Raw genomic sequence first — 134431 nt, forward strand, 5'->3', positions numbered from 1 at the left:
CCCCACTCCAGTACTCTTGCCTGGAAAATCCCATGGATGGAGGAGCCTCATAGGCTGCAGTCCATGGGGTCGCTAGAGTCGGACATGACTGAGTGACTTCACTTTCACTTTTCACTTTCATGCATTGGAGAAGGAAATGGCAACCCACTCGTGTTCTTGCCTGGAGAATCCCAGAGACAGGGAAGCCCGGTGGGCTGCTGTCTATGGGGTCGCACAGAGTCGGACACGACTGAAGCGACTTAGCAGCAGCAGCAGCAGTAGCTATCGCTCCATCTCTCTCTTAAGGAGACTGCTTTTCTTTTCCAAGAGGACAGTCTTCCTATCAATTCAGACTATTTAACATTTGTATTCAGACTATGTAACTGATAATTCCTGACTTTGATTCTACTTCCCAGAATATAATATACAGGCAATAAAATGTTGGGCTAATGACTAAGACTTTGAAACAGTGACATATTGCCAGTTAATAAAATTCAGGTACAAAGAAAGAAACAGTTTTCAGAATCCCTCAACTTCTATATAAAAGTGTAGAGATGATCATCTTTTTGTTGAAATTAAGCTGCTAGTGTCTGTGAGTCAGTGTGTGCCATGCTGAGTTGGTTTAGTTGTGTCCTAGTTTTTGCAACACTGTGGACTGTGGCCTGCCAGGCTCCTCTGTCCGTCGGATTTTCTAGAAGAATATGGCAGTGGGTTGTCATGCCCTCCTCCTGGGGATCTTCCCATCCATCGAGTCTCTTAGACTCTTGCACTGGCAGCTGAGTTCTTTATTACTAGTGCCACCTGGGAAGCCCTTATGAGTCAATAAGAAGGCTTAAAAAAAAGAAAGCCAAGAGAACACCTAAAAGGCCTGGGCTGTAAGAGTTCAACCCTGAAATACATATAAAGTGAAATATTTACTGGACTTGACAAGGTAACTACAATACTTACACTGAGAAAGATTCAGAAGCAGATATTTTTCAGAATAAAATGAGTATGACTTTACAGATACCATACAGCATGACTTAAATTACAAAAGAGAAGATGTGACACAGACTGTATACTAGTTATTAAAATTTGCTTTTAAAAATCAAAAAGCGAGAGCAGAAGAAGGAAAAACCTCATTAAGAAAGACCAACTATTTAGCAAGCAAGGACAACATTTACAAGAGGATACAAGAGGAGGAGACCTTTTCAAGAAACAAACCAGTTATGGTTTTATCCATAACATAAAGCAGCCAGTTGGTTGTCACTGGTTATCACAGTGTGTGTGTATGCATGTGTGTGTGCATGCATACATGGGAAAGAGTGTGCACATGTATACTGAATGGAGGAGGGGAGAACTAGTCAGCAATGCATGTCCCTTTTCTTCCTTTCTTCTCTCCTCCCTCTACCACCCTCCTTACTTTCCCTGGGCCGTGGTGGTATTCAACTCCTTTTTTCTTTACAGTTTTTTTTCCATGTGTCCTTGGGCTTGTAGAAAAAAAAAAGTTATTCAGTGAATTCATGTGCCACAAAACTCACCCTTTAAAATAGAGTACAATACAATAGTTTATATGGTATATTTAAAAACTTGTAAAACCATCACCACAGTTTTAGAATATCTTCATCACCCTTTAAAACAGCCCATATATAATAGCAGTCACTTTCTACATTCCCCCACTTTTTAGCTTGTGGGGAGACAAAAACAATAAGCTGTGGTTGTGGGTGTTAATTTGATTCAATATCTCTTGGAATGAAGTACCACCAGGGTTGAATATTATCTCCCTTTACATATTTCTTTCCCAAAACATGGAAGCTTATAACATAGCATCAACAGGGGAGGAGCCAAGATGGCAGAGGAGTAGGACGGGGAGAACACTTTCTCCCCCACAAATTCATCAAAAGAGCATTTAAACGTCAAGTAAATTCCACAAAACAACTTCTGAATGCCGGCAGAGGACATCAGGCACCCAGAAAAGCAACCCAACTCTTCGAAAGGAGGTAGGAAAAAATATAAAAGACAAAAACAGAGACAAAAGAGGGAGGGACGGAGTTCCGTCCCGGGAAGGGAGTCTTAAAAAGACAGAAGTTTCCAAACACCAGGAAACCGTCTCATTGCCGAATCTGTGCTGAGCTTTGGAAGCACAGAGGGCAACATAACAGGGAGAAAAAATAAATAGACAATTAAAACTCGCAGATTGCGAGCCCTATGGTAACTCCCCCAGCGGAGAAGCAGCACAGACGCCTGCACACGCCATTTGCAAGCGGGGGCTGGGCAGGGAGGCGCGGCGCGGGCTGCATCGCTGAGAGTAAGAATCTGGCCTGAATACCCTGAGCACTATCTGAGCGAAATAACTTGGGCTAGCAAACCAGACTGTGGGATATCTACCATGCGAAAAGCCAGCCCTAACCTAAGACACGGAACAAAGAATAGCCGGCTGCAGACCTTCCCCCTCCCGTGACAGGCAGCCAGAGCCGGAAGGGGGCAATCGCAGCCCCAGAGAGACATTATCTATAAAACTGTAAGCAGGCTTCTTTGCTAACTAAAACTTCTTGGGGGTCTGGACGGTCAACATCTGCCTGAGAAGGTGCGCCGGTTTTACACCCAGATAACCGAGTGGCAGGGAGGCGATAAGTCGCAGCATTGGCGCTCGCCAAACACCTCATCACCTGAGCTGCTCGGACCTGGGAAGAGCACAAAACGCAGGCCCAACTGAGTCTGCGCCTCTGAGGACGACCTGAGTGCCTGAACCTGAGCGGCTTGGACCTGGGAGGTGCAGGCAGCCCAGGGCTGGCCTCGGATTGTTCCCGGCAGAACAACCTAGAGCCGGAGCAGTGTGGGCAGGGAGGCTACACGCACCGTGAGCGGGGGCAGACCCCGTGTGGCTGAGGCACTGCGAGCGCACGCCAGTGTTATTTGTTTGCAGCATCCCTCCCTCCCTCCCCACAGCGCGACTGAACAAGTGAGCCTAAAAAAAAAAAAAAAAAAAAAAAGTGTCCTCCACCGTCCCCTTTGTGTCAGGGCGGAAACCAGACACTGAAGAGACCAGCAAACAGAAGAAGTTATAACAGAGGGAAACGCCTTGAAAGCTACAGGCAATAGATTAAAACCCTGTGGTTACTATGGACTACATAGGAAGGGGCCTGTAGATCTTGAGAAGTATAAGTCGGACCAAGGAACTAGCCAAAAATGAACTGAACCCACAATACTCACAACAAAACCAAAGAAAGTCCTAGATATATTTTTACTATTTTTACGATCATTCTTTCTTTTTTTTAAAATTTTTTTAAAAAAATTTTAAGTCCTCTATTATTCCTTTAATTTTCACTTTTATAACCTATTACTTTGCAAAAAAAAAAAAGACTCTATTTTTTTCTTCTTCAGCAAACTTCATATATATATATTTTATAATTTTTTGACCTTGTTTTTTTTTTTTCTTCCTTTCTTTAACATTGTATTTTTGAAATTCCAAACTCTACTCTAGATTTTTAATTTTAGCTTTTTGGTATATGTTATCAATTTTGTACCTATAGTTTTTTTTTATAATTTCTGTGACTTTTTTTTTCTCTCTTTCTTTCTCTTCTTCTTTTATATAACATTGTATATCTGAAATTTCAAACTCTACTCTAGATTTTTAATTTATGCTTTTTGGTATTTGATATCAATTTTGTACCTGTATTTTCTTTATAATTTTTGTGACATTGTTTGTTTTTGTTTGTTTGTTTTCTCTCTTTATTTTTCTTCTTCTTCTTTTTTTAACATTGTATTTTTGAAATTCCAAACTCTACTCTAGATTTTTAATTTTTGCTTTTTGGTATTAGTTATCAATTTTGTACCTGTATTTTCTTTATAATTTTAACGACCTTGTTTGTTTTTGTTTGTTCGTTTTTTCTCTCTTTCTTTTCCTTCTTCTTTTCTTTAACATCGTATTTTTGAAATTCCAAACTCTACTCTAGATTTTTAATTTTTGCTTTTATGTATTTGTTACCAATTTTGTACCTTTAAGAACCCAATCTTCAGGACCCATTTTTTCACTAGGGAGCGAGATTACTGGCTTGACTGCTCTCTCTCCCTTTGGACTCTCCTTTTTCTCCACCAGGTCGCCTGTGTCTCCTCCCTAACCCCTCTCTACTCTACCCAACTCTGTGAATTTCTGTGTGTTCCAGATGGTGGAGAACACTTAGGGAACTGATTACTGGCTGGATCTGTCTCCCTCCTTTTCATTCCCCCCTTTTATCCTTCTGGCCACCTCTGTCACCTTCCTCCTTCTTCTCTTCTCTGTATAACTCCGTGAACATCTCTGAGTGGTCCAGTTGTGGAGTGCACATAAGGAAGTGACTACTGGCTAGCCAACTCTCTCCACTATTGATTCCACCTCATCTCATTTGGGTCACCTCTAACTCCCTCCTCCCTCTTCTCTTCTCCGTGTAACGCTGTGAACCTCTCTGAGTGACCCTCACAGTAGAGAAACTTTTCATCTTTAACGTAGATGTTTTATCAATGGTGCTGTATAGAAGGAGAAGTTTTGAAACTACTGTAAAAATAAGACCGATAACTGGAAGCAGGAGGCTTAAGTCCAAACCCTGACTCCAGGGAACTCCTGACTCCAAGGAACATTAATTGACAGGAGCTCATCAAACGCCTCCATACCAACACTGAAACCAAGCACCACACAAGGGCCAACAAGTTCCAGGGCAAGACACACCAAGCAAATTCTCCAGAAATTTGGAACACAGCCCTGAGCTTCAAGATACAGGCTGCCCAAAGTCACCCCAAAACCATAGACATCTCATAACTCATTATTGGACATTTCATTGCACTCCAGAGAGAAGAAATACAACTTCACCCACCAGAACACTGACACAAGCTTTCCTAACCAGGAAACCTTGACAAGCCACCTGTACAAACCGACACACAGCGAGGAAACGCCACAATAAAGAGAACTCCACAAACTGCCAGAATACAGAAAGGACACCCCAAACTCAGCAATTTAAACAAGATGAAGAGACAGAGGAATACCCAGCAGATAAAGGAACAGGATAAATGCCCACCAAACCAAACAAAAGAGGAAGAGATAGGGAATCTACCTGATAAAGAATTCCGAATAATGATAGGGAAATTGATCCAAAATCTTGAAATTAAAATGGAATCACAGATAAATAGCCTGGAGACAAGGATTGAGAAGATGCAAGAAAGGTTTAACAAGGACCTAGAAGAAATAAAAAAGAGTCAATATATAATGAATAATGCAATAAATGAAACTAAAAACACTCTGGAGGCAACAAATAGTAGAATAACAGAGGCAGAAGATAGGATTAGTGAATTAGAAGATAGAATGGTAGAAATAAATGAATCAGAGAGGATAAAAGAAAAACGAATTAAAAGAAATGAAGACAATCTCAGAGACCTCCAGGACAATATTAAATGCTACAACATTCGAATCATAGGGGTCCCAGAAGAAGAAGACAAAAAGAAAGACCATGAGAAAATACTTGAGGAGATAATAGTTGAAAACTTCCCTAAAATGGGGAAGGAAATAATCACCCAAGTCCAAGAAACCCAGAGAGTCCCAAACAGGATAAACCCAAGGTGAAACACCCCAAGACACATATTAATCAAATTAACAAAGATCAAACACAAAGAACAAATATTAAAAGCAACAAATAACACACAAGGGAATTCCCATAAGGATAACAGCTGATCTTTCAATAGAAACTCTTCAAGCCAGGGGGGAATGGCAAGACATACTTAAAATGATGAAAGAAAATAACCTACAGCCCAGATTATTGTACCCAGCAAGGATCTCATTCAAGTATGAAGGAGAAATCAAAAGCTTTTCAGACAAGCAAAAGCTGAGAGAATTCTGCACCACCAAACCAGCTCTCCAACAAATACTAAAGGATATTCTCTAGACAGTAAACACAAAAAGGGTGTATAAATTTGAACCAAAAACAATAAAGTAAATGGCAACGGGATCATACTTATCAGTAATTACCTTAAACGTAAATGGGTTGAATGCCCCAACCAAAAGACAAAGACTGGCTGAATGGATAAAAAAACAAGACCCCTACATATGTTGTCTACAAGAGACCCACCTCAAAACAGGGGACACATACAGACTGAAAGTGAAGGGCTGGAAAAAGATTTTCCATGCAAATAGGGACCAAAAGATAGCAGGAGTAGCAATACTCATATCAGATAAAATAGACTTTAAAACAAAGGCTGTGAAAAGAGACAAAGAAGGTCACTACATAATGATCAAAGGATCAATCCAAGAAGAAGATATAACAATTATAAATATATATGCACCCAACACGGGAGCACCGCAGTATGTAAGACAAATGCTAACAAGTATGAAAGGAGAAATTAACAATAACACAATAATAGTGGGAGACTTTAATACCCCACTCACACCTATGGATAGATCAACTAAACAGAAAATTAACAAGGAAACACAAACTTTAAATGATACAATAGACCAGTTAGACCTAAATGATATCTATAGGACATTTCATCCCAAAACAATGAATTTCACCTTTTTCTCAAGCGCACATGGAACCTTCTCCAGGATAGATCACATCCTGGGCCATAAAGCTAGCCTTGGTAAATTCAAAAAAATTGAAATCATTCCAAGCATCTTTTCTGACCACAATGCAGTAAGATTAGATGTCAATTACAGGAGAAAAACTATTAAAAATTCCAACACATGGAGGCTGAACAACACGCTGCTGAATAACCAACAAATCACAGAAGAAATCAAAAAAGAAATCAAAATTTGCATAGAAAAGAATGAAAATGAAAACACAACAACCCAAAACCTATGGGACATGGTAAAAGCAGTCGTAAGGGGAAAGTTCATAGCAAAACAGGCACACCTCAAGAAACAAGAAAAAAGTCAAATAAATAACCTAACTCTACACCTAAAGCAACTAGAAAAGGAAGAAATGAAGAAGCCCAGGGCTAGTAGAAGGAAAGAAATCTTAAAAATTAGAGCAGAAATAAATGCAAAAGAAACAAAAGAGACCATAGCAAAAATCAACAAAACCAAAAGCTGGTTCTTTGAAAGGATAAATAAAATTGACAAACCATTAGCCAGACTCATCAAGAAACAAAGGGAGAAAAATCAAATCAATAAAATTAGAAACGAAAATGGAGAGATCACAACAGACAACACAGAAATACAAAGGATCATAAGAGAGTACTATCAACAATTATATGCCAATAAAATGGACAACGTGCAAGAAATGGACAAATTCTTAGAAAAGTACAACTTTCCAAAACTCGACCAGGAAGAAATAGAAAATCTTAACAGACCCATCACAAGCACGGAAATTGAAACTGTAATCAAAAATCTTCCAGCAAACAAAAGCCCAGGTCCAGACGGCTTCACAGCTGAATTCTACCAAAAATTTAGAGAAGAGCTAACACCTATCCTACTCAAACTCTTCCAAAACATTGCAGAGGAAGGTAAACTTCCAAACGCATTCTATGAGGCCACCATCACCCTAATACCAAAACCTGACAAAGATCCCACAAAAAAAGAAAACTACAGGCCAATATCACTGATGAACATAGATGAAAAAATCCTTAACAAAATTCTAGCAATCAGAATCCAACAACACATTAAAAAGATCATACACCATGACCAAGTGGGCTTTATCCCAGGGATGCAAGGATTCTTCAATATCTGCAAATCAATCAATGTTATACACCACATTAACAAATTGAAAAACAAAAACCATATGATTATCTCAATAGATGCAGAGAAAGCCTTTGACAAAATTCAACATCCATTTATGATAAAAACTCCAGAAAGCAGGAATAGAAGGAATATACCTCAACATAATAAAAGCTATATATGACAAACCCACAGCAAACATTATCCTCAATGGTGAAAATTGAAAGCATTTCCTCTAAAGTCAGGAACAAGACAAGGGTGCCCACTTTCACCATTAGTATTCAACATAGTTTTGGAAGTATTGGCCACAGCAATCAGAGCAGAAAAAGAAATAAAAGGAATCCAAATTGGAAAAGAAGAAGTAAAACTCTCACTATTGGCAGATGACATGATCCTCTACATAGAAAACCCTAAAGACTCCACCAGAAAATTACTAGAAATAATCAATGACTATAGTAAAGTTGCAGGATATAAAATCAACACACAGAAATCCCTTGCATTCCTATACACTAATAATGAGAAAACAGAAAGAGAAATTAAGAAAACAATTCCATTCACCATTGCAACAAAAAGAATAAAATACTTAGGAATATATCTACCTAAAGAAACTAAAGACCTATATATAGAAAACTATAAAACACTGGTGAAAGAAATCAAAGAGGACACTAATAGATGGAGAAATATACCATGTTCATGGATTGGAAGAATCAATATAGTGAAAATGAGTGTACTACCCAAAGCAATTTATAGATTCAATGCAATCCCTATCAAGCTACCAACAGTATTCTTCACAGAGCTAGAACAAATAATTTCACAATTTGTATGGAAATACAAAAAACCTCGAATAGCCAAAGCGATCTTGAGAAAGAAGAATGGAACTGGAGGAATCAACCTACCTGACTTCAGGCTCTACTACAAAGCCACAGTTATCAAGACAGTACGGTACTGGCACAAAGACAGAAATATAGATCAAAGGAACAAAATAGAAAGCCCAGAGATAAATCCATGCACATATGGACACCTTATCTTTGACGAAGGAGGCAAGAATATACAATGGATTAAAGACACTCTCTTTAACAAGTGATGCTGGGAAATCTGGTCAACCACTTGTAAAAGAATGAAACTAGAACACTTTCTAACACCATACACAAAAATAAACTCAAAATGGATTAAAGATCTAAACGTAAGACCAGAAACTATAAAACTCCTAGAGGAGAACATAGGCAAAACACTCGCTGACATACATCACAGCAGCATCCTCTATGACCCACCTCCCAGAATATTGGAAATAAAAGCAAAAATAAACAAATGGGACCTAATTAACCTTAAAAGCTTCTGCACATCAAAGGAAACTATTAGCAAGGTGAAAAGACAGCCTTCAGAATGGGAGAAAATAATAGCAAACGAAGCAACTGACAAACAACTAATCTCAAAAATATACAAGCAACTCCTACAGCTCAACTCCAGAAAAATAAATGACCCAATCAAAAAATGGGCCAAAGAACTAAATAGAAATTTCTCCAAAGAAGACATACAGATGGCTAACAAACACATGAAAAGATGCTCAACATCACTCATTATCAGAGAAATGCAAATCAAAACCACTATGAGGTACCATTTCACACCAGTCAGAATGGCTGCGATCCAAAAGTCTACAAATAATAAATGCTGGAGAGGGTGTGGAGAAAAGGGAACCCTCTTACACTGTTGGTGGGAATGCAAACTAGTACAGCCACTATGGAGAATAGTGTGGAGATTCCTTAAAAAACTGGAAATAGACCTGCCTTATGATCCAGCAATCCCACTGCTGGGCATACACACTGAGGAAACCAGAAGGGAAAGAGACACGTGTACCCCAATGTTCATCGCAGCACTGTTTATAATAGCCAGGACATGGAAGCAACCTAGATGTCCATCAGCAGATGAACGGATAAGAAAGCAGTGGTACATATGCACAATGGCGTATTACTCAGCCATTAAAAAGAATATGTTTGAATCAGTTCTAATGAGGTGGATGAAACTGGAGCCTATTATACAGAGTGAAGTAAGCCAGAACGAAAAACACCAATACAGTATACTAATGCACATATATGGAATTTAGAAAGATGGTAACAATAACCCTGTGTACGAGACAGCAAAAGAGACACTGATGTATAGAACAGTCTTATGGACTCTGTGGGAGAGGGAGAGGGTGGGAAGATTTGGGAGAATGGCATTGAAACATGTAAAATATCATGTAAGAAAGGAGTTGCCAGTCCAGGTTCAATGCACGATACTGGATGCTTGGGGCTAGTGCACTGGGACGACCCAGAGGGATGGTATGGGGAGGGAGGAGGGAGGAGGGTTCAGGATGGACCTGTGGCGGATTCATTTTGATATTTGGCAAAACTAATACAATTATGTAAAGTTTAAAAATAAAATAAAAATTAAAAAAAATAACATAGCATCAACAATCTTTGACTTTTACTCTAAATCATACATTCTAAGTAGTTGAAGGTTATAGTTATTTAAAACTTTTATTAATGTACTTTAGAATTCATATCTAGCTTTTGATGTGTTTCAGTCTCTCTGGCAAGTTAACTATCAACTTATTTTATGTTTTTATATCCTGCATTATTACAAAAATATTTAATATAGTATTTACTAAAAACAAAATGGAAAAGAAGTAAAATTTACTGTATTATGATTTGACTTTTGCTGTAACTCATACATTCTAAGTACTTGATTCTAGTTATTTAAAGCTTTTATTAATGTACTTTAGAATTAGTTATTCATATCTAACATTTGATGTGTTTCAATCTCTGGCAAGTTAACTGTCAACTTATTTTATGTTTTTATAACCTGCATTATTAGAAAAAAATGTTAAATATTTACTAAAAACTAAATAGAAAATAAGTAAAATTTAACTACTGTATTATGCTGATCAAAAGTGGTGCTTTTATGTTCTTCATGCTGTTTGCTTTTTTTTAAAGTATTTATTTATTTATTATTTGGCTTCCTGGGGGTCTTAGGTGCAGCATGTGAGATCTGTTTCCCTGTCCGGAGATTGAACCCAGGACCTCTGCATTGCCAGTGCAGAATCATAGCCACAGGGAAGTTCCCAGGGATTTTGTTTGTTTTTTTCGTTTTTTGGGGGGGAGTTGTTTGTGTGTGTGTGTGTGTGTGTGTGTGTGTTTAGCAAAAGTAGAAAAAAGAAAGGGGAAGGAATTGTGTAAACAAGTGTGGTACTGGGAATGAGTTAACCTTCTGATTGTACTTCCAGAGGACATGCAGTTTACAAAAACCCTTTGCTTGTATTCTATCATATATAGTAAAGAGGAAATGGTAAATTGTAAATAATACAATTATACATCAAGGTAAAGAGAACAGAGTCTGGAAAAGAACCTGACATCATACAAAACTGTGTAATGGTCCTATGAAGATAGCAATAGCATTCCTTACTCTCAAAGAACCCTTCCTGTCTTTTTGTTTGCGTTTGATTTTCTAAATCCTGGGTCAAATAAAGGGTACAATGTTAAATATGACTTTTGGTTATTGTTATTTCCTTCTCTTTACCTTGGTCATTTAATGTATTCTATGCTCTGCATGAAAAAATACTTTAGCACTTCTAAAACTATTGCCTGACTTTAAAAACTATTTTTTTTAAATTCCTGTTATTAAAAAGAAAATTTGATAACCTTATTTCTTTTTACAAACACTTGTGTCGAGGGCTGACTTTCAACAGATCAAAATGAGAGAGCTGCTCTGCTACATTCAAAACCCCAACCCAGAAGCAGGTCATCTAGAAATGGTTTAGCACCAGGTTCCCCCAGGTTCCCCACAACTGAGTGGTGCAGTGTTGGGCGAGGGGGCTGCTGCCTTTCTGGTCGCGCCCGTGTTCCAGGATGAAGAGTTCTCTGTACTGGACCCGGTGTCAACACGTGGAGGGGTGTGCCACGCCATTCCCCAAAGGACCTGGGCAGTGGCCCCATGGTGGGGACGGTTGGGGACTGGCTATCTGAGGCCAACCGAGGCTCCCGTCGCATTGCCAGAAACTGATTTTTAAATAAAATTATTTCAAAGGCTCAAATCTGTATGACGGAAATGAATCTATTTTAAGTTAAAATATAGGAACATTCTAGGGTCAAAGTCTACCAGCTACTCTCCCCATGCCCAAGAAAAATCAGCGAGAGAGGAATGCTAAAACTTAAATCCTTGACACCTCCCTTCCCAGATCTAGCCTACGTAGTTTGCCCACTCCACCAATTAGCCATGCGGTCACTTAGATGCAGTCAATCATAAAGAAGGTCAGTCATGAATGCTGCTGCTGCTGCTGCTAAGTCGCTTCAGTCATGTCCGACTCTGTGCGACTCCCATAGACGGCAGCCCACCAGGCTCCCCCGTCCCTGGGATTCTCCAGGCAAGAACACTGGAGTGGGTTGCCATTTCCTTCTCCAATGCATGAAAGTGAAAAGTGAAAGTGAAGTCGCTCAGTCGTGTCCGACTCTTCTCGACCCCATGGACTGCAGCCTACCAGGCTCCTCCGCCCACGGGATTTTCCAGGCAAGAGTACTGGAGTGGGTTGCCATTGTCTTCTCCACAATCATGAATAGTCACTGCAAGGACTGATGCTAAACCTCAAACTCCAGTACTTTGGCCACCTAATACAAAGAACTGACTCATTGGAAAAGACCCTGATGCTGGGCAAGGTTGAAGGCAGGAGGAGAAGGGGACGTCAGAGGATGAGGTGGTTGGATGGCATCACCGACTCAATGGACATGAGTGGACATCCAGGAAATGATGATTGACAGGGAAGCCTGGCATGCTGCAGTCCCTTGGGTGGCAAAGAGTCAGACACAACTGAGCGACTGAACAACAACACTTAGTTGGGAAACCACCTCTCAGATCTACTCTTTCCCCATCCTCACCTCCAGTGTTCCATTCAGGTACTTATCGCCTTGCTCTTATAGGTCACGTCTGTGTGTGTGTGCTGTGTGCTAACTCGCTTCAGTCATGTCTGACTCTGCAACCACTCAATTGAAGCCTGCCAGGCTTCTCTGTCCATGTGGATTCTCAGGCAAGGTACTCGAGTGGGTTGCCATGCACTCCTTCAGGGGATCTTTCTGACCCAGGGATTGAACCCTCTTCTCCTGGGTCTCTTGCTTTGGCAGGCAGGTTCTTTACCACTAGCGACACCTGGAAAGCCCTTGAGTACCCAAAGCACTTGACAGATGTCCTCTACTGTAGCAAATAATAAAGAGGTTTGTGGGCATGTCCATTTCTCCCACTGGACTCAGGTTTCTCTAGGCCAGAGACTGTTCAGGGTGATTCCAGGATTTCCACCTAGAAGGAGCTTAGGGCCAGCATTCTGAATGGAAGGGACAACAACCAGGGGCTTCTGGGTTTATTTGTGATGTCTGGAGGGAATACACCATGTGGCACCACAGAGCATATAAAGATGGATGTAGCCTGATCAGTATGGGTTTAATTGACTCACAGGTTCTTTGCTCTTCAGCAAGTGCTTTTCTTCTAAAAATTTTGTGGGGGTACACTCAAGGTAGTGCTGTTAACACAAGAGGCCTGTGATGGGATCCTCTGAATTTAACCTAAGGCAGAGGAGCAAGGTTCTGGGTGAGTCTCCATCTACATCTTCACACTTGACAGTAGTGGTTTAAATTGACTCTTTTTTAAAAAAATACTTTATTGGGTTATAATTTCCCATGCTGTCTTAGTTTCTGGAGAAGGCAATGGCACTCCACTCCAGTACTCTTGCCTGGAAAATCCCATGGGCGGAGGAGCCTGGTAGGCTGCAGTCCATGGGGTTGCTAGGAGTCGGACTCGACTGAACAACTTCACTTTCACTTTTCACTTTCATGCATTGGAGAAGGAAATGGCAACCCACTCCAGTGTTCTTGCCTGGAGAATCCCAGGGACGGGGGAGCCTGGTGGGCTGCCATCTATGGGGTCGCACAGAGTCGGACATGACTGAAGTGACTTAGCAGCAGCAGTCTTAGTTTCAGGTGTACAGCAAAGTGAATCAGTTATACATATATGTACTCTGTTTTAGCTTCATTTCCCATATAGGCCATTACAGAGTATTGAGTAGAGTTCCATGTACTGTATAGTAGGTCCTTACTAGTTGTCTATTTTATATATAGTAGAGTATATTTGTCAATCCCAATTTTCAGTTTTATCCCTCCCCTTACCTCCCAGTAACCATGTCTGTAACTCTTTTTGTTTTGTAGATAAGTTCATGTGTAGCCTTTTATTTTTTAGATACCACATATAAGCAATATTATACGATATTTTCTTTTCTCTTTATGACTTCCTTCACTCTGTATGACAGTCTTCAGGTCCATCCATGTCTCTGCAAATGGCACAGTTTCATTCCTTTTTATGGTTGAGTAATATTCCATTCTATACATATGTCACATCTTCTTTATCTATTCCTCTGTTGATGGACATTTAGGTTGCTTCCATATCTTGGCTATTGTGAGTAGTGCTGCAATAAATACTGGGATGTACGTATCTTTTTGAATTATGGTTTTATCCAGATATTTGCCCAGGAGTGGGATTGCTGGATCTCAGAAGCAATAAAGATACTTTCATGAGCCAGGTGGTAACATACATAATAAAAGTGGTGTTTAGAAGATCTGGTGGTCTAAGATGAATCATCAAGACTTCCTTCATTCTTGCCTAGAGGGAAGAAGGTGGAGGAAAGATGATTCGAGGTTTTGGCAGTCAGGGACAGAGTCAGCCTCTAGGCAAATTGCAGGCTCCACCATCAGATCCCAAGGGCCTGGAGGCTGATTTACCCCTGGGCTCTGCTATAAAGAGTACATGGCGGGGGTCCTGGCAACCCTACTCTCTCTTTCCCTCCCCTTGAGAGCATTCAATATCCCCTTCAGGGGCTCCATGGCCTTCTTCTATGGAACTGACTCTCTTCTGCTTTCTGACTCTTTGGAGGAAGGGCCTCTGTGCCTCGTTGTTAATCCAAGGCTCCTCCTTCGGCCTCAGATTGGGGTGCTGTCATTGGGGCCACTAGCCCAGGTCTCAGCCAGGAACGCTGCTACCTTCTCACTGTACTCTCCACCCTGGAGGTAAGCCCTGTTCAGGTCCTGTCTCCTTCCTGGGCCCAGCTATAACCAGTCTACACACCATCAAGCCCAGCCTTCCACAGCCCCATCTGTGCTGGTGCCTCAGGGCTCAGGACTCTTCAGTTTAAAGATTCAAATACATCATTTGCATGTTAGTTGCTTGCAGCTTCAGGCCCTGAAAAGTCTCCATTGTTTGTCTAGAATGTGTTGGATAGTTACTATTTACGTTTGGACACAGAAATTTCTAGTCCCTCATGCCTCTTTGTCTCTTCTCTGCCCCCTCTATCCAAGGTGCCTCCCTCTGGTGGGGGCTCTTTGCATAACTGTGACATTGCCCCCAGGCATCAGTGTGCTAATTTGCACTTCCCACAGGTCACTTTGCCTATCAGGCTGTTTGACACTTCCTTCAGCAAGCAAGGAATGGAAGTCTCACTATTCAAGTGGAAAACACCAGGCTTGGGGGAGGGCAGGGGAGCAGCAACACCTATCTTGGTTTGAAAGTGAAAGTGAAGTCCCTCAGTCATGTCCAACTCTTTGCGACCCCATGGACTGTAGCCTACCAGGCTCCTCTGTCCATGGAATTTTCCAGGCAAGGGTACTGGAGTGGGTTGCCATTCCCTTCTTCAGGGGATCTTCCTGACCCAGGGATAGAACCTGGGTCTCCTGCACTGCAGGCAGACACTTTACCACCTGAGCCACCAGGGAAGCTAGTTCCCCAAGGAAATGACACCATATCACCCACAGCTCCTTACCTGGATTGCCCTTTCTGACTCTGCTACTTAAAGCAGCCTGACTGCAGCTAGACCACTTGGTGGGTCGCATTCCTGGTGCTGGGCCATGGTTGTGGGCACTCTGGCCCAGCCTCCCCAATTCTCAGTCACAGAAACCAGGACCAGAACTTGACTCCTTTGCATCCTCACTTCTCAGGATGGTACCAAGCCTTGCAGATTTGATTAGGTTTGCTTTATGACACAATGCATAGCTGATATTTGTAAATGTTCCATGAGTGTTTGAGGAACAAGTCTCCAATTATGGAGCCCAGTGTTCCATGTGTTTTCATTATATCAAGTCTGTGGGTTGTGTTGGTCAAATCCATGCACTTGCTGAGTTTTTTTTTTTTTTTTTTTCTTATTGAACCTGCCAGTCACTGAGACATGTTAAAATCTCCCACAATGATACTCTGATGGTGGATCTATCAAGCTCGCCTTATAATTCTGTTCATTTTTGCTTTACAAAGATGTATTTTTGAAGCTATTTCATCAGAGGCATGCAAATCTAGAACTGTTATAGCTTCATAGTGAACCATCGAGGGCTTCCTCAATGGTAAAGAATCTGCCACTACTGGTAAAGAATCTGGCTGCCAATGCAGATTCATGGATTCGATCGCTGGGTTGGGAAGATCCCCTGGAGGAGGACATGGCAACTCACTCCAGTATTCTTGCCTGGAGAATCCCATGGACAGAGGAGCCTGGTGAGCTACAGTCCAAAGGGTTGCAAACAATTGGATATGACTGATGGATTGACCACGTAGAGAACCAAGTTATTAATCATTAAGATGTAATTTTCATTAATGTATGAATGATTTTGGCCTCAGGGTCTGTTTTGACTACTATTAGTCTAACTTCATAAGCTTTCTTTTGGTTAGTAGTGTGTACCTTGTATGTTTCCACACATCCTTACTTTCCTGTCTCTGCTATTATGTTTTAGATGTGCTCTTGGAAAAAACATACAGTACAAATTTCTTTCTTTTCTATCCCATAGGTAATCATTGTCTTTTAACTGTGGAGTTTAGTTCTAGTATATTTTAATTTATTTCTACCATCTGGTTTTGTGCTTTCTGTTTGTCCCATTTTTTTTGTTTCTGTTTATCTCTTTTGATTTCTTTTAAATGTTGTGTGTGTGTGGCTGGGCGGGGGAGGGGGGCTCTTCATTGCAAGAGCATGTTTTATTTTTTGTAAAATATGCATACTGCAGGGTTTCTTGTCAGGATTAAATGAGATGAAGAAACTCATATGAAATATTTATCCAGTGCCTAACACAGAGTAAGCACAGCTAAATGGGAAGTATTATTAGAGGTTCTAGTACTCATTCATCTTTAGTTTTCCCTTGTCTCTTGCAGTTCCACTTCTGTTGTTCTCCTTTCTGCTGACAATATTCCATTTGTTTTCAGTCTGTTTTCTTTCATTTCCCCTTTCCAGGCATTTGATTTCCTGTTTCTGCTCACTCTTCAATCCCTAAGGCAGCTCCGTGGTGAAGCCCTTCAGGGAGAAGTCTGTGTGCTGTGGTTCTGTGGCACAGTAGGTGTGGGAGAAGACAGTGGCACCTTGACTGAATCCCATTCCACAAGGTGATGGAGGTCCTGCCCAACATAAGGGTGCATTTGCATGTCATTCTAGGCTGACCACGGTGCAACTGAATCTGCTGCAATCATCAGTTTCTATGAAATGGGTATAAGGCCACAAAACCCACCAGCCAAGAAACAGTTTAATTCCTTGTGTCTCTTCCTAGAGAGGATGGCCAGATCCTGGCTGACTACTCTTAAGTTGTCCCACTGTGAGGGTGTGGGTGTCACCACACTAAGAATTTGAATATGTACTAAGCAAAGCCTGGAAAGAGGAACCATTTGTACTCAAACAGATTGTGGTCAGAAGAAAACTTTGTCATCATTGTTGTGACAGACCGCAACTAAATTTAGCAAGCTACATATTTTGTGTGTGTGCATGTGCATGTGTGTGATGCCTGGAGAAAGTAACACATTATGTTTCCAAAAGTGAAAACTCCCCAGACTAAAAGGAAAACCTTTTTCTCACCTGGTATTTGATTGCCATGATGATTCCTCACTCCACTTACTTCATATCTCTGCTTTTTCTGTGTCCTGTGTTCAGTTCAGTCGTTCAGTCATGTCGGATTCCCTGTCCATCACCAACTCCTGGAGCTTGCTCAAAGTCATGTCCATCAAGTCAGGGATGCCATCCAACCATTTCATCCTCTGTCATCCTCTTCTCCTCCTGCCTTCAATCTTCCCCAGTGTCAGACTCTTTTCCAATGAGTCAGTTCTCATGTGGCCAAACTATTGGAGTTTCAGTTTCAGCATCAGTCCTTCCAAGGTATATTCAGGACTGATTTCCTTCAAGTTTGACTGATTTTATCTCCTTGCAGTCCAACGGACCCAAGAGCCTTCTCCAACACCACAGTTCAAAAGCATCAGTTCTTTGGCACTCAGCTTTCTTTATATTCCAACTCTCACATCCACACATGACTGCTGGAAAAATCAAAGCTTTGACTAGAAGGACCTTTGTTGGCAAAGTAACGTCTCTGCTTTTTAATATGCTGTCTAGGTTGGTCATAGCTTTTCTTCCAAGGAGGAAGCACCTTTTAATTTCATGGCTGCAGTCACCATCTGCAGTGATTTTGGAGCCCCCCAAAATAAAGTCTCTCACTGTTTCCATAGTTTCCCCATCTATTTGCCATGATCTGATGGGACTGGATGCCATGGTTTCAGTTTTCTCAATGTTGAGTTTTAAGCCAGCTTTTTCACTCTCCCCTTTCATTTTCATCAAGAGGCTATTTAGTTTTTCTTCACTTAGCATGATATTCTTTCAAGAGAAATTATGTCACTAGGGGAACACTGGAACTTGGTAGATTTTTGGGTGTTTTTCTGTTCTCTGCTGGTTTCTATTCTTTGATTAAAATAAACTGAGGTGTTGAACATCCATATTTTGAATGAGCTTCCCACAAATATGAGTGTCTAATCTTTTTTCTTAATTAATTTATTTTAATTGGAGGAAAATTATGATACTGTGATGGGTTTTGCCATACATCAACATGAATTGGCCATAGGTATTGCATGTCCCCCCCAATCCTGAACCCCCTTCCCACCTCCCTCCCTACCCTATCCCTCTGGGTTGTACCAGAGCACCGACTTTGGGTGCCCTGCTTCATGCATAGAACTTGCACTGGTCATCTATTTTACATATGGTAACGTACGTGTTTCAATGCTATTCTCTCAAATCATCCCATAATCTTTTGATAGCAATTTAAGAAATTGATTTATTTATTTTAATTGGAGGCTAATTATTTTACAATATTGTAGTGGTTTGTGCCATTTTGTATATACTTTTATTCTTTATAATAAGCATTAAATAGATGCTGTCAGTAGTTTTTGAAATTTGTTCCAAAAGTGCAATATCAACTTACAATGTGAATGAGATACTATACATCCCTGTTAGCATGTACAGTAACAAAAGGCCTCTCTGGGATTCACAAGTTCTAAAAACACAAACTATATATAAAGTATTATAACTATCTTCACCAAAGAGAATGCTTCTGCCAGTGTGGAAAATAGGAGCAGTTTAATTTCTTGAAATCCACAGAAAAAATGTGGAGAAGAAGGTGAGATAAACATATGCTGGAGCTTCCCTGGTGGTCCAGTGGTTAAGACTCTTCCTTCCAATGCAGGGAACATGGTTTCCATCCCTGGTCGGGGAACCAAGATCCTATGTGCCCTTAGGCAACTAAACCCGCATGTTGCAATGAAGACCCAGTGCAGCCAAAAACAATAAAACCCCCAAATATATGCCGGAGACCTGGTGCAGAGTGAAACACACCTAGAGACGTGAGACAGTCTTAGGAAAAAGTAGGAAAAGGAATAGAGGAGAGAGAGGGAGGAAATGGGAGAGTGGGTATTAGAATTTTTTATATTTTTAGGTGCATCAACTTTTAGTTGCACCCTTGGGATCTTTGACCGTCATTGTGGCATGCAGTTTTCTTGTTTTTGTTTTTTTATTTTAGTTGCAGCAAGAGGATCTAGTTCCCTGATCCGGGATTGAACCCAGAGGCCCTGTATTGGGAGCATGGAATCCTAACCACTGAACCACCAGAAAAGTCCTGGGTCTTCCAGTTTTAGTAGTCAGGTAAGAATTTGATTTGAAGTGACTCTGAGGGGGTTTTACCTCCCCTAACATGTTCTAGGCCTGTAGCTCTCAAATTTTTTGATCTCAGGACTGCTTTAAACTCTTGAAAATTCATTGTTCATTGGAAGGACTGATGCTAAAACTGAAGCTCCAATACTTTGACCACCTCATGCGAAGAGCTGACTCATTAGAAAAGACCCTGCTCATGGGAAAGATTGAGGGCAGAAGGAGAAGGGGACGAGAGAGGACGAGATGGTTGGATGGCATCACCGACTCAATGGACATGAGTTTGAGCAAACTCCTGGAGATTGTGAAGTACAAGGAAGCCTGGCATGCTGCAATCAATGGGGTCGCAAAGAGTCGGACACAACTGAGTGACTGAACAACAACAATCACCTTAAAAATATTAAGCTAAGTGAGAGAAGTTAGTCACACACAAAAAAACACATATTGAAAGATGTCTGGAAGATGCAAGTACTTAGAGACAGAAACTAGTTTAGTGCTTGCCTAGGGCTGGGAGGAGATGTGGGAAGAAAAGAGGAAAGGCTGCAAAGTGGTGTTAATGGACACAGGGTTTTTTGAGGCAGAGTGATGATAAGGTTTTAAGTTGATTGTGGTGATGATCATACAACTCAATGGCAACACTGAAAATCATTAAATTCACTTTGTATCTCAATAATGCTTTTGTTAACAAAAAGATTAATGAAAACCAAAATCATAGAAAAGTCTCTTGAGGAATATCTTTCCTGATTGACCTAGGAAATTAACCTTTTATGCCTCCATGTGGAAAGGTTCATGGATTTTCTTGTATTTCCCGTCCACATTCAGTAAATATTTATTGCAAATTTTCTGTGGGCAAATAACACTATTGAATGACATAGTGATCTACAAAAAAATGTTTTCTTAAAACATGGTGTCTGCCTTTCAGAAGCTTTCTCTCTGATTAAGGAGACAAGCCATTCACACATGAAATGAAATTAAGGCAGTGCCACATCGGAGGTCAATTATTGACTCATGTCCATTTGCCACACACAACAAACTGAAAGCATTATTATTGTAAAATTAGCGATACTGAAAATAAGATTTCACAGTGGTTAAGAGCAAGGGCTCTGGAGCCAGACTGTCTGGTCTGAATCTTGGCTCCATCATTTACCAACTGTGTGACCTTGTGCAAGTTACTTAACTTGTCTGTGCCTCAGCGTCCTCCTGTTGAAAATAGGGATGATTATGATAATAATGGCACTACTTCAGAGAGTTATTGTGATGATTAGATGTGTTAATACCGATAAAGTGCTCAGAACAGATCCTCGCACATAGTAAACACTCAAAGAAAGTATCAGTTACCATCATTTCCAGAAAACTGTGGGTGACCTCTTTGATGAATATTGAGTATTTGTGCAGTGAAAAGCTTTAAACCTACATTTTAAAGATACGTCTTAACAGAGGTGTAACACTTTGCTGGACATTTTGGCAAAACGTATGATAGGGTACCATTCAGGATATTATGGTCTTATTGACTCCAGGCATCTATAATGTCCCGAATCCTGACTGAGCATGAAGTACAGGCTCAATAAGTATTGGAATTCAAAGAAAAAATTTAAATTAAAATGTTAACATTTTGGATGAGGCAATTATGTCATTTTCAGCCATTTTCTATTTTTTTTTTCTCAAAATGACTGGACTACTTTTCAGTTCAATTCAGTTGCTCAGTAATGTCCAACTCTTTGTGACCCCATCGACTGCACCACGCCAGGCTTCCCTGTCCATCACCAATTCCTGGAGCTTGCTCAAACTCATGTCCATTGAGTCAGTGATGCCATCCAATCATCTCATCCTCTGTTGTCCCCTTTTCCTCCTGTCTTCAATATTTCCCAGCATCTGGGTCTTTTAAAATGAGTCAGTTCTTCACATCAGGGGCCAAAGTATTGAAGTTTCAGCTTCAGCATCAGTCCATCCAATGAATATTCAGGACTAATTTCCTTTAGGATGGACTGGTTGGATCTCCTTGCAGTACAAGGGACTCTCAAGAGTCTTCTCCAACACCACAGTTCAAAAGTATCAATTCTTCAGCACTCAACTTTATAGTCCAACTCACACATTCATATATGACTACTGGAAAAACCATGGCTTTGACTAGTTGGACCTTTGTCGATAATGTCTCTGGTTTTTAGTATGCTGTCTAGGCTGGACATCCCTTTTCTCCCAATGAGCAAGCGTCTTTTAATTTCACGGCTGCAGTCACCATCTGCAGTGATTTTCGAGCTCCCCAAAATAAGTCTGTCACTGTTACCATTGTTTCCCCATCTATTTGCCATGAAGCGATGGGACCAGATGCTATAATCTTAGTTTTTTGAATGTTGAGTTTTAAGCCAGCTTTTTCACTCTCCTCTTTCATTTTCATCAAAAGCCTCTTTAGTTCTTCTTCGCTTTCTGCCATAAGGGTGGTGTCATCTGCCTATCTGAGGTTATTGATATTTCTCCTGCCGATCTTGATTCCAGTTTGTGCTTCATCCAGCCCTGCATTTCGCATGATGTACTCTGCATATAAGTTAAATAAGCAGGGTGAAAATATACAGCCTTGATGTACTCCTTTCCCAATTAGAAACCAGTATGTTGTTCCATGTCCGGTTCTAACTGTTGCTTCTTGATCTCCATACAGATATCTCAGGAGGCATGTCAGGTGGTCTGATGTTCCCATCTCTTTCAGAATTTTCCACAGTTTGTTGTGATCCACACAGTCAAAGGCTTTGGCACAGTCAATAAAGCAGAAATTGATGTTTTTCTGGAATTATTTTGCTTTTTCTATGATCCAACAGATATTGGCAATTTGATCTTTGGTTCCTCTGCCTTTTCTAAATCCAGCTTGAACATCTGGAAGTTCACGGTTCACGTACTGTTGAAGCCTGGCTTGGAGAATTTTGAGCATTACTTTGCTAGCATGTGAGATGAGTGCAATTGTGCAGTAGTTTGAGCATTCTTTGAGATTGCTCTTCTTTGGGATTGGGATGAAAACTGACATTTCCAGTCCCGTGGCCACTGCTGAGTTTTCCAAATGTGCTGGCATATTGAGTGCAGCACTTTCACAGCACCATCTTTTAGGATTTGAAATAGCTCACCTGGAATTCCATCACCTCCACTAGCTTTGTTCCTAGTGATGCTTCCTAATGCCCTGTTGACTTCACATTCCAGGATGTCTGGCTCTAGGTGAGTGATCACACCATCGTGGTTATCTGGGTCATGAAGGTCCATTTTGTATAGTTCTTCTGTGTATTTTTCCTACCTCTTCTTAATATCTTCTGCTTCTGTTAGGTTCATACAATTTCTGTCCTTTATTGTGCCCATCTTTGCATAAAATGTTCCCTTTGTATGTATCACTAGTTTTCTTGACGAGATCTCTAGTCTTTCCCATTCTATTGTTTTCCTCTATTTCTTTTCATTGATCACTGAGGAAGGCTTTCTTATCTCTCCTTGCTATTCTTTGGAACTCTGCATACACATGGGTATATCTTTCCTTTTCTCCTTTGCCTTTCATTTCTCTTCTTTCTATAGCTATTTGTAAGGCATCCTCAGACAACCATTTTGCCTTCTAACATTTCTTTTTCATGGCGATAGTCTTGATCACTACCTCCTGTACAATGTCGCAAACCTTCATCCATGGTTCTTCAGGCACTCTGTCTGTCAGATCTAATCCCTTGAATCTATCTGTCACTTCCACTGTAAGGGATTTGATTTATATAATACCTGGATGGTCTGATGGTTTTTCCTACTTTCTTCAATTTAAGTCTGAATTTGGCAATAAGGAGTTCATGGTCTGACCGACAGTCAGCTCCTGGTCTTGATTTTACTGACTGCATAGATGGTTTCCATTTTTGGCTTCAAAGAATACAATCAATTTGATTTAGGTATTGACCATCTGGTGATGTCCATGTGTAGAGTATTCACTTATGTTGTTGGAAGAAGATGTTTTCTATGACCAGTAGGTTCTCTTGACAAAACTCTGTTACTGTTTGCCCTGCTTCATTTTGTATTCCAAGGCCAAATTAGCCTGTTACTCCAGGTATCTCTTGACTTCTTACTTTTGCATTCCAGTCCCCTATAATGAAAAAGGCATGTTGTTTGGGTGTTAGTTCTAGAAGGTCTTGTAGGTCTCCATAGAACCATTCAACTTCAGCTTCTTCAGCATTACTGGTCAGGGCATAGACTTGGATTACTATGATATTGAATGGTCTGCCTTGGAAATGAATAGAGATCATTCTGTCACTTTTGAGATTGCATCCAAGTACCACATTTCAGACTCTTTTGTTGACTATGAGGGCTATTCCATTTCTTCTAAGGGATTCTTGTCCACAGTAGTAGATATAATGGTCATCTGAATTAAATTTGCCCATTCTAGCCCATTTTAGTTCACTCCTAAAATGTCAGTGTTCACTCTTGCTATCTCCTGTTTGACCACTTCTAATTTACCTTGATTCATGGACTTAACATTCCAGGTTCTTATGCAATATTGCTCTTTTCAGTGTCAGACTTTACTTCCATCACCAGTCACATCCACAGTTGGGCATTGTTTTCACTTTGGCTCTGTCTCTTCTTTCTTTCTGGTGTTATTTCTCCATTCTTCTCCAGTAGCATATTGGGCACCTACTGACCGGGGGAGTTCATCTTTCAGTGTCATATCTTTTTGCCTTTTTGTACTGTTCATTGGGTTCTCAAGTCAAGAATACTGAAGTGGTTTGCCATTCCCTTCGTCAATGGACCACGTTTGGTCAGAATCTCCACCATGACCTCTCCATATTGAGCGGCCCTACACGGCATGGCTCATAGTTTCATTGAGTTAGACAAGGCTGTGGTCCATGATAAGTTTGATTAGTTTTCTCTGATTGTGGTTTTCATTCTGTCTTCCCTCTGTGGGATAAGGATAAGAGGCTTATGGAAGCTTCCTGATGGGAGAGACTGACTGTGGGCAAACTGGGTCTTGTTCTGATGAGGAGGGCCATGTTCAGTAAATCTTTAATCCAATTTTCTGTTGATGGGCGGTGTTGTGTCCCCTCCCCCCCCTCCCCCCGTTGTTTGATCTGAGACCAAAGTGTGGTGGAGGTAATGAAGATAATGGCGATCTCCTTCAAAATGACCCATGCACACACTGGCCCACTCAGTGCCCCTGACCCTGCAGCAAGCCACTGCTGACCCACGCCTCTGCCAGAGACTCCTAGACCCTCACAGGCATGTCTGGGTCAGTGTCTTGTAGGGTCATGACTCCTTTCTCCTGGGTCCTGGTGCACACAAGGTTTTGTTTGTGCCCTCCAAGAGTCTGCTTCCCCAGTCCTGTGTAAGTTCTATAGTCAAATCCCTTCAAAGTCAAACTCTCTGGGGGTTCTCAATTGCTTTGCCAGATCCCCAGGTTGGGAAATCTGTAGTGGGTCCTAGGATTTTCTTAATAGTGTGAGAATTTCTTGGGTATATGTTGTGCAGTTTGTGGGTCATCTGCTCGGTGGCTCTATGGTGGGGTTAATGGCAGTCTCCTCCAAGAGGGCTTATGCCTGTATGACCAAGGACTACTTTTATTTGTTTATATACTTTATTGTTAATATTTCAAGCCTATGGAAATATATAGAGATTAACATGGTGAGTGCACATATACCCATTACTTAGCTTTATTAAACTGTAACCCTAGGAACTTCCTCAGTGGTTCAGTGGCTAGGACTCTGTGCTCCCAGTGCAGGGAACCAGGGCTCAATCCCTGGTCAGGGAATTAGATTCCACATGCCAAAACTAAAAGTTCAAATGCCACAACTAAAAAATCACACATGCCACAACTCAGGATCCTGCATTGCACAACTTAAAAGAAAGAAAGAAAAAGATCCCTTCTCCTGCAATGAAGACCAGGCTCAGCCAAATAAATAAATTTGAAAATCTTTTTCAAATACAATAAAAAGCATGGCTGGAGCTTTTAAATAAAAGCAACTAATAAATAAAAGGTCACTTTAAATAAATACATAAAAATAAACTGTAACCCTGTGCCTTATTTACCTGAGTTTCCTTTCTTAAGAATTAAAACATTACAGATTTGACACCCTGTATGCATGTTTCCCAGTCTCTCAGACACCATCTCTTCCTAGAAGTGCTGTTATCTTGAGCACTTTTATATTACTACTACAGTGAGGGTATATAATATAGGGTTTTTTGCATATTTTAACTATATACACAGAGAATGAACTTATGCTTGGAAGGGATAGTTAAGGACTTTGGGATTGGTATGAACATACTGCTATATTTAAAATGAGTAACCAGTAAGGACCTACTGTATACATGGAACACTGCTCAGTGTTATGTGGCAGCTTAGATGAGTGGGAGTGGAGTTTGGATACATGTGCACATATGGCTGAGTCCCTTTGCTGTTCACCTGAAACTATCACAACTTTGTTAACTGATCATTCCTCAATACAAAATAAACAGTTAAAAAAAAACTATATACAAATGGTGATCTGTACATATATCATTCTGAAACACCTTTTTCATTCAGCACTTTCTGAGACTCCTTCATGTTGATACATGTGTCACGTTGATACATTTTTCTTGCTATAGAGAATTCCAGAGTGTGTATGTTTACTTATCCTTTCTCTTGATGAAGGACATTTATATCCTTTACATTTTTTCCCTATTCCAAATGGGGTTGCTCTGAAAATTCTTGGGCATCTGTATAGATTTCTTTAAATGTCCATCTAGAAGAGATATCTGCATCTTCAACTTGACCAGATATTGCCAAATTGCTCTATAAAGTACTTCTATTCTCACCAGCAATGCATGGAAGTTTCCATTGCTTCAATCCTTGCCAAAAGTTGATATCTGTTGTGCTTTTAAAAGTTTTACCAGTTTGATGGATGTGAAATGATATCTTATGTAAAGCATTTAGAATGTTGCCTGGCACATAGCAAGGTCTCAGTAAGGGTGAGTTACTATTTTAATGACCATATCCATAATCAGTACAATAATCAATATGGGTTGGGCACCTTTTCATTTGTTTGTTGGTCATGAAAAGTTTTCTGTAAGGTACCTCTTCAGGTCTTTTTCCCATTGTTCTACTAGATTGCCTTTTTCTTATTGATTTATAGGATTCTTTATATTTTTCTTGCACTAATCTTTTGTTGCTTATGTATTCTGTGGCATGTCTTTAACTTCATTTATGGTTTTTTTAGTCATTCAGAATTATGTTTTTAAATTTAATATACTCAGATTTATCATTTCTCCCTTTGGGTTGTGCTTTTTATATGCTATTTAAAAAAATCCTTCCCTATTAGTGGGGCCTACCAGGTGGCAATAGTGGTAAAGAATCCACGTGCCACTGTGGGAGACACAAGAGAAGAGGCTTTGATATGTGGATCAGGAAGATCCCCTGGAGAAGGAAATGGCAGTTCACTCCAGTATTCTTCCCTATTAGTGGTTATGAATTCCCAAGGGAACTCTATTTTTCTGGACAGAACCCAGGCCTAGGTAGGCAATCCTTCATTTAGTCTCCTCTGCCAGTGGACACATTTTTTCCCCTAATTTTCCATTTCAATGAGGGAATAACTAGTTAATGGTCCGAGGCTAGTATGAGGGTCTTGGTCCCAAAGCCTTGACTCCTCTCTCTGTATGTACATTGAACTGATTACTATTAGGTTCAGATGAGAGCTGAATCTGATACTCCAAAATAATAGAGACATTGATAAGAGTAAAATTGTCTCATATACCAGTCCATAGAAAGGCAGTCCATGCTGGCATAGAGTGTTTATCTTCACCATGTCCTCAGGTATCCAAGCTCTTTCTATCCTGTTGTTCCAGTCTATGTGGCCTCTGTATCTCAGGTCAATTCATAGTCCAAGAAGGCCCTAGCTTTCACGTTTACATTCCAGCCGGCAGAAAAGAGCAAGAGGTCAAGAAAAAGGGACATGGCAGCTATCTTTTAAGGAAGATTCTCAGTCACTTCCCAATGACATTTTCTTTAATATCCCATTGGTCAAAACTTAGTCATGGTTGTCTTTATTCTGGGTGACTGTGTCCAACTGAAAATTAAGGAGTTCAGATTTATATACAGAGGAGCATGGATATTGGGGACCTAAGTCTTGGCCACAGAGATCAAATCTCAAGTCATTAGATGACAAGTTGCCCATATACTACTCTAGTTTTTAGTTCTCTCATCCTTTGTGGTGCCTTATTTTCTTGTACTCTCAACTGTGCCTTTCAGACATTCAATAATTATTTATTGAGCATCTACTATGAAGCCAGGAACTGTTTTCAGAGCAGGACTTACACCAGTGAAGATGACAAGAGCCCTGCCTACATGAAGCTTACATTCTAATTGAGGGAGGCACACCACAGGCAAACCAGAAAATGCAATACTGTAATTCAGAGGGTATGAATTGGAGAAATGGAGAAAAGTAAAGCATGTTTACTAAGGGGATGAGGACTGTTGGGAGTGGAGCAAGCAGTTACTATTTCAGGGAAAACTGACATTTGGGTAGAAACCCTAATGAGATGAGGAAGAAAGCTATGGTGTTATTTTGGGTAAAAGCATTTCAGGCAGAGGTAAGGCGAAATGCCCTGAGGTGTAAGCGGACACTCTATGTTCACGGAACAGCAAGAGGGCATGTGTGGCTAGAGCATGGTAGGAAAGTGGAGAGAGAGAGAGAGATCAGCGGTATACCAAAGATGCCAAAGCACCAGATCAGCCAGAGCATAGCAGGATTTTGCTTTTATTGGAGTAAGAAGAGAGATCATTGGAGGGTTTAAACAGAGGGGAATGCCATGATCTGACTGGCGTTTTATTTATTTATTTTGGCCTCACCACGCGTCATGTGGGATCTCAGTTTCCCAGCCAGGGATTGAACCTGCACCCCCTGCAATGAAAAAGTGGAGTCTTAACCTCTGGGCAACCAGGGAAGACCTTGCCTTAAGTTTTATGAAGGCCACTTCAGCTGTAGAGTTGAGAATAGACTCTAAGGTAGTAAACGGTGGAAGGGGGGAGATAAGTGAGAAGACTACTGTGGTTGGCCAGGCAGGAGATGAAAGTCACTCAGGTTAGGATGGTAATAATGAGGTGGCAACCCTGGTGGCTCAGTGGTAAATAATCTGCCTGCAATGCAGGAGACAGGAGACCCAGGCTCAATCAGTGGGGTTGGGAAGATGCCCTGGCAGAGGCCATGGCAACTCACTCCAGTATTCTTGCTCAGAGAATCCCATGGGCAGAGGATCCTGGCAGGCTACAGTTTATTGGGTTGCAAAAAGTTGGACACGACTGAAGTGACTGAGGACAGCACAGCACAGCACAATGGAGGAGACAAGAAAGGGTAAAATTAGAGGTATATTGTGAAGGTTTAGCCAAAAGTATTTGCTGAAGTATCAAGACAATGTGTGTGTGAGACAGAGAGAGGTGGTAGAACCAAGTCTTAGGTTTCTGGCCTGAGCAAACATTGAGTGGTGATATCATTTACACAGAAGAAGAATTCTGGGAAACAAACAGGTTTGGGGGATGCAAATCAAGAGACCTGGTTAAATTTAATATACACAAGGAGAGACATCATGATACAGTTGACCATAGGATTTGCAAGTTTAGAGATATCTAGGTTGGAGATACGCCAGTGGGAGTCACTGGCAGATACATGGCCATGAGATATGAGGAGATCAGGAGGAAAGGCATCATGGAATTTGGGAGAGTTGGTAGTAGGAAGTATGGGGACATCCTCTTCTGATTCATATTTTTTCAGTGAAATCAGGAGAAAGATCATTTGCTGACAGTGGTAGAGAAGAAATTGGAGGTTTGAGGAGAGGGGAAAGTGAAAGTGAAAGTGAATGTGAAAGTCGCTCAGTCGTGTCCGATTCTTTGCGTCCATGGACTGTAGGCTGCCAGGCTCGTCTGTCCATAGAATTCTCCAGGCCAGAGTACTGGAGTGGGTAGGCATTCCCTTCTCCAGGGGATTTTCCCAGTGTGAGATATCTATGTATGATGTTATATTTTATACAACATTTCTAGATGTTTCTTGTGGGAGGGAGTTTTGTGTTATCCAAGGAGCAGTTTGCTGTCATAGCTCACTTTTATAAAAAGAAGAAAAGGTCATTAAAAAAGACATGTAGAAAAAAGAAACAATCAGAAATCGAAAATGTTTCTTACAGACATTCAGTTGCCAAGAGGGAGTGGGCTGGGGGAGGGAAGTTTGGGAATTAGTGATTAGCAGAGACAAACTATTATATATAGCACGGATACACAATAAATTCCCACTGCATAGCACAAAACTAATTTCAGTATCCCATGATAAACCATGTGGAAAAGAATATGAAAAAATATATATGTGTGTGTATAACTGAATCACTTTTCTATATAGCAGAAATTAACACAACATTGCAAATCAATCACACTTCAATAAATAACTTTAATCTAAAATGCTTCTTAAATTCCAGCAAATGAATAAAATCAACCAAAACCAAGCTTCACCCAAGAGCCAACAAGATCCAGTACCAGATACACCATGCTAATTCTCCAGCAAAACAGGAACACAACCCTGAACATTAAAAGGTTGGTTGCCCAAAGCAATGCTAAACCCATAGACAGCCCAAAACTCACTACTGGACACTTTATTGCACTCCAGAGAGAAGAGATCCAGTTCCACTCACCAGAACACAGACATAAGCTCCCCCAACCAGGAAACCTTGACAAGCCATTAGTCCAACCCCACCCACAGGGAGCAGACTCCACAATTAAGAGGAACCATGAACTTCCAGTCTGCAGAAAAGGCACCCCTAACACAGCAATTTAAACAAAATAAAAAGGCAGAGAAATAATCAGTAGGTGAAGGAACATGATAAAAACCCACCAAACCAAACTAAAGAGGAGGAGATAGGGAGTTGACCTGAAAAAGAATTCAGGATAAAGATGGTAAGATGATCCAAAAAATCTTGAAAACAAAATGGAGTTACAGATAAATAGACTCGAGACAGGACTGAGAAGATGCAAGAAATGTTTAAAAAAGGACCTAGAAGAAATAAAGAAGAATCAATCAATCATGAATAATGCAATAACTGAGATCAAAAGCACTCTGGAGGGAATCAACAGTAGAATTACTGAGGCAGAAGAGAGGATAAGTGAGGTGGAAGATAGAATGGTGGAAATAAATGAAGCAGAGAGGAAAAGAGGAAAAAAAGAATTAAAAGAAATGAGTACAACCTTAGAGACCTCTGGAACAATATTAAATGCCCCAACATTTGAATCATAGGTGTCCCAGAAGAAGACAAAAAGAAAGGGCATGAATAAATACTTAAGGAGATAATAGTTGAAAACTTCCCTAATATGGGGAAAGAAATAGCCACCCAAGTCCAAGAAACTGAGAGAGTCCCAAACAGGATAATCCCAAAGCAAAACACCCCAAGACATATATTAATCAAACTAACAAAGATCAAACACAAAGAGCAAATATTAAAAGCAGCAAGGGAAAAGCAACAAATAACACACAAGGGGATCCCCATTAGGATAGCACCTGATCTTTCAATAGAAAATCTTCAGGCCAGAATGGAATGGCAGGACATACTTAAAGTGATGAAAGAGAAAAACCTATAACCAAGATTACTCTACCCAGCAAGGATCTCATTCAGATATGAAGGAGAAATCAAAAGCTTTACACAAGCAAAAGCTGAGAGAATTCAGTACCACAAAACCAGCTCTTTAACAAATGCTAAAAGATCTTTTCTAGACAGGAAACACAGTAACAGTTTATAAAAACAACCAAAAACAACAAAGTAAATGGTAATGGGATCATACTTATCAATAAGTACTTTAAATGTAAATGGGTTAAATGCTCCAACCAAAAGACAAAGACTGGCCGAATGGATACAAAAACAAGACCCCTATATATGCTGTCTACAAGAGACCCACCTCAAACCTAGGGACACATACAGACTGATAGTGAAGGGCTGGGAAAATGTATTAGATGCAAATGGGGACCAAAAGAAAGCAGGAGTAACAATACTCATAGCAGATAAAATAGACTTTGAAATAAAGACCGTGATAAGAGACAAAGAAGGACACTACATAATGATCAACGGATCAATGCAAGAAGATATAACATTATAAATATTTATGCACCCAACATAGGAGCACCTCAATGCATAAGGCAAATGCTAACAAGTATGAAAGGAGAAATTAACAGTAACACGATGATAGTGGGGGACTTTAATATCCCACACATACCAATGGCTAGATCAACCAAACAGAAAATTAGTAAGGAAACACAAGTTCTAAATGATACAATGGATCAGTTAGACCTAATTGATACCTATAGGGCATTTCACCCAAAAACAATGTCATTCACCTTTTTTTTCAAGTGCACACGGAACATTCTCCAGGGTTGATCACATTCTGAGCCATAAATCTAGCCTTGGTAAATTCAAAAAAGTTGAGATCATTTCAAGCATCTTTTCCTATCACAATGCAGTAAGATTAGATGTCAACTACAGGGGAAAAAAAACGATTAAAAATACAAAAATATGGAGCCTAAACAACACACTTCTGAATAACCAAAAGATCATGGAAGAAATCAAAAATGAAATAAAAATATGCATAGAAACAAATGAAAATTAAAACACAACAACCCAAAACCTATGGGATTCAGTAAAAGCAGTCCTAAGAGGGAGATTCATAGCATTACAAGTTGACCTCAAGAAACAAGAAAAACATCAAATAAACAACCTAACTTTACATCTACAGTAACTAGAAAAAGAAGAACCCCAAAGTTAGTAGAAGGAAAGAAATCATAAAAATCAGAGCTGAAATAAATTAAAAAAAAAAAAAAAAGGAGACTGTAGCAAAAATCAAGAAAACTAAAAGCTGGTTCTTTGAAAAGATAAATAAAATAAACAAACCATTAGCCAGACTCATCAAGAAAAAAAAGAGAGAAGAATCAAATCAATAAAATTAGAAATGAAAATGGAGAAATCACAACAGACAACACAGAAATACAAAAGATCATAGGAGACTACTATGAGTAAGTATATGCCAAAAAAAATGGACAATTTGGAAGAAATGGACAAATTCTTAGAAAAGTATAACCTTCCAAAACTGAATCAGGAAGAAATAGAAAATCTTAACAGACCCATCACAAGCACGGAAATTGAAGCTGCAATCAAAAATCTTCCAACAAACAAAACCCCAGAAGATGTGCTCAGGGGTGAATTCTACCAGAAATTTAGGGAAGAGCTAACACCTATCCACCAGGGCTTCCCAGGTGGCTCAGACAGTAGAGTCTGCCTGTAGTATGGGAGACTGAGGTTCAATCCCTGGGTTGGGAAGATCCCCTGGAGAAGGAAATGGCAAGCCACTCCAGGATCCTTCCCTGGAAAAGTCAAGTCACAAAGAGTTGGACAAGACTGAGCGACTTCACTTCACTTAACTTCAACACCTACCCTACTCAAACTTTTCCAGAAAATTGCAGAGGAAGGTAAACTCCCAAACTCATTTGATGAGGCCACCATCAACCTAATACCAAAACCAGACTAAGATGCCACAAAAAAGAAACCTACAGGCCAATATCACTGATGAAGAACATAGATGCAAAAATCCTCAACAAAATTCTAGCAAACAGAATCCAACAATATATTAAAAACAGCACACAGCATGACCAAGTGGGTTTTATCCAAGGGATGCAAGGATTCTTCAATATTTGCAAATCAATCAATGTGATACACCATATTAAAAAATTGAAAGATAAAAACCATATTATTATCTCAATCAGATCAGATCAGATCAGTCACTCAGTCATGTCCGACTCTTTGCAACCCCATGAATCGCAGCACGCCAGGCCTCCCTGTCCATCACCAACTCCTGGAGTTCACTCAGACTCACGTCCATCGAGTAAGTGATGCTATCCAGCCATCTCATCCCCTGTCGTCCCCTTCTCCTCTTGCCCCCAATCCCTTCCAGCATCAGAGTCTTTTCCAATGAGTCAACTCTTTGCATGAGGTGGCCAAAGTACTGGAGTTTCAGCTTCAGCATCATTCTTTCCAAAGAAATCCCAGGGCTGATCTCCTTCAGAATGGACTGGTTGGATCTCCTTGCAGTCCAAGGGACTCTCAAGAGTCTTCTCCAACACCACAGTTCAAAAGCATCAATTCTTTGGTGCTCAGCCTTCTTCACAGTCCAAGTCTCACATCATACATGACGACAGGAAAAACCATAGCCTCGACTAGATGAACCTTGGTTGGCAAAGTAATGTCTCTGCTTTTTAATATGCTATCTAGGTTGGTCATAATTTTCCTTCCAAGAAGTAAGCGTCTTTTAATTTCATGGCCGCAGTCACCATCTGCAGTGATTTTCGAGCCCAGAAAAATAAAGTCTGATACTGTTTCCACTGTTTCCCCATCTATTTCCCATGAAGTGATGGGACCGGATGCCATGATCTTCATTTTCTGAATGTTGACTTTGAAGCCAACTTTTTCACTCTCCACTTTCACTTTCATCAAGAGGCTTTTGAGTTCCTCTTGACTTTCTGCCATAAGGGTGGTGTCATCTGCATATCTGAGGTTATTGGTATTTCTCCCGGCAATCTTGACTCCAGCTTGTGTTTCTTCCAGTCCAGCATTTCTCATGATGTACTCTGCATATAAGTTAAATAAACAGGGTGACAATATACAGCCTTGACGTACTCCTTTTACTATTTGGAACCAGTCTGTTGTTCCATGTCCAGTTCTAACTGTTGCTTCCTTACCTGCATACAGATTTCTCAAGAGGCAGATCAGGTGGTCTGGTATTCCCATCTCTTTCAGAATTTTCCACAGTTTATTGTGATCCACACAGTCAAAGGCTTTGGCATAGTCAATAATGCAGAAATAGATGCTTTTCTGGAACTCTCTTGCTTTTTCCATGATCCAGCAGATGTTGGCAATTTGATCTCTGGTTCCTCTGCCTTTTCTAAAACCAGCTTGAACATTAGGAAGTTCACGGTTCCCGTATTGCTGAAGCCTGGCTTGGAGAATTTTGAGCATTACTTTAGTAGCGTGTGAGATGAGTGCAATTGTGTGGTATTTTGAGCATTCTTTGGCATTGCCTTTCTTTGGGATTGGAATGAAAACTGACCTTTTCCAGTCCTGTGGCCACTGCTGAGTTTTCCAAATTTGTTGGCATATTGAGTGCAGCACTTTCACAGCATCATCTTTCAGGATTTGAAATAGCTCAACTGGAATTCCATCACCTCCACTAGCTTTGTTCGTGGTAATGCTTTCTAAGGTCCACTTGACTTCACATTCCAGGATGTCTGGCTCTAGGTCAGTGATCACACCATCGTGATTATCTTGGTCATGAAAATCTTTTTTCTACAGTTTTTCTGTGTATTCTTGCCATCTCTTCTTAATATCTTCTGCTTCTGTTAGGTCCATACCACTTCTGTCCTTTATCGAGCCCATCTTTGCATGAAATGTTCCCTTGGTATCTCTGATTTTCTTGAAGAGATCTCTAGTCTTTCCCATTCTGTTGTTTTCCTCTATTTCTTTGCATTGCTCACTGAGGAAGGCTTTCTTATCTCTTCTTGCTATTCTTTGGAACTCTGCATTCAGATGCCTATATCTTTCCTTTTCTCCTTTGCTTTTTGCTTCTCTTCTTTTCACAGCTATTTGTAAGGCCTCCCCAGACAGCCATTTTGCTTTTTTGCATTTCTTTTCCATGGGGATGGTCTTGATCCCTGTCTCCTGTACAATGTCACGAACCTCATTCCATAGTTCATCAGGCACATCTATCAGATCTGGGCCCTTAAATCTATTTCTCACTTCCACTGTATAATCATAAGGGATTTGATTTAGGTCTTGCTGACCTATTTAGTTTGTTCATTAACCAGTGAGTCATCTCTAGTTCTACGATATGTTGGTCATGGTTCCAAGGCTGTTGCTACCACTGCTGCTGTTTCATTTTTAAAAAGATACAGTATTTATATATGCAGTCAATTCATATAAATATGGTAACAATAACAATACCATCTATGGACATGATGCCATTGGTGCACTGGTTACTCAGAAAATCTGCATGGAATTGCTTACTTTCTCTATGGGTTATCATTCTTGTGATAAGCTAACACTACTATGCTGACTTTATTCACAGTTTACAAGCTGTTCAAAGACTATCAAAACAGTAGTTTCCAGGGAACCTGGAGTCAAGTTTAATTGCAAAAATAATCAGTATAGCAGAAATGTATTCTTGATGTGAATTCATTTGTAGAGGCCAAATCACTTCATGAAATCATTAAACTATATAAACAGTAATACCTAACATACGCAATGTTTCAAGGCATACTTAGTGGCTTTCTCTAGTCTAACCCACTGTGTTCTCTCTATATACATTTCTACCCTCAGTTTGGAAGCTGGTGAAAATAATCGTGTAAAATTTTGCCATGACCTGGAGAACTCATTGGCCACAGGACACAAAATTATCTTTACCTTTTCCTTTTTTCTCCGTAGCCATCAATAAGTCATGGCCAATCTTTCCACATAGTATCTCTTGCACTTGTCCTTTCTTCTCCATTCTTGTTCATATCTATGGGCTTATGGACTCATAATTAGATTACTGCAATAACTATCTAACTGGTTTCCATATGTCCATCTATCTTGGACTCAAAGGCATCTGGCAGAAATATAAAGGATTACATTCATAAAAATAATATTTAGTCAAGTAATCTCTCCATTCAAAAACCTTGACTGGTTTCCTCCTGTTCATTGAGTAAAGTCAAAATACTATTATCCTGGTATTCAAGGCTTTCCAATATCTAGGTCTAAATAGTCTTTCTAGATTTAGCATCCACTACTCCCTTGAACAAAACTGGTCCTTTCACCATTACCCTGAACTTTTACAAAATCTTTCTACACCTTTGTGCGTGATGGTCCTCCTGCCTAGAATAGCTTCTCATCTTTGAAAGCCTGTTTAAGGCTTTCTTTTCTCCATGAAGTCATCCCTGAACATTAAAACTCACAGCAGCTTCTCATCCCTTGAATATGATATGAGTTATGGACAGCATCATTCATTTGGCAGTCCTCAGAGACAACTTATCTTATATTGTTAATTCTTGTATTATTTAATTTCATGTCTATCTTGCCTCTTCAACTAGACTGCAACTTCCTTGAGGGCAGGGGTCATTTGCTACACTTTTTAAAATGACCCACAGGGCACAGTATATACTGGGGGATAGGATAGGGACTGGTCATTGACAAAAGAGCACTCAAGTTTCCTTAAGATGCCTCATTCTCAGAAGGCAGCACTCTCTTTGGGTGACAGGTTTTTTTGTTTTTTTTTTTTTACATAAATGTGCCACATATAATTGGAGATGCGATGGCACCCCACTCCAGTACTCTTGCCTGGAAAATCCCATGGACGGAGGAGCCTGGTAGGCTGCAGTCCATGGGGTCATGAAGAGTCGGACACGACTGAGCGGCTTCACTTTCACTTTCATACATTGAAGAAGGAAATGGCAACCCATTCCAGTGTTCTTGCCTGGAGAATCCCAGGGACGGGGGAGCCTGGTGGGCTGCTGTCTATGGGGTCACACAGAGTCGGACACAACTGAAGCAACTTAGCAGCAGCCACATATAATAGTTTTAAAGGTGAAACTAACTTGTCACGTGACTCCAAGATATTAAGGAATAACCGACTGCCTCTGAAATTTCTGAATCCCTTATTAAAATACAAAATTAACCTTTTATAAGTAATTTCATGTTCCCTTGAAAGCTTAAAAATGACATGTAAAGAAATATGCCCAAGCCAGGTGCATAATAATCTCTAAGATTTACTTAATCACAGAGTATTTAAAAAGCCAAAGCTCCATGCAATTCACTTATATTTCGGTGTCTGTTTTCCCTTTTTTGTCTATCAGTTCAGTTCAGTTGTTCAGTCGTGTCCGACTCTTTGCAACCCCATAGGCTAAACTACATAAGAAAAATAAATCTAGGACTTAATGTTTACATGAAAGGCAGCCAAAATTTTATGGATAGTTCAAGATAAAAATGTCCTTCACATCTTGGTTTCTCCTGAATTATTTAGTTAATCTGAGGTTTTTTCATGGTTAGAGATGTAATCCTTAGCCAGCAGCTGCTAAATATGTGGTGGTTATGTATACTAACCAAAGAAATGCTGTGATCATCAAGTTCTATCAAAATCCTTATTAACCTTGTAAACTGAAGAAAATCATCATTACAAAATCCCTACCCTCAGATTCTGCTGCTAAAATTTTGAAGTAACTGCAAATCTCAGAGATGGTTGTTTAGCTTTATGGACAGCCTCAGCTGATGAAGCTTAGGCAACAAAGGCTGCTTGCTAGGCAAACACAGGCCACAAAGGAATCCCTTGCCTCATATGTAGAGAGACCACTGACTGGAATACCTAGCATCATTGGATCAAAACTTGAAGGACTGGTAAGCCTGGTATTTCTATGTATATCCTTTCTTTGTGAAATTTTCCTTTTCACATAACGCTTCTGTTTCCTTTAGCCCAGTCTAGACCACTGGAAGGCAAGGTTTCAAATTATCTCCTCAGTTGGAAGTATCCATGTTTTGTGAAAATTTTATCAATTTATTCTCCAAGGGTTAGTATGGTAATGAATTTAGCTTCCTGTCAAGTTCAAAGTATTATCTCCTTCACTTCTAATTACGAAGAAGTTTTACCTTTTATTGTGTTCCATTATACAATTTTACACAGTACCATTAATATTTTAAGTAACAATTAAGCAAATCAAATTAAAGTTTTTGAACTCTACTTCTCAGTATATAGATTTACCTTAAAAAGTACAAACTAAGCACAGTGGTGCAGTTTTCCAGGCACTTTCAAGTTGCTTAAATATTTACAAATATGTAAGCACCCTGTATGAAAGCATGAAAGTTTTGGTGTCAGGAGGAAACACTCTGTATAACAAATCCTTAAATTTTTAACATTTGCACAGCTCCGAATATTCCTGAGAAAGTTCAGTCTTGTTGTCCCTTGACACATGTCCTCATATTTCAGCAGTGTATCTTGGGGAACCATAACTTCGGTCACTCGACGTACCACTAATTGCACAAAATACATTTAATGTGTTGCTCGTCCAGGGAGAATGCATTGGGTCTTCTTGTATTATCTAAAACGAAAGAAATGACATGTTTATCACAAAGCAAAATAGCCATGGCCAAAAAAGGTATGTGTATACGAAATCACAGGCATATTCTAATTTATCACTGACACTTAGCTATTTAAAACAATATAAAGCAGAAAGAGCAAAGAAAAACATTACCGACTCAAATCTTCAAAGCTGTATTACAAAGGCAGCGTGTCAAAAAAGCAGAAAAGATCTGGTTACTCATTAAGAAAAACGAAAGGTTGTAAAATGTAAAATTCAACAGAAATTGAGAGGTAACACAGTCTTTAAAAATTTTTTTACCAGATGGTCATAACAAGAGCCTAAACAATGAACTTCTTGATATGAGTTTATAGATCATCTTCTAAGAGTGGTTCTCAAGTTCACTGGGGGGCTTTTCAAACATCCTGAAACCCATGCCCTTTCCCAGGAGACTTGGGAAATAATTTTAAGTGAAGAGAAAATAAGTCAAATTTTCAAATGTATACCACAATTATGTAAACTAATTGATGCAAAAGATTTTTCTTGGAAATGAAGAACTTTATAAATATATACATATAATCATATTAGTATATATGTTTTAAAAATTATCCATTTTGTGTGATCAAAATCAAGTGATATCTCATGCCCAGACTAGATGAAAGAACAGCATACACATCACATCTAACCTCTTTACTGTACAGTCCCAACTTAGGTTTCAAGCTTTCAATACTAGGTTCTCAAGTTAGCTTTGAAACTTCAGTATTAAGCCTGCAAATTGGCTTCTGGTGGCAGAAATGGGTCATATCATTTGTGCTGCTGCAAGTAATGTCTTATATAAAATCCATAATAGAACAATTTTCTCTTAGAAAGAACTTCATATTTTGGTATAGTGTAACGGATAACACTGAAAAGGGCCAAGGAATAGCCAGGCCATATCTTTTTGTCAAGTCATCATTTATGGAGCTAAACAGATAACTCACATTTCAGTACACAGCTATATTTTATCTTATTTTGTATTATATTTGCCTTTGGGAAATAATATATCTCAAAGTGTCTGACTAAAAAAAAAAAAGCTCTCTTTTATATGGAAATATTGGAAATACTGATTTATAAAAATTCACTAAAAAGTCAACATTTGCCCAAACCAAGGTACACCTAAATAGGATACATCATGACAATACAGATTTCATAAATATAAACCAATAGAAAGTAAGACTTTTCTTGGTTACCTATCAATATAGAATATAGAAGAATTTAAACTATAGGGGAATATATAATATCAAGGGTCTAAAATTTGGTCTCTAGAACTGAACATAATAGCCATGGTTTATAGAAATTAAATGAGAAAGACAGGTGGAAAATATGACAGCAGATTCATAAAACCCAAATTTCAGGGTGTTAAAGAGACAAGGGACTTCCCTGGTGGTCCAGAGGATGGGACTCCACGCTCCCAGTGCAGGGGGCCTGGGTTCAGTCTCTGCTCGGGGAGCTGGATCCCACATGCCGCAGCTAAGACATGGTGCAGCCAAATAAATTAAAAAAAAAAAGAGAGAGAGAGAGACAAGAGGCCCAAAATGGAGTCACTTGTGCTAAACCCACATCACCTGAGAATTACTATCAACCTAACTGCAGTTTCAGTCTTTTCCAGGCAGGTAATCTGAACTAGTCAAAAAAGTACATGCATTACTTTCAAGTTTGAAATTTCCTGGTCAGCAGTAGTGAGGTACTTCACTGGACAGACCCTTGCTGTGCCCCAGAGGAAGGTGACCTTGCCTGAAACAATCAAGTCTCTTTTAGAATAACTTCCTTGACCTGACTCCTTCTACCTATAAAAGGCTTCCATTTTCTACAGCTCTTCAGAGCTCCTTTCTGTCTGCCAGATGGGATGCCACCAGACTCATGAATCACTGAATAAAGCCAAAATCTTTAAAACTGACTCAGCTGACTCTGAGTGAAAAGCAGAGACATTACTTTGCCGACAAAGGTCCATCTAGTCAAAGCTATGGTTTTTCCAGTAGTCATGTACGGATGTGAGAGTTGGACCATAAAGAAAGCTGAATACCTAACAATGGATTCTTTCAAACTGTAGTGTTGGAGAAGACTCTTGAGAGTCCCTTGGACTGCAAGCAGATCAAACCAGTTAATCGTAAGGGAAATCACCCCTGAATATTCATTGGAAAGACTGATTCTGAAGCTGAAGCTTCAATACTTTCACCATTTGATGCGAAGAGCTGAGTAATTGGAAAATACTGATGCTGGGAAAGATTGAAGGCAGGAGGAGAAAGGGACAACAGAGGATGAGATGATTGGATGTAATCACCAAATCAATGGATGAGAGTTTGAGCAAACTCCGGGAGGTGTTGAAGGACAGGGAAGCCTGGTGTGTTGCAGTCCATGGGGTTGCAAAGAGTCAGACATGACCGAGTAACTGAACAACAACATCAGTTCAATTTTGATTTTTAGCAAGGAAAAAAGAACTGTATAGGATGACTGTTCTAAATATCTTGATCATCATACTAGCAGTAAATTGAATAATTTGCTTTCAATTTGAATAATTTAGAGTTCAAGGCTAGGTCATACAGTTGCATGCAAATTTTACAACTGTAATATACCAGTGAAGTTGCTCAGTCATGTCTGACTCTTTGCAATCCCATGGACTGTAGCCTACCAGGCTCCTCTATGCATGAAATTTTCCAGGCAAGAGTATTGGAGTGCATTGCCATTTCCTTCTCCAGGGGATCTTCCTGACCCTGGGATCGAACCCAGGTCTCCCACACTGCAGGCAGATGCTTTACCGTCTGAGCCACCAGGGAAGCCCCTATAACTGTTACATATATTGGCTTAAAATGCTATAATTGTTTTATATTTTTGTAAAGGAGGAGTTTTGCTGTTTTTTCCTATAGACAATGGAGAACAGAACCCCGTAAACTAGACAGTTTCTAGGAACAAATTATGTAGTCTATTTGATTAAAGTATTTCCCAGATGGCTCAGATGGTAAAGAATTCACCTACAATGCAGGAGACCCGAGTTTGATCCCTGGGTTCAGAAGATCCCCTGGAGAAGGAAATAGCAACCCACTCCAGTGTTCTTGCGTGGAGAATTCCACAGACAAAAGAGCCTGGTGAGCTACAGTCCATGGGGTCACAAAGAGTCGGACATGACTGAGTGACTAACACTTCAACATACCCCAGAACAGTGAGGGTGAAGAGAGGCATATCCCCACTGTACTCAGGGGCTGAACCTGAGACACAGACAATAAAGGAAGTGGAATGATTCTCTGCCTGCCTAGTCCTGATCACCGGACTGCTTTGAGAAGGAGATAAAAAAGGACCTCGGAAAACTGAGCAGCAAAGTTATGCCTTGGAACGGTTTACACTCACTCCTAAGTGGGCTAACAGAAGTCAAGATGACAAAAAGAGGAAACAGATCACTGAGTCCAGACTCCTCAGGCCGGCGAGATTCCCTGCCATGAGAATAGGAGAGCAGGAGACTGGGATGACTCATCTCATTGCAAGATGGATGATGAAAGTCTAGCTGCCTGGCTTCTCCATACTGAGAAGATGACCATGGTTAGAAAATTGGACTCCTGGTCATGCAGTGCAACTCTGGACTAATTATAACAAATTTCCCAAAGTCCTTTCTAAGAGAAAGCATACAAGATACCATAAGAGATAGCTAGCTCTTCTAGCTAGAGGAGAGACAGTCAACTAGCTCCTATAGCAGAGATAGTCAACTAGCTCCTGTTTTCCTTGAAATCTCTCTTCTGCCCCTCCCCACCATTACACTGCAGTGCTTTGGCACTAACCATGGTCAGTCTATTTGTAAGGACACCCTCCATGTGATGGTCTCACCCAGGGGAGTGTCTTCAGGCAAGCAGTGAAATGCTCATACCAGGACAGAGGAGGTTCTCCTTTCTGGATCCAGCAATAAGAATGTGTTCTCTAAAGGGCTGTAGTTATCCTTGTTTCTTTTAAGGGGTCTGAATTTCATAAAAAATTGAGTCTGAAGAGTTTCTGAAGCAAATATTGATCTTATTGGCTGTTTTCCTTCTTAAGGAAAGCAAAGAGACATTATGTAAGCTCAATAGGGCTCAGGCACTGAGGACCAGACCATCAGGCCATGACTTTTACATCTGTGGTGAAGATGTTAAAATAGTTCAGTGACAAGCCATGTATAGAGTGGTTGTAAACACAGATTTCAGGAGCCTAATATAGGAATGACGTTTACAAGGACAATTCAGGAGTACTCTGGTTTTAAGGCAAGTAGATGTATAAAAGTCTTAACTGCTTAATTATGACAGAATTTGGCTGTCAGTGGTGAGCAGATCTTTGCCTCTATATGTTTCAGACTGTGTTTTACTAAGTTAGCTATAATTGACATTAACAGGCAAATATTACTGCTTAATTATGACAGAATTTGGCTGTCAGTGGTGAGCAGATCTTTGCCTCTATATGTTTCAGACTGTGTTTTACTAAGTTAGCTATAATTGACATTAACAGGCAAATATTACAATGCTAGGTATTATAAAAAGAGTTTTGCAGGCTATATGGGTATTAAGACAATTCTTGAATTTTGGAACTCACTCAGGATCTCACCTAAACGATAGTACAGTTGTCCCTCGGTATCCTCAGAGGATTAGTTCCAGGACCACTGCCCCCCTTCTCCCATGGTTATTAAACTGAGGATGCTCAAGTCCCTTATATAAAATCACACAGTATTTTCATATAACTCATGCATATCCTCCCCTGTACTTTAAAATCATCTCCAGATTATTTATAATAGTTAATACAATGTAAATGCTATGTAAATAGCTGCCTACATACAGGAAACTAAAGTTTTGCTTTTTTGGAACTTTCTGGAAATTTTTCTTCAAATATTTTTGATCTGAAGTTGGTTGAATCCAAGGATGTGGAAGCTGCGAATATGGAAGGCCAACTGTATGCAGTTTCCTACATCTAAGACAGGGGTATTCATTTAGGGATCTGGCACTTCTCTAGGATCCTTCTTGAGAGACCTTAGCCATGCTCACAGTAGATTAATTCACACTTGCACAACTATTCACTTCTAATGGCACTGTGGCACAAAGAACAAAATAGTTTAACATCTGAAACACCTGCTAAAGCAATCGTCAGTGATTGTTTCAAATCTGATTTGCATTATATCATTTATATGGGTAAAGAATATAAGAACAGATTTTAAAATAAGAGACTAAGTAATTTCAAGGTAATACTATTTCAAACTAATAGGTTTGCTAAGTAACACTTTAGGGACCCAGATCATGTTTTCCTTTTCAATCACCCTAATACTTGCCTGTTCATGAATAATGTCAGACAATTCTTTCACCATGTCTCTGAAATTTGACTTGAGCCCTTCATGGTATTCAATCTGATCCTCTTTAATTAACCGTTCATTTAGTTCCAGTGCAATGCTGCATGCTTGGATGAACTTCCTATAGATGAAGATCAAAGATAAAGTTTTTGTTACTTATTACTCAAAAGTCTCTCTGACAATTTAATATTTACTTTAACCACGGCTTGCCTAGAAGGAAGATTAGAACCCCATATTTTCTCACTGTGTTTTTGCTAATGCCATCTCCTAAGTCTGAAATATCTTTCCTTTTCTATCTTTGTCTTCTGGTTTCTTATCTCCTTCCAAACCTGGCTTGAAATATATACCCTCTGGGAAGCCTGCCTGCTCAATCACTTGATATGATCTCAGCTATGCTTGCACTTGCATTAATTAACATCTATAGATAATGTCAGTTATTGAAAAATAATTTATTTGGGGCTATGTACCCAGTACACTGCTGGGTGCTTATAGGCATGAAGTATCTGCCCTGGGCTGGTAAGAGTGGCGACAGAGAGATTATAATGTATCATAAAAACTTTTTTTATCATTATTTCATATGTTTATGTTTCATGTCCATAATTAGAACGCAAATCTTAGGGGACAAAGTACCTCACTGACCATTTGTGCTGTATCCCTGTCATAGCAAAGAGCAGAATCTTTTTGTACATGCCAGGCATTAATAAACATTGAATGAATGAGTACTAAGTAAGTAAGGAAGTGTTAGACGCTCAGTCATGCCTGACTCTTTGCGACCCTGTGGACTACAGCCCACCAGGCTCCTCTGTCCATGATATTTTGCAGGCAAGGATACTGGAGTGGGTTGCCATTTCCTTCTCCAGGGGGTCTTCCCAACCCAGGGATCAAACCCGGGTCTCCTGCACTGCAGGCAGATTCTTTACCGACTGAGCTACAAGGGAATGAGTAATGGTTACTCTGTAACCTGAAACAGCTGATAATACAGAGATAGGAAAAGTAAATGAAATAAGTCAGGAGCAAATGAGTGGAGATTATCTTTCTACTCAGTCTGTTTAAATCATCTTTCTCTCTTATTCTGAATCTAAGTTCTTTTATATAAGAAACAGATTTTTCTACTGTGCAACCATTCAGACATGCATTGGCTTAGAGGGATGCTCAGTCCAGAAAAGATTATCGTATGCCCTAGAATAGCAGAATCCAAGTGGAACTAAGGATACAGGATAGAAGCAAACCTATCCAACCTTTCCTAGCCTAAATGGTCTGGAAAAGCTGTGACATGAGCTCAATCAGGCAAAGGAGGAAATCACATAATGAATGTGGGCTTGTGTTTGTGTCACAATATCCACAGCAATGAAGTCGTTGTCATATTTAACGCCTTGGGTCACTAGGATACTGTTACAGTTCTGCAGCAAGAAAGAGATCACACATTTCCTGACTACCTAAAATACCACTAGAAGGTAACTTAAACGTTATAAAAGGGAACAGATAATTTTTTTAGAAGGACATTATTTGGTGAATATTTTGATTTCACTTAAGAAGACAATGGAGTAAAAGAAAACTAGAGGTCTGATCTGAAAACTACAAAGCACTTACCTAAACATGTCTTTCAACTCATTTACTTTTTTGGCTGGATACTTGCTAGCTTGACTGTCATTTAAGAAAGCCCTTGCATATGCTAACGGACCTGCATTTACCTAAATTACAAAAGGAGAAAAATGAGGGTTGTTAGGATGTAATCAAAAAGTAATTTTTTCATTTCTCTTTTTAAAAAGAATACAATATACAAAAATCCATACCTGAGAAACATATTTACTATTCTTACTATAAATTTATTTGAAAAAGATTAAAGCAAATCATCTGCCAAAATTATACTCTAACAAGTTACTTAACAATTTCTGCTATCTAAATATAGGGCTTAGCTATAGTCAGAGGGATTTATGTTAAAGCTATCTGACATAACAAAAAATTTACAGAAACTGAACATAATGTCTTTATTAAATTAATAAATAATGTAGAGATTTTTGCACCCAGTCAGAGTATAAGACAATTATAATTAGTGTTTGTTCTGTGCCCTTATGAAAGCAAGAGGAACAACAAGAAACATTTAATACATGGTTAGCAACCAACATACCTGCACTGAAACACAGCCCTGCAATTTAAGTTGGAGCTGAATCATGTCCACATCAGCAGAGGAGCAAAGCTTTTGCAGCTCTGCAGTTTTATCTTATTTCATCAATGGCAACATCAATTGGCTTTAAATGAATCTGCTGTTCATAGTTTATAGCAATCCTCTTCTTCACATATGGAAACGAGTTTGAAGCTATTACAGATTAAGATTGACAGATGAGTTTTTAAGACAGCACATCAAATAGCCAAACTAAAACAAAAATCTATTGTGCTTAATTCTCCCCATATTTAATCTGGAAAAATCCCTTAGAGACCAAATATTGCCTTATTACTTCAGGACTGAAGGAGAAATTCTCTGTGAGACGACTCAGACTAATCATGAATTACATATTGGAAAGGAATGGTTTATAACATAGCCATGTTTGTGTAAGTGAGTGACTGAACAGAAGGACAATAAATGATTAAAATTTTAGTTACATTTTCCTGCTGACCAGCTGCTGCTTGTATGTATCAAAAAAGATCATGTCAAACAAAGAAGTTATGCCAAGTCCTACTTACTAGTCAAGACTGTACGGCGTTTGCACTGTTCCTCTATACAGCCTTGCTTTTTGCCTGACAATGTATAAGGAGCCTCAAAAACAAATCTGTTGATATTATGGTTTCTTTCAAACTCAGTTTTTCTTTCTGTGAGTTCTTTATCATCAAAGTAGGGCTTCACATAAGTGACTTGGATATGAGCATATTTGGGATCAAGCTCTTTGACATTTACCTGGAAAGTAAGAAAGTTTTATGTTTTATTAAACAGGAGGGAAAATGGGGTACAGGTAAGCTACTAACCCCTCTGAGATCAACTGTGGAACAGAGTCATTGAATACACTGCAAGATGAATATACACTTGGAAGAGGTCTTTGCTCTTTCTTCAAGGATTGTTTCCTTCTGATTATTAAGAAGTTACAGAAGCTATTTGGAGATTACAGAAATGTAGACAGAAAAAACTGCAATGCTACCACTCAGCAATGACCATCATTCACATTCTCATATATTTCCTTGTAATCTTTTTTTCTATGCATATATATTTATTTACAAACTGGAGATCATGCTGAGCATTGCTTTATCATTTGCTTTTTTGAAATGTTTATTTAGTTTTATTTGCTTTTATGTTACATTCAACTTCTTTTTTAATTTTTATTTATTTTTATTTTTTTAATATAAATTTATTTATTTTAATTGGAGGCTAATTACTTTAAATATTGTATTGGTTTTGCCACACATTGACTTGAATCCAGCACGGGTGTACATGTGCTCCCCATATATTAAAATGGCTAACTGCACATTTGAATTCCACCTCAAAAAATACCTATTACAGAGAGGATTCTCAGAAGATGGCAGAGCACCAGACGTCTATCTTCTTATAGAGACAATAGTTACACCGTCATTACCTATCTGATGGAACAATTTTGGAACTCTGGAGTCTGTTGAAGACTTGCAACTTCCAGGGGAAGACTTGGACAGAAAATTGCCTTAAATTTGATTTTGTTCAATTTTAACTGTGGGCACAATGGCAGCCACCCATACCTCATCCCTCAAGTACTACGGCAGATAGCTGTGTGCATATTCCTAGAACAGCTTGTAGGAGCCAGGATGAACAATGACCCTGTCTTCCAAATATTGTGAATCTGTGCTATGACTGCTGATTGCTGCTTCTGGTCACAAGGGGACAGTCAAAGAGGCTGTGGCCATTTTTATACCATCTCATCCTTTGTTGCAATGCCCTCCCCCTCTGCCTAAAGTGATTTTCAGGGGATTTAACAGACCAGCACCTTTCCTCTCTCTTTCATTTTCCTCTCCATCCCCTCTTAGGAGCTGGACATCCAATACTAGACTGTTCAAAGGTTAACTGCATAAATGAGGGTGACTAGAAAGTCACTGCGCATGCTCAGGGGAAGGCACAGGCTCAGAAAAGACTTGAGAAGATCCCAAATTTACACCTCAGGTGGATTCTTGGGACAGACACAGCTTACAACAATTAAAAACAACAACAAAACCCAGGAAACTCTGGGACAGGGAGAGAATCTGATTTTCAGAGGGATCACAATATTAAATACAAATGTCCAGTTTTCAACACCAAAAAAAATTGCAAGGCATACAAAGAAATAGGACAGTATGGCCCATTCAAAAAAGAAAAATAAACCAATAGACATTATCACTGAAAAAAAAGTGATAGCAGATCTCCTAGAAAAAGACATTAAAACAGCAGTATTCATGATCAAAGAACTGTGGAAAAAGTCAAGAAAACTATTTATCAACAAATGTCAATATCAATAAATAGCTAGAAAATCTAAAAGGAAATCAAAAAACCTTTTTTTCAGAGGTGAACAATACAATAACTGAAATGAAAAGTCACCAGAGGGAATTAAAGGTAAACTGCAGCAGGTGTAAGAAATAGTGAGCCTACTTGAAGATAAGATCAATGATCCATCAGAGGAACACAAAGGAAGAAAATTAAAGACGAACAGAGGCTACAGAACCTGTGGAACATTATCCAGCAGGTGAAAATACACACTACGGGAGTACTTGAAGCAGAAAAGTGAGAGAAAGGGGCAGGGAGACTATCTGAAGAAATAATGGGTCAACTCTCAAATCCGATGAAAGACACAAAGCTCAACAAACTCCAAGCAGGGTAACTCTAAGAGACCCACGGTGAGACACATTAAAATCAAATGTCAAAAGCCAAAGCCAAAGAGAGAATTTTGCAACAATCAAGAGACAAATGGCACGTCACATACAAGGAATCCTGAATAAGATGGTCAGATTTCCCATCAGAAACTTAGGAGGCCAGAAGGCAGTGGGCTGCTATATTCAAAGTGCTAAAAAAAAAAAAAAAAAAAAAATCTATTAATCAAGAATACTATATCTGACAAAACTAGTGGAGGTGATGGAATTCCAGTTGAGCTATTTCAAATCCTGAAAGATGATGCTGTGAAAGTGCTGCACTCAATATGCCAGCACATTTGGAAAACTCAGCAGTGGCCACGGGACTGGAAAAGGTCAATTTTCGTTCCTATCCCAAAGAAAGGCAGTGCCAAAGAATGCTCAAACTACAGCACAATTGCACTCATCTCACATGCTACTAAAGTAATGCTTAAAATTCCCCATGCCAGGCTTCAGCAATACGGGAACCATGAACTTCCAGATGTTGAAGCTGGTTTTAGAAAAGGCAGAGGAACCAGAGATCAAACTGCTGCCAACATTTGCTGGATCATCGAAAAAGCAAGAGAGTTCCAGAAAAACATCTCTTTCTGCTTTATTGACTGTGCGAAAGCGTTTGACTGTGTGGATCACAATAAACTGTGGAAAATTCTTAAAGAGATGGGAATACCAGAGCACCTGACCTACCTCCTGAGAAATCTGTATGCAGGTCAGGAAGCAACAGTTAGAACTGGACATGGAATAACAGACTGGTTCCAAATAGGAAAAGGAGTACATCAAGGCTGTATATTGTCACCCTGCTTATTTAACTTATATGCAGAGTACATCATGAGAAACGCTGGGCTGGAGGAAGTACAAGCTGGAATCAAGACTGGCAGGAGAAATATCAATAACCTCAGATAGGCAGATGACACCACCCTTATGGCAGGAAGTGAACTAAAGAGCCTCTTGATGAAAGTGAAAGAGGAGAGTGAAAAAGTTGGTTTAAAGCTCAACATTCAGAAAACGAAGATCATGGCATTTGGTCCCATCACTTCCTGGCAAATAGATGGGGAAACAGTGGAAACAGTGGCTGACTTTATTTTTCTGGGGCTCCAAAATCACTGCAGATGGTGACTGCAGCCATGAAATTAAAAGACTCTTACTCCTTAGAAGGAAAGTTATGACCAACCTAGACACCATATTAAAAAGCAGAGACATTGCCAACAAAGGTCCGTCCAGTCAATGCTATGGTTTTTCCAGTAGTTTTGTATGGATGTGACAGTTGGACTATAAAGAGAGCTGAGCGCCGAAGAATTGATGCTTTTGAACTGTGGTGTTGGAGAAGACTCTTGAGAGTCCCTTGGACTGCAAGGAGATCCAACCAGTCCAAGCTAAAGGAGACCAGTCCTGGGTGTTCATTGGAAGGACTGATGCTAAAGCTGAAACTCCAATACTTTGGCCACGTCATGCAAAGAGCTGACTCATTGGAAAAGACCCTGATGCTGGGAAGATTGAGGGCAGGAGGAGAAGGGGACGACAGAGGATGAGATGGTTGGATGGCATAACCAACTTGATGGACATGGGTTTGGGTGAACTCCGGGAGTTGGTGATGGACAGGGAAGCCTGGCGTGCTGCGGTTCATGGTGTCACAAAAGAGTCGGACACGACTGAGAGGCTGAACTGAACAGAACTGATATCTGGCAAAACTGTCCTCAAAAGTGAGGAAAAATTAAGGCACTCCCAGATAAAGAAAAGCTGAAGGAGCTTGTCACCACTAGACCTGCCCCATGTGAAATGCCACAGGGAGTCCTGCTGGTCACAATGAAAGAACATCAGACAGGAATTCAAACCTGTATGAAGGTCTCAGTAAAGATAAATACATGGGTAATTATAAAATCTAGTATTAACATAACAATAGTAACAATTCGCTTTTATTTCTCCATGATGTAAAAGATTAATACATTATAAAATTATTACTATAGGGGACTTTCCTGGTGGTGCAGTGGTTAAGGATCCTTCATCCAGTGCAGGGGAGAATACACTGCATTAACAGAATGAAGGAAAAAACACACACACACACACACAATCATCTAAATCAATACAGAAAACACATTCGATTATAAAATTCAATACCCTTTCATAATGAAAACACTCAACAAATTAGGAATAGAAAGAAATGACTACAATCCTATGAAGGGCCACTGTGAAAAACCCACAGCAAAGACCATATTCAATGCTGTGACAAGAGATAGAAACTTTCTTAGTAGCTTTTAAAACTTTTCCAAAAAGCCTATATTCAAAACTTCTTTATTTTTTTTCCCATTAAATATCTAGATTTCTCCAGAGAAACTTAGGAAATAGTTGAAGCTAATTATCTAAATAACACAAAGCATAGAAGAAAAATAAAAAGAGATCAAGACGGATTTTAACGTTATAAAAATGGACTAAGTATATGGTAAAACATTCAAAAAGTACACTTGAAAAGTAAAAAATGGTTTTTTTCTCCATAAGACTCTAGACTCTCTCCTTTGAGATACCATGGTTAACACTTGTATCATTCCATCTATGGCCGATTCATATTGATGTATGGCAAAAACCATCACAATACTGTAAAGTAATTATCCTCCAATTAAAATAAATAAATTTATATAAAAAGAATATATTTTGATTGGATTACATCCAAACTTATAAATATTTTAAGTAGTTTAGTTAGATCCTTTATGAAGGCAGTACCACGTCCTTAACCGTATGGACATTAGATTGTTTTGAGTTTTGTGCTATATAAACTTAAGAGCAATAAACATCTTAAACATACATCTTTATGTGTGTACATCTACAATATAAAATCTTAAATGTGAAATTATTGGGTCCAGGAAACGTACATTTAAAATACTGGAAAATATTGCCCACTGTTCTTTAAATTGTTTGTGCCCTTAAGCAGATTTTATTCTTTGGCAAGTAAAAGAGTGTTTCAAATTTTCAACTTCACACATTAAGAAAGAAGAAGGATTTTAAAAGTAGCAACTGCTTCTTTTATCTGTTGGCCAGGTTTTCAGAGGCAGCATAAAGTAGAAAACTGCTTCTTTTATCTGTTGCCTATGAAGAGTGAGTAAAATATTGTGTTTACAAAGAGGGTCAGGAGTCCAGCTGCCTGATGGTGGTTTGTTATTAGTGCCTGTTGGCCAGGTTTTCAGAGGCAGCATAAAGCAGAAAACTGCATGTTTTTCTGCAAGCCTGGCTTTCTAATAACTTTCCATTTATAGTATCAGTAGTGTGGTAGCAAGCCTAAAACTTGCTGGCTACAAAAGAGAAAATTTCTGTGGTCTTAATTCAATAAAACAACACAGAAGACTGAGACTGATAAGAAGCAGAGAGGTTTTGCCAAATATTAATGAATTCTGGACCTGTCAGTATACATTTTAAATATCTAAGATATTCAAGATACAATCATCTCCATAAGATACAGCTAAATGTACAACGTGAAGAGATCATTTTCATGGGGGAAAATGAAGTGTCTTTACCATCGCCAAGGGCCTTTCACTCTGGCAATGCTGCCTGTTAGCTATCGAGTGTTTTGCAGAGCACCATGCACATCACAGTCACTCGGTACGTATTTCTGGGGCCTGCAGATCTTGCACCGTGTTAAAGGGCTTTCCTACCGTAAAAATCAGCTCTCATCCTGAACATGCCCATGGTGACTAAGGACAATCAGTCATTCCCATTGTGCTCTTCTGCAATTCTGTCTATAAGGAACTATGCGTTTCTAAGAAACAGCCTCTCTTGCTGGAACCTTTCTCATCCTTGCCTTGGCAGGGTCTAGTGGGATGGATCATCTTTAGATCAAGGCATCTCTCCTAAACCTACATCACTGCAAATATAGCTACTGAACTAAGGCTATCTTAAGAGTGAAATGTGTGTCGTAAGATGATTTTTTTTTTTAAATCTCATTTATTTTTATTTTTGGCTCCACTTGATCTTCTTTGCTGTGGCTTGCGGACTTTCTCAGGTTGCAATGAGCAGTGAGTACTGTCTAGGTGTGGTGTGTGGGGTTTAGAGCGCCAGTGCAGTGGCTGTGGAGCACAGGTTTAGTTTCCCCACAGCATGTGGAATCCTCCTGGACCAGGGATCGCACCTGTGTCTCCTGCGTTGGCAGGCAGACTTTTACCCACTGGACCACTAGGGATGTCCCACCTAAGATGATTTATTCATACAGTATGAAATTGACAATCACGAGGCACAATAGCAGTAACAATAATGGCTAACATTGGTTGAGCATGCTAGCTTCTATGCTGTTATTGAAGGCATTTTTATGCATCAAGAACTCAATCACTTTGCATACCTTAACTAATTTAATCCCAACAACAACTCTATGAGGAAGGCACTACTATTAAGTTCATTTTACTAACGAGAACGATGAGGCACAGAGAGGTAAAGTAAATTCCCCATGGTTACACAGCTAGCAAGTGGCAGAGAATGGAGATCTGAATCCTTCTCTCCGATTCCAAAGCCCCTGTCCTTTCTTTCGGGATCTGGAAAGACTCTATTTCCCATGCCTCTCCTCTACCAGCTAAACAAGGAAAAAGTCAGAAGCAATGTGCCACATTTGGAACTAATAAATAATGATTTCAAAATGCAGGGCATGTTACCTTGTCTGAATCCTGAATTATTTTGACATTCTCTGTACCAAATTTTTCACCATAAAGTTTAGCTTTGGCTCTTTATAGATGTACTCCTTTCCATCCTCTTCTTCAAGAAAAAAGACTATTATAAAGTTAAACACACAATACTTTATAATCATTATGAGCAAATGCAGCATTTAGAGAACATCTACTAAGTAATCAGTAATGATGTAGTTGAAATAGATTTTAAATAATAGTTCTAAAAGCCACATGTATATATTGTAGCTGAAATAAATGAGAACGTTCAAACTCACAGTCATGTGAGCATATCATTGGCCTGAAGGTTCTTACACTCAATTTTTCATCACTTGTATACTTACCTGATTTTTATTTGAAAACTTTCAGTACTGCGTATTAAATAAACATTTAAGAAGCCTGACTGAAAATGAAACTGAAGGAAACTTCAAATCTTATATGCTGTCCTCTGACCTAGTGGATTTAGATCTGGAGACCAAAGTGAACATTACACTGAGAAAGTCTCACACCTGCTCTTGTGACAGGTGCTTTATCTAGACAGAATCCTAGGGCCAGTAACTGCTGCTATGGTACTCTAATAACTCAAAGGTGAATGTTTAAAAAGGAAAACAACTTGATGAACTAAAGAATACTTACTTGGCCATAAAAGGCAACTCTGAAGAAAGTGCCTAAAAGTCTTTTCTTTGTGTGCATAACCTCCAAAATTTTTGTGTAAGCTCCATGAAGAGTTCTGTAAACTTGAGTAAGGTCTAAAAATATGAGAATCAGCAAACTAGCTTTATCTTTTGGTTAGTTATGAAATGTCTACAATAAATGCATAAGGGGAAAAAAGCAACACCATTTCCTGTTCAAAATGGTTTTGGTGGGGTCATTTGCATTCCCTTCTCCCATGGTCACAGAAAAAGTGCCTTAACAACTTTAGGTTAGAGGGTAGAGCTTTAAATGGTCAAATAACACTGTAATTGTATATATCATGCTTCATGTCATTCATATCTCAATGGTAGTATATACATTAAAAGTACTGTGTTATTGACTACTTTTTTCCTTATGTCTGAATTATTATAACTGAAAAAGAAGCAAAATGCTTTGCTTGAGCCCTAAGGTGGAAAGATGGGAATAAACGATCATGCAAACACTTTAGGAGAGGAAAGTAAAATGAAGACACAAAAATAACAGTATAAGCCAGAGAGAGGAATGCTTTTATAACAAGTTCACAGACACTTACAAAGAATATATTCTTCTACACACTCAGAAAAGGGAACATACTATGCAAAGAACATTATCTAGAATGTGAAAAGACACCATACAGAACAGGAGAAAATATTTGCAAGTCACATATCTGATGTTTTCTTATCCAAAACATATAAGGAACTCTCATAGTTCAACAACAAAATGACAAACAACACAATTTAACAGGAGCAAAGCACTTGAATAGACATCTCTCCAGAGACTATATAAAATGGCCAACAAAGACATGAAAAGCTGTTCAAAATCGTTAGTCATTGAGGAAACAGAAAGCAAAACCACAATGTGACACCATTTCACATTCACTAGGATGGCACATTCACTAGGTTCTAATAAGAACCCCAGAACACAAGTGCCAACCAGATGTGCTGGTGGGAAGGTAAAAGGGACAACAATTTGGTGGTTCCTCAGAAGTTAATAGAATTACGCTGTGACTCAGCAATTCCCCTCTTAGGTGTCTATCCAAGATAAACAAAAACACGCCCACACAGAAACTTACTCATATCTGTTTACAACAGCACTCTTTATAATAGCCAAAATCTGGAAACAACCCAAACATACAAACAAATTTTGGCGTAGCCATACCATGGAATATCATTCAGCCATGAAAAAGGAATGAAGTTCTGATATAGGTTACGACTTGAATGAACCTCTAAATATTATGCTAAGTAAAAGAAGCCAGACACAAAAGGTCACATCTTATATTCATCTTTTTTATGACACATCCAGAACAGGCAAATCCACAGACAGAAAGCAGATTAGTGGTCACCAGTGGGGTGAGGGAGGGGGTGAAGAGTGATTCCTTGAAGGAGATGGAGCTTTTCCTGGGATGAGAAAAACGTTTTGAACATAGAGGTGGTGGGAGCATAATATTAAGAATGCGCTAAATGCCACTAAACTGCAAACTAGAAAACGGTTCACTGTATGGTTGTGAATTTCATTTCAATGCTAAAAGGGGAGCCGGGAAGCAGATGTTCTTTCTTTCACATTCTTTCCATACTATTTTCTGCAGTTGAAATCAATTGAGGGAAGTTTTCCTTCCTTAATGGCTACTGTGGCTGACACTTTTCAGCCCATCCCATAAAGAACACTGAAAAGTTACTTCATCCCATGCAGGATGCTTCAGAATCTATTCAGACCCTTGACTCTTTACAAGGAAATAGGAGTAGTTCCCCAATAGAACATATTGCTTCCTTTAATGTGTAGGGAAGATATATTTTTCTTTTTTCCCTATTAGTCCATTGAGTAGCAATATGTTCTCTGGGTTTCTAATAACCTGGTCTACAACTTAAGAGTAAGAGAGTAGGTACTTTGGCACTTTTATGAAGGTTCTTAGGATGCAATGCTTTGACAGAAAGAGCAATGCCGATTCTTGTCTTGTCTCATAGGCTAACCTTTGTCATCCATATAACATAGATTTAATTACTTAACTCTCACTTTTTAATATAATCACTTGAGCTGCACTATGATTTTTTAGGCATGTCCCCGTATACAGCAAAAGCAGGGCAAAGAGTAGGAAGACCCAGAACCCAGGAAGAAAGAGTGAGTTTGATAAGAGCCAATTTGGAGAAGAGATTAGAACACTACACAGATGACATTAAATGTATGTTTTCACTCTGGGACACTTCAACAATGAAAGGCTACTTGTTATATATGTTTAAGGATAGACTGCTTTGCTTTTAAAAATGGCTTGAGTCCTAAGCACCCCTTTCCAGCATAGCAGGGACAGAAAATTATGCTATGGACTCAGATTCTTGAATATAAAAAGTCCTGTTGAGTGCTGGTGGCAATAGCTATACTATGATTATTTTACTAATTCTCCTTGATCAAAGATTTATGTGGCAGACAAAACTGGAAAAGCTCCTCATAAAAGGGTAATTCCTAGTAACTTATTATCCCCCAACTATCATCTGTTAGCAACTTTAGCCTCACCATCAAATTGAAAAGAAGTGATTCACACCTATATCTCTCCCCTGACCACATGGAAATCGAGTAACTGTTTTTTGTGTGTGTGAGGGACAACATGGATTGTTCTCTGCTATGAGTGGAGAGGGAAGACTGATAGATAAAACTGCTGTGAGAAAAACTGGCATAATGTTAATTTTAATTTATATTTTAAACATTGCATCCTTAATTTCATTTGTAAAAATGAATATAAGGTAGGAATGGAATTTTAGGACTTTTCAGAATTTTTTAAGGATAGTAATTTAAGAACAAAATAAAATATATACGTGAATGATGCAAATGTTTCAGTTACTTACTTCATACTCTTGACATTTCTCATAAATTGGAATGATCAACTTGGAAATTTCAGAAATTACCTCATAACGCTCTGCTTTCCATAAGCCATCCACACATTGTTCTAGCAATTCCAGCAAAACTTCCTGCATTGAGAAAAAATGCAATCAAGAATTAGAGATATGTGAGCTCTGCACAAATATCGTTTCAACTATTTCAAATGAATAAGAAACAGAACGTACTAAATTTAAGGAAATGCACAGGAGTACAGTTGTGTAACTATATATTCTAAATGACATGCTTGAAACACTTGAAATTGAAACCACATTCTTAAAAGTATGAAATTAATATTGACAATAGAAAACTACTATTTACTTTGTTTCAGTTCAGTTCAGTCACTCAGTCATGTCCAACTTTTTGCGACCCCATGAATCACAGCACGCTAGGCCTCCCTGTCCATCACCAACTCCTGGAGTTCACTCAGACTCACGTCCATCGAGTCGGTGATGCCATCCAGCCATCTCATCCTCTGTCGTCCCCTTCTCCTCCTGCCCCCAATCCCTCCCAGCATCAGAGTCTTTTCCAATGAGTCAACTCTTTGCATGTGGTGGCCGAAGTATTGGAGTTTCAGCTTTAGTATCATCCCTTCCAAAGAAATCCCAGGGCTGATCTCCTAAAGGAATGGACTGGTTGGACCTCCTTGCAGTCCAAGGGACTCTTAAGAGTCTTCTCCAACACCACAGTTGAAAAGCATCAGTAGTTCGGTGCTCAGCTTTCTTCGCAGTCCAACGCTCACATCCATACATGACCACAGGAAAAACCATAGCCTTGGCTAGATGGACCTGTGTTGGCAAAGTAATGTCTCTGCTTTTCAATATGCTATCTAGGTCGGTCATAACTTTCCTTCCAAGGAGTAACCGTCTTTTAATTTCATGGCTGCAATCACCATCTGCAGTGATTTTGGAGCCCAGAAAAATAAAGTCTGACACTGTTTCCACTGTTTCCCCATTTACTTCCCATGAAGTGGTGGGACCGGATGCCATGATCTAAGTTTTTTGAATGTTGAGTTTTAAGTCAACTTTTTCACTCTCCACTTTCACTTTCATTAAGAGGCTTTTGAGTTCCTCTTCACTTTCTGCCATAAGGGTGGTGCATCTGCATATTTGAGGTTACTGATATTTCTCCCACCAATCCTGATTCCAGCTTGTGCTTCTTCCAGCCCAGGGTTTCTCATGATCTACTCTGCGTATAAGTTAAATAAGCAGGGTGACAATATACAGCCTTGACGTACTCCTTCTCCTATTTGGAACCAGCCTGTTCTTCCATGTCCAGTTCTAACTGTTGCTTCCTGACCTGCAAACAGATTTCTCAAGAGGCAGGTCAGCTGGTCTGGTATTCCCATCTCTTTCAGAATTTTCCACAGTTTACTGTGATCCACACAGTCAAAGGCTTTGGCATAGTCAATAAAGCAGAAATAGACGTTTTTCTGGAACTCCCTTTCTTTTTCCATGATCCAGTGGGTGTTGCCAATTTGATCACTGGCTCCTCTGCCTTTGCTAAAATCAGCTTGAACATCTGGAAGTTCACGCTTCATGTATTGTTGAAGCCTGGCTTTGAGAATTTTGAGCATTACTTTACTAGTGTGTGAGATGAGTGCAATTGTGTGGTAGTTTGAGCATTCTTTGGCATTGCCTTTCTTTGGGATTGGAATGAAAACTGACCTTTTCAAGTCCCATGGCCACTGCTGAGTTTTCCAAATTTGCTGGCATACTGAGTGCAGCACTTTCACAGCATCATCTTTCAGGATTTGAAATAGCTCAACTGGAATTCCATCACCTCCACTAGCTCTGTTCGTAGTGATGCTTTCTAGGGCCCACTTGACTTCACATTCCAGGACATCTGGCTGTAGGTGAGTGATCACACCATGGTGATTATCTTGGTCATGAAGATCTTTTTAGTACAGCTCTTCTGTGTATTCTTGCCACCTCTTCTTAATATCTTCTGCTTCTATTAGGTCCATACCATTTCTGTCCTTTATAGAGCCCATCTTTGAATGAAATGTCCCCTTGATATGTCTAATTTTCTTGAAGAGATCTCTAGTCTTTCCCAATCTGTTGTTTTCCTCTATTTCTTTGCATTGATTGCTGAGGAAGGCTTTCTTATCTCTTCTTGCTATTCTTTGGAACTCTGCATTCAGATGCTTATATCTTTCCTTTTCTCCTTTGCTTTTCACTTCTCTTCTTTTCATAGCTATTTGTAAGGCCTCCCCAGACAGCCATTTTGCTTTTTTGCATTTCTTTTCCATGGAGACAGTCTTGATCCCTGTCTCCTGTACAATGTCAAGAACCTCCATCCATAGTTCATCAGGCACTCTATCTATCAGATCTAGTCCCTTAAATCTATTTCTCACTTCCAGTGTATAATCATAAGGGATTTGATTTAGGTCATACCTGAATGGTCTAGTGGTTTTCCCTACTTTCTTCAATTTAGGTCTGAATTTGGCAATAAGGAGTTCATGATCTGAGCCACAGTCAGCTCCTGGTCTTGTTTTTGCTGACTGTATAGAGCTTCTCCATCTTTGGCTGCAGAGAATATAATCAATATGATTTCGGTGTTGACCATCCGGTGATGTCCATGTGTAGAGTCTTCTCTTGTGTTGTTGGAATAGGGTGTTTGCTATGACCAGTGTGTTCTCTTGGCAAAATTCTTTTAGCCTTTGCCCTGCTTCATTCTGTATTCCAAGGCCAAATTTGCCTGTTACCCCAGGTGTTTCTTGACTTCCTATTTTTGCATTCCAGTCCCCTATAACGAAAAGCACATCTTTTTTGGGTGTTAGTTCTAAAAGGTCTTGTAGGTCTTCATAGAACCGTTCAACTTCAGCTTCTTCAGCATTACTGGTTGGGGCATAGGCTTGGATTACTGTGATATTGAATGGTTTGCCTTGGAAATGAAAAGAGTTCATACTGTCACTTTTGAGATTGCAAGTACTGCATTTTGGACTCTTTTGTTGACTATGATGGCTAATCCATTTCTTCTAAGGGATTCCTGCCCACAGTAGTAGATATAATGGTCATCTGAGTTAAATTCACCCATTCCAGTCCATTTTAGTTCGCTGATTCCTAGAATGTTGACATTCACTCTCGCCATCTCCTGTTTGACCACTTCCAATTTGCCTTCATTCATGGACCTAACATTCCAGGTTCCTATGCAATATTGCTCTTTACAGCATCGGACCTTGCTTTTATCACCAGTCACATCCACAACTGGGTATTGTTTTTGCTTTGGCTCCATCCCTTCATTCTTTCTGGAGTTATTTCTCCACTGATCTCCAGTAGCATATTGGGCACCTACCAACCTGGGGAGTTCCTCTTTCAGTATCCTATCATTTTGCCTTTTCATACTGTTCATGGGGTTCTCAAGGCAAGAATACTGAAGTGGTTTGCCATTCCCTTCTCCAGTGCACCACATTCTGTCAGACCTCTCCACCATGACCTGCCTGTCCTGGTTGGCCCCACATGGCATGGCTTAGTTTCACTGAGTTAGACAAGGCTGTGGTCCATGTGATTATATTGACTAGTTTTCTGTGATTATGGTTTCAGTGTGTCTGCCCTCTGATGCCCTCTCGCAACACCTACCGTCTTACTTGGGTTTCTCTTACGTTGGATGTGGGGTATCTCTTCACAGCTGCTCCAGCAATGAAATACAAATGAAAAACACAGTGAGATACTACTTCATGTCTAATAGGATGGAAAAATATGAAAAGATTAGCAACAGCTAGTGTTAGTGAGGAAGTGAAGCATCTGGAACTCTCATCCATTGTTGGTGGGATATAAAATGGTCCAACCACTTTTAAAAACTCTGACAATTTCATATAAAGTTACATATAAAACTTCCCGAGGAAGTACCAGGGTATTTACTCAAGAAAAATTAAAGTATATATCCATAAAAGGTCACATATAAGAATGTTTAAAGCAGCCTTATTCATAACAGTCCTAAACTGGAAGCAATCCAAAATCCATCCACAGGAGAATGGGTTTTAAAATGTTATATCAAGAGAATAGAATATTTAGCCATAAAGAAGAACTTATGATTTACTCCACAATATGGATGTATCTCAAAAAATTCCTGCCAACCAAAAGAGGCAGATACAAAAAGTAGATACTGAATGATTTCATTTTTATGACACCAAATACTGTTAAAACTAATCTATATCAGATATTGGGGCTGGGCAGACTGGAAATGGGCACAATGGAACTTTCTGGAGTAATGCACATGTTCTACTTTATTATTTCTCGTGGTAATGTGTTACCATGTGTTATATGGGTGTAGACAACTGTCAAAATTCATCAAGTCGTCCACCTAATATGTGTGCATTTTATTGTACGTTAATTTATCTTTAAAACTATTTCAAATCAAAAGTCAGAAATGCAGTCTTAAAAACAAATTCACTTACTTAAAGAAGCCACTAAATGAACACTAGTTTGTATTTTTCATTTCGATAAAGCCTGTCAGTCAGTGGCAGTTATTTTCCATTGGCTAGGGCATGAGGAAGAAGCCGTATTATATAAACTGAAACATAAAATGGCACTATGGAGAATATGATTCTATCTGTATACCTTAAATGAAAGGCACATATAAATTATTACCGTAGAACACAAAAGAGTTCCAACAAATGTGTTTACATAGGAAACTGATTATAGTTCTTGACTAATAAGAAATATTACTACTTTCCCTTGGAGTACAAAAAAGGGTCAGGCTTAAGGCCACTTCTATGACTAAGCTGAAGCTGCTGTTTGGAAAAAAGGACGTAACTGCAGTTGTGCTAATCCATTTATCTCCCATGAACTCCCTGGAATCTTTCTGCTGTGAGCCCACACAAACTGGAGATCTTACATGAAAATCATCTGAGTCTAACTAAAACCCAAAAATGAATTAATTTACCCCAGGCTTCACAGTCAAGCAATGAACTTGGATTAAAATTCAAGTGTCTGACTCTCTGTTATGATTAGTTAATCCAGCAAACACGTTTCTAACTATCAACTCTTCTAAGTTCTGGGAGTAAAAGCCAAGTTTACTATCCAGTTGGTCAGTGATAAAGCCTGACATTTATGTAGCACCTAATGACTTACAAAGAACCTTCATGTTTATTGTGAAGTGACCAGGATACTATTATTTTCTTTATTTTATTATTTTTCACTTCAGTCCAGTTCAGCCACTCAGTCGTGTCTGACTCTTTGTGACCCCATGAATCGCGGCACACCAGGCCTCTCTGTCCATCACCAACTCCAGGAGTTCACTCAGACTCACATCCATCGAGTGAGTGATGCAATCCAGCAATCTCATCCTCTGTCGTCCCCTTCTCCTCCTGCCCCTAAAACCTCCCAGCATCAGAGTCTTTGCCAATGAGTCAACTGTTCACATGAGGTGGCCAAAGTACTGGAGTTTCAGCTTTAGCATCATTCCTTCCAAAGAAATCCCAGGGCTGATCTCTTTCAGAATGGACTAGTTGGATCTCCTTGCAGTCCAAGGGACTCTCAAGAGTCTTCTCCAACACCACAGTTCAAAAGCATCAATTCTTCTGCACTCAGCTTTCTATATAGTCCAACTATCACACCATAAATGACTACTGGACAAACCATAGCATTGACTAGATGGACCTTTGTTGAGAAAGTAATGTCTCTGTTTTTTAATATGGTGTCTAGGTTGGTCATAACTTTCCTTCCAAGGAGTAATCGTCTTTTAATTTCATGGCTGTAGTCACCATCTGCAGTGATTTTGGAGCCCAGAAAAATGAAGTCTGACACTGTTTCCACTGTTTCCCCATCTATTCCCCATGAAGTGATGGGACTGGATGCCATGATCTTCGTTTTCTGAATGTTGAGCTTTAAGCCAACTTTTTCACTCTCCACTTTCACTTTCATCAAGAGGGTTTTTAGTTCCTCCTCACTTTCTGCCATAAGGGTGGTGTCATTTGCATATTTTTCACTTAAGAAATATTTATTGATTTCATACTATGTGCTAATCATTTGGGGCTTCCCTGGTGGTGCAGACGCTGAAGAATCTGCCTGTAATGCAGGAGACCCAGGTTTGATCCCTGGGTCAGGAAGAGGCCCTGGAGAAGGAAATGGCAACCCCCACCAGCATTTTTGATGCTAGACGGGCTCCTACTGTTATGAATCTTTTTTCTTTTTAATTGGAGGATAATTACTTTACAATGTTGTGTTCATTTCTGCCACACAACATGAGTCAGTCATTAAGTGTGTGTGTGTGTGTGTGTGTGTGTGTGTGTGTATACCCTCTCTCTTGAGCCTCCCTCCTACCCCCAGATCCTAGCCCTCTAGGTCATCACGGAGCACTGGGTTCAGCTCCCTGTGTATACAGCAACTTCCCACTAGCTACCTATTTTACATATGGTCATGTACATGTTTTAATGCTACTCTCTCAATTCATCCCACCTTCTCTTTCCCCCGACTGTGTCCACAAGTCCACTCTCTACATCTGTGCCTCTAGTTATACTGCTGAGGAGAGACTCACAGAGAAGTAGTAGGCAAAAAAAAGAGGTAGGAGGTAAAGCTTCTAGGCATAGATCATTTTAGCTAAATGAACAAGAGCTAGCTTGAAATTGCTTATATGTAAAAAATCCAGTTCATAGAGTACAAAGTGTGTCTCTGTCACTTTAAATTGCTGCTTTTTATGTTTCTTAATACAACCTTAAAAAAAATTCATTTCTGTGGGCCTGCAAGCACTTCAGTCTCCCCCCTTTTGTTGTTTCTTTTTTTGGTCTTCACATTCCTTAAATGTGAACGTCACTGTGATTCAGTTCTTGGTTCTCTGGTCTTCACTTGCTATGTTATCTCCCATTATCAGTGTGCTTTGCTTCTCACACAGCTATGACTTCCAGATGTAGCTCCACAACCCTGATATCTCTCTTTAGATTCAGTTCTTAATGTCTAATGACCTGATGTTTTTTCCATTTCAATAACTTTCCACTGATACTTCAAATTCAATACTCATCAAAAAATGGAGTTCATCACCTTCCCTGTAAAATTGTCCATCCATCATTATTCTATAAATATCCAAACCTGAAATCTCAATGCTACTTTTGACTCTTCTCCTACACAGCCAGCAAGTCTCCTCTTTTCCTCAGTGGTCCCTGAACCTGTCACAAGCTGGGTTTAGGCCTGGCTGCTTCACAACTGGACACTCAGGGCAGCCCACATTCCAGGCTCTGACCCCAGCCACCATCCATCGACCTCCAATACATTTCCCACATTACCACCAACTTAAACTTTCCTCCTGCTTCATTTCATCTTGTTATTATTCTGTTCAAAAACCTTTGACAGCAATTCAACATTCTAATCAATAAAGTCCAGACATTCAAAGCTTCTCAAATTCAGACCTCCACTACTACTCTTCCCTATGCGAACCCAATGGCTTAGCCAGAGTGATCCATTCACTGTGCCCCCTAAAATACGCCTTACACTTTCCCACCTCTTAACTTTTATCCCAGCTATTCTCCGCTGCTGCTGAAATGACTTCAGGGTATCCTCATTCTTTAAAGCTCTCTCTAGTCCTAACTCTCCTCAGCCCAAAGGTATCTCTCACCTTTGACTCTGCCTATTGTCTGTATTATTCAAATGGCACTGTCTTGCCTTTCTCCATTTTGTGTAGGTGGGTTGTCTTTTTAGGTAAACTCTGGAGGTCAGGGATCAGCCGTATCTAATTATTTTATATCTCTTCTATCACCAAGTCCAAAGCCTTATTGAGTGAGTGACAACAGCAGCTGTTTACCATCCATATGAAGCTCAGAGCAGAAATTTTCCATCTTTAAAACACCTGGAAGCCTCCTCTCTTAAGCTGTTACATTGTTAACTCTATTTTTTATGGAGATGTATTCTAAGTATGGTACCTGTGACCTGGTTACTGAAAGGTGATTGGATGATGATACATGGTACATTTCTAAAGCCAGACAGTAAGAACTGTTGCAGAGATAGGGCTCCACATTCCACAAAGGCACATCTGATCCCTGGGTAGTTTTAGTCCTTATAGTTCATCAACCCTTAGTTACCTTTCAAATTAAGTTAGCTGTAATAGTTTCTTAACGTAAATATATTTAAAGAAGTTGCATTTATCTAACTGACAATGCAGGCCCTGGAGTCTTACTTCACTATAATGGACATCCATCATTCCAGCATCCTCCTTCATCGCTCCTTCTTCATCTATGTTGGGAGTAATTTTCTTGAAGGCTGAACATCCATTAGGGAATAATTCTGTGTAAATAAAAAGCAGTGAAGTAAATTTACTTTTTAAAAGTGTTTTGTAAATGAAAGACAGACTTACATGCATTTCCTATCCTTAAAAATAAACACATACTTTTGGTAAGGAACAAAGTCATAAGTGTAATTTTCTGTTACAAAAAAAAATCTTTTTAACCAATTCTATCTATATACTATATATCCTACCAATCTTTTACCCAAACGATGAGCTCAATACACTTACAAATAAGTTTCATTCTCTGACTATCCCTCATCTGCAATGCTTGGTATGTAAAAGTTTCCTGATATGATCTATTTATTGACTATGCCAAAGCTTTTGAATGTGTGGATCACAATAAACTGTGGAAAATTCTGAGAGATGGGAATACCAGACCACCTGACCTGCCTCTTGAGAAACCTGTATGCAGGTCAGGAAGCAACAGTTAGAACTGGACATGGAACAACAGACTGGTTCCAAATAGGAAAAGGAATAGGTCAAGGCTGTATATTGTCACCCTGCTGACATCATGAGAAACGCTGGGCTGCAGGAAGCACAAGCTGGAAGCAAGATTGCAGGGATGGCACCTGGTCCATCATCTCATGGCAAATAGATGGGGAAATAGTGGCTGACTTTATTTGGTGGGGCTCCAAAATCACTGCAGATGGTGATTGCAGCCATGAAATTAAAAGAGGCTTACTCCTTGGAAGGAAAGTTATGACCAACCTAGACACCATATTAAAAAGCAGAGACATTACTTTGTCAACAAGGGTCCATCTAGAAAATGCTATGGTTTGTCCAGTAGTCATTTATGGTGTGAGAGTTGGACTATAAAGAAAACTGAGCGCAGAAGAATTGATGCTTTTAAACTGTGGTGTTAGAGAAGACTCTTGAGAGTCCCGTGGACTGCAAGGAGATCCAACCAGTCCATCCTAAAGGAGATCAGTCCTGGGTGTTCATTGGAAGGACTGGTGTTGAAGCTGAAACTCCAATACTCTGGCCACCTGATGCAAAGAGCTGACTCATTTGAAAAGACCCTGATGTTGCAAAAGATTGAAGGCAAGAGAAGGGGACAACAGAGGATGAGATGGTTAGATGGCATCACCGACTCAATGGACATGAGTTTGGGTAAGCTCCGGGAGTTGGTGATGGACAGGGAGGCCTGAGGGGTTGCAGTTCATGGGGTCGCAAAGAGTCGGACACGAATGAGCGACTGAACTGAACTGAATATGGTCTAAAAATTATTAACACTTTGATCCTGTGTATGTTTATCGTCTGTCACCTAAACAAAGAGGGCATGTACTTTTCAGGTAAACACTGAACGAGCTTTTGTAAGCATCTCTAGTTCCTTGTTTTACTGGAGAATTGGGAAAGTGGCCTAGGACTTGTAAAGAGAGGCAGGAAATAAAATAGATGCCAGGGATGGGGAATCCTTAGAGAAATAGGATGGGGCACTGGAAGAACCAGAGCTTTTGAAGTTAGACAGACCCAGTTTTATCATTAACTGTGTGATTTTAGACATTTTTATCTCTCTAGGACTGTATCTGTAAAACAGAAGACAATTACTTATAAAAACTCAATGAAATGTAAAGTGTTTAGAGCGGTACCTAACATACAACAAGTGTTTAATAAATTTGTTTTACCAAAGCTACCAATAAGTAAACTAGGTTTCTGAAGATAAAATTAAATAATTGAGGTTGCGGCTGCTAAGTCACTTCAGTCATGTCCAACTCTGTGCAACCCCATCGATCGCAGCCCACCAGGCTCCCCCATCCCCGGGATTCTCCAGGCAAGAACACTGGAGTGGGTTGCCATCTCCTTCTCCAATGCATGAAAGTGAAAAGTGAAAGTGAAGTCACTCAGTCGTGTCCAACTCCTAACGACCCCATGGACTGCAGCCCACCAGGCTCCTCCATCCACAGGATTTTCCAGGCAAGAGTACTGGAGTGGGGTGCCATTGCCTTCTCCGAAATGATTGCTAGCAGTTGGTATAGTGACTGCAGTTGGACCACTGGGAGGGTAAGTAGTGAGCCCCAGCTGAAAACTATTGCTGTAGGATTGTGGACCAAATTGTTACCATCAAACAAGAGTCTGGGGATAGAAGGCCACATGGTTGCCCTACAGATTTTGCACTTAGGAACATGTCCCAACACTCTTGCTGTGGTTGTATTTACCCCTATATAAGTGGGTTGTCACTTTAAAGGAAAATTCAGTCTCCTTATAATAGAATCTGCTAGTCAGTGGTCGCAAGGGGACAAACAGCTTTTGCCATCTACTGTTCTACAATCTAATAGTGATGCTTAGAAATGATGATGTTCTCATCACTAAATATTTGGTAAGCTTCCTGGTGTTAAAGGCTGGAGAAGGAAGAAGGAAGGTTTAAGAAAGCCAAACCTCATACTGAGATTTCTCAGCATTCTGATGGAAAAGGGGTCATGTATCATGGCTTGGTCTATGGGACACTCGTTGAGTAGTAGTGCATTGTGAGAACTTTTTGAAATTTAGGAGAAAACATCCCACTTGATTCATAAAGTGAAGGGTTAGTTAGGCAGTTAAGGAAGAGGGCCCCCAAACTTGAGAACAGGTAAAGAATGTAACCCTTAACAAAGAAAAGAGTCAACCCCCTGAAGGGCTCAGGCAGCTACATCCATGACTGGGGAAAAAATTCTGTCTATTCTGAGGATATTATTATTTTAAATGATTCCCACATCCAGGGTTTTTAGAAAAGGCCGGGATTCAGGAGAGGATAAAAAGGGGTCAAAGCATCTCAGGAAAGGGTGTTTCGGTGTGTATCTCAAATACAGGGAGGGTAAATTATGATTCCTGTCAGAAACAAACAGGTTAAGAGCTATTTTAGACTCTGTGGTCTACATCATCTTGTGTAAAGACTACTCTTAAGGATTTTTTCAGCTTCAGAGTCCACTCTTCTTGCTAAATGCATTACCTTGATTCCTATGCCTGATGATGCATCTCCAATTAGAGAAGCACATATATATACACATACACACATATCCATATATATAAATATATATGTCCTTGTTTAAGTTATCAACACCCACCAAACTATCCAATGATAAGAGGACTCTTTTTTGTGGGTCTTCAAAATGCTTGGGGAAAACTTTGATTCCCTTTAGTCTTGTTTCGTTTAGTCTTGTTTCAGATGAAACAAGTGACTAAATCTAGGTCAGTGTATATCTGTGTGAGGGCTCTTCTGTAGCCCTATGTAGCATTATGTCACATGGTCTTGAAGGGTCTGCTTTAAATCTTTCTGGTATGTAACCTGGATTCCTGATTCTGCCCTTCAGAGCTGTGGCTTCTGTTTTCCTGATGTTATCCTAGGGCAAGCAAGATGCAAACTGTCCAACTAGACCACTACCTTGAGCAGAAAGGTCCCATGGACAAAGTGGAGGAGAGTTTGGAGGGTGGGAACGCTACCCTTGCTAAAATAAGACTGCTAGTTAGAAGAGGATTAGGAGATAAGCCTCAAGTGGAGGGCTAAAGGGGAAAGGCTGTAACTGGGAAGGAACTGAGGAAAGGAAAAGCTACGCAGAACGGAAGCTGTCAGATCCGGGTATAGAGACTTGGGAAAGCGACCAACATTACCCGATAAGGCATGACAAGAACAGACTCTATGGGAAAGGAAATTCCTTTGCCTGGGGTGATGGAGGAGCTCTACAGGCCTGAAGCTTTGCTGAATCTCGGATGCTCTGTGGTGGTGGAAGAATGCACACTTGATTCTTGTCTACCCTGGGAGAAAACAGCTGTGCACTGTGTCAGGAAGAGAAGAGGTGCAGGAGTCTAGTCTCCAGAGAATGACACCTAGAACATGTTGAGGTTTGCAGACAAAGTGAAGTAAGGAAATTTAGATCTGTTTTTTGATTGTGTATTTTTGGGACTGGGAGTAACTAACACCTCATATCACCGCTTAGAGGTAACTTAGAAAAAGGGAAGAAAGTGAGATCCTTGAGATCTCTGATACAAAGAGCAAGAGCTCTGGCTGAAAGAAGTTTGCAGGTGGAGGTGAGGCAGGGAGCACTGTACCTCTCTCTCCACTTTCCCTTTCCATTCAGTGCCTGAAGCATGAAAAGCAGGATCTAGAAATGGCCCCTCTCTGGTCTTCTGTGGTCACTTCAGGATGCCTCGGGACCAAGTCTTTGCTCACTCAGGCAACCACCCAATGGAACAAACTGTTTTTGTTTTTTTTTTCTTAAAAACTCTAAACGGGAGAACATCTGTCTCCAATGCATCAGTTGTAGCATTTCATTCCATCTTGATGAAAAAGAAAGCTTTATGATGACTTCAAGAGAAATGGCATACAACATTGAGAAAACTGAAAAATTTTGGCAATTGATATGTCAGAGATTTTGTCTTAATCATAAAAGGATATTTGATAGAAAGCAAAGGGTTCTACAATTGCTCTATTATTTTTGATAAAATAAGTTTGTCTTAAGTGTAAATGGAAAGTTTTCTTTCACTTCTGCACTCAAATGTACTTTTATTTACTCTGTGAATATCCAGGTCTTACCTAGGTTATGGATTTCTCAGACTGGAAGACAGGTTAACAGATTAAGATTTTAACTTGTGTTTTAACACTAGTGGTTTAGCTTGGCATGACTATCATACTTTAATCACAAAATTAACAAAATCAGGTGTTTTGGATATCGGAATGAAAGAGGCTAAGGGAGGGAAACCCTAAGGATTTTACTACTGCCACAATTTCAGAATAAGATTTTCTAGTTTAAGTGAGTAGAATTTTCCAGGCTTAAAAATGGATGGTACCTATAAATAAACATGTAAACTTCTCCTAAATTTAACATTACTTTTATTAAAACACAAAACATCCTTTTTTCCTACACAGAGAAAGGCTCTTTGATTTCTAGGAAGGTTAAATTTGGAAACAGTAAAAAAAAGCCAACAACCCTTGAAAGTTTTGTAAAATAACTATTTAAATGATCGGTTAAAAGCACTGTTTCCACTTCTTGAAACATGTCACATTGTTTGCTGTTCAGGCTGGCTGCCTCAAGCTAATGTCCAAAAAAATTCACAGCAAATTTATATATTTCAGTTCCTATTTTCTCCAATCCTATAGTTATAATTATAAAGCTTAAGAACTGGTAATGGAGAGAAATAATTCTTGATTTTTGCTTAGTTTTTAGGTCTTTGCCCCTCTGAAAAAATTCTAAGGAAATACTTTAATATAGTTAACTATTTTCAGTATCTAATGGGTGTAGGTTGATACTTAGTAGACATAAAACTCTTATTTCAAATCTCTACTAATTGAAAAGAGGAGATAATATTAACCTTATATATCTGAAAGACACACGTAAAACCTTAATTAGTTGTGTTTAGGGGTTTCATATTTGTTAGTTTATTTTTAACTGCAGGTGTGCAATTTCAATATTTGTTTTTATGGCAATTTCACAGGCATACCAGTGATGTAGGGAAAAGAAGCCTCAAACAAGGCCTGCTTTTGATACTTACTTGTTCTCCACTTTAAAAGCACATACATACTAAAAAGAAAATACTAGAGCATGTCAATTTCAAATATATGATTGTTGAAAAGAAATTCAGGTCCAAACAGAAGGTGGTTAATTTCATATGCAAGTAAAATGAATCATTTTAGTTATGCCATTTTGTTTGTGAAAAAAAAAATACCTAGTTAACTATAGAAATTCTGGAATTAAAAAATAAACCATAGTTGTGTTCTCATAGCCAAAACCAGAGTGATGTGACTCCCACAAGATGGTTTCATTTTGCAGTAATGTTACTCATTTGACTGCCTTCAAGGAAATACTGAGTTGGCCAAAAAGTTCCTTTGGGGTTTTCCATATGACATTATAAGAAACCCAAATGAAGTTTTTGGCCAACCCAATAGCTTGCAATTATGATCAACAGTGGGAGATTTCTTTGCAGTGCCCAATGCCAATCAACTTTTTAAAAACTTTTTATTTTTTTTACTTTAATTTTATTTTTTAACTTTACAATATTGTATTGGTTTTGCCATATATCAAAATGAATCCACCACAGGTATACATGTGTTCCCCATCCTGAACCCTCCTCCCTCCTCCCTCCCCATACCATCCCTCTGGGTCGTCCCAGTACAACAGCTCCAAGCATCCAGTATCGTGCATCAAACCTGGACTGGTGACTCGTTTCATATATGATATTATACATATTTCAATGCCATTCTCCCAAATCATCCCACCCTCTCCCTCTCCCACAGAGTCCAAAAGACTGTTCTATACATCAGTGTCTCTTTTGCTGTCTCGTATACAGGGTTATTGTTACCATCTTTCTTGGTGTTTTTCTTTCTGGCTTATTTCACTCTGTATAATAGGCTCCAGTTTCATCCACCTCATTAGAACTGATTCAAATGTATTCTTTTTAATGGCTGAGTAATACTCCATTGTGTACATGTACCACTGCTTTCTCATCCATTCATCTGCTGATGGACATCTAGGTTGCTTCCATGTCCTGGCTATTATAAACAGTGCTGCGATGAACACTGGGGTACACGTGCCTCTTTCAATTCTGGTTTCCTCAGTGTGTATGCCTAGCAGTGGGATTGCTGGATCATAAGGCAATTCTATTTCCAGTTTTTTAAGGAATCTCCACACTGTTCTCCATAGTGGCTGTACTAGTTTGCCTTCCCACCAATAGTGTAAGAGGGTTCCCTTTTCTCCACACCCTCTCCAGCATTTATTGCTTGTAGACTTTTGGATCACAGCCATTCTGACTGGCGTGAAATGGTACCTCATAGTGGTTTTGATTTGCATCTCTCTGATAATGAGTGATATTGAGCATCTTTTCATGTGTCTGTTACCCATCTGTATGTCTTCTTTGGAGAAATTTCTATTTAGTTCTTTGGCCCATTTTTTGATTGGGTCATTTATTTTTCTGGAATTGAGCTGTAGGAGTTGCTTGTATATTTTTGAGATTAGTTGTTTGTCCATTGCTTCATTTGCTATCATTTTCTCCCATTCTGAAGGCTGTCTTTTCACCTTGCTAATAGTTTCCTTTGTTGTGCAGAAGCTTTTAAGTTTAATTAGGTCCCATTTGTTTATTTTTTGCTTTTATTTCCAATATTCTGGGAGGTGGGTCATAGAGGATCCTGCTGTGATGTATGTCGGAGAGTGTTTTGCCTATGTTCTCCTCTAGGAGTTTTATAGTTTCTGGTCTTACATTTAGATCTTTAATCCATTTTGAGTTTATTTTTGTGTATGGTGTTAGAAAATGCTCTAGTTTCATTCTTTTACAAGTGGTTGGCCAGTTTTCCCAGCACCACTTGATAAAGAGATTGTCTTTAATCCATTGTATATTCTTGCCTCCTTTGTCAAAGATAAGGTGTCCATATGTGTGTGGATTTATCTCTGGGCTTTCTATTTTGTTCCCTTGGTCTATATTTCTGTCTTTGTGCCAGTAACATACTGTCTTGATGACTGTGGCTTTGTAGTAGAGCCTGAAGTCAGGCAGGTTGATTCCTCCAGTTCCATTCTTCTTTCTCAAGATAGTTTTGGCTATTCGAGGTTTTTTGTATTTCCATACAAATTGTGAAATTATTTGTTCTAGCTCTGTGAAGAATACCGTTGGTAGCTTGATAGGGATTGCATTGAATCTATAAATTGCTTTGGGTAGTATACTCATTTTCACTATATTGATTCTTCCAATCCATGAACATGGTATATTTCTCCATCTATTAGTGTCCTCTTTGATTTCTTTCACCAGTGTTTTATAGTTTTCTATATATAGGTCTTTAGTTTCTTTAGGTAGATATATTCCTAAGTATGTTATTCTTTTCGTTGCAATGGTGAATGGAATTGTATATGACAAACCCACAGCAAACATTATCCTCAATGATGAAAAATTGAAAGCATTTCCTCTAAAGTCACGAACAAGGCAAGGGTGCCCACTTTCACCATTACTATTCAACATAGTTTTGAAAGTTTTGGCCACAGCAGTCAGCAGAAAAAGAAATAAAAGGAATCCAAATTGGAAAAGAAGAAGTAAAACTCTCACTGTTTGCAGATGACATGATCCTCTACATAGAAAACCCTAAAGACACCACCAGAAAATCACTAGAACTAATCAATGAATATAGTAAAGTTGCAGGATATAAAATCAACACACAGAAATCCCTTGCATTCCTATACACTAGTAATGAGAAAATAGAAAACTTTTTATTTTGTATTGGAGTAGAGCCAAATAATAATGCTGTGACAGTTTCAGGTGGACAGCAAAGGGCTCAGCCATACATATATGTGTATCTGTTCTCTTAGATCAACTGATTTACTATTTAAGTAGTTGTTACAGTAGTCAACAATACTAATTTTGGAAAGAGAAGCTTTCAGGCAGATTCCTGAATTAGACTTGTGGAATCCTGAGCCCTTTAAGACCATGACTCCTTTTGTGGATGCCCCCCTGCCAGCCCTATACCAGCCCCAGCTCTATTGAGACACAATTGTTATTGATCACTGTGTACATTTAAGGTGTATGTGTTGATTTGATACATGTATATATTGTGAAGTGATTACCACACTAGAGTTCATCACCACACATAATTACCATTTTGGACAGAGGAAAAACATTTAAGACCTACTTTCTTAGCAACGTTCAAATATATAACAAAATCTACTTCACTGTAATCACTAAATACATTAGATATCCAGAACATATTCATCCTGTAAGTGGAAATTTGTACCCTTTGACCAAAATCACCCTATTTTTGGCATCCCTCTGGTTACCACCATTCTACTTTCTGTGGCTACAAGTTTGGCTTAAGATTTCATGTATAAGTAAGATTGTACACTATTTGTCTTTCTCTTTCTCAGATTTATTTCACTTAGCATGATATCCTCAAGGGCTAGCCGTGTTGTCACAAATGGTAGGATTCCCTTCTTTCCATTGACTACATGTGCCATGTCTTCTTCATCCATTCATATGGATCCATTTCATGTTTCCATAATACTAATTGGCATCATTTCACTTCAACAGGAAGAACTTTTCTCAGCATTTCTTGGAAGACAGGTCTAGTGGTGATGGACTCCCTCAACTTTTGTTTGCCTGGAAAAGTGCTCATCTGTCCATTTCTAGGACAACTTTGCTGGATGAAGTATTCTTGGTTGGCAGGTATTTTTTTCTTTCAGAACTTGAAAAATATCATTCTACCCTCTATTAGCCTTTAAGGTTTCTGCTGATAGCATCCCATAAATCATATAGGCTTTCTTCACTCTTTTTCATTTTTCTTATTTCTCCTCTGACTTGATAATTTCAAAATATTTAAGATCTACTATCTTGGCAACTTTCAAGTATGTAACACAATCTTGTTCACTATAATCACTATATACATTAGATATCTGGAACATATTCATATTGTAAGTAGAAATGTGTACCCTTTGGCCAAAATTTAATTCAGACTATTTCTTCCACTTGATCCATTCTGTGTTTAATACTCTCTATTCCAGTTTTAACTTCATTCATTGTATTCATAAGCACCAGAAAATATTTGGTTCTTTTTTTGAGATTTCCATCTCTGTTGACTTCTCATTTTGTCTGTGTATTATCTTCCTGACTTTACTAAATGTTCTCTTTTATTGTAGTTCATTGAGCTTCCTTAGAAAAGCTATTTTGAATTATTTATTGGATAAATTGCAGATCTCCATGTCTTTCTTACCACAAGATTATTGTGATCCTTTGGTAGTGTCATAGTTCCTTCGTTTTTCATGTTCCTTGAAATTTTGCATTGCTATCTTCACATTTGAAATAGCAGCCACCTTCAACCAATTTGACTGACCGATTTTGGGTGAGAAATACTTTCCATCTGTCCTGCTAGGGATTCTGAGGCTTTCACCGACCTTGTATGGATACACCTGCTCTGTGATTCTGGCTCCCACATATGACAGAATTCATGAGCACATATGTCTTTTCTCCATCATGTAACATACCAGGGCAGGTGCTAACAGCCTCCCATTTGATTTCCCAAAGGTGGTGCTACTTGTGGTCTCTCCCTGGACCACAAACTCTGGCTGGCTTTCTGCACATGCTCAGTATCTATCTGCCAGAGCTGGCTCTCACTGCCTTCAGCAGCAAGCACATACATCCTGCTACCAATGGAGGACAGTGTGGTTGAGGCACATGGAGTGCCTGTGGGCCAGTGGGGGATCCACAGACTAAATATCTCTAGGGATGTGTTGGCAGGCTTTTTCATGGAGTCCGTGATGTGGTTAGTAGGGTCTGTTTGCGTGTAGTGCCCTCTCAGAATCCTATCTGCTGCTCCCTCGGCCTCTTCCTGCCTCCATCATTCAGTTCACAACTCAGTACTCTGGATAGAGCAAGAGAGAAATGGGCCTCTTTGGGAGCATCCTGTGCTGCTGGGAAACACAGTACATCATCATATGCTCTCACTTTTCCCTGCATTAGAAATCAAGGGTGAGAAAGTCTCTCTTGGCACTGAGCTGTGCCACCTTGTGGAAAAGGTGACATGAATAAATCAAACTATTCCTCTTACCCTCTTCAATGCATTCAAACGTGTATAATTTTTGCTCCAATAGTATCCTAGAACTTCTCCACTGGACTTCTGGACTTCCCCCAAGGCTTTCTTGTCTGTGAGTGATTATCCAAAATAAGTGTTCTCCGGGGGATCCTAGACTGCAGCTGACAGAGGCTGGAGCCAGCTCATAGGCCACTGCAAGGTCCACAGACAGAACACAGGTCTGTCTGCCCATTACCTGACACATGGGTGGGTAAAATTCCTCCCAGGTCCCTTGGTATGTGGGGCTGGATCCCACAGCTCCCACAAAGGCACTTCATCCATGTATGGATGCCAAATTGTTCTTGAGATGGGTATACAAACAAACGACATATTATAGGGCCATCTAGCTGATGTGTGAACTCCCTTTCTTGTCTTTTTAGCATTTTCAAAAATATATTTCTTTCTTTCTTTGCCTGCACTGGGTCTTAGTTGTAGCAGGTGAGACCTTTAGTTGCGGCATACACGATCTGATTCCCTGACCAGGGACAGAACATGAGAACTGGGAGTGCAGGGAAGTCCTCTCAACTCCCTGTTAATACCAAGATACTGTTATACTAAAATGGCTGTAGAGATATAATACGTGGACAGTTGTTGGTAAAGTTGGGGCAGACAGGGGAAAATAAGTGATGTATGTTATCGAGAGCTTCCCATAAGCCCTGAGAAGAATTTAATCTGTGGCAGTCTTGCAGGGAGACAGTCTTGGAAAACAAACATTGAACATCAGGCCTGGCCCTGTACTATTTAACTTATTCTTGTACTCTTAATGAAAGCAGAAGGCAAATGAACAATCCAGTTTTCTTTTAGAACAACTTCTGTTCAACAGTGAGTCAGATGAAAGGTGAGCATATTTTTCAGAGCTCAATCATATCCCATTCATAGCTGCAAGCTACAGGCTGCAAGCTTCCTTGGGCTAACTTAAGTTCTCCCCATCCCTAAGAATAGAAATATCTCACTTTTTCGATGAAGAAACTCTGCAACCAAAGCTGCTATGTGGACATAACACATTGCTGCCTGAAAAAGGAGACAAAGAAGGAACCGTGAGATTGTGCTCCAGGGGTTTGGGAGGGCTTGTGTTTCGAACAAAGTCATAAGTAGTCACCTCTGAAAAATCTCCATTTTTTATATGAATTTTGGCCATGCTATCAAGCCAGGTTTTCCTGAGCTCTGAGATACTTGTATAAGACTTGGCTAAGCTATACTGGAGATCAATTAGCATTTCGGGGTCCTTCACCTTCTCCTTCATTTGAGCTGTTGCCATAAGAACAGTATGGATTCTCTTGGTCAAGTCTTTGACTTCTGAGGGAAAAGCAGTTGCCCAATATCAAAACAAACAAAAAAGACGTATTTATCAATATTATTGGTGTGCTCTAAGCCTAAGCAGCCCATCTTGGGAATAACATAGAACTTTTACCCCTTGTCAGAGATCATGGTATTCATTCTTGGTTCTTGGCATGTGGGCATGCCTAAAGAGTTTTACACTAATTCTTTAAAAAAAATAGTCTATTATCTCAGGTTTCAAAAGCAGTGAGTTTGGTGGCAGTATATTCCTAACACATAAAAGCACAAACTCTCGAGCCAGACTACCTGATTTTGGACCCCACCTCCTCTGCTGTCAATTCGATTGCCATGAAGGTAATCCATATTCGCCATTATTGTTTAATTTTAGTTACAATAGTAACTAAAAATTGATATCATACTATGCGCCAAGCAGTGGCCTGGGCACTTTACATGTTTTAAACTTTATAACAACAGTATGAATTAAGTACAATTATAATTCATTTTACCAATGGGAAAACCAATGTACACAGCAGTTATGTAGTTTGGCCAAAGTTGCGAAGTTGGTAGGTGGTAGAGTCAGGACTGACACTCAGGCAGTGGGGCTACAGAGCTCATGACCTTAGTCACTCTTCCATCTCCCAACTGCCATATGCTTTAATGTGAAAACCATACTCTAGACATTTCTAATTATGCAAATCAGAGTTTATGAATCACAGAACACTCTGAAGAGGTTAAAGAGATCATTACTTTCTCTTAAAGCATTGCTTTGGTCCTCAAAAGCACAAAGTTAGAGTTTCCTCCTTATCAGTCCTATGGCTTCCTATTCACTCCACCAGAGTAATCACAATTATATGTAGGGTTCTGAGAAGAGGAGTAGGGACAGCTACAGGCCTCAGGGAGCTTTTCAATGTGAATACCACCAAAGGTGGAGAAAATTATATTCAAAAGTGTCTTCTTTAAAGATGACTTTTAAAAATGATTATCCATATGTGTGTGTACGTGTATATATATATACACACATTAGTAGAGATTCTTCATCTCTTCTTATACATTAGTAGAGATTTCATTTACTGGGAGAAAGCTATACCTTCGTTGTAATAGACTTTATTGGTAATGATTGCCCTACCAGAATAAAACTGTCATCTCACCAATGAGTCATGAAAAAGATTTCCTATGAAGGAGGTCTAAAACAGACCCCATTTACTTTGAAAAAGTTGGTAGTCTAACTTTTATATAACATGGAATTAAGGATGGTAAAAAACTAGGAAAATAAACTCTCAGGGTATGAGTAAAAGATGCTAAATGACATAAGCTATTTCTGTGCTCTTGGGATTAGTTGGAGCATATACTGATTTCTTAGGGAACCAGTAGAGCTGGCTGAAAAGCAAACTATCCCAGCCTGAGAATGGCTGGTACTATTCAGTGTTGTTTTTGTTGCTGGTGGTGGTGGTTTTTCAGTCTCAGCAACATTCCTATGGGGATATGTTTTGGTACAAAGATTCGACATGTCCCAAACATCAAGTATGCTATGACTGCAAACCTTTTTTCCAGATTTTACACAAATTGTCAAATTATGCTGGAAGATGACCTTTCCCAAGAGTGGGGATGATTCCTCTGGGAGGAAACGTTCTCTGTTGGCAAGGGAATCTTCTTCCCTTGTACACATACATCACTGAAGAACAGAACCTACTCTCCATGCAACAAAACAACACATGAACTTTTACAACGTTTTAGGTTTTAAGTATATAGGTAGGAAAGACTGATGGTGTTCAGGGTCGTGGGTTTGGCCTCAGCCAACTGTTGCCCAAGAACAACAGTCTTGGACGTAGGTTTGCCAATAAGTATCTCTGGCTGCTGCTACTGCTAAGTCACTTCATGCATGTCCGACTTTGCGCAACCCCATAGACGGCAGCCCACCAGGCTCCCCTGTCCCTGGGATTCTCCAGGCAAGAACACTGGAGTGGGGTGCCATTGCCTTCTCCGAGTAGCTCTGGCAGGCCCCAGTTAACAGATGATTCTTTAAGCTCAGAAAATCATCAAGTAATGAATCCCTTCGGTGCCATTCCTCATCTGCTGGCAAAGGATCAGGCAGCTGTTACCTATTCTAGTAAGTGAAGTTTTCTGATATTTCCAACTCAGTACTTAATTAGCCAATCTTATAAATGGGAACAACAGTTGAGGAAAAAAAAAAACATTTCTTTTCTAAGTAAGTTTAACTATCAAGCCCAGAGAAAATTCAAATTATATCATAATTATGTATACATAGTATAGTCATTCATTCACCCATTCAACTAATGCTGAATATTTACTGTGTACCTTGCAGTCTTCTAGGTGCTAGTGGTACAGGGATGAACTAGACAAAGCCTTGACCTTTGAAGCTCACATTCTGTACACTTGATACTATATAAAAGTTGTGAATCCAATGCACAGCTTAACTTGAGGACTGAAATGGCCCTGACAGTGAACATGGTTCTAATTTTTCACTTAAAGTGAGAACATACCTTCCTAGGTCTGCCACTGTTTGCAAAGTAATTGATAATGAATAAACTCCTGAAATCTTGATCCTCCACTTAGTGCTACATCCACTATCAACTGGCTTACAGCAATTATCATCTGTGGAAAGAAGAAACGTCTTTTTTTCAATGTCATTTTTCAAATGTCTTTTTAATAGATGCTGCTTGTTTTCTTCAATGTACAAACCCATAAGCACTCATACAAAATGCTTCTTTTAAAGATTTTACAGAGTTCCATCAAAATCTAGTTTCTTCCTACATGAGTGGTTTAAATTCTTCTATTGAAACAGAAACTTTAGGGGCTTGCCTGGGGGCTCAGTGGTAAAGAATCTGCCTGCCAATGCAGGAGATATGGGTTGAATCCCTGGTCTGGGAAGATCCCACATGCCGCAGATCAAGTAAATCTGTGTCTCAACTATTGAGCCTGCACTCTAAAGCCCATGAGCTACAACCACTGAGCCCACATGCCGCGGCTACTGAAGTCTGAGCATCATAGAGCCCACGCCCTGCAACAAGAGAAGCCAATACAATGAGAAGCCGGCACAACAATGAAGAATAGCCCCTGCTTGCCACAACTAGAGAAAGCCTGCACAGCAATGAAGAACCCAGCATGGGCAAAAATAAAGAAAAAAAATTGTCAAAAGCTAACAACATCGCAAACGAAGCAACTGACAAAGAATTAATCTCAAAAATATACAAGCTGCTCATGCAGCTCAATTGCAGAAAATTAAACGACCCAATCAAAAAATGGGCTGAAGAACTAAACAAACATTTCTCCAAAGAAGACATACAGATGGCTAACACATGAAAAGATGTTCAACATCACTCATTATCAGAGAAATGCAAATCAAAACCACAATGAGGTACCATCTCAATGCCAGTGAGAATGGCAGCTATCAAAATCACAAACAGTAAATGCTGGAGAGGGTGCAGAGAAAAGGGAACCTTCTTACAGTGTTGGTGGGAATGCAAATGAGTACAGCCACATGGAGAACAGTGTGGAGATTCCTTAAAAGACTGGAAATAGAACTGCCATATGACACAGCAATCCCACTGCTGGGCATATACACCGAGGAAACCAGAATTGAAAGAGACATGTGTCCCCCAGTGTTCATCGCAGCACTGTTTACAATAGCTAGGACATGGAAGCAATCTAGATGTCCATCGGCAGACAAATGGATAAGAGAGCTGTGGTACATATACACAATGGAATATTACTCAGCCATTAAAAAGAATGCATTTAGATCAGTTCTAATGAGGTGGATGAACCTGGAGCCTATTATACAGAGTGAAATAAGTCAGAAAGAAAAACACCAATACATTATACTAATGCATATATATGGAATTTACAAAGATGGTAACAATGACCCTATGTGCAAGATAGCAGAAGAGACACAGATGTAAAGAACAGTCTTTTGGACTCTGTGGGAGATGGCGAGTGTAGGATGCTTTGAGAGAATAGCACTGAAACATGTATATTGTCATATGTGAAACAGATCACCAGTCCAGGTTCGATACATGAGACAGGGTGTTCAGGGCTGGTGTCCTGGGATGACCCAGAGGGATGGGATGAGGAGGGAGTTTGGAGGGGGGTTCAAGATGGGGAACACTTGTACACCCATGGCTGATTCATGTCAGGTATGGCAAAAACCACTACAATATTGTAAAGTAATTAGCCTCCAATTAAAATAAAGCAATTAATTTTTAAAAAGCTAATGACAAAGTGCTATCATAAAAAAAAAAGAAATAGCAACTTTAGTAAAGTTGCAGGATAAAAATTAATACACAGAAATCCCTTGCATTCCTATACACTAACAAAGAAAAATCAGAAAGAGAATTTAAGGAGAAACTCCAATCACTACTTCAACAAAAAGAATAAAATACCTAGGAATCAACCTACCTAATGAGACAAAAGACTAAAATGAAGAAAACACTAAGACACTGATGAAAAAATCAAAATACAAATAGATGGAGAGATATACCATGTTCTTGGATCACAAGAATCAATATTATGAAAATGACCATACTACCAGAGGCAATCTACAGATTCAATGCAATCCCTATCAAATTCCCAAATGGCAGTTTCACAGAACTAGAAGAAAAAATTTTACAATATGTGTGGAAACACAACAGACCCCAAATAGCCAAAGCAATCTTGAAAAAGAAAAACGGAGCTAGAGGAATCAACCTTGCCGACTTCAGACTATACTACAAAGCTACAGTAATCAAGACAGTATGGTATTGGCACAAAACCAGACTTATAGATCAGTGGAGGTTCCTAATTTCAAATTTTACTGGGACTTTTCTTGGTTTGATGTGTAAAACTTTTGAAACACACAGCACATCTAGATCTGAAACCATTTTCATAATTAGTGAACTGATACAATGGTGGTCAGATATTTACCTTCAGTATGTTTGCTAGCAAGTAGTTTTAGCAAAGTTGGGAATAAAGGACATTTCTTTGATGCTTTCTCATTTCTTTTCACTAGTCTATCTCAATGTGCGGACTTCCAAGTCCAGTACCTCAGCCCCTTTGTTTGCTTCTGACTAGGGCCTATCTAAACAGTTTAGACAGTAGTATATGTTACAGCATATACACTACATAATAACAGTATAATGCCATGTAATGGTGCTTTCAGGCTTCACCGTTGGCTCAGCAATAAAGAATCTGCCTGCAATGCAGCACATGCAGGAGATGTGAGTTTGATCCCTGGGTTGGGAAAAAAACCCTGGGGGAAGGCATGGCAACTCCTTTGGCTAGAGAATCCCATGGAGACAGGAGCCTGGCGTTCTACAGTCCATAGGATGGCAAAGAGCCCAAACATGACTGAAGCAATTGAGCATGTGTGCATGGTGCTTTTTAATCTCTCAGGCTCCTTTTAATGAATGCTTACATGATTCAGGCTAAAGTGTTCATGGCCAGAAGCTTTACCCCTGATCTGAAAAGCAAGATACTATAGGAGTTGTGTGCAAGCTCTTGAGTCCAAGTGCCCTAGATGCAAACTTTGACTTTATCAATTCTTCACTGAATGGCCTTGAGAAAGTGAATTAACCCTCCTGTGTCTCACTTTTCTTAAAGGCAACATAGGGATAATAACAATACCTACATTAGAGCTGTTATGAGGATTAAAAAGATCATACAATATTACTACTTAACCAGGTTATTGAGCACTTAGACATGATTATAAGTCTAATGAATTTATTAATTCATTTTATGTGAATATTAGATGTGAGAGAAATTGATGTTTTACCCCAGAAGGATGGACCATAATGGGGAAGTTCAAAAAAATCAGCACACTCATTGCAGAAATGCTTTGGAGGAAGGTGGTATTCAAGCGACATCTCTATGAAAGCAAATATTAGATATTCTCACATACAATGTTAGACCTAGTATCCAAAAAATTATTAGATCAAATATTTTTACAGAAAGCATATACTTCTATCAGATTTTCACATCACTGATGACATTTCTAAAAAGCTACTGATGGCTGTTTTCTCATTTATAACCCAGTCTCCAATAAACAACTGCAATGGGACTGACCATGGCAGTAAGGATAAAAATATGACCAAGCATTTCTCATATTACAGCTGAGGGCAACTGAGCCAAGAACTCCCAACTGTGTTTTAGTTCAGATCTGTTTCATCACACAGGCAAAAAATTATGGAGATGTTGAATAACAACTGCCACATACTAAGTGTCTATTATGAGCTAGGCATTTTGTGCCTGGCACTACATACACTTTATTTTTAACCCTCATGACAAACCCTGAAAGCTGAAACATAGTTGGCCTCATTTTACAGATGAGGCAAATAGTTAAGATGAACTGAGTAAAATCCCCAGGGTCACATATTAAGTAAGTAGCTAAGCTATGATTTAAGTCCAGGTAGGTCTGATTCCAAAGTCCATGTTTTCCACTAAACCTTGAGACTTCGCTCATTATTTTTAACTGACTGGGCATGCTGGAGATGAAAAACACAAGTACGTCATTTGCTACTTAATCATCTTGTTTAATGCTCACCAAAACCATACGAAGTGGGTAGGGATATTTACCAGTATTTTACTTACGAAGCATCTGAGGTACTAAGAGACTAAAGAAGTCCTCGCTAAGGTCACACAGTGTGTGATACTCGTGCAATCTGGAATCGATGCCCTTAGCACCTATGTTCTCAAGCAGTGTTGTCCAGTAGAAATAGGATATGAGTCCCATGTGTAATATTGAATTGTCTAGCAGCCACATTAAAAAGTAAAATGACACAAGTGAATTTTGATTTATTTTACTTAAACCAATATATCCAAAATATCATTTCAACATAGAGTCAATATAAAGCAATCGAGATATTTTACTTCTTTGTATGTAGTCTTCAAAACTCAATATTTCCTGAATTCAGACTAGCTAAATTTCACGTGCCAGATGGCCACCTGTGGGTAATAGCTTTGTATTAGACTGGGGAGCTCTAGATCTTAATGTAGAGAGGCTAAAGTTTGAACAGAAGAAAGAGAAGCTTCAGTTCTCACTGACCTGCAGATGTGTCCTTAAAAGGTTTTCCTTTTGGTGTACTCAAAATTGTTTCTCATCAGAAGATACAAAAGTGCAGAGGCTTCATTCCTGGTTGAGCCAATTTGTGACAGCACTTTAAAACCTCGTAGCAAAATGCAGCACACATGTTTACCCTTCCTTTGAAAAAGGCCGAGGGAAACTAAACAATAGGAAAAACATAAAGAATTATCTGAAAAACCATAAAACAGAAATCAATCAACTATCAAGTGCCTACAGTATTCTCCCTAAAACTAAGCTGGGTGCGTTGAGGATACACAATCAACATAAGATTAGGGCACCGCTCTGGAGAACCCAAGCTAGATAAAAACATACAGACCAGCAAGTATTAATGAACGACTGAAATGATGACTCATTTCATGATGATGGTCTCAATTTGGGCCATAAAAATGGGAAGGCCAATCTGCATGACTTACTCTTTTGCTTTATATTTAAACAGTTCCTTACGTTGTAAACTTCCAAATGCTGGGGAAATTATATCTATTCAGCAAAGAAAGTTGATCTTTTAACAAAATGGCATATAGATGAAGTGTAGACACACAAACATAAACACGTGCATCCTCTACTCATAAACAGTGCTGAGTAAAATACAGGTTGGCATAGAAAAAGTACACAAGTGACTATCTAATGCTCAAAACAGGCAAAGGACTGCTACTTTTGGAATGTATTCACTCTGCTTTGTGGAATATAAGCTGTACATAGAACATAGGCTTATTGCAAACTTCCATGCTTACATGTCTCGGCAAGTGAGTACTTAGCTGCTCCAGGGTACACAGTGGATTTTTTCAGGGAGTGTGAAGCTAGATTCTTTCAAAATCATTCTCAGGAATATTGGATTTAAACCCATATTATAGGAATCAACGTAAGGCTAGGGCCTAATATCAATATTATTTCTCAGAAATATTGAATTTAAGCCCATATTATAGGAATCTATCTTTTTATCACCTTAACACTAAGTACGATGCTTCTTACTTTTTATGCATCTTCATCTATTAATGAACATTTAATAAATGTTTTCTAGCTGGCATTGAAAAAAATCTCATCAATGGTTTCACCAGATCAAATAAACCTTGTTGGGCAAGATACTCCTGTATGAAAATACAGGAAGGGAAGGCACAGCAGTAGAGTAGTTAATCTGCTATAGGAAGTCTTCTGTCACTTCTCTGAGTAGGCAATGACCAAAATTATCAATGACCTTGTAATGCCAATTCCAATGGACTCCCTTTCCACCTTATCTTGTTAGGCCACTCTGTATTGCATAATACTGCTGATACTCTCTTCTCCTTTGCTTCTTTCTTGCCTTTCTTCCTATTTCTGTGACTGCTCTCTTTCATCTCCTCCATAGACTCCTCTTCCAATCCCTTCTATGTTGCTTTTCTCCAACATACTGCTCTTAACTTTTTGTTGTTGTTCTTGCTCTTCCAGCGGAACTTAAACCACTCCCAGGGCTCCAACTGCCACTGGTATGCTGATGAGCTCCCTAACTCACTCCGTTTCAGCTAAACTGAACTTTTAGTTCCTAGAATTTCAAGCTCTATCCCTTCTCCCTAGAATGTTTTTCCTTGAGCTTTTCAAAAGGCTGGCCCCTTTTCATATTTCAGGTCTCATTTTATTTTATTTTATTTTTAATTTTATTTTTAAACTTTACATAATTGTATTAGTTTTGCCAAATATCAAAATGAATATGCCACAGGTATACATGTGTTCCCCATCCTGAACCCTCCTCCCTCCTCCCTCCCCATACCATCCCTCTGGGTCGTCCCAGTGCACTAGCCCCAAGCATCCAGTATCGTGTATCGAACCTGGACTGGCAACTTGTTTCTACAAACCCAAATACCAACTATATGACATTCTGGAAAAGCAAGACTGGGGAGGCAGTAAAAAGACTGTAGATTTCCAGGGGGTGGTGGGGAGGGGAGTGGTGAATTGATGGATATTTTTAGGGCACTTAAAATACTTTGTTTGATACTAAGATGGGTACATGCCACTTGTCCAAACCCATGGGATATGCACCAAGAACGAGCCTTAATGTGCACTGTGCACCTTGTTGTTTAGCTGCTAAGTCGTGTCTGACTCTTTTGAGACCACATGGGCTTTAGCCTGCCAGGGTCCTTTTCCATGGGCTTTCCCAGGCAAGAATACAGGAGTCGGTAGCCGTTTCCTTCTCCAGGGGATCTTCCAAGCCCAGAGATCGAACCTGCATCTCCTGCATTGGCAGGCGAGTTCTTTTTACCACGGAGCCACCAGGGAAGCCCACGTGCAAGATTATTATGTGTCAATGTAAGTTCATCCATTGTAATGAACACAGCAGTCTGCTGGCAGATGTTGATAATGGGGGAGACTGTATGTATCTATGTGAGGGGGGGAATATATAGGAAATTACTGAATTTCCCATTGGATTTTGCTATGAAGTTAAAACTGGTTTCAAAACATAAAGTCTTAATTTAAAAAGTTAAAATATACAAATAAGTGACAAACCCATCAAAAGTAACTCCCACAAATCATTATCTTCTATCTCAGCACCTGGTTTCCTTCCAAGAACTTGTTCCAATTACTGTTTTATTTACTTAGTTACTTTCTATCCGCCTCTCACCCACTGATAGCTTCATAAGAACAGAGATTATGCTTCTGAACTACATTTAAGGAGATTTTCTCCTCCCTGCAACAATTTTCTTAATAAAAATCTAATTATGTTGCTTTCATGCTCCCTGACACCTAAAACATGAAATCCAACTCCTAGACATGAGGACACAATCATCTGGTCCCCACTGACCTCTTCAAGTCTATCTCAGTTGCTGAGTCCAAACTAAATCCTAACTTGAGTGCTGCAGAGAAATGTTGCTCAATTAGTGTTTCCTGTCCTTCCATTTCCCCTCAGTTCTCTGTAGGCTTCCTTCATCCTAATGGTATTTCTGATGCACATCAATGTGTGCTTTCCTCTACTGGACAATAAGTCTTCACACTGTATCCTTGACACAAAGTCTGACACCAGGAATTGCCCATCCAGTCACTGTTCGTTAAATGAGTTATTTCTGAATCACTTTCTCTTAGTTTCTTGTCATATGTTTCCACTGAACTCAGTTTTTCATTTATTTCTTTATTCACAAAATTGCGTTAAAGAATGGCAATTTAAAAATAAACCTTCAAAATCAACTACTTTCTCTGTCAATTTACGACAATAAGTTGCCATACAAATAATGACAAAAAATTTGCTCAGCTAGCCTATTCCACAAATCAGTTAACTGCATTTCTCTTGCTGGAGTTATACATACCAGGGTGGAGGCCTAGACTGTGCCTTTCCATAATTTTAACTTCATCTTGGTTTCTGATGCTTTTAATTCTTTTTAAAAATCTATCAAAAATAGACCAGAAATAAATCTTTGCTATCTGTTTGAGTCATATTTATTCCTAAAAGCCTAGTCTGAAGTTTTAGTTTACATGAGGTAAATGGCCTGAAAATTTGGAGTCCCCAGATACAATTAGCCCTGAAAGGAAGGATTCATTCATCTGAACATGTATTGAGTACCTACCACTTGCAAGAGATCACACAAGGCCCTGGGACTTTATAAGTGGTCTCTGCTTTCAAAGTGCTTATACATGACCTCACTCACAGCTTACATATCTTCAGCATGATAATACTTTAAGTACTTTAAAAAGAAGCCAAAGAGAAGAAAGATTGGCAATTGGTAATTTTTAAATGATACTCCTCAAAGCAGCCTACTGGGAAAAAAAAAAAAAAAAGGAATACCAAGATGAAATTAAAAGCACATGCTGATTTTAGGGAATCAGTGGTCAGGCCCTCTTTTTGTATTTTGCTGTTCTGTATTAATGTTTACGAAGGCAGGATTTACTGGCTTCATCATATGAGGTCTGGAGATCCTATTCCCCTGATCTTTCTTACCATGAAGCAAGACCACTTGGAGCCACAAAGATTTGTTCCCTACCTTACTAATGAATGCTCACAGTGAGGCAAAGATGTTTCAGCAACACTTCAGACTGCCCATTTTTAAGAAAAGCAAGATGAATACCAAATAGTTTTTTCATTAATGGGTTGTGGCCTCCATTATTTAAAAGTTGACTCTACAAAACATAAAAAAAAAAATGTTTTTTGCAGAAACAGTTTATGCTGCTCCCCCTAAAATGAGAGAACAGGTTTACCAATACCTGTTGATCAAACCACTGCTTGAAAAATAACAAAGGAAACTATTAGCAAGGTGAAAAGACAGGCTTCAGAATGGGAGAAAATAATAGCAAATGAAGCAACCGACAAACAACTAATCTCAAAAATATACAAGCAACTCCTACAGCTCAACTCTAGAAAAATAAATGACCCAATCAAAAAATGGGCCAAAGATCTAAATAGACATTTCTCCAAAGAAGACATACAGATGGCTAACAAACACATGAAAAGATGCTCAACATCACTCATTATCAGAGAAATGCAAATCAAAACCACTATGAGATGCCATTTCACACCAGTCAGAATGGCTGCGATCCAAAAGTCTACAAATAATAAATGCTGGAGAGGGTGTGGAGAAAAGGGAACCCTCTTACACTGTTGGTGGGAATGCAAACTAGTACAGCCACTATGGAGAACAGTGTGGAGATTCCTTAAAAAACTGGAAATAGAACTGCCTTATGATCCAGCAATCCCACTGCTGGGCATACACACTGAGGAAACCAGAAGGGAAAGAGACACGTGTACCCCAATGTTCATCGCAGCACTGTTTATAATAGCCAGGACATGGAAGCAACCTAGATGTCCATCAGCAGATGAATGGATAAGAAAGCTGTGGTACATATACACAATGGAGTATTACTCAGCCATTAAAAAGAATACATTTGAATCAGTTCTAATGAGGTGGATGAAACTGGAGCCTATTATACAGAGTGAAGTAAGCCAGAAGGACAAACACCAATACAGTATACTAACGCATATATATGGAATTTAGAAAGATGGTAACGATAACCCTGTATACGAGACAGGAAAACAGACACTGATGTATAGAACAGGCTTATGGACTCTGTGGGAGAGGGAGAGGGTGGGAAGATTTGGGAGAATGGCATTGAAACATGTGAAATGTCATGTATGAAACGAGATGCCAGTCCAGGTTCAATGCACGATGCTGGATGCTTGGGGCTGGTGCACTGGGACGACCCAGAGGGATGGTATGGGGAGGGAGGAGGGAGGAGGGTTCAGGATAGGGAACACATGTATAATTTTTTTTTAATTAAAATTGAATAAAAAAATTAAAAAAAAAAGAAAAATAACAATAAGTAGCTTAACATAATCTAAAAGCATTTGTGCCATCTTTCAACTTGGAAATCACAAAACACTATATAAACTACATCCATACTTAACTGCATAATTTTACATAGAAGAAAAAATTTCTTTTTTCAGTATAACACAGCAAATGCAGAACTAGTATGGGAAGTATATTTTCTATTGACCTAATCCTATTGCTTCTCAATTAAGAAATCAGTAAATTAAAAATGGATACAAGATGACTAGTTTTTGTATTTCTCTGACAGAAAAGATGTAAGAAACAAAGTAATGTAAGAATTAAGGAAAACATTAATTCTGTTTTAGAAGTCTATTATCTAATTTGCTTTTAATGTATGTTTAGTACATGTTTAGCCACTGGTGACAAATTAAACCCTCTATGAATAGAGAAAATAACAGGTATCACAATTGAAAGACTACACAAACTGCTTGAAGGTTCCTTAGATACTAATCAGAAATAGGCTGCAGAATCTCTTTATGAAGTATTAAATATGTTCGGACTAATGTGCAACCCCAATTCATTTTTTATTATGCCAGTAAATAAGATATTTGATTTCAAAGTTTGCACTGTATTCCTTCCTCCTATTCAGATACTCCTTTTTTATTTAACACACAACTCTTGGTAGATGACAGGTACTATCCTAAGTGCTTTACAAATATTAACTCACTTTTTTATTGTGGGACTGGAGGAGGAAAGGGGGACTGCATATGGGCACCAAAGATCTTTTGGAGATGATGGAATGACTGGATTGTAATGATTGCAGAACTTTGTAAACTTACTAAAATAGAGATATAAAAGAAGCTAGGATTTGTAGAGAAATATCCATTGGTTTGTGATCCTTTGTGTTTAGAAAAAAATGCATTGTTAATGTCTCCAGCCTTGCTCTCCTACACCTTAAGAAACAAATTAGCAGGTTACAACTTGGCCATAAGTAAAAACAAACACCAAAATAGAAGATAGTTATTTTGAGGCACTATCCTGCTATCTTTTTGTCTGTTGGCTTCCCAATTAAAGTATTTTCCTTGCCTCAACACATCATTTTTCAGATTCATTGACCTGTCTTGTGGCAAGCAGAGTGAGCTTGGACTCGATTATCAAGCAGACCCAAAACGTGCTGGCTACCAATGGACTCTTCCCACAGTGCTTCTTCATCCCATATGGACTCCTACAAGGGCAATGAGCATCAGGACATCCTCTGAACCTGATCTGGTCAGCTTCAAAACAACCAAAGAAATCTTCCCCTAGCCATGTGTATGAAGAATCTCAAGCTCACTATCATCATCATATCAGTCGAATAGCCATTACATTTTAAGAAATGATAGTTCGAGTGGAGAACAAGATGGCGGAGGAGTAGGTGGACTAGGAGTACATCTCCCTCCATGGATACATCAGGAATACACCTTCGGACACAGAAGTCCATGCAGAACACCAGCTGAGAGTCAACAGGAGTACCTGACCAGCAGAAAAGAATATATAGAACCACGCAAAAACTCAGTAGGACGAAGGAACTAGGGGGAGAAACAGGAATGTTACTAAGACAGGACATGCCCTTGGCAGATGGGGGGAACTGAAGCAGGGGTCTGATCCCCACATCAGGGCAATTGTCTGAGTCAGAGGAGAAACATTTCATGCTGAGGGTGAAACAGCTAATGTATGGCAGCCTAAATGGAATGAGAATCAGACAGTCCTTGCTGCAGCCATACGTACCCCGGACAAGGACGCAGTCCCCTAGAAGGCTAAGCAGCTGGGAGCTGGAGCGTAGAGATTATGGAGCATTCCCAGGGTGAGGGCTGCTGTTGACTGCAGAGAGATGGACCAAGGGGATGTGAGCGAGGAGACTGTGGTGTGAAATGCCTGTGGAGGAAAGCCAGGGAGCCATGGAAGCAAGGTGATACTGCTGAGTCATGCATAGCGGGTGGAGCCATCAAATAGCCTCTCTCCCTACAGGCCCGGATCAGCTGAGGAACAATAGAGAGGCTGGCCCATCAGGTGCCTGATGCACAGAACTACAGAGTAGGACCCCACCCAGGGTGCCCCTTTAAGTGCCTGACACACCAATCTATAGAATAAGACCCCAGCCAGGGGGGCCCTCTATGTGCTGATGTGTGGAACAACAGAGACGGACCACAGGCAAGGGGGCCCTCTAAGTGCCTGAATGGGCAGATCTATGGAGAAAGAGTAGCCAAAGAGGCCTTCTGATCACTAGCTACCAGAGGCTTGAAAAAAAGACTCTGTTAGGGCCATAAATTCTGCAGCTGAGACAGTCCATGTCCTTGCACCCTTGGCGCCACCAGGGTCCCCGCAACCCAAGTAGCTGCATTTCCTTCACACTCAACCCTCACTGGGGCAGATCTACCACAAGCAAAAAAAAAAATAAGTCTTCCGTCTATGCATGTGGGATCACTTCAGTTGTTTCCAGCTCTTTGCAACCCTGTGGTAGGTGGCCTACCAGGCTTCTCTGTCGGGGGATTCTCCAGACAAGAATATTGGAGTGTATTGGCTAATACTGGTTGCCATATCCTTCTAGAGCACTATATTTTCTGCTGCCCTAGCCACCAACTCCCCTGAGTACCTGGTGCTTCCAGAACCCCTGCAACCCAAGCAGCTGTACACCTCCACAACTGGCCATCACTGGGGCAGAACCCAAATCCTCCAGGGCAGCCTCAGGAGCAAGCCTCAGGAGCAAATCCCAGTGGACGACCCACATGCAGAGGTGGAAATAAAACCACAATTGAAACCCAGGGCCGAGCCAAAACCTTCGCACCAGCTATACAAGCTGCAGACTAAACCCACACAATCAACTAGGCAGATTCTGTGTCTACAGAATATATAAAAGGACAATGAGAGCTCCCACCAAAAAAAAAAAAAAATGCACTAGTTCTGATAGCTGTGTACACTGGAGGCAAGAACACACAGGAGTAGGACCAGATTAGAATCTGAGCTACCTCCACAGCAGGTCCAGAGACCAGCACGGTGTTGGGGGGCACCCTAGGGAGGTGAGGTGGACTGTGACTCCCAGCAAGGAAAAGGACTCTGACAGCAGTGGCTCAAGAGAAACATTTATTATTCTTATGTTTTGAATTGTTCTGGAGTTTCTTTTGGATTTTTTTCTTTTCTTTTCCTTTTTCATTCCTTCCCCCAATGTTGTAGTTATTGATTTTATTGGCACTATGAAATCTAATTAAACGTTTGAGTTTTTTTTTTTTTTTAATAACACCTTTTGTTGTTATAAAACACCTTTGCTTCTATGTTGGGCTTTTGCAGTCCTGTGAAGTTTTCCTTTTTTTTTTTTTCCCTTTCCTCTTCCTTTTCTCTTCTTTATTCTTTAATTTTAATTTTTTAAACCTATTATTGTTTTTCCTAAAATTATTCCTTTATTTGCTTTTCCTAAAGTTCTTCTCCCTTTGCAGTTAATCTTTAATGTATATAAAACTTCTTTATTTACCTCTATTTAATTTTGTATATCTAGTCTTTCGTTCCTTCCCTCTCAACATATGTGTTAGTTTTGTTTTCATTGGTTATTCCCCACTTGGAAGCTTGCTTTAGTTTTGTTTTGCAGTTTTTGCTTTAGTTAGTATTTTCTTTTTAATTTTTTAAAGCTATTTTTATTTATTTATTTTTAAAATTTATTTATTTCACTTGGAGGCTAATTACTTTATAATATTGTAGTTGTTTTGCCATACATTAACATGAATCAGCCAAGGGTGTACATGTGCTCCAGTTTTTTTCTTCACTGGTACATACATTTTTGATTTCCTTTGTTGGACGGGTCAATCTATTGTACTTTGTTTTTGTTGGACTGTTTTGATTTTGCTTACGGGTATATATGTGTATATTCCATTGTTTTAATTAATATTTGCCTCATTTTGTAACTGTAATTTGTCTGAGGTTCATCTTTGGTTGCTCATTCTTGGATATTTGTTTTATCTCACTTAATTCCATAACCTGCTTATTTAACTTCTATGCAGAGTACATCATGAGAAACGCTGGGCTGGAAGAAGCACAAGCTGGAATCAAGATTGCTGGGAGAAATATCAATAACCTCATATATGCAGATGACACCACCCTTATGGCAGAAAGTGAAGAGGAACTAAAAAGCCTCTTGATGAAAGTGAAAGAGGAGAGTGAAAATGTAGGCTTAAAGCTCAACATTCAGGAAACGAAGATCATGGCATCTGGTCCCATCACTTCATGGGAAATAGATGGGGAAACAGTGGGAACAGTGTCAGACTTTATTTTTCTGGGCTCCAAAATCACTGCAGATGGTGACTGCAGCCATGAAATTAAAAGACGCTTACTCCTTGGAAGAAAAGTTATGACCAACCTAGACAGCATATTGAAAAGCAGAGACATTACTTTGCCAACAAAGGTTCGTCTAGTCAAGGCTATGGTCTTTCCAGTGGTCATGTATGGCTGTGAGAGTTAGACTGTGAAGGAAGCTGAGTGCCGAAGAATTGATGCTTTTGAACTGTGGTGTTGGAGAAGACTCTTGAGAGTCCCTTGAGCTGCAAGGAGATCCAACCAGTCCATTCTGAAGGAGATCAGCCCTGGGATTTCTTTGGAAGGAATGATGCTAAAGCTGAAACTCCAGTACTTTGGCCACCTCATGCGAAGAGTTGACTCAATGGAAAAGACTGTGATGCTGGGAGGGGTTGGGGGCAGGAGGAGAAGGGGATGACAGAGGATGAGATGGCTGGATGGCATCACTAAATCAATGGACGTGAGTCTGAGTGAACTCCGGGAGTTGGTGATAGACAGGGAAGCCTTGTGTGCTGGGATTCATGGGGTTGCAAAGAGTCGGACACGACTGAGTGACTGAACTGAACTGAATGCCATAACAAATCACTTGTGAAATCTTCACTCCTTACCAGACATCAAGTCCTGAGCCTTTGGAGTGGGAGCAGTGACTCCAAGGTCCTAGACGACCAGAGAACTAACCCTAGGTAGTATCAAATGGTGAGAAATCCCACAAAGGAAAGCACTTGAATACAAGACCCAGCATCACCCAACACTAGTAACACCCTGTGCAGGATGCTTCATCCCCACAAACAAAACAAAACTACAAACCAAATCAGCAGCAGCAGGATTCCAACCTCATTCAGCCTTGCCCAAGAAAGGAAAAACAAACAAACAAACAAAAAAATACTCAGCACAAATTTCAACCTATATGAAGATTACACAAACCACTGGACCAACTTTAGGAGGGCAGACCAAAAGGAAGAAAGAACTCAACCTTGAAGCCTGGGAAAAGGAGACCTCAAACACCATAAGGTGAAGAGAAAATAATGAAAAGGCAGAGAAAAAATGCACAGATGAAGGAACAAACTAGAAACACAGAAAGTCCAAATAAACGAAGAGGAAATAGGCAAACTACCTGAAAAAGAATTCAGAATAACGATACTAAAGGTGATCAAAAACCTTGAGAATAGAATGGAGAAAATGCAAGAATCAACTAACAAAGACCTAGAAGAATTAAAGAATAAATATACAAAGAGAAACGACACAATTACTGAAATTAAAAATACTCTAGAAGGAATTAATAGCAGAATATCTGAAGCAGAGGAAGGGATCAGTTAGCTGGAAGATAAAGAGGTGGAAATAACTGCTGAAGAGCAGATTAAAGTAAAAAGAATGAAAAGAACTGAGGATAGTCTCAGAGACCTCTGGGACAATATTAAATGCACCAACATTAGAATTATGGGGGTCCCAGAAGAAGAGAAAAAGAAAGGGTATGAGAAAAGTTGTTAAAAGATTATAATTGAAACTTTCCACAACATGGAAAAGGAAATGGCCAATCAAGTCCAAGAGGTGCAAAGAGTCCCATACAGGATAAACCCAAGGAGAAACATGCCAAGACACATACGAATCAAACTAACAAAGACTAAACACAAAGAAAGAATATTAAAAGCAGCAAGGGAGAAGCAACAAGTAACATACAGGGAAACTCCATAAGTTTAACAGCTGATCTTTCAGCAGAAACTGTGCAGGCCAGAAGGGAATGGCACAATATATTTAAAGTACTGTGCCGGGAGCCACCACGGGAGATCCCACCCAGGACAAAGGCCATGTGGAGAGGACCTGGCAGGCAAAGGCAGAACAGGACTTGAGGGACTCCCTGGACCTGCTCGAGCATCGACCCCGAAACCAAAATCTGTCTGTCTACTGTTTGTTATATTATGCCTTTCACCAACTCTTCTGACATTTACAGGGGGCTATCCCTGACCACCTTTCTCTGAAAAAAAAAAAAAATCAACTTAGGGCTCTAGTTAATAAGTCTCCTGGACTTGAAAGGAGCATTTTTACTTTAACCCCTCTGTTACGGCAGGTTTATCCACACTGTTGCAACTAACACACATGATTGTTCACAACACCCCAAGCATAACCTTCGAGCAATAAAAAAGCTTTATTAGAATAATACTGCATTGTTGAGCCAATGTTTGCTACCGAGTTTCCTTGTCCTTTACCCAATGTGCGTCTGGGAGTGCATTAGCAAGTATAGTTGGTATGCAAGAAAAACAAGCAGTAGCCTTGGCATTAGCAACATAAAACCCTTGAGTTAGTAAGTTCTTTCTTTGTTGTAACCCACTGCACCCTTGCTCCATAAGAATGTAGCTCTGTTTCCTGAGGCAGACTGCAGACTGGAAAGATAAAGGGAAAGCAGGTTTTCTGGGTGACCAACCTTTATCAAGAAAGACTTACAAAATGTTAACAGGCCACAGGGCCAGAAGATGATGTACACAACATAAGACCCTTGTTTATGAAAAGCAATGCAGAAAATGTCCTGGTTTTGATAAAGGTGAAACTGATGTAATGTTGAGCTGACTCTGCATGACTTTGTATCTTTCACTTCTGGAAATATGTAACTTAGGGTATAAAAGCTGCTTTTCAAAATAAAACTGCAGACCCGGCTTCATCAGAGCTTGGTCTCCCCATGTCATTCTTTTTGTCCTTTTCTCTCCTTTTCTCTCTCTGTTCTTCTTTCCGGATGACTACTTGGAGCACAAGGGCTCTCTGTTCACTTTTTCGCCTGGGCTTCTAAGACCCGATCGGGAAGGCGCCCTGTGTCTTCACCAGGGAGAGGGCATCCTGCATCCTCACTCCTCCGAAAGGGCACCTGCGGCCTCTGTGAACAGAGCAAGTTCCGTGTCAGGAACTTTATTGGCTTTCTGTGTAAACCAAAGAAGATCAAGCCTCTTTCTCTCTTTACTTTCCTTATTGCCAATGCCATCATCCTGAGGGAATCCCTGGATCCAATGGGGGCTGGACCCCGGTAGTAATGAAATGGAAAAATCTACAACCAAGATTACTCTACCTGGCAAGGATCTCATTCAAAATTAATGGAGAAATCAAAAACTTTTCAAACAAGCAAAAGTTAAGAGAATTCAGTACCATCAAACCAGCTTTACAACAAATGTTACAGGGACTATATACTCAGGAAATACAAGAGAAGAAAAAGATCTACAAAAACAAACCCCAAACTATTAAGACAACGGCGTTAGGAATATATCAATAATTACTTTAAGTGCAAACGATTTAAATGCTCCAACCAAAAGACAGACTAGCCAAATGGATACAAAAACAAGACTCATGTATATGCTGTCTACAAGAAACCCACTTCACACCTAAAGACACATATAGACTGAAAGTGAGAGGATGGAAAAATATATTCCATGGAAATGGAAAGCAAAAGAAAGCTGGGGTAGCAATCCTCATATTAGACAAAGTAGACCTTAGGATAAAGAATATTACAAGAGATAAGGAAGGACACTACATAATGATCAAGGGATCAATCCAACAGGAAGACATAACAATTGTAAACATCTATGCACCCAACATAGGAGCACCTCAATACATAAGATAAGCACTAACAGACAGAAAAGGAGAATTTGACAGTAACACAATAATAGTAGGAGACTAACACCCCACTCACACCAATGGACAGATCATCAAAACAGAAAATTAATAATGAAACACAAGTCTTAAATGATACATTAGATGAAATGGGTCTCATTGATATCTTCAGGACATTCCATCCAAATGCAGAATACACCTTTTTCTCAAGTGCACATGGAACATTCTCCAGGATTTGACCACATCTCGGGTCACAAATGAAACCTCAGTAAATTTAAGAAAATTGAAATCATATCAAGCATCTTTTCTGACCACGCTATGAGATGAGATGAGGTTTTTTCACAAGAAAAAAACTGTAAGAAACACAAACAGCTGGAGATTGAACAACACGTTTCTAAAGAACCAACAGGTTACTGAAGAAATCAAAAGGGAAATCAAAAAATTTCAGAAAAAAATGACAATGAAAACACGACAACTCAAAACGGGATGCAGCAAAAGCAGTTCTAAGAGGGAAGTTGATAACAATACAATCCTACCTCAAGAAACAAGAAAAACATTGAACAGACAACCTAACTTTACACCTAAAACAACTGGAAAAAGAACAAAAAAACTGAAAATTAGTAGAAGGAAAGAAATCAAAAGATCTGAGCAGAAATCAATGAAAAAGAAAGGAAAGAAACAATAATAAAGATTAATAAAACGAAAAGCTGGTTCTTTGAGAAGATCAACAAAATTGACAAACCCTTAGCCAGACTCATTAAGAAAAAAAGAGAGAAGAATCAAATCAACAAAGTTATAAATGGAGAGGTTATAACACATGATGCAGAAATACAAAGGATTATAAGAGACTATTACAAACAAGTATATGGCAATAAAATGGATAAACTGGAAGAAAAGGACAGATTCATAGAAAAGTTCAGTCTTCCATGACTGAACCAGGAAGAAAGAGATATTATGAACAGCCCAATTACAAGCACTGAAATTGAAAATGTGATCAAAAATCTCCCAAAAAACAAAAGCCCAGGACCTGATGGCTTCACAGGAGAACTCTATCAAACCTTTAGAGAAGAGCTAATGTTTATCTTTCTAAAACTCTTTCAAAAACTTGCAGAGAAAAACAAACAAACAAACAAACACTTGCAGAGAAAGGAACACTTCCAAACTCATTCTATGAGGCCACCATCACCATGATACCAAAACCAAAGACAACACCAAAAAAGAAAACGACAGGCCAATAACACTGATGAACATAGATTCAAAAATCCTCAACAAAATTTTAGCAAACAGAATTCAATAACACATTAAAAAGCTCATAGACCATGATGAAGTTGGGTTTATTCCAGGGATGCAAGGATTCATCAACATAGGCAAATCAATTAATGTGATACGCCATATTAACCAATGGAAAGATAGAAACTGTATAATCTGAATAGATGCAGAAAAACCCTTTGACAAAATTCAGCACCCATTTATGATTAAAACTCTTAGAAAAATGGGCATAGAATGAACCTACCTCAACATCAAATCAGATCAGATCAGAGAGTCGCTCAGTCGTGTCCGACTCTTTGCGACCCCATGAATCGCAGCACGCCAGGCCTCCCTGTCCATCACCAACTCCCGGAGTTCACTCAAACTCACGTCCATTGATTTAGTGATGCCATCCAGCCATCTCATCCTCTGTCATCCCCTTCTCCTCTTGCCCCCAATCCCTCCCAGCATCAGAGTCTTTTCCAATGAGTCAACTCTTCACATGAGGTGGCCAAAGTACTGGAGTTTCAGCTTTAGCATCATTCCTTCCAAAGAAATCCCAGGGCTGATCTCCTTCAGAATGGACTGGTTGGATCTCCTTGCAGTCCAAGGGACTCTCAAGAGTCTTCTCCAACAGTTCAAAAGCATCAATTCTTTGGCGCTCAGCCTTCTTCACAGTCCAACTCTCACATCCATACATGACCACAGGAAAAACCATAGCCTTGACTAGATTTGTTGGCAAAATAATTTCTCTGCTTTTTAATATGCTATCTAGGTTGGTCATAACTTGCCTTCCAAGGAGTAAGCATCTTTTAATTTCATGGCTGCAGTCACCATCTGCAGTGATTTTGGAGCCCAGAAAAATGAAGTCTGACACTGTTTCCACTGTTTCCCCATCTATTTCCCATGAAGTGGTGGGACTGGATGCCATGATCTTCGTTTCCTGAATGTTGAGCTTTAAGCCTACATTTTCACTCTCCTCTTTCACTTTTATCAAGAGGCTTTTTAGTTTCTCTTCACTTTCTGCCATAAGGGTGGTGTCATCTGCACATCTGAGGTTACTGATATTTCTCCTGGCAATCTTGATTCCAGCTTGTGTTTCTTCCAGTCCAGTGTTTCTCATGATGTACGCTGCATATAAGTTAAATAAGCAGGGTGACAATATACAGCCTTGATGTACTCCTTTTCCTATTTGGAACCAGTCTGTAGTTCCATGTCCAGTTCTAACTGTTGCTTCCTGACCTGCATACAAATTTCTCAAGAAGCAGATCAGGTGGTCTGCTATTTCCATCTCTTTCAGAATTTTCCACAGTTTATTGTGATCCACACAGTCAAAGGCTTTGGCATATTCAATAATGCAGAAATAGATGCTTTCCTGGAACTCTCTTGCTTTTTCCATGATCCAGCGGATGTTGGCAATTTGATCTCTAGTTCCTCTGCCTTTTCTAAAACCAGCTTGAACATCAGGAAGTTCATGGTTCACGTATTGCTGAAGCCTGGCTTGGAGAATTTTGAGCATGACTTTACTAGCGTGTGAGATGAGTGCAATTGTGCAGTAGTTTGAGCATTCTTTGGCATTGCTTTTCTTTGGGATTGGAATGAAAACCGACCTTTTCCAGTCCTGTGGCCACTGCTGAGTTTTCCAAATTTGCTGGCATATTGAGTGTAGCACTTTCACAGCATCATCTTTCAGAATTTGGAATAGCTCAATTGCAATTCTGTCACCTCCACTAGCTTTGTGCGTAGTGATGCTTTCTAAGGCCCACTTGACTTCACATTCCAGGATGTCTGGTGCTAAGTCAGTGATCACACCATCGTGATTATCTGGGTCGTGAAGATCTTTTTTGTACAGTTCTTCTGTGTATTCTTGCCATCTCGTCTTAATATCTTCTGCTTCTGTTAGGTCCATACCATTTATGTCCTTTATCAAGCCCATCTTTGCATGAAATATTCCTTTGGTATCTCTGATTTTCTTGAAGAGATCTCTAGTCTTTCCCATTCTGTTGTTTTCCTCTATTTCTTTGCATTGATCACTGAAGAAGGCTTTCTTATCTCTTCTTGCTATTCTTTGGAACTCTGCATTCAGAAGTTTATATCTTTCCTTTTCTCCTTTGTTTTTCACTTCTCTTCTTTTCAAGGTCATATAAGATAAAACTACAGTAAACATCATTCTCAATGGTGAAAAACTGAAAACATTCCCCCTAAGATGAGGAACAAATTCACCACTAGTCAACATAGTTTTGTAAGTCCTAGCTACAGCAGTCACAGAAGAAAAAGAAATAAAAGGAATCCAGATGGAAAAGAAGAAGTAAAGCTCTCACTGTTTGCAGATGACATGATAATGTACATAGAAAACCCGAAAGATACTATCAGAAAATTAATAGACCTAATAAGTGAATTTAGCAAAGTTGCAGGATACAAAATCAGTACTCAGAAATCACTTGCATTTCTATATACTAACAACGAAAAATCAGAAAAAGAAATTAAGGAATTAATTCCATTCACCATTGCAACAGAAAGAATTAAATATCTAGGAATAAACTACCTAAGGAAGCAAAAGAACTGTAAACAGAAAATTATAAGACACTGATGAAAGAAATCAAAGACGACATAAACAGATGGAAGGATATTCCATGTTCCTGGGAAGGAGGAATCAATATTGTGAAAATGACTATACTACCAAATGCAATCTATAGATTCAGTGTGATCCCTATCAAATGACCAATGGCACTTTTCACAGAACTAGAACAAAATATTTCACCATTCCTATGGAAACACATAACACCCTGAATAGCCAAAGCAATACTGAGAAAGAAGAACAGAACTGGAGGCATCAACTTTCCTGATTTCAAATTATAGTACAAAGCTGCAGTCATCGAGACAGTATGTTACTGGTAGAAAAACAGAAATATAGACCAATGGAACAAGATAGAAATCCCAGAAATAAACCCATGGACCTATGGGTATCTTATTTCTGACAAAGGAGGCAAGAACATACAATGGGGCAGAGACAGCCTCTTCAATGAATGGTGCTGGGAAAACTGAACAGCTACATGTAAAAGAATGAAATTAGAACACTTCCTAACAGCACACACAAAGATAAGCTCAAAATGGATTAAAGACCTAAATGTAAGACCAGAAACTATACAACTCTTAGAGGAAAACATAGGCAGAACACTCGATGACATAAATCAAAGCCAGATCCTCTATGACCCACCTCCTAGAGTAATGGAAATAAAAACAAAAGTAAACAAGTGGGACCTGATTAAACTTAAAAGCCTTTGCACAGCAAAGGGTACTATAAGGAAGGTGAAAAGACAACCCTCAGAATGGGAGAAAAAAATAGCAAATGAAACAACAGACACAGGATTAATTTCCAAAATATACAAGTAGCGCATACAACTCAATACCAGAAAAACAAACAACCCAATCAAAAAGTGGGGAAAAGAGCAAAACAGACATTTCTCCAAAGAAGACATACAGATGGCTAACAAACACATGAAAAGATACTCAACATTGCTCATTATTAGAGAAATGCAAATCAAAACTACAATGAGGTATCACCTCATACCGGTCAGAATGGCCATCATCAAAAAGTCTACAAACAATGAATGCCGGAGAGCATGTGGAGAAAAGGGAATGCCCTTGCACTGTTGGCGGGAATGTAGATTGATACAGCCACTAAGGCAGACGGTATGGAGATTCCTTTCAAAACTAGGAATAAAACTGCCATATGACCCAGCAGTCCCACTCCTAGGCATATACCCTGAGGAAACCAAAACTGAAAAAAATGCATGTATCCCATTGTCCACTGCAGCACTCTTTACAATACCTAGAACATGGAAGCAACCTAGATGTCCATCGACAGATGAATGGATAAAGAAGTTGTCGTACATATACACAATGGAATATTACTCAGCCATAAAAAGCAACACATTTGAGTCAGCTCTGATGAGGTGGATGAACCTAGACCCTATTACACAGAGTGAAGTAAGTCAAAAAAAGAAAGATAAATATCGTATACTGACACATATATACAGAATCTAGAAAAATGATACTGAAAAATTTATTTGCAGGGCAGCATGGAGAAACAGACAAGGAGAATAGACTTATGGATCTGGGAGGAGGGGAGGATAGGGTGAGATGTATGAGAGTAACACAGAAACGTACATTACCGTATCTAAAGAAGACAGCCAACAGGAATTTGCTGTTGTCTCAGGAAACTCAAACAGGGGCTCTGTATCAACCTAGAGGGGTGGGATGGGGTGGGAAATGGGAGGGAGTTTCTAAAGGGAGGGGATATATGTATACCTATGGCTGATTCATGTTGAAGTTTGATAGAAAATGACAAAAATCTGTAAAGCCGCTGCTGCTGCTAGGTTGCTTCAGTCGTGTCCAACTCTGTGTGACTCCATAGACGGCAGCCCACCAAGCTCCCCCATCCCTGGGATTCTCCAGGCAAGAACACTGGAGTGGGTTGCCATTTCCTCATCCAATGCATGAAAGTGAATACTGAAAGTGAAGTCCTTCAGTCGTCACTGACTTTTAGCGGCCCCATGGACTGCAGCCTACCAGGCTCCTCCATCCATGGGATTTTCCAGGCAAGAGTATTGGAGTGGGGTGCCATTGCCTTCTCTGTCTGTAAAGCAATTATCCTTTAATTTAAAAAAAATTAGAATGAGATCTAAAAAAAAACAAAACAAAACAATATGCAACTTGTAACAGATTTATTGGTAACGATGATAGACAGAATCCTGGAATGGTGCTCCATCTTTCTGGCTATTTTCATAGTCTACTTTTTTTTTTAAAATGGGGTAGTGTTTAGAAGCATGGGCTCATGATAATTGGCAAGATCTGAATCCTGATCTGCTACCATCTAGCTATATGACATTAAGCTCCCTGTGAGCTTCACTTCTCTGACTTTAAAATGGGAAAAACAGAGACTTCCCTGGCGGTCCATTGGTTAAGACTCCACACTGGCATTGTGAGGGGCCTAGGTTCAAACCATAGTCAAGCAACTAGATCCCACATGCTGCAACTAAGAGTTTGCATGCCACAGTGAAAAGATCCTGCATCCCGAGAAGATCAAAGACCCTGTGCTGCAACTAAGACCCATGGAGCTACGTAAGTAAAAAAAAAAATTTTAATGGGAAAAATAACAGCATCTACATCGCAAAGCTAGTGTGAGAATTAAAGGTCAGTTCTCATTTGTACTTTTATTCTGATTGAGGTTTAATTTACATACAACAAGATTTACCTATTTTAAATTTATCATTCAATTACTTCTAGTAAATTTACGGAGTTGTCCATTTATTACAATCTAGTCATTCCCATCATCTCAAAAAGATCTGTGGTGCCCATCTGCAGTTCCCTTTTCTACCTCCAGTCCACAATAAAAAATGAGCTAATATTTCTAAATCACTTAGGATAGTGCCTGTCATCTACCAAGAGATGTATGTTACATAAATAAAAAATGTCTGAACAGGAGGAAGAAATACAATGCAAACCATGAAACCAAATGTCTGATTTACTGGCATAATAAAAAATGAATTTGGGTTGCATTTTAATCAGAACAAACTTAATACTTCATATAAAGATACTGTAGCTTATTTCTGATTAGTATCTAATTTAGTTTTCCCTTATAAGCCTCTTTGAAAGCACAGTCCTGGTTTCCATAGTAAATCTGGAGGCCTGAGCAATTAACTGAATTACTTTGAGAAGGGGAAAGAAAAGAAAAAAATATCTGTGTAACTCAGATGAAAAGCCAGCAAGAGTTTTCACTTTTGACTTCTCCTGCTACTGTTACCTCACATTATGATTATATGGGCTCCCCTGGTAGCTCAGCGAGTAAAGAAACCTCCTGCAATTCAGGAAACCTGGGTTCAACCTCTCAGTTGAGAAGATCCCCTGGAGGAGGAAATGGCAACCCACTGCAGCATTCTTGCCTGGAGAATCCCAGGGACAGAGGAGCCTGTTGGGCTACAGTCTATGTGGTCCCAAAGAATCAGACACGACTGAGCAACTAAGCAATGCACATAGTTATATAGTGTTTATTCAAAGCTCTCTAACATCCATGATCTCATTGTACACCTTCAACAATCCTGCAAGCTAACGGCTTTCAATTTCTTCTTCTATTTTTTAATCATAGCAATGATGATTTCTACTGAGAGGCAAGCATCTGAGTAAAACCAACAAGCACCTGACAAGGGAAGCCAGCCAGCCAGCCTGCCTGGACATCTTCTGGCTTCACAAGACACCTATTTCACCAGGTATTTGGATAAACGGACTCAATCATAATTTGGGCTAAAAATGACTGGATATTTTCATAAAAGTATGAAAAAAAACCCTGTTTTTAAACACAAAAATAACAGAGAAGGAGAATAAGGAACAAATTATTAACAGTCCAACTCTCTCATTTTAAGGATGAGTCTCGATAATTTCTTGAGGTCACACTAGGTCTGCCACCCAAGTTTCCTGACTTCTTACTGGGGGCTCTTCTACTGTACTAAGCTTCATCTGCCTAGTTAATTTTTGTGTATTTTCTTTGCAATGATACTGACTAAATTCTAACTTTTCATTTTTACCTTGAAACACTGAGTGAAAAATGATATGGTATCTAATACTGTTAGGGAAACTTCCATAGCAGTATTTCCTTCAAGAAGTGCCTGATGGAAAATGTTTGCTTCAGTTGTTGTAGAACCTGAGATTTAAAAAACAAAAAAAAAGGAAATTAAAACTGTATGACACAGGGATTCACATAACAGTTTTGAATGATTTTCTCTCCCAAAGACTCAGAGAGAGAGACAAGCAAAAAGACACCAGGCTCTCAGTACCTGCAGACTTAATGAGTTTCGCTGTATTTACTCCTTAGTCAAATACCATCTGGGTTAATCAATTCTGCTATTTTTTACTTCAGCTCTGTATCAGCAGCTCTGTAACAAATAAATAGGTGCCTACTTCCTTGTAAACAAGATGTGAGTGATGATCTAGGTATGTACCTAAGAAATAACGTGGGAGGCATTTTAGGCTGTGCTGCTAATTATATGGGCAAAAATGAGAAATCATAGAAAAGCAGCTATGTTATGTACAGGGGTTCCCTATGGCCTGATGTTTTCCATGATGCCAATGGTGTGAGACTTGTTTCTAAATCAGAAGGAAAACAAAGCATCTGGGCCAACTGAAAGACACAGCTTCAATACATTGTTACAAGAGACAAAGAGCAAAGCTGAAGGCTGTACCACTCCCATTTTTTTGGAAAGGTCCTGAGTCTAGTAGCTCAGTATCCATCTGCTCAAGACATTTGTGTTTATGATTAGTCCTCATGGCAGAGCCAGTTCTGCTGGCTTCCTCTTATGCAACCTCTAAAGGACTGTCTGGTAATGAACATTGTGTCACTCTTTGACTTTTTATTAAGATTTGCTTTCAGAGAATAGCTTTCATGTATATAACCCTCTAGCTTCCTATTGAACTTGTCAATATTTCAACCTGTGTGAAATACGTCTTTGTCAAAATAGTATTTACAGTGCTCTGACCTCTGCAGACAGCTCAGCATGGGCAATCCCTTAATAATCACTGAATGAACAACAGTCACTCTAAACAAATACTATATATACTATTATATTCAAATGTCATTATTTACATTAAAGTATGGATAAAAGATATTGAATGTAAAATAATACAAGAATAATAATTCAATGAGAAAATTAATTTCCTTCATATTAAACTAAGAACTCACTATTAACTAAAATTGCTAAAAACAATGCATGCATATTTGATATTATATTCACATATGATGAAATGACTGTACAGAAACTGAGATGTGAAATGATGTCCAGCTGTACTGGTGATTTAGGTTAAATAGTATTAACATCTGTTTCAAATGGGTACCCTACCCACATTCTGCACTTACTGTGATTAAGTGTAAATGAACTTTCCAGGCTACTAAGATGCTGAAGCCGGGCCTGCATTATTCCTGATCTGTTTCGGAGAGCTGGCATGGTTTGTGATTTTCGGTCTACTCCAAAGTGTTTTGACAGCCAGGCATCATGCACCCTAAAATAAATGTTAAAGTTAGGAAATGGATTACTCTAATACTGTATCTCAATGTTACATTTTTTAAACTAATAAATGACTAGGTTTTCACATAAACACTGTGCTATGCTCAGTATTCTACCAATTCTTATGTGGCTTAAATGAGACGTCACTGAGAATTGTATAATGCTTACTGTATATTTAAAATACCTTATACTACAAGAATGCAAGTAAGGAATTTAGAGAGAGTTTCTTACTTCCCTTCCTCTCCTCAAAAATATCAGAGAGTGGATAATATATCAGAGTGGACAATACTGCAATAAGATTCCATCTTTATCTCAGGAGATAAGGAAAGGCAAGAGTCAGAGAAAACAATGAGAGGGACACTCAAGAGTTGACATGGCAGGGGGTGGTTTCCTGGAGTCAGATATTTAAGAATGAGCACCTGTTCCTGGATTGGAGTTAAACTTGGATCAGAATTTTTTACTCTACAAAGATGTCTATTTGCACATTTTTATTTTGTTTTCCTTTAATTTTAGGGTTTCATTAAAAAAATTAACAACTAGGTAATGCAGGGACTGAGAAAGAAGAAGTTTTTCCATCCTCTAGTAAACACAGAAGGCAGGTCACCAGAATCTTAGAGGTTAAGGTTCATGATGGTAGTTACCATACCAGTTCCCAACCAGCTCCCAGTGCTGGGAAGACAACAAAAATTGTCACCTGAATTATTAGTATGTCCCAGAGTCTCAGCAATAAACCTAATCCAAACCACCTCCTTGGGCTTCCCTCATAGCTCAGTTGGTAAAGAATATGCCTGCAATGCAGGAGATCCTGGTTCAATTCCTGGGTCAGGAAGATGCCCTGGAGAAGGGACAGGCTACCCATTCCAGTATTCTGGCCTAGAGAATGCCATGGACTGCAAAGAGTTGGGTGTGACTGAGCGACTTTCACTTTTTTTCAAACTGCCTCTTTAGTTTTTGGAAGTGCCATGAAATTTACTTTCATAAAGAAAATAATTCTATTTAAGATCCTTTAATGTCTAACTCTACCTCTGAAATATATCTTATCAAAATAAGCAAGTAATCTTTTCCTTAGGATCCCACAAACATTTTCTAAAGTATTTATTTCACTAAGACTTACACAGCAAAAAGAAGAAAGAAATAATATATAATGCATGTTGCAATTACTGTTTGGGATTTCTGTTTACATTACTAACTGAGGTGAATATTGATAGGTTGTAGACAAAAGGACACAACTGACAGTTGTCCTCACTTGACAATTTCCTGCCTTCCCCTGGATCTAGTCTTTTCTCACATCCTTCAGAAGAGACAAGCATCTGTTCTAGGATTAGACCGGAAACGGTGCACATCAGTCTAACCATTACCCTTTGGGAAACTTAAAAAAATGTTACACTTCACATCAGGTTAATTTCAACTTTAAGTTGAGAAGCATTAAATAAATCATGGGTATCTTCAGGCTAGCTCAAAAGGAAGCATCTAGGTTTTGCATGGCATGATTAAGACTGCCCTCTGTTGGAAGAGAAGAAAAAAAGAGGGAATTGCACTGCTATGGGAATTACCTTGCTATGTTTCTTTTCCCCATGTATCTAAAGTGAAACAAACATACTCTAGAAAGAAAAACAGTAGCATGTTAGTACTATATTACCATACTTTGCATTTTAACAAATAATATTTGAAAATTCATGTGTTACAAAGAATGACCTATTTAAAATCATATTACAAGAATATGTTTTGGTATACACAAATAAATATACAACCACCAGCCATATTATATCACTCTACATTCATTTGCTACAGTTACTTCAGCACCAAAAAGTCTCAGGTCTTCATATACAATTATAATGACATATTTTTAAAAAACGTATCAATGCAAATCATCCTTCGAGCTTTATAGTGTGTGTCATAGCAAAGGTCTCTAAAAAGTCATTCACACCTAAAAAGGTTCTTAAGCCCTAAAAATTGTGGCAATTGCTATATTTTTTTATAATGGCATTAAACCACTTTCTAGTATAGAAAATCCCAAACATACAAAAGTAGAGAGGACAGCAAACTAAACCCCACATACCCAGCACCCACGAGCTTCAACAATTAGCAACTCATGGCCACTCCTGTTTAACTTCTACCCCAAACAGGTCCTCCCCACTCCCTCCACACTTACTACCTCCTCCATAATTTTAAAGTAAATCCCCAACAACATCATCTATTTTCATTAGCGAATATTTCATTTTTAGAGTGTTTTTTTTTTTTAATCCTGCTTTGTTTGCAAATATTTTCTCCAAATGTTTTGCTGGACATGCACATACACTATCATATATGTTATGTGTACTATTTATTTTAAAATGTATTTAGAAATTACACATCACTCTAATTTCTCTCTTACCCTTCAACAAAATAGCTCAGCAAACAACATAGGACAACTTCCCCCCTCCACTTAGGAAAAAATCAAGTACCTTGGAATATATATACATGTACACACAAACACACATTTCTGAAGTGGGTAGAATTACTTGGCTCTATCTAAGGATACACATTCTAAACTCCAACATTTAAGGGACTCCATTAAGCCAGCATCTGCTTTAAATGAATAATTAGTACAGCTGGTGCCACTTCCAGTTTTCCAGATCACACAAAGATTCCTGATGGTCTGCAAAGATGGGCTATTATCAGCTAGAGTTTTCTATAATACCACAAGTATTTCATTTACATGTTTTTCTTCTATGTGTGAAGAAGCTATATGTCAACCTATAAACTATGAAAATAGTTTAACATTCCCTACATTATGTACAAACATGCTGATGAAAACAAAAAAGGAGTAATATTTCATTTACTATAAACATTAAGCTCCCAAAAATAAGAGGAAACTTCATGAAAATAAGACAATTTACTCTAGAAGTATGAGAATGTTTATGAGCTTCTGGGGAGATACCTTGTTCCAGTAAGTTAAGAACGTATCTGAAAATGGAATAAAGTGTTACAGCTTGAAATAGCAGAGACCATAATAGCAAATATTAATAGCACAGTGAATTCCAAAGTACCAATAACTTTAGTTTCAATAACCATCAACTCATAACCAGTTCTGTCTCATCTGAATCCTGCCCTCCTATCTCATCTCACTGCCCAATACCCACACTACACTCTATTGAATTAATTCCAAATATACTGCTAAATCTGTAAGTATTTTCAACTTTAACAATTATTTTTATTTACTTTATAAATGTTCTTTTTGATGGCTTATCATCCCTGAAGACAGGAAGCGAAGTAGACCTGGGGTTTTTCTTAAAATTTTATGCAAAATGGTGCATGTATGTGCATTGTTCCAAAGGCAGGGTCAAGCACCTTTGCCTGCTACTCAAAGGACTCAGAGAACCAAAAAGTTTGAGAACTTGAGAGGAAAAGTGATAACTTATTTTCCTCTTTCTCTTTGGATTATTAACCCTGAAGTTCTAGGAATATACATACATACCACACAGATTCATGCAACAACTATTTTAGATACAAAAGCCTCTATATCACATATACTTCTCTTTGAGTTGTTCTTTTTTTTTTAACTTCCAACACACTCACTGAAACTTTTTTAAAAGAAAAATATTACCCCCACTTAACCTTCATTCCGTTTTGTAACCTATTCAGATATAGCTAATGGTGTCAGCGGTTTCACGTCTAAATTTTAAAAACCTAGTGGAAGTGTTACTCAGTCGTGTCCGACTCTTTGTGACCACATGGACAGTAGCCTCATTGGGCTCTTCTGTCCATGGAATTCTCCAGGCAGGAATACTGGAGTGGGTTGCCATTTCCTTCTCCAGGGGATCTTCCCGATCCAGAGTCTGAACCTGGCTCTCCCGCATTGCCGGCAGACTCGTTACCTACTGCTGCTGCTGCTAAGTTGCTTCAGTCGTGTCCGACTCTGTGCGACCCATAGACGGCAGCCTACCAGGCTTCCCATCCCTGGGGTTCTACAGGCAAGAACACTGGAGTGGGTTGCCATTTCCTTCTCCAGTGCATGAAAGTGAAAAGTGAAAGTGAAGTCGCTCAGTCGTGTCCCACTCTAGTGACCCCATGGACTGCTCCTCCGTCCATGGGATTTTCTAGGCAAAAGTACTGGAGCGGGGTGCCATTGCCTTCTCCGCATTACCTACTGAGCCACCAGCAAAGCTCTAGCATGGCAATTCTGTAACTGATTACTGTTGCGATCCATGCTAGAGCTTAGCAAAGCTCTAGCATGGATCGCAACAGTAACACCACCAGCAAAGCTCTAGCATGGATCGCAACAGTAATCAGTTACAGAATGGCCAGTCTCCCGAGAGCCTCTAAATCTAGGAATGGACCACTAAGCAATGTTGCCTAAACGGAGGGGTGACAGGGAGGAAAGAGTGCATGGCTTTTGACTTTATGTCCAACTTACTAATGACCATGGGTATTTGTGGTTTTCAATGATTATAAAATATTGACTGTCGGGAATAAAGATGCAAAAATCGGGTCAAATTAATTTGTTTCAAAAATAAAGCAAGGGTAAGTTCCAACCCCCCCCCCCCTCTTTTGTGACGCACTTCAGCTCAGCGGGGCTTTCCCAGAAGTCACTGCGTTTCCACTCTCTCTAGTCTCCTGTTGGCACAGGGTCGCTTGAAGCCGCCATCTTCCGTGCCTTGTGCCTTCGCTCTTATCGGCAAAGGAGGCTGGTGTCTCCTTCCAGCCCCCCACCTACGTCCTGCTGTCCACCCCTGAGCCATCTTTGATCCATCTTCTCCCCCACCAGGTGCCCTGAGATGACTTCACAGGTCTGTAAAAGCGGTGAAACTCTCGATCGGTCCGCAGCCCAGTTCTAGTTGACGGCCCTTCTGCCATTTTCTGGAGGTGCCTGTCTCCACTATTTGACAATCCCAGTCAGAGAATCAAGATGGAGGTGGGGGATGTGGGTGAAGAAGACAGGGAAAGTGGGCGGAGCTCTTCTGAAGAAGATACAATGCAGAACGTTAGCCTCTGTGATGTGTCTTCTGAAGATTTTAAAAAAACCTGGCTAACACTAAAAGAGCTCCATGACAGAGAGCTACGCCGACTTCAGGGGAAAGTAAACAGTTTGAGAAAAGAGCGATTGTCAGACGGGAGGAGGACAGGCTCCATATCCAGAATTAAAGAGTTGACGGAGCAAAAGAGAGCCCTGAATGACACTATCCATGACCTGCGAGGTCAGTTAAACGCGAAAGTATGCGATCACTGTACAGTAAACGAAACATACAGAAATACACTACAACAAGAATTTTATGATATCCAACAACAAAATCTGAAGTTTATTTGTGAGTTTACAGCAGAAAGGAATAAATTAAGAGAAGAAAACAAGCAACTTTTGGCTAGGCTCAAGAGGAAACAGCCACAGTCTCGCCGTTCTTCTTCTGATAGTGATGACGACTTCATCCCTGGGTCTCAAAAGAGCGAGTCATTTATTTCGATCGGGGACCCTCCACCTGGACCTGAGAGGTATGCAGCTCTCAAAATGATAACGCAAACGAAAACCAAACAGATGAAAGCTCGAGGGAAAAAGAAACAGCCACACAGTTCCGAACTTCAGGTTCCGTTGTACAGGCAGGACGTCTTTGAGGTGCCAGAGAGCCCTCAAGAGATTTCCTCTAACAGCACTAAGACTATCACAATAAGCAGTGGCAGTCAGAAGTCATCTAGCACTGTTCCTTCAGCGTCTACACTCGGCCCTCAGACTGTGTATGGATTTCAAGATGACTCCAGCCTTCCTGATGCCAGGCTTGGCCATCCACAAAGCAAATACATTTTCACACAGAGGACTGAGATTGATTTCCCTTGGAGCCTTTCCATTATTTCTCCAGAAGAAGACCTACCTACTGAAATATTATCTGCAACTTCAGAGGAAAGTATGATTGACTACAGCAAAAGCATATTTTCTCCTATTACACGGAGAGACGAAAACACCACTTTACATCTATTTCCTTTAGACTATACTTCGAGACCATCATTTGGTGTTTTTCGCGTTTCAATGAGAGAGAGCAGTAGCCAGACACCTTGCAGAGAACAGTCCACAGCAAGGAAGGATACGAATGGAGCTACAGGTGCAGCCCATGATGCTGATAAGCCACAAGATGAGACTCAGGCTTGCACTCAGGGTCTTCAATAAAGAGAAAAACCAAGATATAGTTAGAAAAAGGGGGGAAGTAGCTATCACTCCATCTCTGTCTTAAGGAGACTACTTTTCTGGTCCAAGAGGACAGTCTTCCTATCAATTCAGACTATTTAACATTTGTATTCAGACTATGTAACTGATAATTCCTGACTTTGATTCTATTTCCCAGAATATAATATACAGGCAATAAAATGTTGGGCAAATGACTAAGACTTTGAAATAGTGACTTATTGCCAGTTAATAAAATTCAGCTACAAAGAAAGAAACTTAGTTTTCAGAATCCCTCTACTTCTGTATAGAAGTGTAGAGATGATCATCATTTTGTTGAAATTAAGCTGCTAGTGTCTGTGAGTCAGTGTGTGCCATGCTGAGTTGGTTTAGTTGTGTCCTAGTTTTTGCAACACTGTGGACTGTAGCCTGCCAGGCGCCTCTGTCCGTGGGATTCTCTAGAAGAATATGGCAGTGGGTTGTCATGCCCTCCTCCTGGGGATCTTCCCATCCATCGAGTCTCTTAGACTCTTGCACTGGCAGCTGAGTTCTTTATTACTAGTGCCACCTGGGAAGCCCTTATGAGTCAATAAGAAGGCTTAAAAAAAAAAGAAAAGAAAGCCAAGAGAACACCTAAAAGGCCTGGACTGTAAGAGTTCAACCCTGTAATACTTGTGAAATACTTACTTGGCTTGACAAGGTAACTACAATACTTACACTGAGAAAGATTCAGAAGCAGATATTTTTCAGAATAAAGTGAGTATGACTTTCCAGATACCATATAGCATGACTTAAATTACAAAAGAGAAGATGTGACACAGGCTGTATACTAGTTATGAAGATTTGCTTTTAAAAATCAAAAAGCAAGAAGGAAAAACCTCATTAACAAAGACCAACTATTTAGCAAGCAAGGGCAACATTTACAAGAGCAGGAGACCTTTTCAGGAAACAAAGCAGTTATGGTTTTATCTGTAACAAAAAGCAGCCAGTTGCTTGTCACTGGTTATCACAGTGTGTGTGTGTGCATGTGTGTGTGTGTGCTTGTGTTTGCACGTGTGTACGTGTGCAAGTGTGTGCACATGTATACTGAATGGAGGAGGGGAGAACTAGTCAGCAATGCATGTCCCTTTCCTTCCTTTCTTCTGTCCTCCCCCTACCACCCTCCTTACTTTCCCTGGGCCGTGGTAGTATTCAACTCCTTTTTTCTTTGCGTTTTTTTTTTTTTTTTTTCCATGTGTCCTTGGCGTGTAGAAAAAAAAAAGTTATTGACTGAATTGATGTGCCATAAAACTCACCCTTTAAAATAGAGTACAATACATTAGTTTATATGGTATATTTAAAAACTTGTAAAACCATCACCACAGTTTTAGAATATCTTCATCACCCTTTAAAAAAGCCCATACATAATAGCAGTCGCTTTCTACATTCCCCCACTTTTTAGCTTGTGGGGAGACAAAAACAATAAGCTGTGGTTGTGGGTGTTAATTTGATTCAATATCTCTTGGAATGAAGTACCACCAGGGTTGAATATTATCTCCCTTTACATTTCTCTTTCCCAAAACATGGAAGCTTATAACATAGCATCAATAATCTTTGACTTTTACTCTAAATCATACATTCTAAGTAGTTGAAGGTTGTAGTTGTTTAAAACTGTTTTATTAATGTACTTTACATTTCATATCTAGCTTTTGATGTGTTTCAATCTCTCTGGCAAGTTAACTATCAACTTATTTTATGTTTTTATATTCTGCATTATTACAAAAATATTTAAAATAATATTTACTAAAAACAAAATGGAAAAGGAGTAAAATTTACTGTATTATGATTTGACTTTTGCTGTAACTCATACATTCTAAGTACTTGATTCTAGTTATTGCCGGTGCCAGCCGGCAAAGTCGATCAGGTCCCGAGAACGTGCACGGTGGGGCTAAGAAAGAAACTAAAGCAAGAGACTACAACAAAGATGGGGTCGAGAGGTTCAGACACGTCTCCACGAAGGGACGCAGTCTGACACCAACTTCATTCAGCATCTTATATTTATACAGAAAAGCGTGAGAAAGACAAGACAGTTGACATTTTTTCTTGGTTGACGTATACATCTTACAAACAGTCACAAGAAACCTTGAGAGCATGGGAATGGCACCCTGTTATTATTTCTTACACCAGATAACCTTTCTCTGTGCGTGAGAAGTTTGCACAGAACTCCAGGTGTCTGCAGTAAATAAGCGCCTAATCTCTGGGGTGGCAGGACAGAGAGCTTTGTTTGCAAGCAAACCCTCAAGGACTGAGGCAGCTCCCAGAGCTTGTGTCCTTTGGACAGAGGACCCCGTTCTCACGGGCAGCTCCCCGCAAGTTATTCAAAACTTTTATTCATTTACTTTAGAATTAGTTATTCATATCTAACATTTGATGTGTTTCAATCTCTGGCAAGTTAACTGTCAACTTATTTTATGTTTTTATATCCTGCATTATTAGAAAAACAATGTTTAATATTTACTCAAAACTAAATAGAAAATAAGTAACATTTAACTACTGTATTGTGCTGATCAAAACCAAGGTGCTTTTATGTTCTTCATTGCTGTTTGCTTTTTTCTTTTAAGTATTTATTTATTATTTGGCTTCCTGGGGGTCTTAGGTGCAGCATGTGGGATCTGTATCCCTGTCCAGAGATTGAACCCAGGAGCTCTGCATTGCCAGTGCAGAGTCTTAGCCACAGGGACGTTCCCAGGGATTTTGTTTGTTTGTTTTGTTTTCGGGGGGGGGGGGGAGTAGTTGTGTGTGTGTGTGTGTGTGTTTAGCAAAAGTAGAAAAAAGAAAGGGGAAGAAATTGTGTAAACAAGTGTGGTACTGGGAATGAGTTAACCTTCTGATTGTACTTCCAAAGGACATGCAGTTTACAAAAACCTTTTGCTTGTATTCTATCATATATAGTAAAGAGGAAATGGTAAATTGTAAATAATACAATTATACATCAAGGTAAAGAGAACAGAGTCTGGAAAAGAACCTGACAGCATACAAAACTGGGTAATGGTCCTGTGAAGATAGCAACAGCATTCCTTACTCTCAAAGAACCCTTCCTGTCTTTTTGTTTGCGTTTGATTTTGTAAATCCTGGGTCAAATAAAAGCTACGTTAAATATGACTTTTGGTTATTGTTATTTTCTTCTGTTTAACTTAGTCATTTAATGTACTCTATGTTCTGCATGAAAAAATACTTTAGCACTTCTAAAACTATTGCCTGACCTTTGAAACTAATTTTTTTGTCTTTAAAAAAATATCCTGTTACTAAACAGAAATTTTGATAACCTTATTTCTTTTTCCAAACCTTTGTGTCGAGGGCTGACTTTCAATAGATTGAAGCGAGAGAGCTGCTCTGCTACAGGCAAATCCCCAACCCAGAAGCAGGTCATCTAGAAATGGTTTAGCACCAGGTTCCCCCAGGTTCCCCACAATTGAGTGGTGCAGTGTTGGGTGAGGGGGCTGCTGCTTTTCTGGTTGTGCCCGTGTTCCAGGATGAAGAGTTCTCTGTACTGGACCCAGTCCCAACACGTGGAGGGATGTGCCACACGATGCCCCAAAGGACCTGGGCAGTGGCCCCATGGTGGGGACGGTGGGGGACTGGCTATCTGAGGCCAACCGAGGCTCTCGTGGCATTGCCAGAAACTAATTTTTAAATAAAATTATTTCAAAGGCTCAAATCTGTATGATGGACATAAATCTATTTTAAGTTAAAATATAGGAATATTCTAAGGTCAAAGTCTACCAGCTACTGTCCCCATGCCCAACAAAAATCAGTGAGAGAGGAATGCTAAAACTTAAATCCTAGACACCTCCCTTCCCGGGTCTAGCCTATGTAGTTTGCACTCCACCAATTAGCCATGCGGTCACTTAGATGCAGTCAAGCACAAAGGAAGTCAATCATGAATAGTCACTGCAAGGACTGATGCTAAACCTCAAACTCCAGTATTTTGGCCAACTAATGCAAAGAACTGACTCATTGGAAAAGACCCTGATGCTGGGCAAGGTTGAAGGCAGGAGGAGAAGGGGACATCAGAGGATGAGGTGGTTGGATGGCATCACCGACTCAATGGACATGAGTGTGAGCAAGCTCCAGGAGCTGATGATTGACAGGGAAGCCTGGCTTGCTGCAGTCCCTTGGGTGGCAAAGAGTCAGACACAACTGAGCGACTGAACAACAACACTTAGTTGGGAAACCACCTCTCAGATCTACTCTTCCCCCATCCTCACCTCCAGTGTTCCGTTCAGGTCCTTATGGCCTCGCTCTTATAGGTCACGTCTGTGTGTGTGCTGTGTGCTAACTCGCTTCAGTCGTGTCTGACTCTGCAACCTACTCAATTGAAGCCTGCCAGGCTTCTCTGTCCATGTGGATTCTCAGGCAAGGTACTCGAGTGGGTTGCCATGCACTCCTTCAGGGGATCTTTCTGACCCAGGGATTGAACCCTCTTCTCCTGGGTCTCTTGCTTTGGCAGGCAGGTTCTTTACCACTAGCGACACCTGGAAAGCCCTTGAATACCCAAAGCACTTGACAGATGTCCTCTACTGTAGCAAATAATAAAGAGGTTTGTGGGCATGTCCATTTCTCCCACTGGACTCAGGTTTCTCTAGGCCAGAGACTGTTCAGGGTGATTACAGGATTTCTACCTAGAAGGAGCTTAGGGCCAGCATTCTGAATGGAAGGGACAACAACCAGGGGCTTCTGGGTTTATTTGTGATGTCTGGAGGGAATACACCATGTGGCACCACAGAGCATATAAAGATGGATGTAGCCTGATCAGTCTGGGTTTAACTGACTCACAGGTTCTTTGCTCTTCAGCAAGGGCTTTTCTTCTAGAAATTTTGTGGGAGTGCACTCAAGGTAGTGCTGTTAACACAAGAGGCCTGGGATGGGATCCTCTGAATTTAACCTAAGGCAGAGGAGCAAGGTTCTGGGTGAGTTTCCATCAATGTCCTGAAACCCACTGACCGCTACATCTTCAACTTCTAGCGCAAGATCCCATTCTAATTTCGATTGAATACAATCAATGCTGTCTCTAATAATAAGGCTTAACTCAAAGCTTGTGCTGTCTCCTTCAGTCACAGGAGCTGGCAGAAGCATGCATATGTCGGGAAAAGTCAAGGAAATCACAGGTCATCCGTGAGTCATCCATCTCCTTCCTTTACATCTTAACCATCAACCTCTTTCAGTGCTTTCCTTGCAACACCTCTCTTATTATCCTGATCATACACAAGTGCTCTGCTGGGTCCCATGAGGCAGGCAGACATACAGCATTTAGGCCCGAGCCTGAACAGAAGGCGTGCATAACCTATCTTTCCAGGGGCCACCTCTAATCTTAGATTCCTGCGGAGCTTTGCACTCTGGTGAGTCCCGTCTCCCTCCAGCCCCACACTCAGTCAAGTCTCCCTGTTGACTTCTCTTCCAGTGTCATTTCACTCCCTCTGCACCCCAACTCAGCCTCAAGGGCAAATGAAGCCCTTCTGCCTTGACTGGTTTGGCCAATACACCCTCCTGCCAAGCCGGACTCCTCGTTGAGCCCACAGGGGCACCACCACTGTTACTTCTGGGCCTGTGCTCCTGCTCGCCTCCCAAACTGGGAGTAACTTCTCCTCCACCAACTCAAATGTCACCCACCCTAAAAGTCTAGCTCAAATTTCAGTTCTTCCTCAGAATTCCCAGCCCTCAGTTTCCCCTCTTCTGAATGCCTGTGGTACGTATTGTTTGGACTACACAGTCTGGCAATCATAAAGCAAGTCTCCAATACATGATCATTCGCTTTTTACCAATGGCCTGTACATACTTGCGTGAATGCCCACCAGGCCTGCCCTGCTGCTCTGGGAGAGGCCCAGCTCCCCTCCCAGCCAAGGACTCTCCTCATTTCTGCAGAGAGAGGCAATGAGTGCAGTGGTTAGGGGCATGGTCTCTGGAAGCCACTGCTGGGGTCAGCAGCCTAGCTCCCTCCTGCAGTCTACCACCTACGAGACTCTGGGCAAGCCTCTGGGCCTTGCCGTGCCTGTTTCCTCCTATACAAAACAAGAATGGTAACAGCACCAACAGGAGAGGTTCTGTGGAAAGCTGAAATAGGTCACGTGGAAAACTTAGAGCGCTGCCCGGCATAGAGTAAGCACTATAGAAATGCTAGTTGTTATTAAGAATGCCACAATGTGGGCTTACCAATCTACACAGACTAAAACTAAGCTGGTAACCTAATCATTTTTATACACACTCAAACGATTAGAGCTGGAGGAGCCCTTAAACCTTATGGAGTTCAACCTCCTTTCACAGAGAACACTGTTGCACGAGGGAGGGAAATGACCAGTCCTGAAGTCCCACAGCTGGGTAAGGTCAGACCATTATAACAGTCAAGTCCCCTGTTTTGTTTTGCCTTTTTTCCCCCCTCCATATCTTAATGTAATTGTATCAATATTTCCAATGGGAAAAAGTTTCTGTATTTCTAAGTAACCAAGTCGCCAATGAACCTCTGTGACAAAACTGATTAGTTGGGGATTGCCAGTATCAGCTAGAGTCAGCTGTTTGTTGTTCCAGGTGTGAGGTGTGTAGGAGAGGGAGTCTGGAGGAGGGAGGGGACTGCAGTGGCACGGTGACAATCAGGAGACTACAGAGATGGGTGGCTTCCCTGCTGGCTCAGCAGTAAAGAACCCACCTGCAATACAACGCAATGCAGGAGATGCGGGTTTGATCCCTGGGTCGGGAAGATCCCCTGGAGAAGGATATGGCAACCCACTCCAATATTCTTGCCTGGGAAATTCCCATGGTCAGAGGGGCCTGGAGGGCTACAGTCCATGGGGTCGGAAAAGAGTTGGACGTGACTGAGTAACTCAGTGACAACAACCGAAGGGAAAGGTGACCCCCCTCCCTTCTCTGCACTGTAGCTGCCCCATGATATGGAAATCAGATCCCCCCAAGTGAACTAGGAGCATGGGGGGCACAAGATTACACAATATACTCTAAGGCTCTAAGCCAATGCACAACACCTGGCTCAGTACTAAAGAAGGCAGGCACTTGAATGAATGACTGGCAAACTACAAACTTCCCTCAAGTCTCTCCTCAAATGCTGCCTTTTCAGTGGCAGTCTACGTAGTCCACCCTATTTACAATGGCAAACCCCTAGATTGCTTTGTTTTTCTCCATAGTACTTACTGCCCTCTAACAGACCTTATAATTTACCGCCCCCCCCCCGCCCCCCGCTTAAGCTGACTCTACCAATAGCATACCAGCTCCAAAGGGCAAGGACTTGCTCTGTTTTGCTCACCACTGTATTCTCTGCCCCTAGAACACTGCCTGGCATAGGGCTCGCAGAGTGGGCATAGGTTTTGTTGACTGAATCAATAGAGGGCATCCAAGTTTCCTAATCAACATTTCAACTTGGGTTTCAAAGCCCAACGCACTGGCTGAAAAAGCAATAAACAAATTGTGGTTGTTTGTGTCAACGTGACAATAAAACCTAACTATCTTCACCAAAAAAACGTCCAGAAGGTCGCTCAGGCCAAAAGCTGTCCCTCAGGAATTCATTAGTGCCCCTCCCCACAAGTTTTCACAGTAACTCTGGTTGATTCATTTAAATGGCCGCACCAGATGAGGAGCATATGAGAATTCCCATCTGTGCAACTTTTCTGTAAATCGAAAATTATTCCAAAATATAAAGGTTACTAAAGAAAAAGGCTTCCACGCGGATGGTGCCCCGGATTTCCCATGGATTTCTTGTACGCCAGAGGAGACCCGTCCTTTGCTACAGGGACTAGGCGCTTCAGAGGTTCCCTTCGACTGCCGCCACCTCGCTGGACCCGCCGCGCAAGGAGCCTCGGCGCGTCACCCGCACTCCCGGACCTTGGTCGCCGTCCCCGCGGGCTCCCAGCCCCTCATCCCCGCTCCGGGCCACGGGGACACTCCCGCCCCCGACCCCGCGAACTCCTTTCGGGCCCCAGGCCTTAGCGCCAGGCTCCTCGGCGCTGCCCGACGACCAAGGGAAGTGCGGCGACAAGTCGTCGTCCTCCCGCCCCGCCGCCCCCGCCGCCCGGGATCCGGGAAAGCCCGGTCGCCCCGGGTCCCCCAAGCTCCAGCCGGGCGCGGGAGGCGCCTGCCGCCGCGGCCGCGGGCTGTCCCGAAGAGGGCCCTCGACCCCGACTCCGCCGCGGCCCTCGGCCCCAGGCGCCCCGGCGGGCCTCTCGGCCGCGATTCCCGCTGCCCCGGCTGGGGACCGAACTCACCCGCGGGCGCAGCCACGCCGCCGCGGCCGGCGTAGAGCAGCAGCACCCACAGCCCGCAGAGCCGCGCCGGCCGCTCCATGCAGCCCCCCGCTCGCTCGGAGCCCGGCCGGGCTGCAGCCGCCGCAGTCTCCGCCTCTTTCGCTCCCTCTCCCACTTCCCGGCTCCGCCGCCCTGGAGGCAGGGGGGGCCGGCGCAGACGGGAAGGGCCGCCCCGCCCACCGGCCGCAGGTAACCCCGCGGCCAGCGCCGGCCGAGGGGCGGGGCGCCCGCGGCTCCAGCAGCGGCTTCCGAGGCGCGACACCTGGCCCCGCGGCAGCCGAGCCTCCGTCGCGCCCCGGGAGTTCGATCGCCGGCCAGGCAGAGCGGCCCCGACCTCGTCGCGGCCAGGCCTCTGCGCCGCCCGGCTCGGTGCGAACTGTGTGCAGCCCGGAGGAACCTCGGACGTGTCCAGCCGAGCACCCGGGCAGGGCAGGGCGGCCTCCGAGTCTCAGCTTGCAGTCGTTGGCCTCTGAGCCCTTGTTTCCTAAAACTCTGACTCCGGGGTTAGAAATCCCAGGCCTGACTTCACAGGGTGCACTTGGAAGACCAAAGAGGGCACTTGGTGGAAGCCTCCTTTGTGAACGGGACAGAAGGTATATTTGAGAGCTGGTGATACATAATGTGAAGTTGAACATAGAAAGAAAGAAAAAAGCTAAATGTTAAATATGAGAGACAGTACCATACTGGGCTTCCCTGGTGGGCCAGTTGGTAAGAATCCCTCTGGAATGCAGGAGACCCAGGTTCGATCCCTGGGTGGGAAGATCCTCTGGAGGAGGTCATGGCAACCCAGGCCAGTATTCTTGCCTGGAGAATCCCATGGACAGAGAAGCCTGGCGGGCTACAATTCATGGGGTCGCAAAGAGTCAGGCAGGACTGAGCATCTGAGCACAACAGAGTACCATGCTATGTACTTGGATTTTTAAAAACTCACAGCCAACTTTCTATACACTTCTTTTTTACAGATATATATTGGGAGATGGAAGGTGAGCTGGAAAAGTACGCACTGAATACGTTGAAAGTGGGTGATTGTGAGGATTAAGGATGATGAGGATGGAGGAAGAACCCTTTAGTTTTCCTGTGGCTGCTGTAACAAATTATCACAAATTTAGTGGCTTTAAACCACCCAGTTTTATGATATTCATATTAGAATTCTGTAGGTCAGAAGTCTCATCAGACTCCAGTCAAGCTGTAGGCAGACCTGTGTTCACTTCTGGAGGGCGTGAGGGTGAATTTATTTCCCTGCCTTTCCCAGCTTCTAGAGACTGCTACATTCCTTGACTGCTTCCTGCACCACTCAGACCTCTGCTTCCTTTGTCACATCTCTTTCTCTGACTCTGACCCTCCAGCCTTCCTTTTTCATTTATAAAAATCCTGGTGATTTGATTGGACCCACCAGCTCTAGAGAAGCTAGTGGTTGGGGTAGGGGAATGGGAGGTACCAACTACTGGGTGTTAGGTAGGTAGCGAGGACGTATTCTACACCACAAGGAATATAGCCAATGTTTTGTGATAACTGTAAATGGAGGGTAATCTTTTAAAATCTGTGTACAAAATTTTTTTAGTGTAAAAGGGAAAAAATGTATAGGACCTACTAGATAACCCATGATCATCTTCCTATCTCAAAATCCTTGATTTCTATTAATAAAAAGCTACTGTATAGCCCAGGAAACTCTACTCAGTACTCTGTAGTGACCTATATGGGAATAGAATCTTAAAAAGAGTGGATCTATGTATATGTATAACTGACTCACTTTGCTGTGCAGTAGAAACTAAACCAACATTTTAAATCAACTATGTGTCAATAAAAACTAGTTTTTGAAACTCATTGATATAATCACACCTGCAAAGTCACTTTTGCCATATAAGGTAACAAACATATGCACAGTTGTCTGGGATAAGGTCATGGACACCACTGGGAGGGGATTATTTTGTCATTGTGTGCTAGGTGCTTAGTTGTGTTCAACTCTGTGACCTCATGGACTGTAGCCAGCCAGCCAGGCTCCTCTGTCTATGGGATTTTCCAGGCAAGAATACTGGAGAGGGTTGCCATTTTCTTCCCCAAGGGATCTTCCTGACCCAGGGATCAGACCCCTTGCTATTCTTTGGAACTCTGCATTCAAATGGGTAAATCTTCTTTCCTTTTCTCCTTTGCCTTTAGCTTCTCTTCTTTTCTCGGCTATTTTTCTCTCAGATTTTCTCTCTTTTCTCAGGGATTCTGTGCCTCATTGTTCAGAGAAGGCAGTGGCAACCCACTCCAGTACTCTTGTCTGAAAAATCAATCCCATGGGTGGAGGAGCCTGGTAGGCTGCAGTCCAAGGGGTCGCTTGGAGTCGGACATGACTGAGCAACTTCACTTTCACTTTTCACTTTCACGCATTGGAGAAGGAAATGGCAACCCACTCCAGTGTTCTTGCCTGGAGAATCCCAGGGACGGGGGAGCCTGGTGGGCTGCCATTGATGGGGTCGCACAGAGTCGGACACGACTGAAGCGACTTAGCAGCAGCAGCACCTGTGCCTCATTGTTAGTCCAGGGTTTGTCTTTTGGCCTCAGATTGGGGTGCTGTCATTAGGGCCACTAGCCCAGGTCTCAGCCAAGACCCCTGCCACCTTCTCTCTACACTCTCCACCCTGGCTGCTGCTGCTGCTGCTAAGTCGCTTCAGTCGTGTCCGTCTGTGCGACCCCATAGACGGCAGCCCACCAGGCTTCCCCGTCCCTGGGATTCTCCAGGCAAGAACACTGGAGTGGGTTGCCATTTCCTTCTCCAATGCATGAAAGTGAAAAGTGAAAGTGAGGTCGCTCAGTCGTGTCCGACTCGTAGCGACCCCATGGACTGCAGCCCAACAGGCTCCTCCGTCCATGGGATTTTCCAGGCAAGAGTACTGGAGTGGGGTGCCATTGCCTTCTCCACTCCACCCTGGAGGAAAGCCCTATTCAGGTCCTGCCCCTTCCCTGACCCAGGCAGGGCCAGTCTGTACACACCATCAGGTCTTCAACAGCCCCATCTGTGCTGGTGCCTCAGGACTCAGGACTCTTCACTTTAAAGATGCAAATACATCATTTGCATGTTAGTTTCCTGCAGCTTCTGGCCCTGAAAAGCCTCCATTGTTTGTCTAGAATGTGTTATGAGTTACATCTGAACACCAAATCTCCAGCCCTCCTGCCTCTTCTCCATCCCCTCTGTCCAAGGTGTTTCTCTGAGGAGGAGGATCTTTGCATAGCTGTGACACCGCTCTGGGCATCAGTGTGCTAATTTGCACTTCCAAAGAACAGAAGGAAAAGGCAAAGGAGAAAAGGAAGGATATACCCTTTTGAATGCAGAGTTCCAAAGAATAGCAAGGAGAGATAAGAAAGCCTTCCTCAGGGATCAATGCAAAGAAAGAGAGGAAAACAATAGAATGGGAAAGACTAGAGATCTCTTCAAGAAAATTAGACATAGCAAGGGAACATTTCATGCAAAGATGGGCACAATAAAGGACAGAAATGATATGGACCTAACAGAAGCAAACGATATTAAGAGGTGGCAAGAATACATAGAAACGATACAAAAAAGATCTTCATGACCCAGATGATCGAGATGGTGTGATCACTCACCTAGAGCCACATCCTGGAATGCGAAGTCAAGTGGGCCTTGGGAAGCATCACAATGAACAAAGCTAGTGGAGGTGATGAAATTCCAGTTGAGCTACTTCAAATCCTAAAAGATGATGCTGTGAAAAGGCTGCACTCAATATGCCAGCAAATTGGGGAAACTCAGCAGTGGCCACAGGACTGGAAAAGGTCCGCTTTCATTTCAGTCCCAAAGAAAGGCAATGCCAAAGAATGTGCAAACTACCACACAATTGCATTCATCTCACAGGCTAGCAAAGTAATGGTCAAAATTCTCCAAGCCAGGCTTTCACAGTACATGAACCGTGAACTTCCAGATGATCAAGCTGGATTTAGACAAGGGAGAGGAACCAGAGATCGAATTGCAAACATCCCTTGGATCATCAACAAAGTGACAGAGTGCCAGAAAATCATCTACTTATGTTTTACTGACTATGCCAAAGTCTTGACTGTGTGGATCACAACAAACTGGAAAATTCTTCAAGAGATGGGAATACCAGACCACCTGACTTGCCTCCTGAGAAATCTGTATGCAGGTCAAGAAGCAACAGTTAGAACTGGACATGGAACAACCTACTGTCTCCAAATCGGGAAAGGAGCACCTGAAGGCTATATATTGTCACCCTGCTTATTTAACTTATATGCAGAGTACATCATGAGAAATGCTGGACTGGATGAAACACAAGCTGGAATCAAGATTGCCAGGAGAAATATCAATAACCTCAGATATGCAGATGACACCACCCTTTTATCAGAAAATGAAGAACTAAACAGCCTCTTGATGAAACTGAAAGAGGAGAGTGAAAAAGTTGGCTTAAAAGTCAGCATTCAGAAAACGAAGATCATGGCATCCGGTCCCATCACTTCATGGCAAATAGATGAGGAAACAATGGAAACAGTGACAGACTTTCTTTTCTTGGGCTCCAAAATGACTGCAGATGGTGACTGCAGCCATGAAATTAAAAGAAGAAAAGCTCCTTGGAAGAAACGTTATGACCAACCTAGACAGCATATTAAAAAGCAGAGACATTGCTTTGCCAACAAAGGTCCTTCTAGTCAAAGCTTCGGTTTTTCCAGTAGTCATGTATGGGTGTGAGAACTGGACTATAAAGAAAGCTGGGTGCCAAAGAATTGATGCCTTTGAACTGTGGTGTTGGAGAAGACTCTTGAGAGTCCCTTGGTCTGCAAGGAGATCCAACCAGTCCATCCTAAAGGAAATCAGTCCTGAATATTCATTGTAAGGACTGATGTTGCATCTGAAAGTCCAAATCTTTGGCCACCTGAGGTGAAGAACTGACTCTTTTGAAAAGACCCTGATGCTGGGAATGATTGAAGGTAGGAGGAGAAGGGGATGAGAGAGGATTAAATGGTTGGATGGCATCACCGATTCAATGGAGATGAACTTGGGCAAACTCCAGGAGTTGGTGCTGGACAGGGAAGCCTGGCATACTGCAGTCCATGCGGTCACAATGAGTCAGAGCGACTGAACTGAGCTGAACTTAGAGGTCACTTTGCTTATCAGGCTGTTGGACATTTTCTTCAGCAAGCAAGGAATGGAAGTCTCACTATTCACTTGGAAAACACCAGGCTTGAGGGAGGGCGGGGGAGCAGCAACACCTATCTTGATTTAGTTCCCCAACGAAATGATACCATATCGCCCACAGCTCCTTACCTGGATTGCTCTTTTTGACTCTCTGCTACTTAAAGAAGCATGACCTCAGCTAGACCACGTTGTGGGTCACATTCCTGGTGCTGGGCCGTGGCCTTGGGCTCTCTGGACCAGCCTCCCCACTTCTAAGTCACAGAAGCCAAGGCCAGCACTTAACTCCTCTGCATCCTCACTTCCCAGGGTGGTACCAAGCCTTGCAGATTTGATTAAGTTTGCTTTATGACACAATGCATAGCTGATATTTGTAAGTGTTCCATGAGTGTTTGAGGAGCAATTCTCCAATTATGGAGCCCAGTGTTCTGTGTGTTTACATTGTATCAAGTCTGTGGGTTGTGTTGGTCAAATCCATGCACTTGCTGAGTTTTTCCTTTTCTTATTGAACCTGCCAGTCACTGAGACATGGTAAAATCTCCCACTATGATACTCTGGTGGTGGATCTATCAAGCTCTCCTTATAATTCTGTTCGTTTTTACTTTACAAAGATGTATTTTTGAAGCTATTTCATCAGAGGCATGCAAATCTAGAACTGTTACAGCTTCATAGTGAACCATCGAGGGTTTCCCCAATAGCTTAGTGATAAAGAATCTGCCTGCCAATACAGCAGATATGGGTTCGACCCCAGGGTTGGGAAGATCCCCTGGAGGAGGGCATGGCAACTCACTCCAGTATTCTTGTCTGGAGAATCCCATGGACAGAGGAGCCTGGTGAGCTACAGTCCAAAGGGTCGCAAACAACTGGATATGACTGATGGATTGAGCACTTAGAAAACCGAGTTAATAATCACTAAGAAGTAGGTTTCACTAATCTGTGAATGTTATTGGCCTCAGGTTCTGTTTTGACTAATATTAGTCTCACTTCATAAGCTTTCTTTTGGTTAGTAGTGTGTACCTTGTACCTTTCCACACATCCTTACTCGCCTGTCTCTGCTATGTTTTAGATGTGCTCTTGGAAACAGCATAGAGTGCAAATCTCTTTGTTTTCTATCCTATAGGCAATCATTGTCTTTTAACTGTAGTTTAGTTCTAGTATGTTTCAACTTATTTCTACCATCTGGTTTTGTGCTTTCTGTTTGTCCCATTTTTTCTGTTTCTTTTTATCACCTCCTCTTTCGATTTCTTTTAAATGTGTGTGTGTGTGGCTGGGGGGCTCTTCATTGCAAGAGCATGTTTTATTTTTTGTAAAATATACATACCACAGGGTTTGTTGTCGGTATTGAATGAGATGAACAAACTCACATGAAATGCTTATCCAGTGCCTAACACAGGGAAAGCACTCCTAACTGGGAACTATTATTGGAAGTTCTAGTACTCTTTCATCTTTAGCGTTCCCTTGTATCTTGCGGTTCCGCTTCTGTTGTTCTCCTTTCTGCTGACAATATCCCATTTGTTTTCAGTCCCTTTTCTTTCATTTCTCCTTTATGCCATTTGATTTCCTGTTTGCGCTCAGCCCTCCATCCCCAAGGCAGCTCGGTGGTGAAGCCCTTTGGGGAGGAGTCTGTGTGCTGCGGCTCTGTGGCACAGTAGGTGCGGGAGAAGACAGTGGCACCTTGACTGAATCCCATTCCACAAGGTGATGGCGGTCCCCCCCAACACGGGGCTTCATTTGCGTGTCATTCTAGGCTGGCCACGGTGAAAGTGAATCAGCTGCGATTATCAGTTTCTGTGAAATGGGTCTAACGCTGCAGAACCCACCAGCTAGGAAACAGTTTAATTCCTTGTGTCTCTTCCTAGAGAGGATGGCCAGATCCTGGCTGTCTGCTCTCAAGAAGTTGTCCCGCTGTGAGAGTGTGGGGGTCACCATACTAGGAATGTGTGTATGGACTAAGCAGAGCCTGGAAAGAGGAACCATTTGTAGGCAAACACATTGTGGTCAGAAGGAAACTTTGTCATTGTTGTGACAGAACCACAGCTAAATTTAGCAGCTACGTACTTTGTGTGTGTGCAGTGCACATGTGTGATGCCTGGAGAAAGTAACACTTTATGTTTCCAAAAGCAAAATCTCCCCAGACCAAAAAGGAAAACTTCTTCTTACCTCAAATAAATGGTATTTGATTGCCATGATGATTCCTCACCCCACTTACTTCATATCTTCGCTTTTTCTGTGTCCTGGGTAGCATGACATTCTTTCAAAAGACATTATATCACTAGAGGAACACTGGAACTTGGTGGAGTTTTGGGTGTTTTTCTGTTCTCTGGTGCTTTCTGTGCTTGGATTGAAATAAACTGAGGTGTTGAACATCTGTATTTTGAATGGGCTTCACACAAATATGAGAGTCTAATCTCTTTTAAATGAATTAATTTCTTTTAATTGGAGGATAATTACAATACTGTGATGGGTTTTGCCACACATCAACATGAATCAGAACCCCCTTACCACCTCCCTCCCCACCCTATCCCTCTGGGTTGTCCCCGAGCACCGGCTTTGGGTGCCCTGCTTCATGCATGGAACTTGTACTGGTCATCTATTTTACATATGGTAATGTACATGTTTCAATACCATTCTCTCAAATAATCCCATAATCTTTTGATGGCAATTTTGTATATACTTTTATTCTTCACAGTAAACAGTAAATAGATGCTCTCAGTATTTTTTGAACTTTGCTCCAAAAGTCCAGTATCAACTTACAATGTGAATGAGATGCTATACATCTCTGTTAGCATGTACAGTAACAAAAGGCCTCTCTGGGATTCACAAGTTCTAAAAATACAAACTATATATGATGTATTATAACTGTCTTCACCAAAGTGAATGCTTCTGCCAGTGTGGAAAATAGGAGCAGTTTAAATTCTTGAAATCCACAGAAAAGATGTGGAGAAGAAGGTGAGATAAACATATGCTGGAGGGGACTTCCCTGGTTAAGTGGTTAAGACTCTTCCTTCCAATGCAGGGAACATGGTTTCCATCCCTGGTCGGGGAACCAAGATCCTATGTGCCCTTAGGCAACTAAACCTGCATGTTGCAATGAAGACCCAGTGCAGCCAAAAACAATAAAACCCCAAAATATATGCCGGAGACCTGGTGCAGAGTGAAACACACCTGGAGACGTGAGACAGTCTTAGGAAAAAGTAGGAAAAGGAATAGAGGAGAGAGAGGGGGGAAATGGGAGAGTGGGTATTAGAATTTTTTATATTTTTAGGTGCATCAAGTTTTAGTTGCTCACTTGGGATCTTTGACCATCATCGTGACATGCAGTTTTTTTTACAAATTTCATTTTAGTTGCAGCATGAAGGATCTAGTTCCCTGACCCAGGATCGAACCCAGAGCCCCTGTATTGGGAGCATGGAATCTTAACCACGGAACCACCAGGGAAGTCCTGGGCCTTCCAGTTGTAGTAGTCAGGTAAGAATTTGATTTGAAGTGACTCTGAGCGGGTTTCACTTCCCCTAATACGTTCTAGGCCTGTGGCTCTCAAATTTTTTGATCTCAGAACAACTTTAAACTCTTAAAACTTTTGGGAATCGCAATTCGACTTTGTTTCCCCGTCTCCCACAGGTGTTCATCCCAAGGGCACTCCTTCCTTAACATCCTGCACTCTGAACTTCCTCAGAGTTCACTTCCTGGGAAGATTAACCTATGACAAGTGTCCAGCCCAGGAACTTCCATATTCATGCAATGTACTTTCCACAGTAAGGGATATACTTGATTTCAAATAAGTAAATTTAATAACATGTGTGGGGATTATTTGTTTTGTAAACAATTTTTTAAAATCTTGTAAGGTAGTTCTTGGATAATATAGCTTAGGAAAATATGGCATAATCATTAGGGAAATGCAAATCAGAATGACAATGAGGTACCACTTCCCACTCATCAGGATGACTATTATTTTAAAAAGAAAGGAAAAGAACAAGTTTTGACGAGGATCTAGAGAAGTTGGAATGCTGGGTCACTGCTGGTAGGAATATAAAATGATGATGCTACTGTGGAAAACTGGCTACTGTGAAAAGTCTGGCAGTTCCTCCAAAAGTTGAACAGGGCTTTCATATGATCCATGCATTCTACTTCTAGATATGTATCTAAAAGAATTGAAAGCAGTGACTTTAACAGGCATTTGTACATCCATGTTCATACCAGCATTTTTCACAACAGCTGAAACGTGGACGCAGCCTAAACATCCCTTGATGGATGGATGATCAAAATGTAGTGGAATAGTATTCATTCTTAAAAAGGAAGGAAATTCTGACAATGCTAAAACAATGATGAACACTGAAGACTTTATGCTAAATGAAATAAGCCAGTAACGAATGGACAAATAGTGTATTATTCCTCTTGTCTCAGTTATCTAGAAGAGTCAGATTCATAGAAACAGAAAGAACAGTGGTGATTGCCAGAGGCTGGAGGGGAGGGAAGATTGGGGAGCTACTACTTAATTCACACAGCATTTCAGATTGGGATGATGAAAAAGTTCTGGAGATGGATATTAGTGATGGGTGCACAGCAATGTGAATATTCTTAATGTCACTGAATTGTACACTTAAAATGGAAAAATTTTGTGTTATGAATATTTTACTACCAAATAATTTATTAAGACTAAGTATAAATATGTCTGGAATCTTGCAATACATTAGTAAGTTGGTTGCATAAAATAGTTAATGAGGCATTCCTTTTTATTACCAAATAATAGTTCATTGTAGGGATATTCACTGAAGGACTGATGCTGAAACTGAAGCTCCAATACTTTGACCACCTCACGTGAAGAGCCAACTAATTGGAAAAGACCCTGTTCCTGGGAAAGATTGAGGGCAGAAGGAGAAGGGGACGAGAGAGGATGAGATGCTTGGATGGCATCACTAACTCAATGGACATGACTTTGAGCAAACTCCTGGAGATTGTGAAGTACAGGGAACCCTGGCATGCTGCAATCCATGGGGTCACAAAGAGATGGACACAACTAAGCGACTGAACAACAACAACCACCCTAAAAATATTAGCTAAGTGAGAGAATTTAGTCACACAAAAAACACGTATTGAAAGATGTCTGGAAGATGCAAGTCCTTAGAGACAGAAACTAGTTTAGTGCTTGCCTAGGGCTGGGAGGAGATGTGGGAAGAAAAGAGGAAAGGCTGCAAAGTGGTGTTAATGGACACAGGGTTTTTTGAGGCAGAGTGATGATAAGGTTTTAAGTTGATTGTGGTGATGATCATACAACTCAATGGCAATACTGAAAATCATTAAATTCCCTTCATATTTCAATAATGCTTTTGTTAACAAAAAGATTAATGAAAGACAAAATCACAGAAAAGTCTCTTGAGGAATATCTTTCCTGATTGACCTAAGAAATTAACCTTTTATGCCTCTGTGTGGAAAGGTTCATGAATTTTCTTGTATTTCGCTTCAATCATTCAGTAAATATTGCAAATTTTCCATGGGCAAAAAACGCTATTGAATGACACAGTGATCTACAAAAAAATATTGTCTTAAAACATGGTGTCTGCCTTTCAAAAGCTTTCTCTCTGATTGAGACAAGCCATTCACACACAAAATTAAATTAATTGAGGCAGTGCCACATTGGAGGTCAATTATTGACTCATGTCCATTTGCCACACACAACAAACTGAAAGCATTATTATTGTAAAATTAGCGATACTGAAAATAAGATTTCACAGTGGTTAAGAGCAAGGGCTCTGGAGCCAGACTGTCTGGTCTGAATCTTGGCTCCATCATTTACCAACTGTGTGACCTTGTGCAAGTTACTTAACTTGTCTGTGCCTCAGCGTCTTCCTGTTGAAAATAGGGATGATTATGATAATAATGGCACTACTTCAGAGAGTTGTTGTGATGATTAGATGTGTTAATACAGATAAAGTGCTCAGAACAGATCCTCGCACATAGTAAACGCTCAATGAAAGTATCAGTTACCATCATTTCCAGAAAACTGTGGGTGACCTCTTTGATGAATATTGAATATTTGTGCAGTGAAAAGCTTTAAACCTACATTAGAGATACTTCTTAACAGAGCTGAAACCCTATGCTGGAGATTTTGGCAACACATAAGGCAGGGGTCATTCAGGATGTCATAGTTGTATTGGTTCAAGGCATCTACAATGTCCCGAATCCTGACTGAGCATGAAGTACAGGCTCAATAAATATTAGAATTCAAAGAAAAAACTTAGATTAAAATGTTAACATTTTGGATGATGCAATTATGTCATTTTTAAGCCATTTTCTAATTTTTTTTCTCAAAATGACTGGATTACTTTTATTTCTTTATATATTTTATTGTTAATATTTCAAGTCCACAGATATATATATAGAGACTAACATGCTGAGCCCTTATGGCAGAAAGTGAAGAAGAACTAAAGAGCCTCTTGATGAAAGTGAAAGAGGACAGTGAAAAAGTTGTCTTAAAGCTCAACATTCCGAAAAAAGATCATGGCATCTGGTCCCATCACTTCATGGCAAATAGATGAAGAAACAGCGGAAACAGTGGCAGACTTTATTTTTGGGACTCCAAAATCACTGCAGATGCTGACTGCAGCCATGAAATAAAAAAACGCTTACTCCTTGGAAGAAAAGTTATGACCAACCTAGACAGCATATTAAAAAGCAGAGACATTACTTTGCCAACAAAGGTCTGTTTAGTCAAGGCTATGGTTTTTCCAGTGGTCGTGTGTGGATGTGAGAGTTGTACTGTAAAGAAAGCCGAGCGCTGAAGAATTGATGCCTTTGAACTGTGGTGTTGGAGAAGACTCTTGAGAGCCCCTTGGACTGCAAGGATATCCAACCAGTCCATTCTAAAGGAAATCAATCCTGAATGTTCATTGGAAGGACTGATGCTGAAGCTGAAACTCCAGTACTTTGCCCACCTGATGGGAAGAACAGACTCATTGGAAAAGACCCTGATGGTGGGAAAGATTGAAGGCGAGAGGAGAAGGGGATGAGAGAGGATGAGCTGTTTGGATGGCATCACCGACTCAATGGACATGAGTTTGAATAAGCTCCTGGACTTGGTGATGGACAGGGAGGCCTGGCATGCTACAGTCCATGGGGTCGCAAAGTGTCAGACAGCACTGAGCAACTTAACTGAACGTGCTGAGCACACATATACCCACTTAGCTTTGTTAAACTGCAACCCTAGGAACTTCTCTGGTCGTCCAGTGACTAGGACTCTGTGCTTCCAGTGCAGGGATTCAGGGTTCGATCCCTGGTCGGGGAATTAGATCCCACATGCCCCAACTAAAAGTTCGAATGCTACAAGTAAAAAATCCCACATGCCACAGCTGAGGATCCTACATTGCACAGCTTAAAAGAAAAGACAGGAAAAGATCCCTTGTGCCACAATGAAGACCAGGCTCAGGCCAATAAATAAATTCAAAAAATTTTTGAAATATAATAAAAAGTATGTCAGGAGCCTTTAAATAAATAAAAGCAATTAGTAAATAAAAGTTAACTTTAAAACATAGGTAAAAATAAACTGTAACCCTAGGCCTTGTGTACCTGAGTTTCCTTTCTTAAGATTTAAATCGTTATGCACCTGTATGCACCTTTCTCAGTCTCTCAGACACCACCTCTCCCCTAGAAGTGCCCTTATCTTGAGTATTTTTATACTACTACCAGAGTGAGGGTATTCATAAATAATACAGGGTTTTTGCATATTTTGAAACTATATACACAGAGAACAAACTTGTGGTTGGAAGGGATAGTTAGGGAGTTTGGAATGGGCATGTACACACTGCTATATTTAGAAAGAATAACCAACAAGAACCTACTATATAGCACATAGAACTCTGATCAGTGTTACGTGGCAGCTTAGATGCTGGAGGCAGGTGGGGGAAGTTTGTATACATATGGCCGAGTCCCTTTGCTGTTCACCTGGAACTGTCACAACATTGTTCACTGACTATACCCCAATACAAAATAAAAAGTTAAAAAAATTATGTACAAATGGTAATGTGTACATGTGTCATTCTGAAACACCATTTTCATTTAGCACTTTCTGAGACTCCTTCATGTTGCTACATGTAGCTCTAGTTCATTTTCGCTGTTGTAGAGAATTCCAGAAGGTCTATGTTTATTTATCCTTTCTTTTGATGGAGGACATTTATATCCTTTCCATTTTTTCCCTACTACAAATGGGGTTCCTCCAGAAGTTCTTGGGTATATGTATAGATTTCTCTAAATGTCCATCTAAAAGAGATATTTGCGCCTTCAACTTGACCAGATATTGCCAAATTGCTCTGTAAAGTACT

General features: G+C 40.3%; 2 protein-coding genes across 2 annotated transcripts; one reads left to right on the plus strand and one right to left on the minus strand.

The window, feature by feature from the left end:
- Window positions 1-45688: 45688 nt before the first annotated feature.
- LOC147341575 (uncharacterized) lies at window positions 45689-121616 on the minus strand. The gene is made up of 8 exons (XM_086388266.1): window positions 120932-121616; window positions 108115-108162; window positions 106414-106556; window positions 65156-65262; window positions 57076-57138; window positions 46722-46932; window positions 46168-46356; window positions 45689-45730 (listed from the first exon to the last, which is right to left on the minus strand). Exons 1-7 carry the CDS (start codon window positions 121603-121605, stop codon window positions 46256-46258), a joined length of 1347 nt encoding a protein of 448 aa, XP_086244392.1. The 5' UTR covers window positions 121606-121616; the 3' UTR covers window positions 45689-45730; window positions 46168-46255.
- LOC147341576 (uncharacterized) lies at window positions 111131-112906 on the plus strand. Its single transcript, XM_086388267.1, has one exon. The coding sequence runs from the start codon at window positions 111450-111452 to the stop codon at window positions 112692-112694; it is 1245 nt and encodes a 414-aa protein (XP_086244393.1). The 5' UTR covers window positions 111131-111449; the 3' UTR covers window positions 112695-112906.
- Window positions 121617-134431: the final 12815 nt, after the last annotated feature.

Source organism: Bos grunniens, chromosome X (assembly GCF_055505025.1).
Source record: "Bos grunniens cultivar Pamir isolate PY7600 chromosome X, Bosgru_T2T1.0, whole genome shotgun sequence".
Taxonomy (NCBI): Eukaryota; Metazoa; Chordata; class Mammalia; order Artiodactyla; family Bovidae; genus Bos; species Bos grunniens.

Coding starts and splice junctions, on each gene's coding strand:
- LOC147341576 (XM_086388267.1), top strand. CDS start 111,450: ATGGAGGTGGGGGATGTGGGTGAAGAAGACAGGGAAAGTGGGCGGAGC.
- LOC147341575 (XM_086388266.1), bottom strand. CDS start 121,605: ATGTTCAACTTCACATTATGTATCACCAGCTCTCAAATATACCTTCTG. Junction 106,557..108,114: donor GGGAAAAGAAACATAGCAAG/GTAATTCCCATA, acceptor CATTTATTTTAG/GGTGCATGATGCCTGGCTGT. Junction 46,357..46,721: donor ACGCCGTACAGTCTTGACTA/GTAAGTAGGACT, acceptor AATCTGTAATAG/CTTCAAACTCGTTTCCATAT.